General features: G+C 39.2%; 2 protein-coding genes across 5 annotated transcripts; one reads left to right on the top strand and one right to left on the bottom strand.

Moving 5' to 3' along the window:
- Positions 1–45,046: 45,046 nt before the first annotated feature.
- On the top strand, positions 45,047–52,080 carry rflna (refilin A). 2 transcript variants are annotated; one of them, XM_087795617.1, is made up of 4 exons: positions 45,058–45,161; positions 45,244–45,531; positions 49,880–49,986; positions 50,046–52,080. In XM_087795617.1, the coding sequence occupies exons 2-4, from the start codon at positions 45,313–45,315 to the stop codon at positions 50,377–50,379; spliced, it is 660 nt and encodes a 219-aa protein (XP_087651743.1). In that variant the 5' UTR covers positions 45,058–45,161; positions 45,244–45,312; the 3' UTR covers positions 50,380–52,080. The 2 variants fall into 2 exon arrangements, with proteins under 2 accessions (XP_087651734.1, XP_087651743.1); XM_087795608.1 differs by having other exon boundaries at positions 45,047–45,531.
- A 2,695-nt stretch (positions 52,081–54,775) lies between these two features.
- Positions 54,776–121,458, bottom strand: ncor2 (nuclear receptor corepressor 2). 3 transcript variants are annotated; one of them, XM_087795645.1, is made up of 46 exons: positions 121,242–121,458; positions 105,335–105,527; positions 104,010–104,125; positions 99,312–99,489; positions 95,927–96,109; positions 91,934–92,047; positions 88,253–88,309; positions 88,049–88,101; positions 86,383–86,449; positions 84,891–85,063; positions 84,689–84,782; positions 84,183–84,361; positions 83,762–83,816; positions 83,580–83,678; positions 82,095–82,237; positions 80,028–80,188; positions 79,136–79,198; positions 73,973–74,115; positions 73,697–73,835; positions 72,479–72,896; positions 70,992–71,112; positions 69,777–70,020; positions 69,150–69,308; positions 68,836–68,969; positions 68,656–68,755; positions 68,419–68,523; positions 68,078–68,181; positions 67,088–67,238; positions 66,390–66,533; positions 66,229–66,321; positions 65,039–65,241; positions 64,630–64,969; positions 63,719–63,916; positions 63,309–63,557; positions 63,044–63,196; positions 62,742–62,960; positions 62,478–62,661; positions 61,944–62,416; positions 59,587–59,717; positions 59,305–59,510; positions 59,088–59,222; positions 58,298–58,440; positions 58,169–58,222; positions 55,720–55,920; positions 55,486–55,656; positions 54,776–55,428 (listed from the first exon to the last, which is right to left on the bottom strand). In XM_087795645.1, the coding sequence occupies exons 2-46, from the start codon at positions 105,437–105,439 to the stop codon at positions 55,244–55,246; spliced, it is 7,140 nt and encodes a 2,379-aa protein (XP_087651771.1). In that variant the 5' UTR covers positions 105,440–105,527; positions 121,242–121,458; the 3' UTR covers positions 54,776–55,243. The 3 variants fall into 3 exon arrangements, with proteins under 3 accessions (XP_087651771.1, XP_087651763.1, XP_087651755.1); XM_087795637.1 differs by having other exon boundaries at positions 58,307–58,440; positions 69,759–70,020; XM_087795629.1 differs by having other exon boundaries at positions 69,759–70,020.
- Between the last annotated feature and the right edge of the window lie 3,751 nt (positions 121,459–125,209).

The following is a 125,209-nucleotide window of genomic DNA, read 5'->3' on the forward strand; positions in this document are numbered from 1 at the left end:
TTGAAATTGACTATTTAAATAAAATGCTGAAAGAGAAAAGGCACTTATTTTTTGAGACTGTTGAAGTTGGTTTGTTTTAAGGTGGTGTGGCATCCCATAATTATGATTTTATCCATGCATTTGTTCAAATGCTGCTTTGTGATATTACAAGGGACCACATTTGTGATGCAAAAAATCTATTGGATTATCAATAAATGTTGATTTTTGGTTGTGTTTTTATATGTTTGTTTGTCTGTTTCACTTAAACATTTCTGGTTTATGTCTGTCTTGTTGTTTCGATATGTTTGGATCGACTCCACATATACTTTATAAAACTAAAAATAAGCCAAGATTTCAATGTCAATTGCAATAAGCTTGACCGGACAGCAGGTGACAGTAGGTTAATCGGTGACCACACCAAGACTGATGTTCCCTTTAATGGACTTGTGGGTCCAGATGGTACTGTAGAACAACATCCTTAAATCCCGCGTCTCCTGTCACATTAGCAAAAATGTTATTAAATATTGTTTTATTTTAGTCATTTAACTCTCAGATGTACAGATAAACATCTACAAGAAATGAACCTCTTTGGTGGAGGAAACTGTTGGAAACAACTTGAGTATTAATATGAGTACAAGTTGGCAGTCATTTGATTTGTATCACCTTTAAAACAAATATCCAAATCTCCTGATCACATTTGGTTTAGCATGATTATTTTCGATCGCTAAATTCCCTCCCTTTATCTAGACTAAAAATTCCCTGCACTGCTGCATGTGACTCATACAACATAGGAGAATGTGAGCCATCAATGAAAAATGTAACTAAAAAATTCTAATAAAAGTTAAGATATGAAGTGAGCCTGAACTTTGTCTCACTTTACTCAAGATCCGAAACCTTTGAACATCAAATTCAACTTAACTGAATTTCAAATAGGTTAGATGATATTTTGTAGTTTAGGCTAAACACCCAGACTGTCCTATAACCTTCTTATCTGAGACTCACTTAATGGCTACCGCATGTACGACAGCCCGCCAGGAGCGGTTGGCATGTGTCCAAACTCAATCATCGACAGTTTCAATAAGAGAGAGGCATCAACTCGTCCATGCTTGTCAGGAGAATAACATTTCTATCTCAGAGAGTTATGCAACAAAACATTCGCCATTCCCTTAGGAAAAATTCTCCGGCCTGTTCAATCACAAACTGTTGGCATATAGAATGTTCCTGGCGGCAGTTTTCCATCCTTGTTTACATCCACTACCTTTTGGCGTTGACTCCAAGCAACATCCCAAATTGCTAACAGCGGGGTGACATTGGTGCTTCATCAGCTAAATAGAATCAAGGTTGGATAGAGGGAGGAGATGAGGGGAAAAAAAGGAGAACATACTGCTCTATAAGATGTTCTTCATTTGTATCATTCAAACCAGAAAATGCTTTCAGGCCAAAATTTCTTTTAAGGATTTCAATGGGAAACGAACGTTCCCGTCAACAGACATGACTCTTATAAAGATATGCTTGAAAAAGACGGAAGATTTCTACAATATAGAGATATGACGGAAGAATTATGAGGAAGTTAGTGAACTGTTTATGGAAAATCAAAGATGGTTAAAAACTATAGAGGAAGAAATTAATGGCTGGCGCTAGTGGTACCAAAGGTCTCATTTTAAAGAATTAAAAATTAAAGTATGGCTAAAAGGTAATGCCTAAACTTCAGGTAAGCTTGTGTACTTTTTTTATTGTGACTGATTTTATGAATCTCTATGATAAAACTGTCCGTGATGGCTTGTGAATCCACGTTTAAAGAACCTGTTGAAACACTTGAAGTCAAATTGAATTTATATATTTTAGAGCGCTTCGCCACGATTACAGGGGGCGCTCATGTAACCCTTGAGTATTGTTCATGGGGGTATTTTTCTTTGTAAACAAATAAAAAAAGTCTTTCTTCGGTGCATGTTATAAAGAAAAGGTGAGATCAATTTAAAGACTTTAAATACCATGTGTGTGTTTCTCTGTTTTATGTTTGTGTGGCTAGTTGTTAATTCCTAGGAGTCACAATAGGTCCCTCTGTGTCTGTTAGCTCGACTACATTTGTTTATCTCAGGCTTCTCTCATTTTCCCTTCCCTCCAAATATTTATGATGACCAGTGACCACTAACAAATGTTCCAGTGTTGTTCGAGTGGCAAAGAGAGTTTCTCATCAAACAACCATAACGAACAACCCCGAACGAACCCTTCTCCTCTTTCAAATACGAATAAGAAGATTACAAATGTAATTTGTTAAGTCTGTACCGAATTAGTGTCGTATTGTAGCTTGGAAGAGTCCTCGATAACAAACAAGCTAAAGTTGTAACCCCGTGTCTGCCTTCAATCTAAAATGGGGTTCAGATGGGTCCTTTCTATCACTTACCACGTCCACTTATATTCCAGCAATTTCCACACATAAATAAACACAGACCACAGAGTTTGGCAGCAGAGAGGTGACATGGATGTTGTAAACTCAGCCACCGCAAAGTCAAACCAAATGTCACCGAGTTCTGGTCAAGACTGATGGGCAGTCGACATAATAAGCTGGTGTTACTCTAATGATTTAGTGAAACGACTGGAATTAATTTCACAATGATTTATGGCTGTGCCGCTAAAACATTCGGAGTCGTGTGAGAAGATTACCCCAAAATAATTCACGGTTGATTCTCATTTCCATGGAACGCATTTGTCCAGCCAACCTGATTTAAATTTTAAAATTAGTCAAGTTACGCCATCATATTGCATTTCCTTAAATATGTAGCACGGTTCATCAGCCGGGAGCCACCCTTTTCTGATGTTTCGCTCCATTATTCCCGGAACATCTCAGGGTGGTGGAGCAGCAATAGGGTCTACCACTCCCCACAGCTGCCCCTAGGATCCTTGCTTCACCCACACTTTGTCTTTCCTCCTGGGCCAGAGCCAGAAACTCCCCTGCCCTGCTTCGAGAAGTCCCTGATGGCCCCCTTTAACTTTTCTTCTCTAATGACCAGAGTTTTAAGGAGAATTGGGCTGAAGCACCCACGAAGCCTCTCCCCCCGACCTCCACTGGGAAGGTAAAGGCCCTCCATCCAACTTGTGAACACTCAGTGTGGGCTCCCAGTCTCAAAAAGTGGATGCGTGTCTGTGATGGTACTGAGCTGGACCTGTTCACCTCAAGGCTTCGTGTTTCCAGGATACAGTATCTGAGCTCTTACGCAGGACCAAGTCAAGGCGCCACCTGTACCAGCCCTGCGACGACTTACAACAGGAAAGAATGTTCTGAAGACTTGGGTTCTGGGAGCCGCACAATTGACCACTTTCCTCTGTTCCATACCAGAGTTTGATGATTTGGGGGGTTAGGAGGGGATCGTATGTTGCTTGAATCATAACGCTGAGACTTGCTTGGGGTATTCTCCACATGTCCACCCAGGTGTTGGTTCTTGTTATTACCTCCTCCCACTTTGTCCACCTCCCTTTGCCAGCACTGCCCCACAGCTTTCCCCTTGTAGGCCTCTTCTTCCATCCTCACCACCTCGGAGATGACCAGGTTCTGTCTCTCCTTTGAACTGTCTTTGGACCACATCTTGGCCGTTGAACCAAAGCCAAGGCCAGGCCTTCCTGCCTGACTGCATCCTCCCATAACCTCCTGGTGCTTCAGCTGGCTGATGGCTCGATCCACCGTCTGGACTGCATCCCACACCGGTCCTGTTTGAACCTCAGCCCTGATGTTCCCAACGGTCTAGTCTGGTGAGTCTCTAAGGTGGAAGACGAGTCTCACCTTCTCCTGCTTGTAACCCAAGCTGATGGACACCAGGTGTAGTGCAAGTGTGTTCTTGTCAAAGAGCGCTACATTGGACTGGCACCGGGGGAGCCCCAGATATTTGTGGATGAAACTATTTGCTTTGGTATCCATTTACATCGCTGCTGATGCGGAGATTTCGCTCATCTTGTACCAGACTTTAAATTTTCCAGGGAGGTAGCTCTGGTCAATCTTTCTCAAGTCAAGTCTCTAAATAAAAGAAAAGTCAGCACACATCCACAGGAGTCGCCTGTAGTTTCTCATTGAAAGTATAATTCAAGGAAAAATGATGGAAAAACAAAAATCAAAATTTAAATATCCCACAAAAATTGCAAAGAAAAAAAATATATACAGTACATATATACTGTAGATACTTTAGTAAGAAAAAACAGCAACAGTCACCAGAAATAAAAAAAAAACGAAAAATGATCCATCTTATTCTTAAAGTGAATGCAAATGTTTCCATATAGGGTTTATGGTTATAAATCTGGCTATTTTCTTTTGAGAAAAGGCTCACTCCAAAGTACAAACTATATTATTGATCACAGAAAACATAACAGTAAAGACCAAAAGCCAAGATAGAGAGATGAAATACACAAAGCTGAGAGTTTCACATAACTTAATTATAATAAAAGTAAAACAGTCTGGGATGAGAGCCTAAAATGAGTCAAAAATCTTCAAATGTCCAAAGTCCAAAAACACAATGACTCAACCCTCTTGAAAATAAATACACTAAGATTGTGGTGGCCCAACAAGCAACAAAAAGTACACAAAGACAAGACTATAAAAGGACAAAACTCTTAATCTTCTCTTTTTTGCCTTCGAAAAACACACAATCTCCAATGATCCTACAGTAGACACATTTTTATCCTTCAGTAGCCAGAATTATTTATACAAGACCTAGGAACCGCACCAATACATCCATCAATCTATTCTGAACATAATGGGTTATATTTGCTGCAATGAGTGTCTTGTATCACACAAATATGATGTTTTTATGAGAGCTGAATGACCAGGTGTCCAAACATTCTTGCAGGTCTGGTACTGATGGTCTTCTTTCACCCAACTAAGCACATTTTTGTTTTCGTTCCCACGCTAGACCTATTTCTGAAGCAGGTGAGGTGGAAAGCAGACATCTGCAGACACCCAGCTGATCATTACTGCATCTCAGCTCGCTTATTATTGTCTGTACTGTAAATGAAGCACTACACACGTGTGGGACACCGCATTACGGTAAATGTTCAACAACAGACTCCTACCCGCTCCAGGAACCTCCTCTGAGAGACACCTGGGTCCTGGTTCTGTTGGACATCCTGACAAGCCGTTAGTCAAACTGTTTTCTTTCAAAGCAGAGCAGCTGTTCTACATTGAGCCTCTTATGGAAGACTGAGCTCCATTTGTAGCTCCTTTTTCAAACCCAAAACTGGTGCCTTAAATGGATAGCAGCAACATTGTTAATGTACTGGAAAGACTTGTGGCCCTCCATTTTTTTTATGACTGTAGACTGTGTAATATTCCATTTTTCTAGAATTTTAGATGGCAACACTGTGCCAAGGTTTTTCCATGAGTAAACATAGAGGGAGGAAACCAGAGTTCCAAGAGGAAACGTCATCTGAATTTTAATACCAACTTAAGATGGGTATGCCTTGTAGCTGGAGAACAAAAGATCAAATTAAATAAACAAAAAATATTAAATAAATGAAGAATCAAAATGGAATTATCTAAAAAAAAAAAAAAAGTTTAAAGCAGTGAGAAGTAATTTCTGCTGATGGTTAGTAAATTAAATTTTCCAATGTTAATATAATGTACCATTTTTGTAGAATGTTAGATGGTTAAGGAATAATGATCATCAAATCAAATCATTAATATAGTTTAATAATATGTATATATATAAATAAATGACTGATTTGGTGTGCAAAGACAATCCAGGAGCGCTACATAAATAATATAAGGTAGATTTGATATGAAACAAAAAGCAGAAACAAAATACACTTTTAGAATTCTTGCCAAAAAATATGAATGATCTTTTTCTTGGGTCACAAGATGGAGGAACAAGACTCGAGTAAAGATCCAGAGGATTCTGCTTTCCAGGGTTGTTCAGCTCTCATGTGGAATCGCTGCCACGTTCCCAAGAGAACAGAGATTTATGATTGAGTCGATCCAGATTATTGCCTGAAAACATATTTTGTGACTTTGAGCCAAAGCTGTGATCCCAATGGGAAGAGAAAGTGCTATTTATGTTTGTATTGCATCCAAAGTCTGCAGCTCTGGATTATTTCATCTGCTCCCTGCTGTCATTTATTTATACAACGTCCAGTGAAAACTGGCAGCAGAAATACATCGAACACCTGTTCATCCGTGTTAGTTCAGGTGAATTGACTCATGCTCGTGCAGCTTTTTATATATGTTTAAATAAAGAAGCATATAAAAACAGCGAGTGTAACTTAAGATAGAAGTCACGATACGGGAAGTGTTCAATTGAAGAGCTTTAAGTCTTCATTTGACCCCTAATGAAGTGTCAATGTGAATGGATGAAGTGGATTCCATCTGGATACACAACATTGTTGAGGTCTGCACGTTTTTAATTAAAAACCTTCCAACATTAACTCAGCAGTCATAAACTCCTCCTATAAACAGCTTTACAGCCCTTTCCTTTTCAAACTTCCCCTCGCCTTTGAGCAAGACTCACGCAGGAATCTGCTCTGTGAAGATTTAAGCATGTCTGGCAGGAAAGGGTTGATTCAGAAGTGACACAGAGGCTTCGACTGCAACAAATCTGCTATAAAAGCAGAGCTTTGAGGAGGCGTTTCTGCCAGAGTTCACGAGACTGAACAATCTTGAACAATCCCCGGCAGCAGATGTTTATATGAAGATGGTCAAAGACATGGAAACATAAGTTAAATATAAAAAATAATATTGTAAATTAAACCTCTGAAATGATAATTATTCTCATTCCAGTCTGCAAGAATGGAGGGAAATGTGTAACTGGGGTATGATGATGAGAGCTAGAAAATGCAATGATCAAAAGATGTGTAAATAAAATTAATATAATAATGTCCTACAGTGAGGTTTGAACATAATCGCTTATATGTCCGATTATGAAGATGGATTGGAATTTTACAATGACCTATGATCAGCTCAAACACAGGCCTTTTTCTTATCTTAATTTAGGGGTGTTTAGACAGTCATGAATCCTTACCCTCCACATAAATATCCACAAGAGAGTTAAAGGTCAACTCAAGTGAAAACCCAACTCTCCTGACTTACTTACTGCATTTTGTAGAGGAAGACTTCAACATGTGAAATTTGCAAGTCACTCAACATGATGATGTTATGAAGTTATTACTATATAAAATTCCACCCGTCTGAAATGTCGGCGAACAAGAAGTTACGAGAGCAAAGCCAGCTGTAATCACGCCTGCTTCATTTATACAACCCTCCTTGAAGGTGGAGACTTCCTGGATTGATGACGCTCGGTGACAACCCTTAATCCTTGACCAATCACAGCAGAGTGGTTGTGGTTATGGTAAACAAGATTTAATCTCCAGAATGACAAATTGTTTTCAGTGGCACATTTTCTTAAGTCAATATTTCAATGAAAAGAGAGTTTTGTACAAACAGACACATACTGATGAGTACGATAAAGGTCCAACATCTATCTAAGACACACTAAAATCAACCCATAAGTGGATCTTTAAATAGGCTTTTACTGGGTAAAAGCTTAACAGGACTCACAGAAATAAATATTCGTCATAATCAGTGTAACGATAAAGAATCACACAATGTCCCCTTAAAGTACTAAGGGGGTGAAAGTCAATAAATAAATAAAATATAAACAAAAAATAAAAAGATAACTAAGGATTTATTTATTGTAATCATGACATAATAAACTGTACATTTCTTCTTGCAATTGTAATGAAAAGGAGGAAACAAAAATGAAGTCTTAAATGAACTTTGTCAAATGTTTATAATAGTAAACAATATTAAATTCATGCACGATCCTTTCATCAACATAACTGACCTCACAGGGGCTGCATTAATACAGTCAAGCAGTAGCATATGGCCCCCTGGCCGCACTTTTCCCAGGTTTGCCGCAGAGTAAGCATCGAGGGAGTAAACCAGAGTCCCAAGAGGAAACATCATAGGACTCTCAACACCAAAAGAAGAACATTTACGGAGCTATGCTTTGTAACTTGAGTTAAAAACTAAAACGTTAAAAAAAATCTTGATTCAAATTCATCATCTGTTTTTCTGAAAAGCAGTACGGAGTGAATTTTCTGCTGACGGTTACTAAAACTAATTTTCCGATGTTAATATGAGGTACTTTTGTGGTCGGCTTTGCTGTAATCACCATGTTTAAGCGAGAGGTATAAACCCGACCACAAGCAGGTTATCTCGTATCGCGTGTTGTTAGAGAACCTCTAGCTACTTACTGGCTGTTATGGGAGCTCACTGCTGTGAGAAGTGTTTTGTGTCAGTGAGTGAAGAAACATTTGACATAAAATAACACCCTGTTCCATCCAGACGAGCCTAAACACTCACTCACCAAACCACACGCGCTCTCGGCTCGTCTGCACTCGCGGCTGCACAGCGTCGCTCTGCTGAGTCACACACCAAAAAACCTATGGACCCTGAACTATAAAGGGCTATAGATGGGAAAGTTAAATTGCTGGATGCAAATAAAACTATAAAATAAATTGCCCCTGTGGTTTTGGCGTCGACGCTGCCGGGAGTTCTTGTTCACCCACGTCTGCTCTGAGTCATGCAGACAGGAGAACAGCAGACCCTGAAAACATGTCTCATTACCCTTAATCCTGCCTTCCTTATTTGTCAATGAAGTTTAAATGTCTACTTTTACAGACTCGCAGTCCAAGACATCCAAACACAAGTACACAAGAAAAACACAATACAAGGTATTTTACTCGTCTAATTAAACTGTTAAAACTGACAAGTATATTTGTTGCAGACATTGTGCATTGCGTTTTATTTTCATTTTGCTCCAAGAGAAAAACAAAGGAAGTATTTTTTGCTTCAGAAAAAAAAAGTGGGGCACATTTCAGACGCCGATTGCCTCTGTGATCCCCCACATCTGTATGTTTGTTCAGGTGCTGGCATGATGTGTGTTACAGCCACCGTGTGACTGTGCGCTGAACCACTTCCATGGTTCTACATTCTGGTAGAAATGCCTCCACGTCGAGACCGCTCATTGCAAAACTTCTTCTTTGAAATGTTTCACTCGTTGCCGGCCATGAATACATTAACCGACCACAAAACCAGAACTTTTTTCACTCACTTGAATTCACGGAGGCACTCGTGGAGTACCAAAATGAAGAAAAACATCACAAAGAAGTACATTTATGGACAGAACAAAGTATCATCATGGTGAGAAAAGGAAAGGGAAAGTCTAAAAAACAGTTTAAAAACACATCAACAAGTAACGAGAGAGTAAGTAGGAGAGATTTGATGAAGTGAAAACAACATGTCAAGTTACATACCAAGAGATATCTCATTCAGAAGTTCTACATTTAAAACAAATAGGAATGTAATCTTTTCAAGAAAGGATCACTTAAAAGTGGAGTGTCAATGTCATTTTAAAAATCCAAAGGTTGTGTACTTTACATGATCTGGAGGAATAATACAGTTTATAGGGTATGTGTACAATCACAAAGGGCAGCAAATGTGACACTTTCAACACGCCTGCAATGAGGTATGTTTGCATCAAATAATATGTATGCTGAAAATGAAAATGTAAGTAAGTAAAAATCATGAAACAATATATGAAAGGAAGTAAACTTAGGAAATGAATCCAAGAAATCCCAAGAGTAAATGAAAAGAATCATACATAAAATAAGGAATATTTCTACTTTTAATTCTAATTTATGATCAAAATGTGCAACCAAAAGTTCCATAGAAGATAACTGTGTTACAAACAGACAAAAAATACAATTGTTCCTACATGCTTAGTCCTGCCTTGGATGAGTTTAATAATGTACAACTAAAGTTGTATATTATTGGAAAATTAGAACTAACATTGTAGCTACTACTCTGTGGTACAAGTTCCATAACAGATTTAATCAAAAAACATTTACAATCAAGAGGGCCAAATATGTTAACTTTAAGTGGCAGACCCTCCAACTCAATGACTCTTTAACTCCACATTTCTATTGTATTTAACACACAACCCTGTGAAGTATTTGCTGAAAGTATGCTTATGATATGATCATTACCATAACTGAACCACTAGGTGTCTCCTCTCACTGCTTCTGTCTCAAAGACCACAGCAAATGTTGAAGAATAGGAAATATTGTTGACACAAACACAAAACTAGTGTGATATACACGTCTTCATTCTTGGATATTAGCTTGTCATGGAGAAAAAAGCAATAGCTTTTCACCGCCAAGCAAGAGAAAGTTGTGAAATATGTGATTTAAGAGAGAAAAAAAGGACACTTCACCACATGGAAACTAGAAGACGAGGTGAAGACTGGAGACAGAGTAGCTCCTTTCAGTGAGTTGGCAGCATGTGTGAATTATTCTTCCTCGTGCTTCCTGCACAGCAGCTCTCGAACCTGCATCTTTATGGCCCAAATTACAGCCTTGAGTTTGACGGCGCCTTGGCGAACACATGTTCCCACACCTGACAGGTCACTGAGGCTGATTGCTGCTGGCAGAGGTCACGGCGCTGCTGCGAGACGTGGAAAAGAGGGTTTGGCTGAGCACAACGTTTGGGACGCTTCTTGTTTTCATGGCAATGAAAAATAATATTCTTTCAGCGTGACACGCCTCGCCAAAATACAAGTGACAGTTGAGGCGGGCTGGAAGTTTGACTTCTTTCTTCTTGAAGGAGGGGGAGGACCAGCTAGAAGTCAGACGTGGACGATTAAACAAGTGGCATTTGCTGGGATTGAAGCTGCATGACTTTCAAAAGTGGGATCCAAGAACTAGACAGGAAATACTCTCGGAGTTGCACATTTTAACATGATCATAGCGTATAAATATGTTAGCTTTTAAAATATTGACTTAATTTGAACAGCACCAGTACAGACTATACCTCTGCCAAGGAGCTTATTTCACATGACAAATTAATCTTTATTGATTTAAACGACTTCCATGAGGAATTAAACTAATTGAGCAGCAGCAGTGAGAAGCACACAAATGAATGAAGAAATATTGAAAGAAATGTCCTGGATCCAGTTGAAACTACAGAATACCACCAATATCTAATTGTGGGTCAGACCCCTTTTTTTTTAAAATCCATTCTCAACTTTTTTAGCAAGGTTGTTTACAAACAAACATATGAATAAACACAAAGACTTGAAACAGGAAAGTTGGGTTTTGCCTTTTAAAATATGTATTATTTGGCCTTCACTTTCTGTTAAAACTGTGATACATAGTTTTTATTTACAAAAACCAACCATTTAACAATAAGTAGTTTGCATGTCTATACATAATAGAGTGAGAGTAGTTTTTCAATAAAAGTTAATTTGATGTTAGTTGATGGCTGCTTATTTGACAATTGACGATCTCACAGGACCTCAATGTCAATGATCACAGCTGATTCTTTCACTTTTGATTTATGGTATATAGCATTAGCCCGATTCTTTTAGACGGTGTTGAAAATAAAGATAGAAAGACACAAAGTGGACTGATTGAAGACTGGCATGTGCAGGTATATATACCACATAAAGATAACTTTGTTGTGCTGCACCAAATAACCAGTATTTAGTGGGTCAGTCCAGTAATTTCGTGCAGTATAAATAGTTTGTCCCCCAATGGATTAGCTCACAACTTTGAGATACTAAAATGATCTTTAACACACACTGACAAGAACAGAAGGTCCACAAGAAGCTTGTCATCAAAGCAAAAAGAAGATACAGTATGTAGGATATGTGGGACTGCGTAAAACACATATATATATATTAAAACAATTCCAAAATGCTGGAGGTGGAGGATCAAATATATTATGATCCCTCTTGAGATAGAACCAGAAGCTTCACCAATTAGATCATCTGATGTAGTTTAAGGTAAGTGTAACATAGTAAACTCATTCTGTAAATCAAGTAGATGGTGGGGAGGGACAGAGGTCATTGTGATCTCTTCAAGGTACGGTCCAAAAGGTACACTTTGATTCTTGTAATAGGTAACTGTGTAGTTCAAAACCTTTTCTGAAGAGTAGAAATAGAGATAAACCTCGAATGCAGGGGTGTCAAAGTCCATCAAGCCGAGAGCAAAAATCACAAATACAAAGACAGGAGCTGAGAAGTTTGGACAAAATGCCCCATCAGTCTCTATTTTAACTATTAATTTGTGATATAAAAATACAGGTTCTCTGTCCAAATCTGAAAATCCTAGAGTTCTAGGATGGAAAAACTAGTAAATAAGTACCAAAAAATTAATAATCCACCACCGACTCAATCTGGGTCAATGGCATGGTAAGACGTACCCTGAAGTTAACTTGCATTGCAGGTGCTACTACTTTTTGGTTTAGCACAGACTTAAATCCAAAAGTTCTTGCAGTCCATGCAAAATGACCACACTTGGACCCCAAGTCTGATTTAGGTATTAAATTCAAGTGCATACCGTTTATCGTTGAAGCCTAATCCCCATTAAATCCCATTGCTTCTACAACTTTAACTTTTTTATCAATAATCATGTTTCCATGTTGCTTCCAGACCACTTTTCCCAGAGCCAAGAAAAAGTGTTGCTGTAGGCTGTCAGAGAAGTACGAGAGACTCCATCCTGTCTCTCTCAGGATGTGGGGTATCCTGTCTGGCAGCAGCGCAGAGGGCGCAGCACTTCAAAGCAGAAGGAAGTGGTCAAGGAATGGGGAGTGGTACCAGGACTGGAGGGGGAGGATCACCAAACTGGAGACCAACTGAGAACATTCAGTCACAGACTCAGCAGGTTTTTAGAAACTGCTTTTGATTTACGCGTTTGCACCACAGAAGCTTGTTAATCATCACAAACAGAGAAGACTCTCTTGTCTTGTTGTTGCTCCGGGGAAGAATCAAGAGGCGCTTGCAAATCCTGACTCCCCAAATATGTGCAGTTGGCAGTCGGAGACCCTCCCCTCTGTAGTGGCATCTGAGTCACACACATGAATGTGTCATGAGGCACATGACATGCAGCAAAAACAAAAACAGCCCAAACAAAGGCTTTTGGAGGCGATAGAGAGAGTGATTACATGAAATGTTTCGGCGATGAAAGTGTAATTACACATCTGTAAGAGTAACAGCGGAGCCTCTTAAAGTCATTACACATTACTGTAATTTCTCCCTTGACCGATCAAAGCGAGAATGAAATCAGGTAATTATCGCTTAAAAGATGAAACATTCTGGCTTTCCCGACGTAGCGTAGTCTTTTTTTTCCTCCCACATGTGTTTGACATTAGCCGTCCTGTACTGGTCCACACATCTGAGCGGAGCTGGAGGAGTCCCACTAAACGGGAGCCAGAGGCGCTCGCTATATATAGAGCTCTGGTGGCAACAACCCGATTGGTCAGTTTCATGACAGAGTTAAGAAAAACATAAAGAAAGACGACGATGGATTTCTTTGATAGTTGTTCCAGAGTTTTATGTCCAGTCGTTTCATTTTAAGGATTATGAATGTTATGGTTTGCGAAAATACAGTGTGTTTCTATATGATGATGTGCATGGTTTCTTAATCTCTTGCTTCTGAACATGCTTGGACCATTATAGTAGGTTATCGTTTGCATGATTTTTAATGTTTTTGATTGAATTGGTCAAAAGTTGTTAATAGCAAAGATGAATATAGGAATGAAAATCATTAGCAATGTACAGACATTAAACAGAAAAATTCTGTGTCCAAATAGTTTTTTTTAAAGGATTTATCTTTGTTGCGTCCAAAATTGTTTTTGGGTGGCTGAATTAATCCTTTTTTTTTTCAAAAATCCATGGGTAAACGATCAAAATGCAATCTACATACTTTATAATGTATCTATTAAGTTCCCAAATCAAACAAAACATTGAGAAAATGTACTTAAAAACTCACATTTTATTGATTACTGGATGACAATATTGAATAACTATCAAATATTGTGACAAATTAAGTGAATATCAGGGCAAAGAAAAAACATTTTCAGTTTCATATTGCATATTTTTCTTAACATCCAAACATTTATTTCAGTGTTGTATAATTGGAAAGATTATTAATTGCATTTCAAAATCGTTCCGAAAAAAAAGTGACGAGGGGTGAAGACAAATTATTGGTAAATACTAATGCCATCTACACATGTACAAGGCCATTCATTTCATAAGCTTTTCAACTGGGTTGTGTAAGGCATGTTTGGGTATTACATGCACGAGCACAAGCAGATATTCACGATGTGAAGTATACGCCATGTCCTGTCATGTTCACATACATTTCCATAATGCAAGGAAATAACTAACAATCACTGTATTGCATCATCTAAAGTAATACTCCATCATCCCTTAACAGTAATAACTGGAATGTTGTCAAGTCAAAAATATGTTTCAGAAAACATTTTTAACCCTAACTATATCAAGACACTAAAAATCAAGTATGAAATAGATCATTTATTGCATAGACTTTAATGGCAAGACCATCAGTTTTACATTTTGTTTTCGAATCCACCTGGATATAGTCGTGTTAAGATCCTTTAGAACAATATTGTGCAAAAAGAAAAGAATCAGGAAATCTTAATAGTATATTCATTAGTGCTCCTGTATCATATAAGATCAATCCTGACAAGTCTTATCTGAACAAAAGCAACAATCTGTATGTGCTCATTGGTCTTCAAATCAACAAGCTTGGCTGGAGGGAAATACTTGGATCGACTCGTATTCTGTGGTTCTGAGTTGGGGAAGTCAGTATTCACAGGAGCAGAAATGCTGGAATAACAAGATGCCCCTCCTGCCAGATCCTCCTCGTAGATCCTGCCAGGGTGTCAACATGTCCCGCAAGAATGTGCTGAGCTCCACTCTGAGCGAGGGTCAGCGCAGTGTGTGTGTTGTGGGACATGTTTCCCCTCAGTGTGCGTGGGTGAAGCGAGGAGTTGGGGATGAGTCAGTTGGACCAGCATGTGTACGAGAAGGAGACGTGAGAAGGAGATGTGGGGTCAGGTATGGCGATTCGAGGGTGACAGGCCAAGTAAGACTCAACAGTCACAGATTCGACACATCGCTATGTTACACTTTGGGTTCTGATATCATGACCTTGAAAGCTCTTTGAAATGGAACCCATAATGTTGAGTGTAACTGAGTTTTGTTGAGATAAGTTATCAAAATACAAAGTGGTATTAAATAGTATCATGGATCTTTGACTTGACAAGTCATCAATTTTTCATCTTTTCATATGACATTTTTGACATATGTGATCCTTTGTCTTGCACCTACTGCAATACATTATCTGAACCTGTTGGTCTAGAAATACAGTAAATCACGACTGTTTGAGGTGCTGCTGATATCTAGTTGGATCTGATTCCTGCCACGCCTCTAAAGTAATACATCGGACTCCTGCTGGCATTGGTTTGCCAGACTTGTGTTCTGTTTATGAGTTCCTGTTGCAGCAGTGTACGCCGCACATGTCCTCCACATGTAGCTTCACGACTCCCATATTCAAATTGAGTCTTGTTTATGTGCAGTAGGAGTGGAATGTTGAAGCGCCTTTTGTTTGGCAGCTGTTCTCCAGGGTTGCAGTTGACACAGCCCACACACTGTGGGCACGAGAAGTGTTGAAGGGATCTCAAGGTCCGATCCTCCGAAACCTTCTGCAACATGACGGACCGGAGCGCTGTTGTTGGGGCGCAAACAAGATTGTGCACCCAGTGTGCCCCTCATGCATAGAAGAGGATGCTGCTGCGCACAAAGACTGATTCACGAGAACATGTGTGCGCCACATGCTGAAGATCCAGTCGGAGCCGTGGCAGGACACGCCCACAGAGACACAAACAACCGCCACAGATTTCAGACCAGCACAGATGTAGACACACTTCTTGTACCCTCGTAATAGCAGCATCATTTACCATCTACGAGTGTTAGGACTCTGGTATGGTGAAGGTTCGATATCAGCAGCTGTAACTGTCTATCTGATATCAAAAGAACCCAATTTAGTACAAGATAGTACAATATCCACTTTGTCACAACCAGTCCAATCCAGCAGAGCTAATTTCAGGTTCAAAACAACAACATTTAAAGTTAAAGTTCATTCTAAATTTAAATTTCACTTTTCTACTCACCCTCATGTCCACTAAGGGCAGGGATTATAGATATGAGAAATTGGTCGAAAAAAACAAAACTAGTCTATACTTTATTCTTGTTTGAAGAAGACGCTAAAAGCCAACAGACAGGAATGTCAGTGTCGACAGTAGTCTTTTTGGACAAGGAGGACTAAGGAAAATGATCGCTGTTTGCGAAAAAAAACCCCAACCATTTTTAAAGTAACTTCAGTCTAATGCTAGCGTACACATCATATCATTTGGAGCAGACAAGCGCAAATTACTGCACTTTGACCTTATTTGTTAATGTCGGAGTGACACTATTGCAACAGTTTGTTTTCGTGTCTAAACAAGAAGGAGCTGTCTCGCCTGCAGATGATACAAAAGTCTGCAGCAAGATTTCTGACCCGCTCTAGTAGAAGAACTCACATTACCCCGATCCTTAAAACTCTTCACTGGCTGCCAGTTTCTTTCAGGATCAATTATAAAATTCTGGTTCTTACTTTCAGATCTATTCATGGTCAGGCTCCTCTTACATCACTGATCTGATCCAGCCTTACACCCCAGCTCGGGCTCTGAGGTCTGTGGATCAGAATCTACTGATGGTTCCTAAACACAGTTCAGGACCAGTGGAGAGAAATCCTTCCAGGCTGTTGCTCCTAAGCTTTGGAACGATCTTCCTCTCCCTCTGCGTTTGATGGATCTACTGACGAACATCTGAAGACACATTTATTTGTGCAGACTTTTCCCTGATTTTCTTAGACTCCTGTGTTTGTCTCTGTGTTGTCTTGGCCTTTTAAGCATTTCTTTTATTGGGTATTGTTTTGATTGCTGGTCTAGAAAAGCACTCTACAAATATTACTTACTTACTATAATACCGTAGAAACGTTAGCTAAAATGGGTTTTTTTTGTACTTCTTATATTACAGATTACTATTTTGACCCTAAATATAGTTTGTATTAATACATGTATAACTAATGTATGATGAGTATAAATAAAAACATTAAACATTAAAAACCTAAGCCTTATTTCCGCAGGTTTTCTAATTATATTCTTTTTACTATAACCCTTTTTACTTGTCATTGTTTGGCTCCTCACGCTTTTCTTGGCACATAACGTGGCCCCTTAGAATATTTTATTGAGCGACCCTAAAATGTACATAGATTAGTATATAATAAATAATAGATTTTTGCATATAATTCAATTATATGAATTCATTGAATAGCCATAAAAGACATGGAAAACATTATGTAGGTGGGATGATCACACTTTAGTGAAATCAAACCCCTGAATTACAATAGAACAACAGGAGTCAGTGAACAGACAGAACAGACTCAATGGCCAAAAGCAATAGAAATGTGTCTCTAGAACATTAGACACAGACTTGGCAGCCATGGCCAGAATTTCTTCATTTCAATTAAGTGGACACAAAATAATTTTATATTTATGATGAGTCCAATATTTTTTTTCTATTGTAAAATACATCTGAATGCTTGGATGCAAAAGACGGTCATGTTTGTTTATAGATAAATATTTGACATAAAGCCAAGAACCCAATCTCACTCCTCAAAAAAAAATCGTATTAAAGGTTTTTCTCCCCGTTGACACTTCTTCCTGTGGATCCTCTTTTTTGTAGCCCCACAGTCCTCCGCCTGTGCTGACAGGAAATGTGGCCCCCTGCAATGCTGGGGCCAATGGTGTGATGTTTATTGTCTTTGTTTCAGAGAATAAGCATCACTGAGACTGTGCATGATGTCAAGGTCGCACATGAGCTGTTGTGGACTGGTGAGAGAGTTAAGCAGGATCTTAAATAGTGTTTGTTTAGACCAAGGTTTGGGGAACCCACTGGAGTGAAAAGGAGTGGAGTATCCTTGGTAAACTAACAGAACCTCATTGACTGCTTACTTATCATAAATATAAACACCATAACCTTGATTTATACATAATTAATGGATGTTATTGTATGTAACTTATATTATATTATATATATATATATATATATATATATATATATATATATTTTTTCCTTTCCAAAAAAAATCGATTGCCTTATTTCATTCATTTTTAATTGTTTAGTTTGTTCTGCTTTTTAAGTTAGATTTTGATGTTTCCACTTGGGTGATGTCATTATTATCATTAGTAAGAACCTATAACGTAACAACAGAGTTGTTCAAGAATATAAGTTTGTATAGTGTGAAGAAACTTTTCTTGCTCCCCTCAGGTCACCTAGTGATTGGATCAGCTCATGGTATCAATAAAGTTGGTTTCAATTATAAATACTATGACTCAAAATGTATCTGAGTAAAATTTTTGTCAAACTTTGGTAAAACTAAACAATATTAATCTTTTATGGAGGAACACAATATGAAGTAATATTCCAAAGAAGACTCTAGAAGAACCATGAGGAGAGATGAAACCTTTTAATAATCCCCTCAAATGAGAAAGTCTTTTTTTTTTTTTAAATGCCACAACTAGGTTTGATACGAAAACAGCTTCCAACGGAAATACAAATGAGTCCATCTTGTGTGGTCCTGATACCAGCACACTGAAGAGGAGGCAGGATTATTAATATAACCCTATAATTAGTGTTAAATACTGTAAATTACCTCAATTATGAGCACACAGAGCTAAATTAAAAGAAGGTGATGATTAAGTGGAGAGGCACTAAATGCACAACACTCTGTAAACCGTAAAGCAAATGTCAATGGTTTAGGTAGTTAAAGTCAAACCTTATGGTCTGTGGTTTAGTGAAATGCCAAAGAAAACTCACTGGTGGCCAATTAAAAAAGCTCTTAGTCAGCAGGGGCCGACAAATGATCTTTCTCATTAGGAAGGAAAAGTTGCCGAAATAAAGGCAGACCCTCAGTCAGAACCAGCGTAATGTTAAGAACAGGAAGAAAGGTGGAATTTCAAGGTTAAGAAATTCAATGGGGTTTGAATTAAATAAATGGCCCAGAGATTTAGTGGTTGGAAGAATATATTTGCTACCAAGCTCAATAATGAGGTAGGAAATTAAGGTTTATGTGGTGAATACGTTTTCAATGGAAATCTTTGGTTTTCTGCCTGAAAATGTGGAATGACCTGGTCGCTCCCCTTATCCCAAATGAATCAAGACTCCTGTGTTATTATGGAAAGAGTCTTCAAAACACAAGTAAATGCTCCACAATCAACAAGGGTTTCTCTGACAATAATGACTACAATGTTGAGGAACCTATTGTGAATCAAAGAATATATTCACTCAGTCTTTAACAGATTTGTTCTGTATGTATGGACGAGAAGAAAACACAGCTTCTATCAAACCACTGTGTAATGGAAACTTTGTGCAGGACATTTGCTTAAGTTGAACTTAACTTAGATGCTTCCTTCCTTTCTGAGATCTGGGATTTTGCAAGTAATACTGACTCATCAGAGGTTGGGTTGTTGTAATTGGCCAAGACATCCCTCGATATCCCAATACCATCCTCTGTTCAGAACTCCTCCTCCTGAATATCTCAGCTTCTTCTCATTAATTCATGTCATCCTCCAGCTGTCCTGCGACTCCTAGACCTCCGCAAATCTTGGGCTGAACCGTTTATAGAATGCTTTGATGTTTCAACAGAGAAATGATAACAGAAGAATAAAGACCATTTCATAAACTAAGTCTTCAATTACCTTCAGGCCTGTGGTAATAAGGGGAGAGTGAAAGAAGGCAGGAGGTGTAAACCAATTACTATACAAATACTAGATTTAGTTATCGTCCTAAAAAATCAGTACAAACATCTTATTTAAACCGAAAATACCTGGTTCAGATGTTTGTTTTTTCTCCTATAATAATGGATTTTTGGATATAAATGTGTTTAAATGTACCATATTATGAATTAGTTTTTGTTTGGTTTGTTAGTTGGCGTTTTTGGAGATGGATATGCATTTATGAAAATTCCCTCTCTTGATACCAATAATACCCAATATTACATGAGAGCATCCATTAAGTAAAAATCTTTTTTGTTATTAAATACATTATTTAAATGTATTTTACGTTCTATCACTAGTGTCATGTGATAAGCAAATGCCAATGAACTTCATTTAAGATTTATGGGGCATTTTTTATATTAAAAACAACTTTCTATTTTGCAGAGATTCATTTCCATTTAAAAGCCCCATGAATTCAATGTGACCTTTAAGATAGTTGCAATAGATTTTTTAGTGTATTTTATAAATATTTTATTTCACAGGTTTCCCTAAAGGTAGATTCTGAAAGAAAGTTGATCTGTGCATCTTTGGTAGAATTCTACCTGTGTTACCTGGCTTACAGCCCAGCTGGAGTGAGACTGCTACAGTGGGGATACGTTCCTATAAACTACCACAAACGTGCAAGTAGAGTTGAAAAATCAACCAACCAAAAAGTACATATTTTTAAGCAACAAATGACTGCTGTATACATATTTGTTACAAAGTCGATTTTAGTAAAAAAAAACATAAGTTCGGCAAAATTTGCCTGAAGGAAAATATTCATTATGTTAAAAAATATAATATCTTATCCTTTCAAAATTGTGTTAATTCAGACAATAATTATTTGAAGTTAAAACTCTGGCCTGCGTTGCAGTGACATGGTGATCTATGACTTTGTTCCATCAATACTCCGTGGCTCAATGGAAAGCTCTCTTCCTGGTAGCTGTACTTCTAGGTAAAATAAAAACATAGCCTTCGAAAATCAACCCTCCCCTTCGTCAAGACCAATTCCCAATATTTGTCTGGTAACTGGAAAAGTAGGGTAAACAAGAGGGGGGTGGGTTTCCTCTTTGTTTACTTAAGCATGGTGGGGAAAGCATACATCTCTGTAGCACTTATGACAGCAATTTTCTCTCCATCCCCACAAGATGCATGGAAATGATTAAAGGAAGAATGTGCACTGTGGTGGTCGCAGCTAATCTGGCAATCAGCAAGGGGAAAAAGCGAAATAGAGAGCATTCCCTCTTTTTTTTCATCACTTTTATCCCTGCACCTGGACCCAGTTCCTGTTATAAAAGTATAGTCGAGGCATATCCAGAAATCTGAAGGAAATATCAAGATAATATAACATTTGAAAAAACACTTTCTACTCTTTATACCCAGGGCTCCATCTGAACCAGAAGAAGCATGTCCAGGGAAAGTGTTACTGACCGGCCTGTGTTGACACAGCTGCCTGCATTCTGCAACTATTCCCTGATTACAAACCATGTCTTATATTCTCACAACAGTAGAATGAAATTACAAAAATTCATTCACTATTGTTCCGAAACCCCCCCAAAATAAACCTACAAAAATGGCTATTTTCAAGTTGATATATATGTAAGAAACTTTTAATTTCACGAATATCACGACCTTGGATTTAAAGGTTGTTTTGGCCATCTTTGTGCTCTTTGTAAAGCCAGATGATGCTCTCGCCTAAAACAATTCTAGTTAATATGTCTATGAAGTTGAGAGTCATGTGAAAAAAGATGCATTACAGATTCTTCATTCAACAGGACATTTAATTTGAACAATTATTCATTTAATCTGGTAAAGTGTTTGTTAATGTATAACCTCCTCCACTACTGTAGGGGGAAACAGTGAGCTGGGCTTACAGATTAGGCAATTAGACAACAAAACAAAACAGCCGGCATTCAAACAATCCTCTTATTTAAAAAAAGAGACAGTGAATGAATCATAAAATAAGTAAAGGTATATGCTTTTTTTTTCTGAAGTGAATGTAAGTTTGAAGATCTATAAAAATATTTTAACTACTCCTTTGAAACAATAAAACTGTTTAAAAGTTCAATGATCTTGTACTGATGTATAAAGTTTTACCTTACCTTACCTTATTTCAATGAATCAAAGTGTGGCCAATCGTATCAAGTTAATAAGAGACAACACATGTCCAGCTTCTTTTAATAGGAATGTTTCCTTCATGAAATCGAGTATCCACAGTCGGAATAAAGAAAAAAACTGATGATAGAATGAGAGAATATACCACACTTAAAAGAGTTATTCAAAACAAATGTGAAGAAGAAAAATCTTCTTTTAATAGTGATTTAATGACGGCAAAAGTAGTTTATGTCTGTTTTGATGGGACTGGCCCACGCATGTTTAAGTTTCAGGTGAGATTAGGTTTCCCTGTGCGGACACACTTGATAAGAAGTCTGGGATATGTAAACACACTGACTCCCAGCTTCATCTTCAGGAATCCGTTTCATCACTCACGATGATATTAAACACTTTGTCATGTTTCAGCAAAAGCAGGACTGTAATGAATCCAGAACATCTGTCGGACGTCGATATTTTTCGAACACAAACACGAAGCCCTGCAGCGCCCTCACCTCACACAACAATACCGGGTATTTCTGGACGGTGCCACTGCTCCTATAGTTGGCACCGCTCCATCATATTTATAGACATGCTCCCTTTCAGTATTCTGTTTGTTATAAATTTGACGGCCAAGTTCCATCCTGCCTCTCCACCCTCGGTGTTTCTCAGCAGCAGATAGCAACAGTCTCTGTGGCAGCTGCCACTGTGCTTTGGCTACACAAGCGCATGTGTTTGACTAGTAGGCGGCTGCAGTGACAAGGGAGGGTGTGGCAATAAATGTCCACAATTTATTGCAGTCCATGAGTTATGTTTAGCCCACTTATGCCGGCAACCGCCGGGGAGAATAGGTCGAGCAAAAGCACGCAGAGGGGATGGAAGAGGGTGAAAAAAAAAAAAAAATCACTGTATCATGTCTCAGCTCCATTGCTGTTTATAAATGGCACCAATAATGCAGCGCTGCCGTCCGTCTAGACACATTAGAGTATCAGGCCTTTGTCTGCAAGTGACACCACCACTTACTCCTGCTCAAGTGGAAAGACAATACACGGCTCACGATTCCTAAATTAGGGAGTATAAAGTGCCCTAATGCAGTAGATGTTATAAGCCGCAATTAACAGACCATCAGGAAAATAGTTAGAGATTGAAGTGAAGCCAATACCAACTAAGCTTTCTCATCAAAACAGCAATTGTCTTTTAAGAAGAAAACTTAAATAAAAAGTACATCACATGACAAAAACAAGCAGGTGCTGTGAACCCAACACTGAGTCTTGATGTCTATGACCATCAACATATTTCCGTCACATTACCGTCAATACAAATGAGTCAGTTAAGAGAGTAGTCCAAAATGGGCATAATATAGTTCGTATATAGGGTGTACAACCACTGCAATATTTTTAACAATTTGTAAAAAATATAGATAAACATATTACCATCGTCTTTAGTGCAAACAGAGAACAGTGAGATAATTAGCTGTAATGTTGAATATATGTTTGTTACAATACTGTCAATAAAGGTTTCTGATTCTGAATGAGGCACTCAAAGAAACAAAACATAACGTTTCCACCTTGTTTTTAATGATAGTTTTAATTTGGAACACTCATGACACATGTAGTAGAAATGAGCTAAATGTTAACGTTGTTATTTACTATACAACTATTTGACTGATTCGAGTAGTCTGAGTGTCATCACCACCAAAACAGCAGTGGGTCAGAGATTATGTTTTCATATGAAGTACTAAGAGACGTTTTGAAGTTACCAGAACCATAATCTTTTTTTTGTAAAAAAATATTCATGCAGTAAAATGCCAACAAAGAATTTAAAACATTGCAGTTAAACAATTCCCACAGTAATGGGAAGATTAAACTTCATGTAGGGCCTTTATAATTGAACGCACCAAACTTTCTTCATCACAATCTGGTACTCTGCTGCAACGGCTATAAACCAAATGGTCACATTTTCCAGCCATCCATTTGGAACCAGCTCTTTACAAATATAGGACTTTGTGGGTTGAATCTAAATAATATTATGTAGAATATTATGAATGGATTTAGTTTGTGTATGGGCCACTGAGTGCAACAAATGTTTCTCAAAGGTAAACTGTTAATTCAAGTTTGAATTCAGAATGCCCTTTTCATTCTTAGTATAATTACGCCCCGGTAATAATATACTATACTATTCAAAAAAACAAACGAAACCTTGATGTATATAATTTTTTGTGAGTGTTCTAAAGCAGGCAGGTTGTCACACATAAAGATTTATTTGCTCAGTATGGCTGTAACACGGGCTTCTAAACTAAAGTGCAGAGATAGATTGTTGAAAATAGAAAATTCCTTAACCATGGAAAGAAAACTGCTGCAAAGACGCATGTCAACAATCCCATTAAGTGCAATATAATCTACATTGTTTTCGAATTTCCTGATAAGTCCACTAACATTTTCCAGTCAAGGACTTAAGTACGGAAAAGCCTCCGTGTCTCCAAATACATAAGTTTCCTTTTACTGATAAGATTTTTCCAGGGAAACAATAGAGAACATGGTCGGACATTCATTCCTATCATTCCAGCTCAAGGAGAGGGAGTGCACCTCAAATTTCTTTATCTTGTGATACAAGGCGCAGCAAAGCAAACAATAAAACTGCAACCACAGACAAGGGCAAGTTTACGGGCTGCAGTTTATCAGTTCCCTGGATAAAAGTGAAATAATTACACTTTATATGATTGGCACAGCAGAATGCTGGTAAATATGCACCCAGCTGCAAATCCTCAACTTGTTTTCCCTAAAACAGCCCAACCCTAGCCTGGTGCTGACGGCCAAAATTTAATGAGTTGAAATTGAAATAATGAAGTCTCACAATTTAGTGCCAGGAACAGCTTGAAACGCACAGTGATGCCAGTTTTTGTGGGCCGTCTGTAGTGGTGAGGACTTGAAATGAATTATTTCAGAGCGTGAGCGATGGGTGTGTTTATGAAGTTGCTCCTACGTCTTTCTGTGGGAGACGGTCTCTCGTTCCCACCTTTTTCTATCCCACTTCTCCACCGGTAGATTGTAGGGGGTGTTAGAAAATATTTATTCTCTGATGTATTGTGATAATTATTACCGCAATACTGTGTCAATATTCAAAAGCAGTGCACCACTTTATTTGGCCGTCAAATCATATTATATTTGTTAACAAATGTTTTTAATGGTTTCCAGTTCGGGGCTTAAAAATAAGTCGATTTAAAGGGGTTAGTTCACCCAAAATTCAAACTTCACTCATTTTCTACTCACCCTCATGTCTACTAATGGTTCGGATTCTATTCAGAGGAATCCTTTTAAGAATTATAGAGAAAAAAAAGTATGTATTTCAATGAAGCAACTTAGCACCCAAGGACAAACCTACTCCTAAAAATAAGCTTAAAAAACTTCCAAAATACTCGTTTATAACGTCCAGTTTACGTTTAGAGAACAATAGTGATATAAACAGGAAGTACTCCGGGTAATATCGCCAGCACTTCCAGTGTAGACAGTTGACTGTATTTGCTCTGCAATTACTTAGGATGAGAGGATACAGCAACTTTAAATGCTAATGATCGGATATATTTTTGTATCAAAATAAATTAAAGTAGTTGCTTTGGCATTATCTAATTAATTATCATATGGCTATGTTTGTCACCGTGTAGTTTTGGTCTTATAAAGTTTAATTTTTTAAACTGTGTTTTGTTCTGTTGTTTAAGAGCATTGTGACCATGGTCTGTGAAAGGCGATTTACAAAAAGTGTACTTACTTACTACAAATATACTGTATACAATACCATACAATACCATAACATATCGTATCATTGGCCCTGTGTGAGGAAAGTTATATCGCAAGATTCATGCCAATACACAGCCCTGCTAGGTCGTGTCTGAAACTCAACACTTGGTACCAAAGAGTCCCCTTCTCTGCGGGTTCAAATGACCACAGCCAAGTTATTGTCACAAGACAGAGTCGGGACAGAGGGTCAGAGGTGGAACGATGGTGCCGGACAGAACAAGCCACCTTGTCATTGTAATTGCATAATGTGCCAACATACCAGCTGAAGCGGTTGTCACCGAAACCCACACCATCCAGTCATCCTGTCTATTTGATCATATGAGAGAGTGAGATTCTTAAATGGCCTCGAGCCTGACCCCCCATAAAACCGGGGTTAACTCCTGTAAGACGTCCCCGTGCTCCCTCGGCCGGCCGCATATTTAGTTTCACTTAGCATGGCAGTAGATTCACCTCATCCACCCGGGCCACTTCACATATGCTGAGTGAAGGAGAGAAAAGAAAAGGCTTCGATAAATCTGGAAATTAAAGCGTGGCTAGATGTAAATAGGTAGATGAAGATGTACAAAAGACAACATTTGGCTTTCTGTTTTCGGTGGTCATTACAGAGTATAGTTAGACACGACCAGCCCCAGATACGGCCACCCACACTGCTTCTTCTCTGGACATTACAAGCTCGAAATTCAAACGGTATGAAATTACATACTGTGCTCGTTTTTTAGCACACGCTAAATATTAAATAGATAACACTCCCCTGGCTAAGGGTTATTAATAATTTAATACATTTCTTGGAGTGCAAAAAAGATACTTTGGAGCGGAGCCAGGAATCTGTCAGTGGTTGACATTGACCCCAATGAAATTTTTATTAAAAGTATGATGACATTAGGACAAAACCACACTTTTTGTGTGGCGATTTTTCAATAAACATATATTGTAATTTTTCATTTTCCACTTCATCTTGGCATTTCTTCTTCTTCTTCTGTTTATATAGTGTCGGGTCATGGTCAGTCAGTTCTCCCTGTTCCCAGAAGAGCCTTCTGGCTGTTTAGACTTCCAAGACTTTAGAATTGATTCTTCCTGGAAGGCTCTCTCTCCAAACTGACCAAGATCATGTCCTAAACCAAAACTAGGTGAAATCCATTAGAAGAACATTTTAAAAAGGGTTCCTATAAGGTAAATAATGGGAAAAAACTACTTTTAATACCATTTAAAATTAAATAAAGCTTGAAATCTATCAAAAACACAATATGAATTAAATAGGTTCATGGATCTTTTACCAATTACACAGATATTATATATATATTATATAAACATAAACATGTTGCCTGGAACCTCTTTCAACCATAATTAAAGTTTGCATTGAATGTACATTTCCCTATTTAAGCCCTAAGCAAATTTGTCTTTTCTACTTGAGCTACGTTGAAGGACGACATGTATTTGTATTACATCTTTACAGTTGTTTAGTTCCGCTCTTGTGATTACATATACATATATTATATACATCATACAGTCATATAATTTTCACCCATAATCAGACATTTAACCGTAATAAAAATAATGTTAATAAAAAATATCAGAAAAACTATTAGCTTTGGACTCTATCTACCGCTTGCTGATACTCTTACTTGAAGGACTCCTCCTACATCTGGCTACAGCATTCCTCCTTCACCCTGGAATACTACCAACAGTCCCTACAGCTGTTTGGTGTCACGATCTCCGTCTATATCTGACTTTAGCTAATGTCCAAAACAGCAGTTATGTGTTTCTATTATATATTTTTAAAGGCTGGAGTCCAACTCTATATCCTGACTGCTACTATTGAGTCTACGTTTTAAAATGTGAAATACTGCTTGAGAAGACATTAAGTGGCGTCAAGAAAGGATGACAGATAGAGAAGGATGAAGCTCTGTTCACTGTCTCTGGTGGCTCGAGTGCAGAGGTGTTGAAACGGTCCATTGAGCCAGAATGTCAGCAACACAGAACACATAGAAGAGAGCAGAGATCTGTCCACAGCTCACAGCCACTGAACCTCTACCCACCAACACGCAGGAAACTCCACACCGAAACATATAAAGAGCACATATACTTGTCAAAGAGTTTAAACCCCCCGGTCACCTTGCTTGTACCTCTCAATCAAAGAGTGTTTTTCTTCCACACAGCTTGAACTGGAGCACATTGTCAAACATTTTGACACACCAAACCCACTGCCATTGTTACGCACAAGAAAGAATCCGTTTCTCTCAAATGCCACGTCTTGGAAACGCATGGAAAGCTGCACAAGACCCACATTGTTTCTCTCTCGGGTCTTTTAAATTGCACATGGAAACTGAGGGAGCCCACTGGAGTAGAATAGCATTGGAACTTTAGAAATGGCCTCAACCGCTTTAAGCTTTTTTTTCACATGTTTTTTCCTTACTGTTTCGGTGGAATTTTGATCCTATCATCTTGAAAAAGACGAGTTAAAGTATCAACAGAGCTCATAGTCAGAAGAGAAAGGGACCCTATAATGATTTTTGTTGTATTATTTTCATTCTTCTATAATGTATTAATAGTAGTTTGTATTATATACGGTTTATCTACAGTATATTTTATGTATTATATTTTTATTACTTTGCCATTGCTACCATTTTTACTGTATGTCATAATGTGATGTGTATATGTATGTGCAATGCAAGTATATCTACATATATATACACACACACCTATATATATATATATATATATATATTGTATATAGTGTTTAGTGTCTCCTGTTAATACTCAAATATCCCCAATGTGGGAAGAATAAAGGTTCATCAATGTCACAGAATTAGTCATGACAAATATACAGAATCAGGGATTTGGGCGATAAGTATAATTTAAAAATAGAAATAAAGCTTAAGCATATACATGGTCATTCATCACTTCTAAAGTGTTCAATAAAACCAATCACACTGAGCTCCGTGTGCAGTTGGCTAAATAACCGAGATCTAAATAGTCTGTTTAGGATTAACCCCTCAAGAGTTTGTTAAACATTTCCCTTTTATGTATTTTTCTGCCGGGGTCTGGTTTCCTCTTGGAAAACTAATCTATGCACCGAGACAGGAAACGGCTCACTTCTCATGATCAAAACCGGATCTATTGGAAAACAAAACAGCCAATCACGTTCCTCGGCTGCACTGCATGTCTAATGAGCAGAGTTTCCTGAAGTGTTTCAAAGAGAAAAAACGTAGTCTGATAGACCAACACTGACTTGAAGTTGAAATTCAACCAAAGAAGCAGGGTTTGTGGTGAGAGATAACTTTGGGGCATTTTTTCTCACTGTGGTGAAAAATATAAGTGTAATGCCAGATTTATAATATTTAAAAAAAAATAATGTTAAAGTGCTTACTGGCATTTTACTACAACAACATGTTTATAACCCCTGCTGGTAGAAATGTTCCTATTACCCTTTAAATCTGGGAACATGACGTATGGCACAGTTTGAATTGAATTCAAAATTCACTCAACCCTGAAGCAACTGTTTCATCAGAGGGTTCCTTCGACACTGATTGCCATCGCTTGTTGGGTAACAAAACCTCTGATCATAACAAGTCAAGTTATATTTCACTATATTGAATGACAAGTTGTTATTTGGATATGTGTTCCAAGTAATCTCCTGTAAGAGGAACAGCTGCTTGATGTGACGAGTAGTAAGGGGAGGGGAGTCAAGTTTGATTGACAGTATATTTATCCAATTAATTTTAAACATGCAGCTTAATGGATTATCTTCTGTGGCTCGAGGCTCTAATGTTGATTAAGTCAAATTAATTGAATAATTATGGTAAATTATTGTAATTTATACTGTTTTATGTATTCAAAAAATATACACAAAAGTTGAGTTAAAGTCATCTTTTGCAGAACATTAAAAGGTCAAAACCAGTTTCATATAATTAAAAACCGTGCATGAACAAGAATGGTTGAGATACAATATGTTACACAACGCAAGGGGAACAATACACTATATTACGATATGTTGTGATACTGTAGGAACAACTATATTTGTAGTATTGTCCAAATACTTTACTCTGGCGTTGCAAATTTACAGACCGAAGTCGTAGCTGCTTTCATTTGTTTTTGAAACCAAAATATTTCACATCAGTTTTAAAAGCTGGTGGAGGCGACTGCATCCTCTCATCCTCAGTCAAACTTCATTGTTCCTTTAACTGCGGAGGACGTAATGACTACTGCCCTCTAGCAGACTGGATTATTATTGGAACACACAAAAATAATAAAACATGATTTTAAAAGCAAAAAAATTCAAATAAAAATAACAAAAAATGTGATACAGGGCTGTTGAATATTGATCATGGAAAAAAATATTGTGGCGAAGTTTAGGTTTTCAAAGCAAAGCATTTATTCCTTAGGTTCCAAGAAGAGCTGTTACTTGAACGATGGTTGTTCAATTAATACATTATTAAAAAAAGCAAACCAGAAACAACAAGTTTAGTCATGTATACGGTGCTCACTGGTTCAACGTAACATGGAACTGAAGTTTCTCTCTTTAAGTCCACGGCTCAAAGAGGCGATAACAGTTCTTCTAAGCTGCTGGTAGGATGGGTGGAGGCAGAACAGTCCTGGACATGTCAGCAGGTTCCACCTCCCGCTCGGTCCACGGTAGAGCAAACACAGGAACCACATCAAAGCCGTGGAGCGAGGCCACGCTGCCCCCGTGAAACGCTTGCTTATTCTCCTCCAAAGGTTAATTACAGTGGGGAGGGCGGAGAGGGAGTGAGGACGGGGGGGCTGCCTTGCAGAGGAATTTGAACTTCAGATTATTCTCAGGGCAAACCAAAAAATAAAAAGTCCAATCAATCCGTGGACATGAAAACCCCCCGCACCCTCGCTATTGTCACGAATAAATGCCTCGCTCTGAAACAAACGCCAGAGATTTTACACCTTCTTAATCCAATCTGCAGCACGCCTCACATGACGAGGTTACACCGGGTTACACCGGGCCACTGATGGGATAAACAAATGCTCTGCTGGAAAAAAAACAGTGAAAATATCTCCATTGTGAGTTTGCGGTTGTGGAGACGTGGACTTGTGTCAGGAAATTCTATCGTTTGGGGTGAAATAAGTCAGTGTTTAGGGAATGTATTGACAGAACATGGGGATGGAGGGGGGATGGCGGGGGGGAGGTTTAAGACCTCCAGACCGGAGCGGTGCCTTGAATCTGTGAGTGGCGACAGTGCGCTTCAAGGCCTGCCTCTGTCTCGGCCACGTCTCGTTAGTGCTATCAATAGCCGCGCTATTTGTGTTTGTCAACTGTACCCCGGTCTTTTTATGTCTGTTTACCGTGCAGGGAGTCTGGCTGTGATCCCTGTCAACTATTGAGGGCAGCCAATAAATATTAGCGACCACCAGCGTGTCGTCCAGCGCCACTTCAAGTCGGTGTTATAATCGAAAAAAAGACCAAGTCTATACATTAACGGGTTTAAACGCTCTCCCACCGATCACTGCTTTAAGCGGCTAACTTGTGTAAACTGACGCTCGGGCCGACCACAAGAAACACACACGAGCTGCCGAAACTCACGGAGCTGTTTGCCAGTCGTCAACTTTCCCAAACCACTCGTGTTTACTCTAATGAAGAACAGAAGGCTCTCAGAGAAGTGCACAGAGCTGCGGTGTCTCTTGCTCTATTTATTATTCCAGCAGCGAGACCCACGTGTCTAATTGCCGGAGAAGGTATGTAGGTGAGCGTCTTCGCCGCCGCTCACTCGTGAAGCCGTGCCGAGCTTTTTATGCTTTTTCAATACTTCCTGTGTCCATGTTTTTATGTGTCTGTAATACCGTCCGCCACATGTTATCAATATCCTTCTGCACATGCGGGAGGAAATGGCTGAGCTCTAAAATGCTGGACCAATTTAGTTAATCCAGACAAAAAGAAGAAGAATAAAAAAATCGATGAATAAGCAGAAATGAAAGCCGTCAATCACATAAATAACATCCCAGGGTCAAAAGTCCCGTCGAGAATGCACGTCATGAAAGTTGCTTTTTGAGTGACTCTGCAACATGTGACCGGGCAGGTGTCGCTGTGAGTCACAGTCTGCATCTTGATCTGTGGAGTCACCCGAAGTCAGCAGACCAGGGGTGTGTGTCACCGCAACCTGAAGCAGCACAACAGCCTCAGAGCGCACACACCCAGAGAGGCCAGTGCGGACATGTCTGAGGAACACTGTCACGTACACATAAACACACTCTGGGGGACGAGCAGTCAATATTTGTCTCGCGGGAAATGAGGTCAGAAACTGGATGGACGGATGGGAAAGAGACAAGTTAATTGTTTTTAATGATTTTTGATTATGTTTTATGACGTTTTGCAACAATGTGAAATGGTCAAATAAATCTGTTTTTCAAAATGTGTACCAGCTAGAGAGGTAAGGGCCCAGATGAGGAAAGTTATGTTAAAAAACAGAAAAAGGTTTAAAAGAACACACGATGATGAGAAGAAAATATCTTACAGGACAAAGGAATGACCAAAGGATTTAAAAATGGAAAATAATCAAATTATTGTCATTAGCTTAACACAATATACAACAACTTATTATTCTTATCAATCAGACCCATTTAAAGAGGGTCTTTTTGGCTGAATAAATATTACTTCCCTGCTATTTCAGACAATTTAAGCGCTTGTTGACCTTACCAAGAACGCCACTTGTAAAGCAATAGCATTCTACACAATATTAGCATAAATAAGTGGTTAAAACAAGTTAAACATATTCTTTTTGGGTTTGGTTAAATCAATCCTACTATATTTCCTTGTATATAGTAAAAGCTTCACATGTAAAATATGATAGTCCTGATAATGAAATATATCTTTATTTAATTTGTGCGTTAATTTTCTATACTTTAGTTCCAGTATTTAAATACATTGTTGGACCAACAAAACGTATCAAAAATGTATTGTTAATTGCATTCTTCATGATATAGGCAAAAATAAGTGGTTAAAATTTGAGAAATATACAGATTAATTGGATATTATTTGCATATACAGTTGTGTCAATGCACTTCATATCAATTGACACGGTGTCAGTTTGATCTGAATAAACGGGCGCCGCTAAAAAGTGATCCGTCTTGTCAACGGGAAGATTGATGACTTCAAATATGCGTCTTTCAACGGCGTCAGATCTTCGTCTTCATCACGTTGTATGGGAGGGTTTAAAATCCTCTGACTCATTCAGGAAAGCCTCCATTAACTCATAAATTGCTTAGTCAGGGCACGGAAGTATGAAGGTTGTTGGCTCTACCCACTACTTGAATTCTGGTAAGAGCAAGAAATTAAATGGATTAAAAAAATGTGTTTACAACATAACAATCTGCCAACAACATAAAATCATCATCAGTCCGTTAAAGAACGCCTTCAGGCATGTAATCATCTTATTTTCATCAAACTGAGTGAAGAGCCGCTCATACTCTTGCCCACTTCAACATGGCAGCAAAATGAATCTCTTGTTGTCCCAACATGTCAAAAATGAGAAATAGGAATCCAGTGTGCCAAAGTCTACACATTAAATTCATAAGGCGAGATCTTACAGTAGGGCAGCACACTGGGAACGCTGTTTAAAAAAGTCATTTCTAATTTTGCAGAACATAAAACCTGGGGTGGTGTTTGAACTCGGCCCGGCCCATTTTCTTTGCGGTATTCAGGCTTTGTGAGGGATAAAAGCGGTCTGTGAAAACGGATCGTGGGGAAATGGAGCAGTTGGCTTTCAATGCAGTGCAGCGAGCAGAAAACACATCATTCTAAATCTGACCTTTCCAACTGAAACAGGGGCCCCTGGTTTAATGTCAGAGCTGCACTTGCTGAAATATTTAGGGATCTTTATAGCTAACACATGCACAAATGATATCGTGACTTTCTTCTTTGGGGGCTGGTGGGCAAGGTCAACATGAAACTACGAAGACGGAGAAAGGAAATGACCCATCAACAGCCTCACGATCTGATCCCAGATCAGCACGCCCTGTGCTTGAGCAAACCGAGAGGCCGATGGAGGGAGCAGATGTCTTCTTTGCTGCTGCTGCTGACCACTCGGTCCAGCTGTCAGCGGGACAGTCAGGGTCGGTGTGGACTGGTGGGACTGTGGTTTGAATGAGACCTCAGTCCAGAACCACACAGCTGAACGAACACAGCTGCCAAAACCAGCTGAAAGGTCCAGCATGAAATTAAAAATGAGCCATGGAAGCGTCCAAGTCAAGTTCTTGGGAAGGTAAACAGATGTGGTTTGACACCAGATCAACACATTGCTCAAATGATGTTTTTGTTTCCAGGAGTTGGTGGCTATTAAGCAACAGGTGTAAGACGAGTTTTAAAAAAGGGGAGTTAAAGTATGTGATTCATTGTGATTAATCACATTTGAGCTTAAAGATAGATTGTTTAAAAATATTTATTACAGTTAAAAATGAATTAATCTCTCATTTTTAAAAAGGTATATGTGTGTATTCATCACTATTATTATTTTAACCACCTGTGGAAGCATTACGTTCGGAATTATCTTTTTGTTTTAGAGGACTTTAGTGTTCATGCTCACTGCAGATTCCGTGTTCTTCCCCAGTAAACGTGATGCTCATTATTTGCTAGACAAAGACAGTCTTCTGCCTCTGCTACATTAGAAATCCTGCCTTAGTAATTCTAACCATATGTCCAGCTCACATTCTTTTTTGGACTTCAATCTGTTGCCTGTCACCTCCAGCTGCGGATCTTCTTTGCCTTGTAATTTCGGCATCCAAAATGAAATGCATTGGGGTTTGTGGCTTCCTGAATTTTAATGATTATGAATAATATAAAGGCCAACACTGATCTGTTACACGAACAGTTTGGCGGTGGGGGACACCAGGCATTCACTGATTTATCTTGTAAACACACAAACAAATGCTATCTGCTGTGAGTCAGATGTTGTGCACGGACAGCTTTTTATCACACACACACAGACACACACACACACACAAACACACACACAGACTGACCTGCATTCAGGCAATAACAACCTGAAACCAGACAGCAGATGCCACATCTGCTACATGTGTTTCCAAATATAAAAACACCATTCAACCAAATCTGAAGAGCCTTTCAAGAAATGTTTCATTATCATTAATGTTATTTTTAATTATTTGCACTATTTGGATTGTTTCTATATCCAATATTGACACCAATATTATACTAAAACTTTTTAAGGATGATCGATTACACAGTTTCTCGAACAGGTTTACCATGTACCTCTATATAGCGTTTATCTCTTCAATAATATATTATCAAATCACATATAAATAAAGATTGTTGTTTTTTTATTCCTGAAATATTACTTAGACGCATTACACACTTTCTATAATTTGTAAGGTGTCACAGTAGGCCTATGTGTTACACTGGAAACCATGTTACAGTCAGTGGTGTCACACAACATGCAAGAAACCACAGAGAAGATCAGAATATGACTAATTACTATCATAATTCCTCTTAGGTTTGTGCGGGAAACGTTTGTGGAGAAACTTTCTCCAGTATGGCAGCAATAGCTCCGTAAATAATCACAAGGGAAATGTATCCTTGTGTGGCTAATATTTACACATTAATGAATCATGTCCTGCTGAAAAGGCTTTAAGTAAGGGTTTAGCCGTCTATGAGCTCGAGCAAACATTGAGTAGAGCTTCAAGTGACCTTTTAAATGGTTTCCAGGTAAGTGCGAGAAGCCACAACCTCTGCCACTTCATATACATATCTAGAAGCCAGGCTGGTTGTTAACCTTCAACCAGAGAAAACAGAGGGGTACCACATTTGTTTTCGGGCCACATTGACCCAGAGATAAGGGTTAAAATTTCCACCAAATCGAGGGAAATCTTGGAAAAAAGTATGTAAAAGGCAGTAAAACACATGTACAGGACTTGCTACAATACTGTTGGATACTTTCACTGACAAAAAGGAGGGGTAACAGGTTCATGCTCTCACGGAAACCATAAAAGGGAATTTTGAATGGAACATTATGTCAATATCAAATGCTTAAACCGGAATAGAAACATCAAGAACAACCTGAAGAGTGAGCGGTGGGTGAGAGATTTATTTTAAAGTAGATATACCTGACCTGAATCCCTCTTCACTCACTACATGTCCATTGTTGATCACTAACTGCAGAAGTAATATGATCTTCTATTGGCTTATCCTGTATATTTACGATTTGACGGTGAAATTTAAATCTTTAGAGCTTCTAGCTACTTTTAATGAACAGTTTGTAAGTACATTGTATTTACAAGTGGAACAGATATATTATATTGTCCATTTAGGAACCGTCATGAAAAGCTGACTCGACTCATAAAAACATGACCTTTATAAAAACGTTCTCTTTAAATGGTCAGAATTTATTTTGTTTCTTTTAATTATAGAGTTTGATTCCAAATATGCTGGTAAAAAGCTTTTAAGTCACGATTAAAAAAAACAAAACATGGGGAAATATTTGTAATCTTTTTTTCTGCCACTCAAGATTGCAATTTAAATTGGTTAAAACAAGTTGAGGCTGGTGTGTGGAGAGACACTTCATACACACCCTTTCCTTGTGTCCGGGTTTGTTATCTTCCCATGGTGCTCTAATATGTGTGTACATGTTGAGACTTGGGCATCTAAACAGCCTGTTTACACACAGCTGTGTTGCGCAACTTTTCGCATGAATAAGTGTGTTGGTGAGAAGCCTCGCTGGGAGGCCCCCGGGGGCCCGACATCAGCACGTGTCACTGAGGACAAGTGTTTCACAGATCAGCCACTGACATGGGCCGGAAGGCGGATTTTACCACTGAATAGGCTCTTGACACTCATCAAACTATAATGGAGACAATTTAGCTAAATTAATTCCGAAGTGCTGGTGAATGGTTTTCATAAAATTCCACCTTGTAGCAATCTCCAGGCTTCAAATTCCACAGCTCCCTGACAGGGATCACAATTTCCGGCTCACTGCCGATATTCAAACAAGAGCTGGCGAAGAAGACATCTGAAGCTTGACGTGTCCCACAGATGGACACCCTGGAAATGCTTTCTAATATGGCCACCTACTTGATGGCAGGAAGTCAAAAAGTGGAAAAATAAAGTGTCAGTCACTGGAAAAGAGGTCAGACTCAGAGAGGTCAAAGGTGGACACTTCACTGAAGAGGGACTGTCAGACAGTTGTGGGAAAATAGTGTGTGGGTGTTGAGACACTCTGCAGCCAAATAGGTGGAAGTGGAAATGAGAGAACGTGCTCCTCTGCTTCCATGGTAAAAATAAATATGGCAATATTCCCTTCAGTTGTTTACTTTTATGTGGCACACATATTTTGAACCGTCTCTGTAAAGCTCTGAAAGATCCGACTCGCAACCTGTATCGACTCTTGGAAAACTTTAAATAGTGACGATTCTTGGGAAGTTATTCATTTCCTGCAGTTTTGAGTTGTAACAGGGGGCTGAACCATGGATGGCAGATGATTTACCAATATTGAGTGTAGGATTGTAAACATTAAAATCAGAGATTGCATATTCATGTGGAGAAAATAATTAGAAGCAATGGAAGAAATCAGTAAAGGGATATTTCAACTAAATTGTTTAGGCATGCAACTGCATAATACAAATACAAAGTTATAAGGATATGACTTCTAAGCAAATTGTTACCCATGCACATAACCCCACAGGCACATACACATGCAAAGAAATAGACAGACGTTTTCACACAGAAAATGGGGGAATTCCTTCAATAACACTAAGACCCAAGCAGACATGGGTGGTCCACGCTTGTCATTTTAGACCCGCAGGCTGGAAGCAAACACAAAGCCCCATGGGAAACACAACCTTCCCTGATGGCAACAGGGGTATCAATCTGTCAGGAGACATTAACTCTCAATCGAGCATGTCAAAAGAAGACCTGGAGATTTAGCATATTTGCAAAGAAACAGAACGACATAGTTGTTCCCTTGACTGCAGCCATTAGTGTTCGCCGTTAACAGTGACTTTATATAAAGTGTTAAAGGCTGAATAACACACTATTACATGTGCAAGGAATTCCATTTATTTAGTTTATTTATTAATTGGGTCAAAGTGGAGCCTATCCTAGCAAGTTGAGGCAAGAGACACGGGTCACCCTAAACAGGGTGCAAGCCTATCACAGGGCACACATATAGAAGAGCTATGGACAATTAAGAGTTATCAATTCATCTCTGCTGTGTAAGGACAGTGGGAGGACCCGAGTACTCAAAGAAAACCGCTGGTATGCTTGCAAAAAAACACCAAACAGATCCTTGGTTCACGTCATAATGGAATTTAACCTACAATACCTTGCTTTGAGATGGCATCACTACACACTTGTGCGTTTGTATTATATTTGGTATTTATAAACATCATCGCTATCCAATTAGCACTGAGTAAGGATTGGGAAATCTCAATGATTATATGTACACTATGTTTATGTAAGAATACAAATCTAGACATGTGCACTTGAGTCATTAAAAAGTAATCCCTAATTTACAAACAAAACAAAGCAAAAGTTGATATATATCTTAACCAAAACCAGGAAACAACATAACAAACATAATTCACAAACATTACTTAAATAAGATATGTATTATTATAAAAATAAGAACTAAAATATAGATTGTTTACTGTTCAGTAGAAAAAATGTGGGCAGTAAAACACATGTTAAAAAAAAACCAACAATTACAGCACTTGCTAAAACTGTTGGGTACTTGGGTACACTAACTAAAAAGGAAAGGGTAACAGGTTCATGCTCACGGAAGCCATTAAAGGGAATTTTGGATGGAACATTATGTCAATATCAAATGCTTATACCGAAATAGAAATATCAAGAACAACAGGAGTGACCTCTGGGTTAGAGCTTTATTTTGAAAGGGGAGAATACCTGTCCTGAACCTCTCTTCACTCACTACATGTCCATTGTCGATCAGTAAACATGCATAAGTAATCCGATCTTGGGAAAAGTCCTTCTATTGGCTTTTCCTGCGTAATTACGATGTTTCGGTGACTTATAAATCTTGAGCGCTGGAGACTGCTAGCACTTTAGCACCAAGGGTTCGAGCAAACATACTGAGCAAACAAGGCAGGGTGGTTGTCAGGACCACACAACCAAGGCTGTTTATGCCAAAAAACGCAGAGTGCAGGTCAAAGGGCAGCACTTTTTCTCTGTGTGTCTGAGAGTAAATGGAGATGAATGGGCAGGAAACATAAAACAGGTTTATCTTTCAGTCTTTTGCCCAAGCTGTGACCTTCTCCTGTCTTTACCTTCTTGAACTGGTTCACATGGATGTTTGCTCCCCTGCGGAGCCCAGCTCTCCCTATGGTCATGGTACACCTTGTTCGGTCAATAAATCAACAACTGAAACAAAGGTCTCACTTGTTCTTCACACATCGGACACTATTGACGTCTAAAAAAAAAGTCGATAACTTTGTCGCTTCATTACTAAAAATAGGCGCCGCATATCTGTCGGACATGTGCAAACAGTTAGGACGGGATCTAAGCGAACACAGATATGTCACTGTTACACATTAAACAACACCCTTTAGTGTTTACTCGTGGACAAGGCACAGGAAGTGGAAATGTCGGAGGAAGTGGCGGCGCAGGTGAATCAGTGATTACAGCTGTGAGCCGCTATCATGCAAAGCCAACAGCTGCGGGGCCGCGCCGGAAATCTCAGGTCACCGAGTATGAAGACATGTCAGCGGCAGAGCAGCCGAATAACACCAGTGTGATTTAACACTGTTCAGATTAAAGGCAGCATATTTTACAAGTATCAGATGACAGTGTCCTCCGCTCTCTGCCGTTAGTCAGCGCTTTGTTTTCGACACGTATCTGCAGGCTGCTAATGACAGAGCAGATTTAAAAGATTGTTTAGTGTCACACTACAAAAGCACTTGGCAACCTCTGCCAAGAAACTGATTTCCCAAGAATCGTTATTTATTTTTACCAGATTATGAGGAACATTTTGTTCTACTGCATGATTTAGAGCCTCGAGTTTAGAATCCACTTTGTAAGGATGTCTCTTAACAGGTGCCAGTTTTGGGTCCTTATAACAACACCATAATAAACACAGTACCTATAATGTATTACTCTGTATTATTCCAGAAGGCTCTGTAGTCAAAAGCCAAATACCACAGAGCTTCGTTGAGTAATGCTATGGAGCCTCAGGATGCAGCTTTGTAACCATTTTGACAGATTTGTTTGTGCCATGTACCACATAAAATAATTTCCAGTTCAGTTACTATAACCAACATTAACACATAAAGTGCACTGAATAATAAGTCAATTTTTGAGAACATTTAAGAATTTTAAGTGCAACCTATAGTCTGAAAAATATACTATTGCACATAGATTAAAATAAATTTGTTAACTAAGAGACAAACATCAAAACTTATATATAAATATACACATTTTCAGCAAGTGTGCAGTTTTTTTTAAAATTAGATAACATTAACTAATAACCATCCCTTAACCGAAAAAGTGACGACAGACATCAGCTAGAAATGTTCTCACAAACTCGGTGATTAAAACATATTGAGAAGTTAATAAACTCAACAGGGTCCTTCCACACAGGAAGCCATAAGTGAATAATTTAATGATCTTAAAATTACATCTAATTTCTCTCATTTGTTGGTGCCAGACGCCGTCGACACAGACACTCACCAGAAACTCAAGAGAATTGTGTAAGTAGACTCTAAATCGCAGCATTTTAAAAATAGCCTAATGTTATGAGCCGGTAAAATTTCCGTCACCACTCCAAGACATTTGACCCAAATCTTTATCTCCAGCACAGCTGCCAGGCCCAGACCGTCCTCCGCACATTGAAACCAGATGTAGTTGGGCTGTGTAAAAGTGAGGTGCATTATAGGTTTAACTTTGAGGTTGGCTGGCTTATTTTAGAGCTGCCAGGCTCATCCATCATCCAGTCAAAGCATGTTCATCACCGCTTTTCAAACAATGGCAAGAGCCGGAGCAGAGGTGTGTGGTCACGTGAACGCCTCCAACAAGAGCCCAGTGTTTGTGTATACTTGGTGCTGGAGCTAACCGGAGAATGGACACCGATCTGTGAAGTGGAGTCTGAAGAAGAGCGTTTTGTGTGTGTGTGAACCACAGTGACGTCCCTGCCGGGCTGAAAACAGCCTCCCTGCCAGGGAAGGCCTCTCCGGGGCTTGTTTACACTGAGAGTTATTCCAGACACTTACTAACATGAGCAGCTCACTGCTGAATGTATCTGAAACTAAAACATCAACATGGAGAAATAAGTGTGCTTCTGTCGGTTTAATTGCTCTGCTTATTTGTTACTTTACTAATATACACGGTAGGAAACTAGAATTTCTATTTCTCTATGCTAAAGTATGACAACAACAACATACTAGAAACATGAAGTAACCATATTTCATATGCCTCTACTTTTCCAAACGTATGATCTTCAAACCATCTCGTGCGACTGATGCACCATGAAAGCGAAGGATGACGGAGCACAAACACGTAAATGTTCAGACAGCTGTCCCACTCCCTCAGTTTGAGATTGAAAGCCTCCTGGGATCTCTGAGAGCTCTGGAACTAAATCCTGATTGCAGACCTTCTCAATCAACTCCCACATAATGGAGGCCGCCCTTTGAGTCTGCTCGATAGTGTCCATAATGGAAAAAGACAAAGGTTAAACGCGGTGTCAAAATAACATTATCCAGAGGGATACAAAGGGTATGCAGTGATGAATGTAAAAGATAGTTTAGCTTTATTATTTTTGTTTAGTTGAGATGAATATGGATCAGGTTGATCCACTTTAAATTTAATCTATGATTATGTCATCGCCTGGTTTAAGAATATTTATTAAAGTTAACAATTATCATGTCAGACTATTATTAAGAGTGTCATAATTTCAAGAAAATTCTCATAATCATGAACTTCTCTTGGAATTTCCCAGAATAGGTGAAGTGTAGATTCTAGTAAAGAATCCTAGCACTCCTGTGCTGAGAGCTGTTTAGAACATGAAAGAAGACATTTAAGTGGCTCAGGAGTTCCCCAAGCAGAAGACAAAATTGACTAATTGGTTCAGAAGCAAACATTGTTTCTCTGTTCCTTGTTCTTTTCTTCTTCATTACCGTTTACTGGTTTGTGGTAGATTTAAAGGCCAACCAACACTGCTTCCTATGGGCCGGTCAACAATCACAAACATTCTTGACAACAAAAGAATTTAACCCTCGTTAATACACAATTGTGTTGAAATGTTAAATGTTGAAAGTGAAAAAATGACCAGCATGGCGATTAAAATCAGTAAATAAATATAACTAGTACCATGTAAATACTGTGGGCCCAAGTTTGAAACATTTAACAGGTGTTTTTAATGTAAATGTTATTGACAACTACAAAGTCTTCATAAGATTTAATTCTATGGTCAGGTTTTTTGCAAACCTTTTGCCTATAATAACCAAATGCATATATGTATTTTGCCTTTAAGCAATCACAGCTTGTGAATCTATGACTAATACCTAGAAACACGGGGCAACTTCACCTCCTCACTTGAATAGGAGTTTCTGTCCATTTCTTGCCTAGAATGTTCTGTGAGGATGTTTTGGAATCATTCTCAAGCCAAGAATTCTTGCTAGGATTTTTTAAGGTTAAAATTGGCTTTCTGAGATATAAATACTGCCCCTGATGTTTTATTTTTATCTTATAATGATTTATAACAAGGTGTCAAACTCAATTACACAACACATATTTTAGCAAACTTGGTTGCTGGCTGAACAAAATGTACAAAAGTATAATCTTGATATTCCTTGTCTTCAACATCAGTTTTACTTGCATTGGAAGTAACTGGATAATTGCTGACATTGTTCCTTATCTTATCTTACCACTGACATCTTTATAGGTCAACCACATAAACATTAATCTACTTTGATTTTGAGTAAACCATCAAATGGGCCACATAAAATGACTTTGCAGGCCAGATTCGGCCCCCAGACCCTGAGAAACAGAAATATTCAGCACAGCTGATGGAAACTAAACTGAATCATGATTAATTTATCTTTCAATGTTTCTTCATCATAAATACCATTATGTTAGGAAGTTAATTCAACCACATCCCTCAAGGGATCATCCAATTATTCTTCTCATGCTGACCTTCACAACTTTGTTTTCAAGCAACAAAATCACATCCCCCACAAACATGCATGTTGTCCTGCTGCTAATCTGAACCAGATCTGCGTCAGAACCCTCTACATGCCTGAGGATCAACATGATGGGCTCTTTTAAGATGGACATGATAGCACCAAAACACACCTGATGTGAGGAACGCTAGTTAAACTTCCCAGAGCCGTTCAAGCACTTCCTGCTCCAGCAATAACACGGAGAAAGAAAAACAATCCTCGGCAAACAAGCTTACAGCTGCATCAGCTTAACAAGCATTTGTCAGAACCTCTCAGACAATGGGTCTAAAACATAGTTGTTGAGCAGCTTTAAGAAATAAAGATACAATATAGAAAGAATCATGTGGAAGGTTTTTTTTGGCATCTGCTGTTATATAAAGTGCTGGTGGACCATCACAGATAATATCCAAGCGTTGGTTCTCAGATTGCACTTTTGGCAAATATGCTGTCTTCAATATAACACAAGAATGTAATTAAAACGGACACGTATGTCGAGGAAAACTTGGCTTCTCCTTCATGTGATCATTTATGAGCAGGGAAGCAGCACAATCCAGATACATACCAGTCATGGTGCATGTGCATTTAGAAAAACAACTGTACTAATCCTCCCAAAATCCTCGAAACTAAACACCTTCAAATAAAGTCTGCCGGCTCTCTTGTGCTCAAAGATGGGAAACTAAATAATGGTCGACATCAGGGTGTGTTTTTACTCGCAGAGCTGGATTACCTTTAAGTCGCTTGACAAAATTATCTGATTTACTTGGAACTGTCCACAATTTAGGTTTTGTACGCGCCTCTGATTCAATTACAGTCACCTATGTTGCAGAATAAAATGAGATGACAAGTGCAATTTAGTTTAACATTTATGTGGACTCACTTTATATCTATGTAGCTTAAATGATTTGTTTTTTTTCACTGCCTTTTTCCTTAAGATTCTTGTTTTTATCTAGTTCAACATTGATTATTGTTCAGGGATGCAGTAGAAAGCAATAAGGTACTTCTAAGACATTCATGTCGAACTTAAATCTGTTCATGAGGACGTTGATAGCCTTTGAGTAGATTAAATGCAGCCACAGTTTCCATTATATTGTAGAGAATAGAAATATATGCAACATTCTTAAAGTTGAATAATGAAAAAGAAAAACAATAATTTCATTAAAGCACAGAGACTGTGTATGCCTACCTCAAAGAGCTCCACTGATGTTTATTTTTGAGACAGAATACAATCAAATAAATAAAATAACTTCCAAGAATTGTCACAGCAAAAAGATTGAACCAGGCACCACACGGATGAAGCATTAGTGATTTCCAAAGTATTGCAAGTAACCAATAAAAACATACTTTTCTACCACAATTTACATGATCTCGCTCGATCCTGTCATACGCTGTTTTGATGAAGTTTTCACTAGTTCTAAACAGAACAGAGCATGAATCAGCAGCAAGAAGCCATACAAGTGTAAACCATTAGCCCAGAAACCTTTAAACCATCCCTTATTTGTCGAATTTTGCACATTTCAAAAACAGGTGACATTTGTTCAGAAGTTGTTACTTTGGTAACAAACAGAAAGATGAACAGAGACACAAACACTCCAATAATTGGTAGGTGTAAAATAATAATGAAAAAAAAAAAAAAGACTACTAGCAATCCTTATAAATACAATGACGACTCAATGGATACATTAAAAAATATCTATGAACTACAATATGTTAAGGTAGAAAACGGTGGATTTAATAGGCTCTTAAGGTAAAAAAAAAAAACTTTATTGATCTTTATTGAATTGTTTTTTTTTTCCAATAGCCAATACACTATATAAATAAATATTACTTACTTACTTACTTACATACAGCAATTTTTTTTTTATAAAAAATAAATCAATATAAAATAAGAACAAGAACATAAAGAGAAAGAACAAGATGACACAATCTAAGTCTAAAGATAAAGAACCTAGATCAAAGAAAAACAAGAAAGCCAAAGGATACAAAGACTAACATAGAACAGAACATCCAGATACGTTCAACTTATATTGAAACTTTGAGCAGTTTGTCAGTCTCAGCGCACACTACAATACTTATTGATCATCTGGTCTAATTCATATATACTTGCAGTTGTATAGTTAACAAACTAATGTGTCTTATTATAGTTCTAAAACGTGTGTTTGTGAATTTGTAATAACTGGCCTCACTGCCTCACTGAATAATCGCGCCCCCCAGCGGCGGGTGCAGGAGCAGCAGTCAAAACTCACCAACTAATGTGGACCCAGGTACGACTCTCTCTCTCTCCCTCCCTCCCCCCCAGCGTCCCCCTCCTTCTCAGTCCTCCCCTCACTCTCTCCTCCCTCAGTCAGTGTCTGGTCTGTCACAGACGCGCGTCCACCGACTGTAGTGCGGCTCCTGACGCCTCTTCTTCTTCAAGAGTCTGCTCTGGAATATCGATCAGTTTCGAGGGAGGACAGGTACTGAAGACACCGAACCCTCCGTGATTATTCCTCCAGAATCCACCGGATAAAGTCACTCAAGTTGACTCCTTTTTTTTAGTAGTGATCGCTTTTTTCTCCAACTGAGGATTCTCTGGTGCGCCTTCTGGAGATCCTGGACGTCCCAGAAATGGTGGGCCATCTACATCTGCAGGCGATGGATGAAAGTTTGAAAGGAAAGAACCGAGAGGGGCTGCTCGACAGTCCGGACTCAGGTCTACCCCCGAGTCCGAGTCCGCCCTTCTGCTCCCTGTCTCCGGGGCTGATCGAGTCGCGCTCCGGCAGCTGCACGACGCCCGTGGAGAGCCACCATGGAGCGGACCCGGAGAAGACCAGGGACGGGAAGCTGGTGAGATACACGCTGAAGATGCTGCAGAACTTTATTCATGTGTCCAGAAGCGCGCGTTCCGATCCACATTCGGTAACTTTCTCCAAAAAACAGTTGGTGCACGAGAGGGTTTTCTAAACGGGGTTCTGAGGGTCAATGAGCTGAGGGGCCTCAGGGGACCCCCAGAGGTATCAGCTCGGGGCCAAGGTATGCGAAGAGCCAACTATATTTTGACCACCACATGATTTTGGGGGTCACCGGAAATAGTTTAAATGCAGGTTAAGTTGGAAAAGATTTGAAAAATAGTATAAAATAGTAATAATTACAGAAAATAAAGGTGTTGTTTAGTTCAAACTTAAAATCTGTACATACTAAAAAATATAGAAAAATAATTTTATTATTTATTTTACAGAAGAAATAACTTCTATTTTCCTTCACAGTTAATTGGGGCCTGATGGGGCCCTTCAAAGGGCTCGCATGTATGCCATTGTTCATTGCCAAGAGTTAAAAATTGAGTTTTACATGTGCTTCGTGTTATTTTAAAGTTGACTTTAAACATATACACAAACTCCGTTCAAACATTTCACTTTTCTTTCACGTTCATGCTCGTCCAAACTTACTTTGGTCTGCCATTGGCTCCGGTCTTGAGTTGCTGGTTCAATTCTGACAGATCCACATTCACATGAAAACTATTATGTTATTAGAAACCATCACTTCCTGGTCCTAATCCAACTTGTTTCTGCTGCTACCGACTGTGCAATAATCAAGTGATTCAACTTGACAACCAAGTACTGCAGAAGTTGCCAGATCTATGTGTCAGTGCTGATCCCTTCTTAGGCAACACAACGTTTTTGTTTTTCAAAAAAGTTTTAACTCTTTTCAATGAGCTTTATTCTGTGAATTTCGCGCACAGATACTATCCAACCTACTGTCCTTGTCGACTTCCACACGGCTTAATCTCATAATTGAAGCAAAATAAATGCATCTACTGTATGTACTGTAAACAATGTCTGGTGAAAACAAATGTATTATTATTTGTTCAACATGTTATACACACATACTGTGTGTGTACAGAACAGATAAAGCATCACTGAGCCTAAAAACAAACTTTGAAATCCACCAAAAAACATCTGTTTTACGTCAAGTAAAACTTTGGAACTAGAGACACATTTTGTCCTTGAAAGTCAGGTAGAAGATACATTTGGAAATGTATTTCTTTTCTCAACTGGAATATTTAGATAGTTTGAAAATGTAGAATATTCTAACCAGTGAAACAAAATGCAAACAATACTTTTAGAATTTTAACTACTTTTGTACCATCATAGGAAGAAAAAAGGCAGAAGTGCTTGAGGTTTAAACAAAAGTAAAAAACAAAGTTAGTGCGAACCTGTCAAGAAAAATCCAGATAAACTGATGTTTTTTTTAGTAAATACAACAAGAAAATATATTTTAAAAACCCCTAAAAGTAATGTCCACATTGCAATTATTAAGAATTATACAACCATGAGCGACGGTAGGTTTATGATCATGCTTTATATCACAAAGTGTTGGTTTAAACAGTTTAAACTCCATTTATTGAAGCTTTTACTTGACAGGAATAAAACGTTCTCTACATTTACAACCATGCTCTAGATAACCCTAGTTCTATAAACATGTCCAGCTCCCAACTCGACAGTCTGCAGGATCGTTTTGTGAATTATGTGGAGTGATTGACCTCAATAATTAACATATATATAGAATTTAATGTAAAATCCTCATCATTCCCAACTACCAAAGTATTTAATTTTGAACTAAAAGACATCTTTTCACCACCACATGTCAAGTATGGCGGTGATGGTTCAATAACAGGCGTATAAAGATGAAATAGTTGGATTCACAGCCACTAAACGGCCTTTAACTTTCCACAGATACCCTTTAATGAGACGTCCTGTGATTTGTGTGACACGCACGTCAAGACGGACCTGTTAAGAGAACTCTTCCCGGGTCACTCCCAGTTTCACAAAGACTTGCGAACGTGTCTGCGCAGGTCGAGGTGGCTTTTAAAGTGTCTGCAGGAGAACTCGTAAACGCAGAGGTGCATCCTGGGAGTTGCGTGACACATATTTTTGCTGAAACAGGAAAAAGTAGTTAATGACTGCTGAGGTTCACATCAGCAGGAAGTCTAGCCCCCCCACCAGCAGAGATCAGGGTCCCTGACTCGTCTTGTGAGTGGCTGCATGGAAAGAATCATTTCCATCAGGAGGTTTTTTAACAGTTTCCTGCGCCGACCGTCTGCTCGCAGACTTACGTGTCCTTTTCCTCTCAGATCTATTTTGAGTGTTGTTTTTGAACGCCACCTAAGAACAATCCTCACACTCTATTTCGGGGTTGAGGGCGGCGGGCGGTTACATAAGTCTTTGATGACAGAATCCATCTAATAAAGTAGAACATGAAGAGGTGAGATCAGTGGATGAGGATCAACTGAAGACTTTTCTAATCTTCTGATCAGTTCATTATGAAGCAGGTTGAAGGTCTACAGCTGCTGGTGAAGTCGACTCACTAGCCAGATGTTTCAGTCTCTTCTTGTTGTTCTCTTTGGAGACCAGTGATGGTCTTGGTGAGTAAAAGAGTAGATCGGAGCTCCGATGTGTCCTTGGCCCTGTTGCCGCCCCCCCACCGGGGTGGCATGCACGCCGGGCTGCAGCGCCGGCATGTGACCGCCTCGCTGTAACGTGAGAGCGAGCAGAGTTGCAGCTGAGGTGCCATTTGATTCCGAGCGGTCAACCGAGCTTCATGCGGAGTCACGATGTTGCATCTCGAGACAGGAGATGATCGATGGGTTTTTACACGGAGAGCTAGAGGAGAAGAAGGCTGGCTACAGTTGCAGCATTCTAAGCTGCCCATGTGAATATAGTCAGCTACGATGAACGCATGACTCAGTGTTTGGTACCAGTTCGAAGAGTTCTGTTGGTACTTCATTTAATCTTAGGTGGTGATGTGGTAGCTAACCATTTTAAGTTGTTCGAAAGGCGAGTAACGATTTGACAAAGTTAGAAACTAAAGTATTTACTATGCAAGTACCGTAACATCCAAGACGATCTGCCAGGAATAATCTGACAGAAGCGAAAAAAAAACGTATTATAAATTAAAGAGTTTATAATTTTTCTCCAGCACTTAGCATTCCAGTCAGTTCCACTGGCTTAAATAAAAAGATCATAGAAAGATTTTAGGTCATCGTGGACAGAAAAGGAAAAAAATCGACCTGCTCTTTTCTTCTAACCAAAGACTGGAAGAGTGAACTAGCTTGAGAGATGACAACTGCATAGATTACCAAGCGTTCCCTCAGATAGATAACAAGACACGAAGAAACTTCTACAAGATGCTCGATAAAAGCCGCATCTCTTAACTACTGTAGGGTTTTAAACTGAATCAGACAAGTGGCCAAAATCCTTGGAAAATCGTCAAAGCATCATGTTTGTCCTACTTTCCCAAACAATTTTCCTTCATTCGATATCAGTGTTATGTGGCTCCTCTGTAATATTGTAGACATTAATAATCTCTTTCCGATTATCTTGAACCTATTTATAAGGAGTAAAATGATCATTGATATACTTCGAGCGCACGATCTGGAAGGCAACACAAAATGACTAGGCTTTGACAAAGGAAGTACTCTTGGAAGTTCAATGAGGTTACTTGACAATTCAAGACCAATTAAACAACCATAACAAAAATAAAGTATGCGTCTAAAGGTTCCAAAACGATTTTCACGAAATATAGACTTTTCTCAGTCAGTGAAGCGTGCACATTAATTGCTTATAAATAAAGTACAATGAATTTTGAAAACCTGTTCTCAAAGTCAGACAGTGAAAACTTCATGAATCCAATCAAATTACTGGTTTAAACACAAGCAGCAGATGCTTCAGGGATAATCCTGCTTCAGTCTTTGACTCTTCAGCGGCCCTGCTGACCAGCTGCTGCACAACACTCGCCATATCTCCTACTACGTTAGGCCAACATCTGCCGGTCCACACACACACACACACACACACACACACACACACACAGGCCATGTCTGGGTCACAGTGTTCGCCCGTCTGAAGTACAGCGAGACCTTCTGTGTAGCAGATTTACCAGCAACACTTCATCGTCACGCCGTCATTACGTGAATTAAAACAGAGGTGTTGCCGCGGCGGGTGTGTTTCCAGTCTGATTGCAGCAGAAGTCGACCAAATTGTACGGATTAAAAAAGGGTGTTTTCCTGAAGAGGGTGGGAACCGCAGCGGTTTCAGTTTGGCTTCTGGTTCTGTTCAAACTTCTGTATTTATTGCATTTTTTTTGACTGAAATTCTTGGCTACTAGTGTGTGATCGTTATTGTTCCCTTTTTTACAGTTGCCCTACTTGATGCTGAACACCACAGGAGACACAAGGTCTCGCATGTACCCCGTGTTTTTTGGGGAAAGCATTGAGGTGAACCCAAAACCAGAGCAAGAAATCAAGTAAGCTACTTCGCTAATACTCGGCCTGTGGACACTTTCTTACACATCCTCTCTTTCAGGTGCAACTCACAGGTCAAGTACGACTCGGACCGACACTACCAGGACAGGGTGTGGTGCGCCCCCGTTCCCACGCCGACCTCCTACAGCGAGTCGGTAGTGGCGGTGCAGAACTGCACCTGGAGGAGCTACAAGTCTCAGGTCTACCTGGAGCCGCGGCAGAAGCCCGTCAGCTACCGGAGCACGACCATCATCTATCCCAAACATGCCAAAAACACTTACCGCACCACGCTCACCTACAACGCCACGGGATCCCGCCGCTGGTTCGTCTCCACGGTCCAGCTGGAGTCCAGTGAGGACACGAGTCCCTGCATCATCTACACAGAGGACCTGTAGGCAACTCCTGCCCACACTTGGAGAGACTTGGGACAACCCTGAATGAAAAATGGGAAACACAATTATATAATGAAGGGAGCCCCCCCCCAAAAAAACTTTCCCAAGATTTGAGGAATTTTTCTTTTCAGTGCATCATGGGAAACATGAAAGACAGACAAGTGGATCTCCTGGGTTGGATTATAACCTCAGTGACCCACAACTGAGTTTGTGTGCGAGAGAAGAATCTCACACTCTATGTCAAACCTTTAGATTTTTCTTTATTGTTTGAGATATTGGACCAAATTGTTAAAGTTTCTAATCAATTTGTCATATTTATTTACAGAACAATCTAATCAAAGACGATCAAGAGCGCAGTGACGAGACGGACGAGCGATAATCATATAGTATCTGCAGAAAATTAACTGGAAGAATAAATGTTATTTATTTAGGATGCGTCTCTCGGGATCTGCTTCACCACATTTATCTGTAATTGCTTTCCTGGTGAGCGTCTTCTACATGTGAGGTTTTCTTGAAACTTATTTTTATTTAATCCACTAACGTAGTGCAGCAGAGTCAGAGCTGAGTATGGGTAGATGTTCACCTACATCCAGATCCTTCATGAGTACAACTTGAATGTTGTCTTTGTGTTTTTATTCAATTACTCTGGTTTTCTTTCCATTTTTTAAAAGAAAGGCAGAAAAGAAAACACTAGTCTTCTAGCAAACAACCAAGCACTAAATTATTTAACATATACTAGACTAATGAAGCATTTTCGCATCATGAATCACAATTTAAAACCCTTGTGTTATCTCAGGGTCAAGGTGACCCGAAGGAGAAAACAAATGTGTTTGAGGTATAGCTTGTGTTCCCTCTGTGTCAAGGTGAACAACTTTGGTCTCCGGGTCATGTTGACCCTGAGATAACACCTTTAACACATCCAAGTGTTGAGCTGAGGCCTGTCTTTGATTGGAACGCACACTTTTAGATTCGCTTCAGCTCTTTCTGTTCAAGAAGCGAGTTAATGTTGCTAGTAAATATTAAGGTCACTTGACGTGAAGGATGACATGACGACTCACTATTTCTATTTTTTTTTTTAATCAGACGCTATAAATATTTTGTATGTTAGGAGAAAACTATGTGACGTCTGCCAGCCTCCTTTAAGACTTGCTCGCCAAATATTTTGCTATTAATAGTTAAAAAAGGTTGTTTTAGTTGTCGTATAGTTCGATTTGTGCACCAAATTACAATTTGAATTAAATCTAAAGATGTAAAAGCGTTTGTTCTTTATGTTGTACCTTAAATTTGTTGAGATTTTAAATGTGTACCCCCTGATATTCAGCTGAGGTCCTGTCAGGTGGTGCGTCGGTGCTGTTGAGGGGACAGAGAATTGTGTTGTGAGAAAAAAATACAGATAAGATCGTAATCGTTCTGGGAAGTTGCTGGGTAACTAGAGAGGACGTTGGCAAGAGAAAGAATGACGTGAGGAAGCGATGAGAAAGTTGTTGCAGGTGAAATATGATAAAACATTTTTTTGGTGTGTGATTCCTAACACTTGATTTTGATACTGTAAAAAATATTCTCCTGTTGTATATGTGGCATCAAGGCACTTCATAATTGTCTTTATATTTTTGTACGTCAACCATTGTTCCTGAAAGAAGATTATTTAAAAAAAAAGATGTATATTCTAATTGAATAAAACATTGATCTCAAACCCAAAGAAAATGTGATTCTGGTTGTTTTTCTTCTGGATTGTCAGACATAAAAGATTAATTATTGTTGATTATTTTTTTTAGCTGGGATGCTGCTAAAGATAGCTAACTTAGCATGATGCTATATTACAATCAAGCTAACCGACAATTTTCTAACTATCAAAACTACCATTCCCCAAACAAACACGTCAACAGTATTATGGAAACATTTTAATAAAAATGTTATTATTATTATTTAGTATTAGCCATTAAATATGTGTCCGCTTTAAAGTTGTTTTTACGTCGTTTATCTACTTGGAGTAAGAAATGAAAGTCACCTGCTTGAGTTTGTCTCCCCACAGCTGCTGCTGCTGCTGTCAGTCACGGAACTAGCTACTATCAAACTGTGTCATGGCGCCCCCTGGTGGCATAAAGGAAGTTTGCCATCTGTGAGCCTGAGAAAAACTTTATTTTAATACATTTTATTTTAAGGTAGAACACTCTTCGATTTTACTCTAAAACGCGGCACGTTTAACGTTCTTTTATATCTGGAAAGTGTTGCGATCTTACACTGTGACGTCACTCTGCAACAGAATGTCAAGGATCCGCCTGATTAGAAATACAACGTGGCGTGTGTGAGAAAATCATTCGCTTATTTATTATTTCACATATTTTAAATCGTCAACTATACTGATGAGATGAGTTTTAAACAGCCATCGTAGTTTTTATTATGTAGTTAGTTTTAAGCGTATCTTAGGCATATTTCAAACTTGTTTTTTATAAGTTGAATAATTATTAGTGTTTGGTGTTAATATCCTTTCCGTACATTTATTACAATAAAAAGAAAACATAAGTTGGAGGATGTTTAATAAGTGTTTATAAAAGTAAGACTTAACACAGTAAACACACATTTTTGAACCCATTCTAAAAGGATTCTGTTTTGATCAACCATGTAAAAATGAAAATGTCAAATTTGAAATGACAAATCGTTTGAAACTTCTTTTCTTAATGTGATTTTAAAAATATTAAAGGTCTCTACTTTAAAAATAGCCTCAAGAATTATTCTTCTTCTGCACTTTTAAAATTGTCTCTGAAAAAGAAGCAAGTTAGTAATGTTTCTTAACAGCAAATACATTTGTACACGTTTGTTTTACTCCCGGATGAGTTTCGTGAGAATAGCTGCTTCAATAAAGAGACTCCGACACCATCAATGGCAATAAGCTTTTATTTAAACATTAAGGCAGTGTCTTTTTTGTTTTTGTTTTTGTCATTTTTACACTGCTATCCACAAAGCTTGCTGGTGGGCATGTAGAATTTTACTGTGTGAATATTTTTTAATACCGACCTTGAAGCAAGCCACATAAATATTTACATCTCTTCAGTTTTATATACAATCCTTGCTATTATACAGGGTTATAGTAATAAAAAAAAATGAACAAAATGGCTGAACAATGTTTTGATTTCATCACCCTCCCCTCCCCCCGCACTCAACACTTTTAAACACAACCGCAATCAACCAGTTAATGTTTCATGATGAAATGACCGTGGAAACTTAAAAACACAATGTTTAAAATCATCTCAGTACACTTTAAAAACATGGAGTTAGTTTGTCAATCTTTGAAGGAACAGCTGGATATGGCTTAGTCTGATTATGGACACATTCGTTAAACTTTTCCAGTGGATAAATGATAAAGTAGATTTACAATCCCTGGGTTTTTATCTCTTTTGTTTCAGCTTATGTGATGAGCGACGAGAGCAAAAAAAAAAAAAAATTGCAATCTTGTTTGAGAAGTGCGTACCTGCCACGTGTTCCAATCCAGAGGTTTACAGTCCGTTAACAGTCATTTACATGTAATGATGTCATGGCTGACGATGAGCAAACAGTGATGGAGCAGAAACTTTAACTTTGATGTCGCCAGACGGCAACTCTTTTCCTCTGTGGACTCCACATGTTCATCAGTGTTAGGGAGAGACGACTGCTTATAGAGCTAAAACTAAGGCTAGGATTGATTGGATAAAAAGTCCATACCGTCTACTGTACTGGACGTTTAATTGTATTTGTTTGCTCTATTTATTAACCTGCATGAAAAGAGGGGTGGGGGGAGCAAAATGATTAAAAAAAAGAAAATAGTTGTGCGTCACATGGTACTGTTTGTAAAATAAATGGCACTTAACACTAAGAATATCTCATAACTGTACAAAAACAACCAGGAGAAGGAGCGCACTCCTTTACTAGGCAGCAGGAGGTTAAAGGTCAGACTGTCACAACAGCTCGTAGGTGGGGGGTCATGTCGCTTTTTCAGACGGATGGCTTGTGTTTCACCTCTTGAAGTCGACGAGATGATTAGACCTTTAAAGCGGTTGCAGATTTGGGTCGGCACCGGCTCAAAGCTAGTGATTGTCACTTTGAGGGTGGAAGCCTTGAGTGAAAGAGGAGGGTCCCTCCACGGCGGCGACTTCAAATGCCATTGTGACCAGACTGACGACTAAGTGCTCGAATATCCAAAAAACACAGACATGGTCAATATAAAAACCGTGAGAAAGTGTCACTCGTCTCGGCGCCATCGTCTGAGGCAGAAACGCCCGACGTCGACGGGCCTTTTGCTGCAACTCAGGACAGTAATAAATGATGACATCAGCAATCAACAGCATTGTTTACCCTGTAAACCAATATACCCTCCCCACCCCCCCATAAAACATTCTCTTCCCTCCCCGTCCCCCCCCAAAAGAAATACATCAACAACAAACATTACCATCAAAGTTTACCACCGAAATATACTAAAAGTCTCCGCTCACCCTCCAACCACGGGACTGGACTGAATGGTGGAAAAAGAAAAGAAAGATTCTCCTCCGAGTGTTCATGTAGTGGTAGCAGAGACAGACCCTCGAGTCTCAGGAGCAGCCGTCACAGGAGTGAGCAGAGAGCTGTGTCCGTACTGATAAGGCCAGTGAGAGAAAAGGTATGAAAGTAAAAAAAAAAAAAAAAAAAGAAGTGATCTGTCCAGTAGTCCTGGAGTGAAACATGTAGACACACAGAGCAGCGAAATGTTCCGGCCTGTTGGCGCTCCGGTGCCGAGAATGGAATGTGGTCATGGTGTTGCCTCTGCAAGGGAGGACAGAGCGGTGGACGACGACTTTGGACTTTCAATGGCTCCTGTTACGATGGTGCTGTCGGAAACCCCCCCAGCCCCCTGGGGTCACTCGCTGTCGGACAGAGTCTCGTACTGAGACATGAGCAGAGGTTTGGGCTCCTCCTCCCAGGGCCGGCCCTGCCCGGGTCCCTGACTCTGACCGGTGGGTGGACCGGGAGAGGGCGCCGACACGGTCCCGCTGGGGAAGCGCATCATGAGGGGGTTGCACGGGAAGGGAGTGGGAGTTGAACCTGGAACAGTAAAGAGAGTTAGAGAAGAGGATTAAAAAATCAGGGGGGAGTCCTCACCTGTGGATGAGGGTCGTTCCTCCCACCGGTTGGTGAGAGGAGTTCTTCTGTTGCAGTCTCCTTCCGAGTGGACCGACGACACGGAGGACGGCCTCTCCCCCCCTGACAGACCTGGCCCTGGAGACTTGGCTTTGCGTCCGTTGCTGCGCCCGTTACCCTTGGAGGATTTACCTGCGAGCACAGACCCACGTTAAAGTAAAGTCAAAGAATCTCGACAAACGTTTAGAGTCGCACCTTGAGAGAAGCCGTCGTCCACGCGTCCGTCGGCGGCCCCCATGCCAGCAGGCATGCTCGAGGGAACGGCGGCGTTGGACGGCGGACGTTCCTCGGACTGGTCGTCGTATTTGCCCATCAAGGCCTTTCTTATGATGGCCTCCAGGCCGATGGAGTTACCCGGCGCCTCTGGAGGGGGGTGGGTGCGGACGCTGACAGGTCCTGACAGAAGAAGAGAATCAAATATGATCAGAAATCTTCAGCGAAAACCTAGAACCATCACTCTCTTCATGTATCAATGACTTTTCTCCCATTCTCACTTTCAGATTCTGATCTAAAAAGATTATATCCCTGAAGATTTCTGGAAAAAGTGAAGCTCCATTGATGGAGAACAAAAGTTTGATTAAAGAAAAAGTGTATTAGATTAAACAAAGTAACAAATTCATGTCGTGCACGTGCACATGACTTTCACCAGAGGAGGGAACAAAGATACCACTCAGGGATTTTAAAACGGCTGTGGCTTTTGTAAGAAAATGTAATTATCAAAAAAAACACTGGCAAATAAATCCCTGCAACTATAAATGACTTGTGTTTGAGAGACAGTCATATCGTCAGTTATATGACTTAGGCCAGTCTGTCAAACTGAGCCTGAGAAACCTGGGTGTTGTATTTGACAAAGACATCTCTCTAGTTCAACACTGCAGGAAACTGACCAGAAACTGTTTCCTGCAGATAACTACAGCTGAGGTGGGAGAGTCTGTCCATAGGACAACAATCAGTCGTGCACTGCACAAATCTGGCCTTTATGGAAGAGTGGCAAGAAGAAAGCCATTTCTCAAAGATATCCATAAAAAGTCTTGTTTAAAGTTTGCCACAAGCCACCTGGGAGACACACCAAACATGTGGAAGAAGGTGCTCTGGTCAGATGAAACCAAAATCGAACTTTTTGGCCACAATGCAAAACGATATGTTTGGCGTAAAAGCAACACAGCTCATCACCCTGAACACACCATCCCCACTGTCAAACATGGTGGTGGCAGCATCATGGTTTGGGCCTGCTTTTCTTCAGCAGGGACAGGGAAGATGGCTAAAATTGATGGGAAGATGGATGGAGCCAAATACAGGACCATTCTGGAAGAAAACCTGTTGGAGTCTGCAAAAGACCTGAGACTGGGACGGAGATTTATCTTCCAACAGGACAATGATCCAAAACATAAAGCCAAATCTACAATGGAATGGTTCACAAATAGACGTATCCAGGTGTTAGAATGGCCAAGTCAAAGTCCAGACCTGAATCCAATCGAGAATCTGTGGAAAGAGCTGAAGACTGCTGTTCACAAACGCTCTCCATCCAACCTCACTGAGCTCGAGCTGTGTGCAAAACTGATAGAGACATACCCCAAGCGACTTGCAGCTGTAATTGCAGCAAAAGGTGGCGCTACAAAGTATTAGCGCAAGGGGGCCGAATAATATTGCACGCCCCACTTTTCAGTTTTTTATTTGTTAAAAAAGTTTAAATTATCCAATAAATTTCGTTCCACTTCACGATTGTGTCCCACTTGTTGTTGATTCTTGACAAAAAATTAAAATTGTATATCTTTATGTTTGAAGCCTGAAATGTGGCGAAATGTTGAAAGGTTCAAGGGGGCCGAATACTTTCGCAAGGCACTGTATGTGTCTTCTCGATTAGACTATTGCAACAGTTTATTTTTGTGTCTAAACAAGAAGGAGCTTTCTCGCCTGCAGTTAATACAAAACTCTGCAGCGAGAGTTCTGACCTGCTCTAGTAGAAGAACTCACATTTCTCCGATCCTTAAAACTCTTCACTGACCAGTTTCTTTCAGGATCAATTTTAAAATTCTGGTTCTTACTTTCAGATCTATTCATGGTCAGACTCCTCCTTACATCAGTGATCTGATCCAGCCTTACACCCCAGCTCGGGCTCTGAGGTCTGTGGATCAGAATCTAATGATGGTTCCTGAACACGGTTCAGGACCAGAGGAGAGAAATCCTTCCAGGCTGTTGCTCTTAAGCTTTGGAACGATCTTCCTCTCCTTCTGTGTTTGATGATCTACTGACTCCTTCAAGAAATATCTTGAGACCTTTTTAATTTTGCAGGCTTTTCCATGATTTTCTGGGACTCCTGTGTTTGTCTTCTGTGTCTTGGCCTTTTAGAGTTTTTAAATTTGTAGGTATTTGTAACTGTGTATTGTTTTTAGATTGTTAAAGCGCTTTGTGGCCCTGTTCTAGAAAGGCGCTTTACAAATAACTATTACTTACTTACAAATATAGTGTTACTTAAACTGTTAAGGGTCTTGAGATGATTTGGCACTTTTCAATAACTAAATCAAATCAATTGAAATTCAAATTGAATTTATCTTGGTCTGATAATATCTTAACAAAGAGGCTCCTTTAACTGAACTGCATTGAATGATGAATGATGAACGTAAACTCCAGAAAGTAAACTGACCTGAGGTTGTCGACGCTGGCATGTTGAAGATCTCTGTTCCCGGCTGGCCGGCATCTGAAAGGCATTTTCAGGAAACATGTTGAGACACTGGAAATGGTGTTTGTTAAAACACTCTTAAACACAACTTACTGAAATCACCTTCATTTCCCACCACCGTCATTTTCCTGATCATCTCCTGCTTCTGGTCCCTCACGATGGCCGACGTGGTCTCGGTCAGTTTGCTGAAGAACGCTGGAGGCTGCGAGGCGTTGGGAGGAGAGCGAGAGCCCGTCCTGTGACCAGAGGGAAAAGTCAATAAACAAACTAATGGTCCAACGACATATTCACATTATGCTGTCTCCAAGTCTCGCAGATTTATTTTTTCGCATTACTGGTACTGCGTGTTGAAATATATTCTAGCAAGATAGTCAGGAACGGCAACTTCACACCTCACATCGTTAGAAACGGGTGATTTATTTGAACGACAGATCATCTTTTACACGAATATGCAGGACGCACCCACCTTACTTATGGTGCCAAATGAACAGTGAACTCATATCTACACACTGCTGTATTTATTGACTGCTGATTATCTGGCCATGTTTCCATGTCAAAAGTTTAGGACAGTTGTGATTCGTTGGCTGGGCGGCAAAGCATAACCAGAGCTGTTCAGGTCAGCGTTACCCAGTGCCGTCTAAAGGGATCACACCTTATTTGCAAAGTTGTGTTTGCAAGATTAAATAGATTTTTGTTTATTAACAAGTGAAAAATTAAACAGTCACTACTTTTGATTAATGCAGGGATTTTCAGAACATAACCACTGCATTTAACATAGGGAACAAGGCGGTTTTTGAAGCGTTTCATGATTCAAATAACTTTGATCGTTGATTTAAAAAGCAGGTCATGTGTGTATGGTATCATCCTGAGAGTGACGTCTCACCCCTGCTCTCCCAGCTCTGGTGGGTACGAGGCTGATCCCTGGATGTCGGGCTCAGAGTTGGCTGCAGCAGGAGACACCGGCTCGATGCCGTCGTTCGATGCGCTCGAAGGTGAAGTCTTGGACTGTGGAGGGGACCTGGAAGCAGGTACAAAAAAAAAAGGGTTCAGCATCTAGTCCTCCTCACTTGTGGGTCCACAGTGTGGTTATCAACTCTAACCTGTCTCGGTTACGTTCACCACCAAGGCCATCTTGGTAGCGGGACGCTTGGACAGAATCCTGCAGGTTGGGCGGAGGCTGGGAGGCACTAGGTGGACGGGTCAAGTCCAGGACGGGAGAACCATGATAGCCTTGCTGCTGCTGATGTTGTTGCTGCTGCTGCTGCTGCTGCTGACTCTGCCGTGTGTAATCTTTAGTGATCACCTCCTGTGAACAGAGACAAGCATCGTCCACCTCCGTCCTGCATCTACTGAATCAAAATAACTCTTAAATCTGAACGTACACTGATGTGCTGAGCCAGAGTGACCACCCGCTGACTGCCTTTGACACACGGAGAAGGCGGCTGTTGACCGGGAGACAGCCGGTCGTCGGGTGGCGGGCCGTACAGACCGTGTGGCTCCGCTTTCTGTTGAGCTGAAAGTCAAAGCCCAAACCAAACACCAGGCACGCACACACACGCAAACAAAGACGGGTCAAAGTTAGTCTCGCACGTGCAGGAACTGGAAGAAATATTGCAGAAAGATCAGAACACGAACACGACTTACAGAGGAATTATAAAAGGAATAATTATATTGAAGAGTAGAAGCCATGCTGTCACCACAATTAAATAAATAAGAACAAGTCTAGATGAACCAGAACCAAGATCTTTACATACATATTTAGCTGTACTTCATTCTTGGTTCGTATCGTCTATATAGACACAATTTATATCAATAAATGTGATAAAGATAGCTTATAAGATGAATGAATAAATCTATTTTTAACATTAGATATTTGTTCGTTTTGTCAACTCTTCATCCTTGGCAGATCTCAGAGGGTATAGTTCTCCAGGAAATGACAAACTTTGTATCAAATATATGTACGGAATGCATCTGAATTTCAGAGCTCATCTGGGAACGTAACTATAAAGCTGTCAATCCGAGCAACAGGGCACAATCACTGACATTTTAACAGTCTTCAGTCGTAGAGAATTCATGGTAATCAGAGATGAACTGATCATGCCAAGGATGAATGTAAGACAGGAATGAGCCTGATAAAACCTGGTATTAACAATTGAATTTGAATAAAAACGTAAAAAAAATATATAATTAAGTGAGCTATAAATAAAACGGGTATGGTAAACCTACATCATTTTTTTTTTTTTTAATCACCATTTTTAACCAGGGGCCTTAAACTTAAAAGGGCCACCAGAGATAAATGCTTGTTTATACTGGGAGGTCAAGCTTTTTTCTCTGTGCATCTTTGATAACAATTTGATTCATATGTTGTTGTTTGATTGAGGGTTTGCTTTGGTTACAGTCTGAGAAAAACTATCCTCAAACAAAGACCGGGATAATGAGTTATCAAGACGCTTGCTTTTATCTGGTTTAGGGTGCTGCAGTGCATCTACTACAAAGTTAAAAATATCATAATAAGAAAGCCATACGCTCAACTTTAATGAACACTTCAAGATACCCTCATGGGAAAATGAATAACTATTGTTTGAAAACAGTATGTGTTAAAGATTATATTTGCATCCTTTAACCCTCATCTGATTATTTAAGAAATGTTCTCTATCATTAACGTGGGTTCTAAAGGGTTAATATAACCAATTATGAAAGAGATAGAGGTTATTAAGACCTCTTTAACCTGAGAATCATGTACAGTCGTGCAGGAGGAGCAAGAATCCCCTGCATACGCTGCTAGAGAGACAAATTAAAGTGACTTAGTCATTTACAACTAATGACAGCAGAGACTCTGGGTTAAGCTTTTTATAGCCTGCTCTGTTCTCTGTGGTCCACTTTACAAGTTCGGGACTCTTACAAGGTGCAGCTGGGACATCCATTCTTTCTCTCGGTTTTGAGACGATGTTTCATTGAAACTAACTGTCCTCAGAGCTAAAGTCAATATCACAATCAAATCTTAAATGAAGCTTTAGATACGTGTTGAACAAAATGAACAAATGATCAGTAAAGATAAACGGGAGCATGCTGAGATATTCACGTCTGGAGCCTGTAGTACACCCCCCTCTCCCTTGATGGCTGAACCAGTAACTCCATCAACCTTTCCCTTGTAGACACACCAGTGCTCTGTGGGATCCCAGGGAGGGAGTTTGGTGGTTGCTATCGTTCAGACAGGTGGACGTTTGGAGACGTAGGAGTACAAACTGTGAGCAGTATGATCTATGCTGCGGCTTGTGTTTCAGACAGTAGGTAAACGGTGTGTAATTTCTAGAGTGAGTAGATTTGGATCTAGTGATGAACTTTGACAGCCGAATAAGGAGAGGAGGGGTGCCACAAGAAATCTATGAACAAAATAAATAAATAAGCAGCCACATTTAATTTTCTACTTAAAGGACACCGGGGATGTTTCTCTCCTCCAGAATCAAATTTCAAAATAACCTTTTAATCAAAGTTTCCTTCTTGTTCATAAATTTGGAGGGGCGGAAATTAAAAAAGTATATTCATAGAGGGCACCCAGGGTGGACTTTAAGTTAGTAAAACTTTGAGGAAAAAAAGGTTAAAAAAATTACTGCAAAAAAAAAAAGTAAATGAATTGAGCTGATTTGATAATGCCAACCACCACAGCGTGCAATAGGCAACAGGTGACAGGGGGAGGGTCTGGGTGATGAGGGGGACCCTGGGATCCAGAGCATCTTACCATCAGTGGCGCCACTGGGAACAAGCGAGCCCGTCTCTGCCATCCCCGTTTCACAAGAAATTTGACGCATAATAATTGCGTTTATGAAGTTGGCCGCAGTCATGGTTGTCTTACCGAGTGCTCGGAGCTCTTGTTCCTGAATGGACATCGGTTTGTTTTGAGTCTTTTCCCTACTTGGTGTACCAACTTCTCCGCGACCGGGAGGGTTATCCGACTGTGGGGGGAGCAGGTGTGGCCGGACTGCAGAGGAAGGGTAGGAACCCGGGTACATTCCAACGGGGCTTGGGCTGGAAAGCTTGGGGTCGGGTTTGTGCAGGTCCTGCGCGTGCTTGTGCTGACTCCCCCTGCTCTTGCCTCCGTCACGAAGCTGCTCTTTGGAGTCCATGACGGCTTGATAGGCCTCGGGGGGCACACCAGTCCTCTGAAATTGTCCCGGGTAGTTTGGGTAGCGCGATGACCCAGAAGGCGTGGATCTGTACAGGATGAATAAAAATGAGCAATTACTCAAAACATGAATGTTTTTCTTTGACTGACCGTAAGACTGAGGAGTGGTCGACGGGGAGACTCTTGCTGCTGGTGTTGTGCAGGACACTCGGCCTCTGCTGCACGTTCTCCTGGTTGCGGGGGGACACTGGGGAATGCTGATGGCTGTACGTTTGAGATGAAGGTCGCACGATGCTGCCGCCACTACTGCTGCTGGCCAAGCTGTGCTCGGTACCTGAAGGATCAGGACAAACAGAACTTAAATAAAAAGCGCTTCATTTTATTTAGCTATAAGTTGATGCAACAATGACGCACCTGGTCGCCAGATCGGGGCGTGCTCCACATTTCCCATAGACCCCTTTTCTCTGTCCCGGTCTCGGTCCCTCTCGCGCTCTCGATCGCGCTCCCTCTCGCGGTCACGCTCGCGTTCTCTTTCTCGTTCTCGATCCCTCTCGCGGTCTCGCTCTCTGTCACGATCTCTCTCGCGCTCGCGCTCTGAAGACGCTTGCATTTTGTTCATGTGTGAGGACCCAACTATAAGAAAACAAAGTGGGACAATCAAAGTGAAACGGATGTTTAAAGACAATTCAGCCCTAATTCTGTTTGATGTCTTGTACCGGGGGAGATGGGGGAGGCAGGATATGGTCTGCCTGGGAAGGCGGCATTTCCCCCTGGGATGTAGGGGATGCGGTCCATGGGGGAGCCTGCTGCCCCTGCAGAGGGAGGTACCAGGACAGGTAAGTGGGGCACCTGAGAAAGATCGATGATGCCTAGAGAGGACGAAAAAGCAAATTTTGGGGGTGAACTGTTATATATAACCAACACTAAACTCACACTAAAAAACAACATAATGAACATTGGCGCGGTGGCGTGCTAGCTTACCACGTGGAGCCGCAGAGTAGGGCATCTGAAGGGGCTGGTCTCGGGGCGAGAGACCCCTCAGCATGTCAGTGCGCTGCGCAGCCATCGCAGCTGGTGCAGGCCACTGATGCATCTGCTGAGAGGTGATGTAGTCATTGAGAATCGTCTGGCGGTTTTCCAGAGCTGCCGTGTCGGGAAAGCCACGGATGAGGTAGGGATAGGGGTGAGGGTACGCTGCGTTAGAGGCTAGATGGCGCTGAAGATAGTAGGCTAGTTGGAGAAAGAGAGAAAGAAAAACATTAAAATATTGAAAATATTACACAAAAAAAGATCAAAATTGAAATGTATGTTCCTTTATCCAGATGTAGTTGAATTATAAACTAATAATGAAGACTCTCAGTTTGTGCATCAACGTTGATGTAAAAAGGTACCTGGATCTATGGGGATTCCCCGGGGCAGAGCGGCAGGATCGAACGGGAGAGGAATTTGACGATACACATCTGCAGCTCCGAGCAGCAGACGCTCGTACGTCTGTTGATCTGTGACCACAGGGAGTGGAGACTTGGTCGCTCTCATGTCTCTGGGAGTCGGTGTGCCTTTTCGCTCCTGGGAATCCTTTTTACCAGAACCTAAAAATTTGACAAATGATTTAGTGATATGAATGTAGAATAGAATAGAAATGAATATACGTTGCAAAAACTTTTAAGCCAATCATTCTCACTGAAATCCTTGTTATATAAATCTGTAAACACAAATATATAATGTAGCATTTAAGACAAACTATTGATTTGTAAAGTATGGAAATAAATTATTTTACTATAGTAAGAAGTTACATTTAAGTTTAATACAATTAAAATGTAATATATATGAAATGTATTCATAAAAATAATATTAGAAAAATTAAAGATGAAGAGGTTATATTCTATGACATATAATAGAAATAAGATATGAAATAGCTCCAACATACAGTGTATGAAAAATATTACCATTGATATTGACAAGTGTGTCTATTTTTTAAAGAAAAAAAAAAAGACAACAGCAACATACTGAACTATCCATGAAGGAAAAACATTTGGTAATTTGGTAGCATTTACAATAATCTTGTTACATCCTGTTGTAAGTGTCTGTGTGGGTAGTTTAACAAAAACATCTCTGAACATATGGTTAGAAAGTGATACTTTCAATGCTAATCATTTTTATTAACATGTGTTTATTTCTTAGTATAGCAGCTGTTCAGAACTAACGAATCCTTTTGGAATTCATGTGAAATGTTATCAGGATCCAAGCAGACCTCTTGCCTTTTAGTGAATTCACTGCATGCAGTGATTTGTAAAACTCTCACCTTCATGCTGCCTCTGGCCTGAATCTCTAGATAAAGGCGAGCCACGGTGTGATGGTCCAGGGTAAGATGCTCTGAGGTTGCCCTTCTCATCATAACCCACAGGACTGTGGTGCTTCCCTCCCTGGTCTGATCCCAGAGTCAGAGGAGAAGAGCGAGGTATGGGACTGGCCGTGCTGACCACTGCGCTTGGACGCCCTTTGGGGGCCTCTTCGTAGCGACCCCTCTCACCTCGCATGTCCATGTGAGAAGGTGGGTTGTGATATGACCGTGGAGAGCTGGCGATGATGGAGCGGACGTCATGACGTTTTCCAGGCCCAGCTTCCTGTTTCATGGACGTGCCCTGAAGCACATCAACCGTTAACTTATTGTATCATAGTCATGGGAAGGTAACGACATCCTGACCAATCACCTCCTTAGACGGCATCCTGAGCTCATCTGGGGGAATGATATGTATGGAGCGCCCGCCTTCCTTCACCGTCGGCACCATGGCCTCTCTGCTCTTCATAGGGTCTGAAAGTGAGCCTGTGCCACGAGTTGGAGAACATTCTCTCTTCATCTGCTTGGCCTCCCTCCTCAGGTAGCCGTCCTGAAGGTCCAGATGTCGAGGAATACCTGAAATCAGAATGAGTGTTACTTCATGAATGCAGCACAAAAAGTGGATTAACATCAGGGTGAAACAAGTGATTCTGAACCATCAGCTTGAACTCTATCCAGCCAGAGCTGCTGACAATAAAACTATTTCTCACGTCAAAGCTGTTGCATTTGATGAAATAAATAAAAATCCCATCCATACATGACCCACTTTAGCATTAAGACAATGATTGTCTCTCCGGAATCCACAAGACTATGTAATATGGTACCAAACTCTGATTTCAGAGCTAAAGATCTATCATCGTCCGTTTTCACTACCTTTGATTATACATTTATATCTTCTCAACCTTGCTTTGTTTGGTATGGATGATGTTATACATATTTTATTTGTTTTATTTTGAAACACTATATCACAATTTAATCAAAATTAGAAAAAGTATTGAACTATTTCAGAGCAAAAATTGGACAATTTATTTGATATACAATAAAAATGTCATGTGAAAATATGTAGTGGGTTGATTTAATAATAACGGAGCCAAATATTCTCCATTTTGAAGAACAATGATTCGATTTTAACGATTAAAAGGCTATGATTAAACGCCAAAATGTTTTACGCTCTTCATGCTTTTATGCTAATAATGCAAAGCAAAATTAGTTTATGTCAGGGTTGTCAATAAAAAAATTGGTGAATGTGACCAAGTTAAAGAGAAAATGTGTATTTACTAAACAGTAAAGTATTAATCTGAACATGGTATTGTTGTGTTTGCATTTTAGAGGCCAAGCCTATTTGAATGATCTCTGTGTTTGTTCTTCTTTACCAGACGTTCCCATCAAATCAAATCCCATCATCATTGTTGACATTAGTTAGCTTATCTTATCTTAAACACTGATATCTTTATAGGTCAACATATCAACATGGACATTCATCTACTTTGATTTTGAATCAACCATCGACCGGGCCACAATGATATCTTGTCATAACTCAGCCAGATTTGACTTTGAGCCCACCTTGTGAGATGGAACCACGGATGTGGTGAGCATCTTTGTAGGACGTGTGACGAGGACTGTCCCTGTCATGAGGCATGGCTCGTCCAATCAGACCTGAGGTAGAAGGAAGTATATTTTGATTATATAAAGTCATTTCAAAAAAAGCTTCAGAATGTTTGTACCTTCACAATTGGCAGCAGACAGCGAGTCCCTCATGGGCAGTCCTCTGGAGATCCCACCTTCCATCACATCATAAGGACGTTTAAGACCAAGAATTTCACCCGATTGTCCACGGTCCTCATCTTTAGGAGTCTGAGAAGGAGGGCCTAGGAGGCACAGGCAGTGTGAAGTTTGGGATATTACTCAACAAACGTCTGATTTGCAAGAAGGAATTTTAATCTACAAGGACGGTGCTCAGGGATTACTGGGTGGAAAGGCAAGATTTAATGCATCGGAGTTCAACAGTGAAAATAACCGCCTACAACTTCTGCAGAAAACTGAATTATAAATGAAGAGGGCTGGACGACTGAACCAGGGAAAACAAATCCAAATTTCCAGAAAAAGGTTTGGATCAAATCATCATATTGTTTTACGTTTAAATAACTAACTACAGACATTAGCCGATTTCTTGCAGTTCATTTGAAGCTTCATAACATAAATAAGGTATTAAAACGATTTAAATAATTCCCTTTATTTAGCTTGGAACTTTTGTTACAACTTTCATGGACTGTGTTCTATTTCAATCACTAGATCAAACAGCTCTGGCTTCATAATACTTTTAAATTGATTTTTTATTAAATGTAACCGCAGACACTAACAAGCTGCATTGAAATAATCACCGGACATGAGAAAGTGCCCGAGGCCTATTTGAAGTACTCACGGTCGTATGTGAGAATGTGTCCACTTAGTCCCTCGTAGACCACATGACCTTTGGAAAGAGCTTCTTCTCGCTCCCTCTCGGCTCGGTTCGCACTGTCCTCCGTGATCAGCCGGGTGATTGTTCCCTTGTACAGCACGTCAGCAGGTGTCCCCTGTTGTGATGAGAAATGTAGATTCACAAAAAAACTACAGCGGGCAGACTTTTGAAGAGCATCGCACAATGACACATGGATTCGACAACAAGAGTACACTACGTAGAAATGCGCGGTTTGAAACGCTGGAGGGCTCTCAGGGGAAGCACTGGTGAACTTGCGTAGCAACAGTCATGAGACAACAAGCACTTTTGTTCTGCGCTGCATCACATCACTCCAGCTCGGAACATGACTCACTTGTTGATAGCTCAGTGAAGTGTGCAGCAGGTGGGCAGTTAAGAGAGTCTCGTAGTAGCATCGAGAGATCTCAATGCATCTTAAATCTGTGTTGCCAGGTAGAAATAAATCACCTCCATTTTCACACCAAAATAAGCTAATTAGCTTCTGTTGTTTGTGGGTTTCAGGCAACATTAGCGTCATCGCAGATAGATTATAAATAGAGGAGGGAACAGGTAAAGTACACTTTGTACCAGTTGCTAAGGTGATGTGGGCCACTCAGAGCTGCAGTTATGTCACTGCGGCAGGACAACCAGTCTGGAGACCCAAAAAACAGATCTGATGTTTTCTCTTTTATATGACACAGATAAGAACGTAGCACTTCATCTTTACTTTATATGGCTGTAAATGAAACAATGACAAACTCTCAGGGAACTTCCTCATTCTAAAATATACATATATTATATTTAACTCATTTCATTGACATTTTCCTTTGATTTTAATGATTGAATAAACGTTTTAAATTATGTTTTAAGGACCAACAGGCGCCAATAAAAGTGAAGAAAAGCATTTGTTTCATCTAGTTTACAGCAGGGTCTGGAGGAACATGGCCTAGGACTCACCTGAGTTATAGAGCCCCCTCGATATGAGATTGAGGAGTCTGGATGCATTCTGGTCCCTGGTATGCCTTTAGTGATACTGCCTCCCTGAACAGCGGGAATGGAAACTGCAAAAAGCAAAGGCAGCATGAGAGAACAGTGTGAGGTAGAGACATACAGCGTTGTGTATTAAAAAAAACACAGCAAAGACAACACTGATACCATTGTAAGCATTTCAAGGAACTGGGATAGACCAGGCAGCGTGACACATTCCTGGACCGGGGATTTTACCTTTGATCACAACACTAATGACTGTCTGTGCTAAACTAAACAGTTTTTTGTTGCATCACGATGAGACAACTCACCTCTTCCAGCATCATGAGGATGCCCCTGTGTCGACAGGTTGTCGGCTTGAGAGGACAAACTGCGGGGAGAGAGCTGCTCCTGCTTTATCACAGGGAACGGACCACCTGTGAGCAGCAAGAGAATATAAATCAATTCCGCTCAAAAGATTTCATGTAGACTCTTGTAAAAGATTTTGTAAAACGGTCATAGAAATAAGGCGGAGAGTTGCTGTTTTGCATTAAAAAAAAAGTACTTGCCAAGTTTTCTCTGATCCATCCAAGGCAGTCCCATCTGTGCAGGAGGCATCTTGCCATGGTCTAAACCATGAGCAGGGCTGTGCAACTGCACCGGGGTTCCCTGAGCAGACATGACCATAAGATTTCTGAGACTTAATGACTGAAATCAAAAAAAGATTTTGACCTGGTGTGCTGCGTTACCTGTGTGATGGAGCCCCCTGGCTTGCTGGAGGAAATAAGAGGTGGAGGCTCTGGCATCATGAGAGGTCTCACTGCTGCCTGTCGACCGTCTTGTGGGTGACCAGAAAGTGCAGATTGGGCAGAATGTTGGAACGCTAAAAAGAAGATTAAAAACATTTCATCAGGTGTTCCTTAAAATGGTTCTCTAACAAATCTTGTAAAATAACAAAATAAGTCAGAATTAGGTTGACATTATGAAGTCAACAATATAAAAAGAAATCGATTTAACTGTATCAAAATGACCTAGTAAAACATGAGTATGTACGTTGACTTACAGTTGAAGTGGAGCAAATGCTGGTCATGATTGATTTTGGCCATGTCCCTGGGAGACATGGGATATGGAGAAAGAACTGATCGAGCCATGCTTGAGGACCTCAGGTCCTCTGCAACCTGTTTCTTGACTTCACCGTGTGGAGAGAATGAATGGGGCTTATCTGCAAACATCAACAGAAACAGTTAAAAAACAAAAAAAATCAAGTGTAAAATGGAAAGGTTGATATCAAGGTGCTTTACAATGTCACTACTGAGCTGCAGGGTGACTTATTGTGCCAAAAGATTTGACGGCCAAATTTCGTATCATCATATTTAAAAGGGAAGGAGGAAGTCCTCTGAAGTAAAGTGAATTCTCTTCTGGGTCAAAAGTGATAGCTGACCATTTATCAGTTCTCCACTCTGTCCCAGAAACACAGGGCGACATGGATGCAGACCTCCAGAGGAGAACTAGTTCACCTGCTGCTAAAACATCTTAATATAGAACACGTCCAAGCTCAATAACAATATACTATTTGGATTACTTTTAGACACAATTTCCAGCTAAGTATGTAGCCATCCATTTGCCATGTATAATTAACCAACTTCATATTATAATGTGTATGGTCACTTGCCGTAGAATGACAGCGTACCATCTTTGTCGGTGCCGGGCGGACTACGTGGGCGGACTCGAGGGCTGCTACTATTAAGAGCCTCTCTGTCTCTTTCTGACTGCTGTTTTGATGCCGATCCTGGCTGCTGTTGTTGCTTGACCTCCTGGGATGACTCGCCGTGTGCCATCGTGATCTGTTGCTGATACAGGGCCAGAGCATGGGGGGGCAACACTGCCCTCCCACCACCCCCTCGCTGACCACCTTGCATTGATGGGTCCATCACCTAAACACAGGAAATGATATAAATTATTCCCTATACAAAGAGCAAACACCCACACTCGTTTGTGAGACGTGAGCATATGGTTAGTCTAAAATCCTCCTTTGACGACAGAACAATTCTCGTTAAGGTTTGGTTTCCCTCATGGATCCTTCTTATTGGTTTTCCACAAAGCAATCAATCCATTTCTGTTCTCTTGGCCACCTTATCTTGTTCAAATATGATATTGCAGTTTCACCTGCTGCACATGTATTCAAGCAGATATCCTGTGTCCTGCCTAGCAGCTATAAAGATCATTTAGAATGTTCGCAATATGTTATATATACACAGACCGTAACACGGACCAGTTCAAAGAAAGGCCAGGGGTCCACAAGCAGACCTCATTCATCATTCATTATTAGTTGAATATTCAATTTTACTTATTTTCATTATTGCCCTTTTTGGTATTTTTGTACTTACAGTACTTACAAAATAAAGTTCAGTCATAAAAAAAAAAGCTTTTTTAAGATAAGATAATAAATACTTCCTTTATTAGAGCCAGAGGTTTTGAAAAAAAAAACACAATACAAAATAAATACAATACATTTTAAGAATTTTATTTTTGTATTAAATAATATTTGTACCAATTTATTTTTTGTCTACATCTATATATTTAGAGCAATTTCTATTGTGGAATCTGACACCAGCAGCAGGAACATCTCCTTCACACACTATAATGTCACTAATGGAGCTCCTTAGTATTAGTATTTTGCAAACATCAGAGCATCACTTGAAATATTTTTCTGGTTAATTTTATTTATATATTTATTTGTTATATAAGGACCCTTTTTCTCATATTTTGGATTATCATCTATAGAGAACAATATAATTCCAGTTTACCAGATAAGGCTTCAAATACATTAACATCATGCATCAATGTTTATTGTTTTATATTGATATACTTGTGAGCAGCAAATCAAACTCAAAGACAAACTCACTATAGGTGGTATAGCAGCTGCCCTCTGTTTAAGCTGCTTGAGGTCCAAAGGCTTCTGCAGTGGGGAGGATGTGACCCCATCGTGGGTGTAGTTGAGTAAACTCGGCCGTGGAGAAGTAATTCTGAAAGGAGGCAAAAGTGTCATCAGCAACTTTAAGATAAGTGCTTTCCCTTGCTCGGGTCAAAATACAGGTCGGTGCTAAAAATAAAACTCGGTGATGCAGGTTCTCACATTGTGCGCAACCTCCTTTGAAGCCATCATGAAAACAAATCATGAATCACCAACATATTTCTAATGCTTACATTAGCGTGCTTGAATAGTCTGTGGAAAAATAAAATGATTATAAAGAGCTGTGTGACGAACATTTGTCGAGGAAAAACAAGAACTGCCCTGCAACAAACTCTACACAATTTAAGATAAGTGAAGAAACATTTGCGCATACATGAACAATCGCAAGCACACACACTCTTTGTTTGCTTTGGCAGAGAGGGCAGCATTTTCCTCGACTCTGCCAGTACATGCAATCGGCTGTCATGGAAAAGAAAAAATTGAACAAATAACGAGCAAACAAGACTAATCACTCCACCCACGCACTTTGACACCCATTTCGTCACGCCTCATTCGCTCTCACACACACACAAACTTGTGCAACTGCGCGCACACAAACACAAACGTGGCTCAAAAAGTGACACCCGCGAGTTCCTCGAAGGAGTTATCCAATTCTAGCTTCTTTTCAACCCGTCAATAAAACCTAAAAACCTATGACCTGACGTAACATGAAGTTTATCTTTGACACCTCAGCTCTGGATTTGTATATTGAGTCAACATTAACACGAATAGAATAATTCACGCTAAAAAGGTTTCATGGCAGGAAGTGGGTCAAAGTTGGCTGTGTGTGAAACTGAAGGCTGAGACGGTTTTTGCTGCATAAATACTCTCAGAGGGAATCAGAGCTTATGAGAGGTCAGCTGACCGACCAGCTGACTGGGTGGCTTATAACTTGTCTGATTGAACTGAATGAGTAGAGCGTGACATCACACGCCACAATTTTATTAATACTTTTAATTCCCTGTTATTAAATACCACAAACTAGGATTTTTAGACAAAGACAACAATGTTTCCGATCGTAGCGTGAAAACAGTGATGGGTGAATGACACTGAAGTGAGCCTTTACCAATGGCTGTTCCAATTGGCACAAAAGCATTCTTATCTGCAGTTTATCTGTGACAGTGGAACAAATCCATGGAATCCCAGGAATTGATGATAACTATTTGGGTGAAAATTCATTCAAGATCGTGTCGCACTTAACCAAGTTAATGTTATGTTTTGTAACTTGTTTAATTTGCAGTTATGTGCATAAAATCAAATGGAAATTTACAAATAATTCTAGATCATATTAAATATCTAGAATTCTATATTTTGAGACCGACTTCTCATGAACCTGACGCAGTGAATAAAAGCACTTGAACATGACAAATGTGTCTCACCTGTTTTTCTCTGGAGCTTCTGTCTCCTCCACTTCATCCGCACTGCAAGTTGCACTGGAATCACTGTCCCCGTGGGATCCAGTTTTAGCCCCGTGCTCCTTTTTAGAGCTCTTAGAACTCTTAACTTCCTCGATGTCCGCTGTCGGAGGTTTTTTGTCCGTAGAATCACTCGTCGGTGGCAGCTGGATCTGCTCCTTATTAGAATCCCCAGTTTCAGTTTTTATTTCCTCCTTCACCAACATCTCCCCATCCTCCTTCACAGGTGGCTTCTCGTCTCCTGCCTGGCCTGCGTTGGAGCCAGCGACCTCCTTGTCGCCGCTGCCTTTGGACCTGGCGGAACCTTCTTCCTTAGCCTTGCTGTCCTCCGATGAATGCGGCGAGGGCAGGCTCTCTGTGTCGGAGCTGTTGTTGGCGCCACCTGGCAGAGCAGCGCGAGACACAGTTCAGTCAGTTGTTGTTTCTCTTCGTCCTCGCTCTATAGTTTCACAATTTGAGTGGTAAGCCAGACTCTTCACACCGCCACAGCTCTGCCTAATCAAGCTCCAATGTGGAGAGCACAGGCGCAGCACAGAAAAAACAATTTGGACGACACACAGAATCATGCACAGCTTTGCTGATCCAGGGTGACAAACAACTATCAGCAGAATCCATCACCATTTTGGGAAGCCATTATGGCTCGAGTAGTCATACTGAAATAAAAACTACATATTTTCTACCAAAAAACTTTAAATCAAAAGAATAATTAAAACCCGTGTTGTGGACTTTAAACTTGACTTGATGACTTATTTTATTCTGAAAATATCGACACTATTCAAAGTGAAGGTTTTGTTTCATCATCAACAATTTGAGGAATTACTTGAACTATCTACAAATACACTTTTTAGCATTTAAAGCAGAGGTTTGAAAAGGCTTTTTGCAGACCATGAGATGATATTCTGCAGCTCTTAATTTGTTGTCCTTGTATAGTATGTGTAGACTAAGCAAGGGATACCTGATCAATCAATATTGAGACGACTGATTTCAAGACATTCTTCTCAAGATAAAGCCTTTGTACCAACAACATCAGGGTAAGTATTTGATTATCTTATCCAGAAAGTTTAAACAATTGTTATCAATAGTATTCATCATTACCTTTTGTTTCATTATCATGACAAGTTAAACATCTCCATGAGAATCATCTCGATCTGCGAATCAATCAACTCAAATCCTTGTCTTTACCTTCTCCATCTTCTTGGGCTTCTTCTTCATTGCCACTCGCCCCTGAGCCCTCCATCTCCTCCTCCTCTGCTGGGTAGGTGGCGCTGGTCTCTTCATTCTGGAGGGCTTTACCCCTTCGCCGGGCCTTGCGCTCCTTCTCCTGTGTGAACATCAACACGAACCAATGAAAACCACAATCAAACATGACTGCAAACACTCATTTATTTATTTATAATGTTGGGAACTATGTAAAGTGAGTGAATGTGTGTTTATTTAAGGAATATTTCCCCTGCTTACCGATTTCATTTTATGCTGCTGCAGGATCTCATCCAGTTTTTGCCTCTTTTTGTAGTTGAAGTAGAAGTTCTTACACTGTGACACAGATTTCGATCCCACCATCTTGGCAATAGCGGACCAATTCCTCCCATACTGGAGAAGACCTGGAGTATAGAAAAGAAAACGTTAACTTGAGAAGCCAAGTTTCGTCTTACACCAAATGTTTCTCCGTATCCAAGCTCTTTAAGCAGTACACTCATTTTCTGTGAATTAATGCGACAAGAGTTCTCCACTTGCTCGTGAAGCAGTGGCATAGCAACAAAGCTGCCCACCGCACCAGTAATACGTCTGACTCCCACAAGGTTAATTTGTGTCAAACTTTGGCCGTCTTTGATGTGACCCAGTACCAGGAAACCCCGGTCCTTTACTCAGTGAACCACATGATCGTGCCTTACACAAGAGTCTGCCGACACCTGCTGGGCCCGAGCTGTGATAGATCAACCTGTCATGAGACGTGCACTCGCACATGCACGGAGATGTAGAGCACGGTCAGTGTCTGAGAGCAAGTGCGCTCCAGAGACACCTAGGATTTCGCTCTGGCCATTTCCTCTCCCAGGTCGACTGTTAGCCAATGGCAACTCATTAACGGTGTAAACTACACCACCCACCCGCTTCCTGTGCCAGACTGACGGGCCCTGGCAGCCGGACAGTCTCAAATGGTTGGTGGTGTTATTATAAGGCAGAAAGCCAACACCTTTTGGGATAATCATGGACAAGAGTTCAGGGGTGTCATCTCATCACTTAATGGAGACAGTAGGACAACAACAACAACTGAGCATAGAGCCAAATTAGATAAATGGACACCGGTTTCCTACCTTTCCTTTAACCACAAGTAACCCAACAGGACTCCCAGTAGTCACATAAGCCAGACTGCAATTTACCCACTCTTCATTTACCAAGTCACAAGTTAACACCTCATGAATGACTTCCTTACTCCCTATTCCCCCACTGACATTCACTTCACAAACCGGTGGACCCAAAACCACCTGATGCAGAAATTTTTATTTGTATATCGTTTTCCAGACCAGGGTCACAAAGCGCTTAAACAATCAAAACAATATTCAATAAAGTATATACTTTAAAGGGCAAGAGTACTGTTGGAATCCCTACATCTGTTTCTCCAGCACAGTAGGTTAACCTCTAAAATGAGTAAGTAAGTAAGTAAGTAAGTAAGTAATATTTATTTATATAGCGCTTTTCCAGACCAGGGTCACAAATGAGGTCACCATATATTCAAATGAGACAACCAGAAAATATGAAACAGCAATTATTTTCTCGTTATTATATATATTATAATTATAGTCAGCACAGCTAAATCATCCACACCATGTTAAACCATCTTTATGTCACTGAACAATGTGCAGCTTTGCTATCTGAGCTACCGTAAAAAAAATTGCATACAATTAACAAACACAAGTCTGATCAAAAAGCAAGGTAAAAGTAACAACAGCAAGTTAAAGTTACATCCAAGTCCAAGTGTCTAAAAGCCCGTTCACATATTTACCGAACAAAGTAGATGATTCATTAAAAGAAACACAACATCACTTAAAGCATGACTGGAAATGGTTCCCAGAACCAAACTTTTAAATATATATTTTTAGTTTTTTTTAACCTTTACACAAAGTTGTTTAAACAATATAACCTGATAATTAAATAAGTTTTAAATCCAACATTTAACATCAACAAATGAAGCAAATATGCATCATCATACTTTTCCACGTTCAAATGGAACCTTCAACAGGCTTGAGAAGTTTTTCCTTCAAGCAGATCGCAGCAGCAACATGCAAGGAGCAGACGACCAATCAGACGCAGCATTACTGAAGCAGGTGGAAGCTACACAACCACTGAAAAGCCTATATCGCTGCAAGCTCCTCCCACAGAAAGTCCAACCAGCACCTGGTGGACTCGGAAATAAGTTTTTACTAGCTGTCACATGCCTATCACTCCGGCCGCCGTCTCGTGGTGCCGCTCTGAGGAACGCTATCAGACGATCTGATCTCTGGAGGGCCGGGAAGCTCTTCGGGGATGGGCCTTTCCGATCCGGAGCCGAGATGAAAACAACTCCGTCTCTGCGCTCGTCCTGCCAGCTGGCCTGATACTTGAGCCCGTGTCAAGTTGACATGCCTGAAAACAGCACATGCTCCTGGCTTCTCCTCGTCGCTGCTCGCCCCCCCCACGCTCCAGTAAGTCCTCGGTCTGCTCGTCTCTGCCGTGTCTCTCCCCAATGGCGGTCGTCTGGGAAGACTTCCACATGAAAGTGGGACTGTGGGGCGGTGCTCTTCCTCTCACTCTACCCTCATCTGATCTCTCCTCTATCTCTCTTTTCTCCCCTCCCTCCTTTGCTCCCTCCCTCCTTCCTCCCACCCTCTCTCTCTCTCTCTCTCTCTCTCTCTCCGTCCCTCCCCCTCCTTCACTCTGCCAGCAGGCACCACGGTCCACACGCACACATAGCAACCGCTTGCACACACAAACGCATGAGTGAGCGCACACTCACTTCAACTTGCTCTTTCAGTCTCTCTTGTTAATACACAGACACAACCGCACACTCGGCCAGTCCGAGTGTAAACACAGAACAGGGAGAGGGGGGGTGATAAAGAGAGGGAGACGGGGAGGAGGGATGGGGGGGAGAAAGCCAAAGAAACAATGGAGAAAAAGGGGGAAAGATTCAGAAGTGGAGAGTTAGCGAAGGGGAGGAAAGGAGGGAGACACCGGGGGAGTGAGTGAGTTGATGTTGATACCATGAGAAAGCATAAAGGCTTTCACATTTTTCCTGACTGACCTGCTTTTCATCTTGAATGTGACCTCTCTCTAGTGTATAACAACACGGAGTGTGAGAGAGAGAGAAAGTGACTGAGGGAAACTTTCGCTTGCCAATTCTTCCACAGCTCCTGCCAACCTGGACCGCTGCCATTTCCCAAAAACCGGGAGAGATGGACAGAACAAGAAGCAGAAGATAGAGCAACAGTGGAAGTGAAAAGAGAGTCGTCGTTCTTCTACCTGTTTGGTCAGACCTGTTCTTCCCACTTGCAGAGCGGCGGCCATTATCCAGCTGCCCGTGTGCACCCAGGCAAAGCCTGCCAGATTAGTGCACTTACATAAAGGGTCTACATGTGAAGCACACGTACGGATAAAACCTAGTGTCCACAGACTCGACCTGACACACCAAGTGTGCGTATATAGAACGTGTGGAAGCCGTTGAACCAGAATTAACAAGCGGTGAAGCGACACATGTTGTAAATGTCACAGACTATAAATGGTCGTTCTGTGCTTTGCTTACCTCTCGGATCAAATCTATTACATCTGCGCGATCTTTAAATAACGGCAAAGGTTATCTGGCTACAGATGTTTTTTTTTGACTGGGGCCTTATCAGGGACTCACGAGAACTGATCAATTTCCTAATCTAGACCTGGTGCCATCACTGGTGCTCTGTGGTTGCAGTTACATAAGCACTTCGTAGAACCTCTCCTCCCACTGAGCTGCCTGGCTAATCCTCTGGGATGGAGCGTCCCACTAATCCCGCTGCAGGAGAATGGAACTGAAGATATTAACCAGGATTACTACACAGGGCTGTTTTTAGTTATGGCAAAATAACCCCTTAACACAGAGACCCACACAGGCGGAGTGTGAAAACTCCTACACATGCCTCTCGTCCAAAATTGAAATTTAAAACCATCCAGTTTCAAACATGATGCAGACAAACTGAAAATTATGCAGTATTTATGTTAATTACACACTAACGTGGGGCCAGGTCGATTCATCGACATTCAATTTCATTTTTACACCACCATTATGAGAAAAGGATTATTTTTGTGAGGGGAAAGTTGAAAGAGTACAGAGCAGCAACTTAAACAAGACTGTGTCGTAGTATAAATAAAAAACAAAAACTATATCCTCTTTGATGTTGTCTACCAAAAAAAACACATTAATGCCTTCAATGTGTCACATTGAAAAAAAAGTGAGTATGGTGCGTTAAAAAACAAAAGGAATTAAATATATATATCCAACTCAAATAAACAATTCAATAAGTCTAAATACCTCAAAGGGAAACTAAATAACTCATATTTTAAATGTTGAAGTCTTCCTGTGCAAGATTCAGTAAGTCCCTCATCATGATCATGTTTTGAACCTATTGCTTTATAAAGTTCTCCCCCGTCTGGAATCACGGCGAACAAGGGGTTACGAGAGAGGAATCCATTGACGTAATATGGTTTTAGCTCCTCCTCCAGCCAACTGTTATCATGCCCCCCTTTCTTTATACAACAAGTCCATTGGAGGTGGAGACTTCCGGGATCTATGACGTTGGGTGACAAACCTGGATGCTGGACCAATCACAGCAGAGTGGGTGTGGTAACGGCTAACAAGACTTCACATCTGTTTTTAGTGGGCGGAGCTTAAGCAAAAGTTCTAATGTAAATATTTGAATGTTTGTACAAACAAACATACTTATGAGTACAATGGAGGTCAAATATCCATTTAAGAGACACTTAAATTGATGTATTAACACCTTAAAAAAAAGAAAAATGGCAATCATGAATTGTGCTATTGTTACACAGCTTCCCCCAACATGCTTATATCATGGTGAAAGATTTCAAGATAAAGCGTAAAATGTAAACCGTCAGTAAAAGCATAGATAATCAAACATAAGGGAATCCCATCAAGGTTTCGCACACAACACAATTCTGCAACACAATCAGCAACTGACGGACACGCTTGCTCAACAGCACGGTCTCCCAGTGTCGATATGAGGAAATGTGACATCTGTGAATCGGTCATTGGCCGAGTTATAATCTTTAGTCAGAGACAATAAACAGGCGAGTTAATGACTGCCTCTCTGCAGAGGCCAGCTGATAAGAGACAGACTTTTACAGCCAGACTGATAAAAGACAAGTTGCCTTGACCCAGAGAGGGTGGACACAGATCCAAAGAGCAACACAGCCGGTCCAGACTTACAGCAGTAGTAGCAGCACGTGGCAACTGCTGCTTCCCTGACAGGAAGTTGCGAGCTCAGAGTTCATCAGATCTAAATGAATTCTGCTCAGATTAAGGCTAGGCTAAAAGTCACGCTGTAGCTGCAGCGTAGCTCTCAGACACATCACTGGTTTTGATCTGCAATCAGACATTACCTTTTTTGGCAGTTTCCATTTCTTCCTCAGTCCAACGAGAGCTCTCATTCATCTCCAGATTGGCTGTTTAAAAAGGAGGGAGAAAAAAACACGAAGTTAGAAAAGAGAGGGGGGGGGGGGCAGCGGGGGAGTGTGGACATTTTTTGCAAAGTCAGTTAGGGAGTGACAAAAAGGAAAGAAGTATTAGAGACAAAATAAAGTGGGGGGAAGGGGAGACTATCCTGCTAGCTGGCGAGGGACCGTAGGTCTCGAGGGACAATTCATTTTAGCCAGAGGAAGCAGGAAATCCAAGGAGAAAAGCCAGTTAATGATTACAGACATAACAATCGGCCATTTCTCCATAAAGGCTCTCAGCCGGGGTGACCCTGATCATCCCTGCTCACATGTAGCTTCACTCATTTATGCGTCTCTTCGTGTACAGTAGGTCAGATAGCAGTGATCCGAGTAGAACAACGGAATGAAATGTGAAAGGAAGAAGGGAGGGGGGGGGATCACTTCACAGCCTCAGGTCACATGGGGTTTCCCAGGTTGAGGCAAGGCTACAGAACTGATCATTAAAACATTGAAATTACTTTTTTTATTCAATATAGAAATAGTCCAAATAAGACAGCAAGACATAATACCCAGTTGATTTAATTATTCATAAAAGAGTCTAGAGAAGTTGTGACGCACACTGCAGTATAAGACACACACACACACACTAAAGTGTCGGACAACAGAAGCATGTGTTTTAGAGGAAATTTAGTTTAAGCTTATGGATCTTACGGAAAATAATGTGCAGGAAATCCATCCGCACATAGCGCTAACCCCAATTAGTGTCTAAAAATTGCTCTGATGGTAAATAACGTTGCAAAAAGGAGCTAATAGGCTCTGATTTGCTGCCAAGACTGACCGAGCTCATTGTTGAGGGGTGGTGTGGTCGTCTCCTCCACTTCACTGGTCATAGAGCGGGTGATGCGGCCCTTGCGGAGCCCCTGGCTGTTTGCTGTGCGACGACCCTTGATCGCGACTGTAGGTTCTTTGTCCTCTGCATCTTCTCCTGATGTGTCATCCCTGTTGAGACACGATCATCAATATAGATGGAATATTAGTCATACTTCTAATTGTTTTTTCTTACAGCATTTTCTCAAACGTTTTATAAGACTATAAGAAAGAAAAAACATGAATGATTCGATGATGAATGTCTTTACAAATAAAACATAATAACTTAAATCCATAAGGGCCATTATCAGGAAAGTGGTTGGAAAAAAAAAGAAAATGAGATAAAAGCACATTTATATTTATAGGTTATTTATAGAATTAAAGAAAAAAAATCTAACTCGAAGGGACATTCTACTCACAATGAGCACTCATCACTTGGGACCTTTGACCTAATAAAGAAATAAATTTTAATCAAGATAATCCTGGTAAGATTTTTGAAAATGTGTCTGGAAGTGTCGAGGAAAGGATTTTAATCCAGATCCCCGTGTTGCTGTTGAGGCAAATATAGAAATACAGCAGCGGGTAACAATTTGATGCCGGGAGACAGTCGCAGATTGAACTCTGTGCTTCTTCATTCATCTTCCCTGAGCTCCATTAATCTTGCTGAGAAGAGCTGGTGGCGCTCTAAATATAGACGAGCCAGCTGGGCCAGGGGTGACAGGAGAGCCTGCAGAGCTTGCACCAAGAGTCCCCTGGTCTCCACTTTCACAACAGACACACTTCATATGTATCTTTTATCACGAGAGCGACTGAACTAAATATCAACCGCCTCAGTCACATTTCCTCCACATGTTGAGTTTTGATAATAAATATTTCAGTTAGTAAATGACTTTTGTATCCCAGGTTTGTCATGCAAACCACAAGGGATGCATTGTTCTTTTAAAGAATACAACTTTCATCGCTGTAATAAGCAACAGAACCTCTAACTATTTGCAAACTTGTTTCCTTTAATTCTTCTTAATTCTTTCTATAAATAATTTGGGCCTGCAGATCTGAATCCTGACTTCATTTTTTGTGTATTCACAAGAAACGTGCCATATGATTAATATTATAGGTGCTTTACAAATATAAATTACTTACTTACTATTAAGATATAGAAGCAATGACACAATATATTGCAAAACTTAAGGACCAACATATAATGGATTTCTTTGTAGAATTTAATTGCAGGAAAGCTGTAATATGTAACCATCATCTTACTAAAATCAAACAGAGGGAGGTTTTTTGTATATAACAAGAAAGGAAATTCAAGGGAAATTCAGTGAATATTTGTGAATTGTTTTAAAAATCCATGATTTAATATCGATACCGCATTGTGCAAAATAATATTGCTAAATTGAAATGTATTGATAATTTCATACGCCGCTTTTGTCAGTTACAGTAAGTAGAAAACATGCATAACATAACAAAACGCAGACTATAATGCTGTATGTGATCAGTCAAATATGATCTCATACATTGGATGAAAATATCCCAATATGAGCAAACAACAAGAAAAAAATGGACTTCCAACACAAACAATAACTTGTCCATTCATTAAAAGCAGAAGACAGAGGTATAACTGCCTCTTTTGTGCTGAATATTTTCTTGCAAATGTTCCTATAAACTCCCACATCACTCACCCACACCTACCTCACCAGTACCTTCATCTTACTGTTTATTTACTCCCACTACAGTATCTGATCATGGGAAAATAATACAGTCCGCCTGTCATCGTACTGGTATAAGGGTGAGTTACACAAAAGTCCTTTCTTTGTTAACAACTAATGATCAGTAGGAGGAAAATCTACCAAAGGTGAGTCACGCTTTTTTGAAGTCAATTGGTTCAACCCATTAATCCCATTTGCTTGAACATGACTTGGAAACCTCGGAAGCAGTAGAATCAATGGAGGGAGTAATAAAAGACTACAAAATAAATATTTCCACAGTTTCACCACTTAAATGAATGCTCTTTTTGATCTTTTAAATGTTCACTCACTTCATTCCATCTTCTTTATCTTCAGTTTCATTCTTATCTTCATCACGCTCTCCCTCTTTCTCCTTCTCCTCTTTTTCCTTCTCCTTCTCTTCCTGGCTATTTCGGTTGACTTGTTGTTGCTGCTGTTGCTGCTGCTGGCCGTGCTGCAGAGACAAAAGAAATGTCAAAAAGAGTCACAAGGATGAGAAAGAAAAATAACATCTGACCAGGTTATACTTTTTTTCAAAGTAGCAACACTATCTTAGATGTTTTGGTGTTCTGCCTCCAATAAAAAGTACATTGATAACGTATATTTTTTAGGTCACCAATCCTATTGATGCTTATATATTACGAGGTGCACTTCCTTATAAAGCACAGTGTGGTGGAGACTTCCACATAGATACCTACATTTGGAAGGTTTCCAGGGAAGCCAGGGAAATGTAAGCGGAAATAGAATTTGTAATATCCCTTTTCCTTGTGTTATCCGGGGACACAGAGGCTTTCCAATATCATATATTTGTGTAAAATAAAGAGTATCACCGATTAAGCAAAATAACCCTTTTATACAAGTAAAGCCATTGTTTTACATTAAATCTTTTGGGTGATAAAAAGATAAGAAGCCAATTTCCATCTCATTTGCAGGGATTAGGTGAGGGGGATTGTTTTCTCTTGCAGCCTCAGGATCAATAACAATTGTTTTGTCCTTATAAAGCTGACGGTAGGTCTTTGTCATCCATAATTGAACAAAAACTGTAAAGTGCTGCCGCTTATTTTTTTATTTTACCACTTAGTCGGTAGACTCTACATCCACAGGATCCACAGGATGTAGAGTTGTTTACTTTACAATAGGGTTCACAATTTGTTTGGATTTAATTAATCTCTAATCAGCTTAAAATAAATAAACTTACATTATATTATATATTATAAGTTTCATTAGTAAAATCCCTTGCATGCAAGTGATTCTAATGTAGTTTCACATAGACTTAAATTCATGTTCAATTGCAAACATACACAAATAAAGCGTTAAAAATCACAATGCATTTTTGAGGGCTATACATCTTTGTAAAGCACCACTTCCCTTACAGTTTCCTGTCTGTCTGGGCTACTGGGGTGAGAGTTGAAATGAATGCGAACAGACAGTCTGAGCACGCTTGCAATAATAAATAATAATCTAGACTGGTACAATAACAACAAAACTAATAATAACACATGAATCAATGCATCTGCTAAATCCTGTTAAGATTCCGACATAGAAAATTATAAGCACAAAAATAAATAATGTATAATCATGTTGAATGTGGATAAATGTCTATTCCAGAAGCTTTTGTATAAAGGTTTTGTATCGAGTGGATATTTTATCTTAAAATAGTTTAACTAGAACAAGTCCAATTGTTATACAGTGGAACATTTAAATGTAAAGAAACACAACAGAACAAATACAATCTCAGCTAAAACATTTGAATGCATATTAAGGGTTACTTCACTAGGAATCTTTAAACATTTTACCTGGCTTCTTCCTCTGCGCCTGTAACTCCTTCGCACTATGTTCTTGTAATTCTCATTCTTTTTTGTCAGGTAGTAAAAAAGCACGCACTCGGCTACAGTCTGGAAGAAGAACACACATGTATTAAGATCTTTAACACGACCTGATAACGAAAGAAGATACGACAAAATAAATGAGTCTCTACCTTTCTCTCAAGGAAAGATGCGATCAGACCAAAGTTTTTGGGATGCTGGATGAACCTGTGGAAGCAGAAGACTTGATCAGGCGACAAAAAAATGACATATTTAGGTCCATGTCAGGTTAGATATGATGAGTAACATAGGAAACTCAAAGCAGCACAGTCACGCCACAGTTGGACTGTGTGAACACTACAAAGTAACAGGTTGTACTGTGTAGGAGATATTCCATCTTGCAGCGTGAAACGCCTCCACTCACTCCTGTGAAAGTGGAAAGATTCTCTTTCTCGCCTATATCACTCTGACCTCGAAACAGCCACTATCATTAAAAAAAAGTAAACTTTCCCCCACCTATAACAACCTTTAAGCATCGAGAGCGAACTGTAATTAAGAGAGAAGGGGTTGATAAGGTGCAAAACTGAGACTCACTTCTCTCTGAACGTGTCTTTCTCTTGCTCGCTCCACATGTTCATGACCTGCCGATCCTTGTACACCTTCATTGGGTCGTCCATCAGTCCGTTCATGTTGATGAACTTGATTCGTTGTTGCTCAGCATCAAACAGCATGGGGGGAATGACCGCCAGCTGACGCATTTGCTTCTCTGTGTTCTGATTTAAAACAATCAAGGAGGAAAGTGGAAAAAAACATGAAGCGTTTATGATTGTCGAGATAAAAAAATAAATATGAAAAAGGTGCAAAATAAAGGCATTAAAATATAAAATACATGTTCACTTTTTTCACATTGCTGTCATTATATATTGGCTCCCCTAATTGATATTTCTATCATTTTTGTAGATTGAAATATGATAAAATGATGGATAAAACTAGGTGGAAAATCCAAAAGTACGAACAAGAATTGCAACAACAATTCAATATTTGAAAAGCATTTATAATAGAAATACTTGGACAGCATTTTACATTTATTGAGGTCTCACCTCGTGCTCAGATAGTCCGTCAATGATTTCAGAGACCTCATGCTCACTCCGAGCTGCAGATGAGGCCAAACCACCCCCTCTTTGCCCAACACGGCTGTAAAAAAAAGAAAGAAATAGTTCATTATTTTTATATTTGTCAACAAATAAAGCTAAAAAGTCAGGGTTTTAAGGAGAGCTCTGATTTTGTAAAGATATATCTCACCTCTGCATCCGCTCCTGCATCTCTCTTTGCTTGCGGATCTCGGGAAACTGTTTCTCGTAGTACTCCCGAACCTTGCTCTCCTTGGCTCGACGCCGTGGGTTGTTTTCGATGCGCTCCACCTTCTTCTCCCAGGCTTCCATCATCTGGTCATAGCGCTGGCAGAATTTCTGTTCCTACGACGGCAGAGAAAAACAGCAGCTCTAAATTCCCCGCACTCCAAATTTTAAATTAATTTCTCAAAACTAACAGATGGTTTTAAATTGATTGTGATAGCATCTGGTTGACAGACAGCAGAGAATAACTAAGATTCGGCCGATCTGTACTTGCTTAAGCTATCGAATTAACTTTCATTTGGTAGACAACGTTAAAAGTTAGCGAATTTCGTAGTTAGTTTTTTTAATGAAGAATTAAAATTATTTTTGAAGAATTTATCAAAATATACACAACTCAGTGGAAAACAGACTTAAGTATGAAAGGCTATACACAGACAGGATCACATCTACCAAGTGCTATGGGAGCTTCTCAATATTGTAACCGTGAACATAAAACACTTGACAATTGAATGATAAAGCCGTTTGCTAACAAAAAATACCATAGAGGTCATTCTTAACAATCAAGATGTCAGTGTCAATCAATGTCTGAACCACTTGCTCAATTTTCCAATGTTAAAAATATGTTAATATGTTGAAAAATGTTAAAAAACATTCAACCTCATCACATGCATCGGAAATATTCCTTGCATCAAACCTTTAATAAATCACTTTTAAACCAATTATTCGACAGGAAGAATATCATTAACATGTATTATTTTTTTATGGAGTCTGGGATTGAGCAATAACTTAAGCAGACGACAGCCCACAGGCTTCCTTTCGGACTCTCGGCTTCACAGGCTGGCAGTAAACCAGACCATTAACCTTAGTTGAGACACAGCCCCCAGTGGGCTCATAAAGCAGAGGGTGATGTCGTGCCACACTTTACCCACAAGACTCCACCTTCCCCACTTGAGAGACCAGACAATGGACCACGACAAAACGGCCCTGGCAGAAAATTATTTGATATAACTGAGACACTCACTGTCCAAGGCTTTTAAAAGGAGAAAAGGCAGATTTGTCTGAATATTTTTTTCATTTTAAAAAATCAATATGTTATTAGATAAAAATGTATTCTTGGAATTTTGGGGGGGATTTTAATGAAAGCTTAAAAAAAATCAATTTGCCACAAGAAAATACATTCTTTTTCTTTCATTTGTCTTCTTGTTCCCTTCAGAGAACGGTTTATAATTCGCTTTAAAAAAGGTTTTGAACCTCTCTGTTGAGATGATCAATTTTTTTCTAATTGAAGTTGGATGACTCACCAAAAGTATTCAAACAATAACGACTAGACCTCCATTCTGCTCTCCTTAAATTGTCCAATTCAAAAAGAAGTTGACCCACTTTCTCACAAGTCATCAATCAGACCCAAAAGAATCAGAAACGTTGAGTCATCTACTTACCCACTGCTTACGAGCATGATTTCGCCGTTTGAAATACAAGATGAGTTTCTTCCTCATCGCCTGGTTTCTGGAAGACAAAACGTGGAGGCTAAGAAAACTGTGACGTGACCATGGACAATATAACAATGATGGCTTCTCTGTGTTTGTTCAATAAATACTACTTTGTTCTTGCTCTGGGTTAAACTCACAAGAGTCTAAAAAATAATATGCCAGTGAGTAAATATTTGTTTCTATACTGTTTATGTAGGGAAACATAAGCAGGCTACTTGTCAGGCTACTAAAACTAAATGTCAGGCTGATAATCTCCCTGGGCGGCCTCCCAGTCCCTTTCTCTGCTACAAAACGGTTTTATTCTTAACACTTAATCTGTCAATTGTAAGGTCACATTCCCAGATTAATGTAATCTCGTTCAACATTAGTCACCCCAGATACACCGCTGGGTCTATAAGGTCATCAGCGAGGACATTAGATTGTACAATTAGCTACCAGACAAGATGTGAATAACAATTATACAATATATATCTTGTTTATTATCTCTTTTGTTTGACTTGCTGTGAATGTTCTAACGCCACACTCAAACCCCGTTGAATTTAAATACAGTTGACCTCGAACCTGCATAAACAAAGCCATGCACTCCCACACAGACACACAAGACACCACCAAGACCAGCTAGATATGTGTGCACACAGAGCAAACACACACACACACACACACACACACACACACACACACACACACACACACACACACACACACACACACACACACACACACACACACACACACACACACACACACACACACACACACACACACACACACACACACACACACACACACACACACACACACACACACACACAGTGCATACACACATACAGTGGGTTTGCTTGATGATAAACTGAAACAGTTAAGCTCAGTGGGAGCACCATCCTCTAAGATATAACCAGTTTTTCATGTGTTTCACACTCCCTTATTTCACTCAAGTTTAGTGCTCAAGGGTATTTGATGATTTTGAACAAACCTCAAGTGTCTATACATGCAAGTGTGTGTCAAGAAAACGAACAGTGATTCAAGCTTCTCTGATATCTGCAGGGATCTACTTTGAAGGGAGTGAAAGCAAAACAATGAATGACACTGTGCTGGTTTTGGAGCAGTCGTGACATTAATAAGAGAAACACAGGGTGAAAGTATTGGATAAATGGCCTTTACACTTGCAGATGGATCAAATGATGCAGTGATCAAAAGAAAGCAAGGACAGAAGTCTGTCTTGAAGATGTTATAACTTGGGTGTTGGGGGTGAAAAGCTCTTGTGTTTTTTTGTTTTGATAAATGAGGCAGTTAGTGAACTAATCTGTTCAGATCTGTTCTTAATGTTCTAAGAGTTAATAGACGAATTCTTCCAGGTTTCATTTTGGAAAATCATCATCTCTAGATCACAATCTGAAGCAGTCAGAAGGTCTTACCTGATTAAGGCATGCCACAAAAGTATACGAGAATTATATTTTTACCAAGTTATGTGTGTTTCAACTCTTGATTTCTTTGCAATTCTGTTACATTATCACCATCCAATAACTTATTATTATACAAATAATTATTAATACATAGACAACAGGCTTATATTAGGTTTGGTCACAGAGACATTTTTTTTTTTTTAAAGACTTACATTTTGATGTTCTCATGATACTGCTTAGTGTCAGAAGGTTGATTGTAGAGCGGCTGTAAAGAGACAGGTACAAAAAAAAGAGTTGAAATAATCAGCCACCTTTTGTTTTTCCAATACTGCACAAAACATATCTTAGAACATTAAAAATAAAACATACTATTTTCCAACTGAAGGTATGACATGCAGACATTTAAGCGCACTCACCAGTTCAACCCTGGGTCCCAGTCCCTCCAGTATTCTGTGAGCTTCTTCGGCTTTTTTCTGGTCAAAAGAACATAAACACAAGTAGTAAATTAGCCGGCTGCCTGCACCTCTGTCATCTCCGGCAACTCGGTGAGCATGCTCACTTGATCGTTAAAAGGATGGATGAAGGCTGGAGAGATGGATTCGCTGACTATTATTAGAGCTTTTAACTCGGGCTGGGCCACAGCCCCTCTCCTTGCTGAGAAAAAAAAAAAGACTACACACATCCCCTGAGAAGAGAGGAGAGCAGGAGGGAGGGAAGGAGGAGTGGAAAAGAAAGTAAGTGGGAGAGGTTGGGAAACTTAAATGTGAGGCGGTGGACGAGGAAGAAAATAAAAAGGAAGATCTCAGTGACGTAAGTGACTTGTCTCATCAAAGTGAAAAAAAAAAAATGTAGTTAGATGAGAAGTTTATCCAGCTTATCTTCGTGACCTTGCGCTTGTCGGTGTCCCTGAATGACTCAAATGACTCTCGGTTATTTTTAGTTCAATCTACTTATAAAATAACCGACGATTTCTACATCACATGTTGTCTCAGCGCATCCAGAACACGCCTGTTATTGATCAAAAGACCCTCCAGTGCCAACCACCACACGCTCGGCTGACTTCCGTCACAATTGATTTCCATCAGAGACCATGTCGTGAGCCACGTGGAATAGATAGCATCACAGACAAGAGTGAGGTACAGGGGAGGAGGCGACAGCAAGAGACTGGCGGTCCGAAACAGTGAGACTGCAGTGTTTGCACGAGTCAACCTTTACAGTTCACCTCCTGCGAGGCTGCGCTCCATCCTTGTCTCTTTCAGTCCATCACTGTGAAGCAACACAGGAGGCGTTTGGGAATTATCATTCGAGTCTCACGCTACAACTTCCACTCACGCACTGGTTATCTGACTCTCTGTACGAGGTATAACTTTGTCACGGTTTCATGAAAAACATGGATAAAACTGATTTGTGACTCATTAATACGGTTACTGTCAATGGAGTTAAATTTGATTTTATGTCTGGAGAGCAACTCAAAATGAGGTCATCGAAAACAAATAACTAAAATTATTAAACTAAACATTTCATCCCATTCATTCAATTTAAAGAAATATAATTGTAAAATAGGCCAAATTTCATGTATACATCAGCAGATATTTTCCATAGAATGCATGTAAAAGATGGAGTAATTATAAAATGTTTAAAGGTGTGTGTATATATATATGTACACACACAATCTGACGCAGGTTTGACAGATAAAGTGTGAAGAATGAAAGACAGATTTAAATCCTGATGTAGACAATATCTACACCCACCACCTTCAACTCAATAACAACACAATAAATTCACCTGTACACAGTTACAAATAAAGAGATCCATCAAATGCACCTGTACACAGTTAAAAACAAAGAGATCCATCATGTCGGCCATAGAAATTAATTAAAGATGTAACAATAAAACCAATATTATTGGGACATATTAGGTCATAGGTTGAATGTTTATGGGCTTATTTGTTGTTGACACAGGGAAAGACACATGTGTTAATAAATCGGAGGAGGATCCGAACATGAAAGACTGATTGATCGGGGCCTAAGACGCCTCTCCTGTGACCACAGGGACATTTGATCACAATGTGGTCACAAGTCTTCCCTGCACCACAACACAACCTCCTCTTAGCCAGGGGTTTTGGAGAGGAGGAAAAAAAAGATGCCATTTAATGTGATGACATGTTACATCCATGTCTTTCTTTTTTCATTCACGTCACGTTTTCTTTCAGAGCGGACTTAAGAGAGTCTGCATCGCAGACGAAGGTCTGACCCTGAGGTGAGAGGAACAAGGATGTAGATCAGAACAGATTAAGGTGTGAAATCAATCCAACGGGTGAAACGCTCCAGATTAGACACTTCATCTCTCATGAACCCAAAGAGTCTTCATTTCATTTGTACAGGTTGTAAGGCAGGTGTGATGAGGTTGGAAATACTAGATATATTCATTCATTTTAGAATGATATAATGCATTATCTTGTTTAACAAGGTCAAGTGCATGTATAATTAAAATCAATAATAATTAATAATTAAAAATTAAATACCTCACCATTAATGGCTTGCATAACTCAAACTTGAATAATAAGCAGGCTGTACACAGTACTCATATTTATTAGTGATATTATAGTTAAATATGCATGTAATCCACGTAAAGATGTTGCTAGTATATTTTAAATAATGCATTCCAACCTTCAGGTAAACTTTACCATCCTAGTCAACCTATAAATATGGACTCATTTTAAAATCACCATTGCAAAAACGGTTATTTTTGACTAACAATATAATCAATATCACTATAAAACACCATAATCATCCGACCCTCACCAAGTTGTCATTGACGCAATGAGAAAAATTGTGAGTTAATGTGAAAGTTAGACACGAATAGGGCAATAGGATAAAAAGAAACACTAAGACGGTCAGCGGGCAGTGGGCCAGGGTACATCCTGCTGGCTGCAGGGAAGTGGAAAGTGTTACAGAGGTCACACTTCATTGTGGAGTAAACCATGAGTCATTCTTAAACTTCCAGCCATTCACATTAGTCTTGTGCAACTTAATGACAGTCACGCTCTTGGGTGCTGGGACTGATGACAGGAATCACAAACAGCAGTAAAAGGTACCGTCTTATCTTCCGAGTGTTTATCTGAGTCGAGTGTGTGGCTGTTCAGTCGCTATCTGTGTGAGTTCCAAAGAAATACCAGAACAAAAGTCCACAGAAAAAAGAGGATAATGTTTTCTTACTGTGCAGACTGATCCATTCTCCCATAAACTTTCTTACCCAGTTCTATATATGAGACAGAATAGAAGTTTCTTCCTAATGAAGCCGAAAACGTGTCAAAAACAAATCTCTGCTCTCATGCAATAAATCAACTTTCACCACTAGGTGGTCTGAGAGAATAGAAAAACACAACATGGTCACCCTGCTCTTGACAACAGTTGCTTTCATGCTTTCTACTTACACATCATGCTCTGAATAAGCATTTAAGATCAGGTAATAAGATATATATGAAAAAAAGGCCTTACAGAGCAAGAATATTAATAAATAAATATTATCAACTTAAAAATATGATTATTATTGAATGTCTGTATCCTTCATTTATGTCATCATTGGCGACTAAAATGTCACTTTAACGCTATACAATAAAATATACATGTGAAAAAATGTATTTAAAAAATATATCAAATTCCCATTTTAATGTTTTAAGATCATATTTCTCCATTACATCTTTACATTTAGTTAATACTTCCTTCTTATTTAAGTGAACGTAGATTAGGGAATAAGAAACAACGATATTGCACATAATATGGATTTTACAATATTCTAAGAACTCTAATTATTGACTCCCTGACAAATGTTTGGAAAAACATCTTTAAACAGGGTGTCGTTTTTCTTTTCTTGAAATTATAATTGAAGACAAATACTTTTATACAAGAAACAAATGTACTTTTTCTGATTTTCTAATTTCCTGGTTTATCATTAAATTGAAATGTTAAACTAAAATATTGTCATTTTCCCAACCTTTTTTTAAGAACAATTTCCATCGTAAAATTTCATACGAAACGTAATTTGTCCTTGTCACAAGAACTGCTCCCACGTGTTTGCATTTGTCCTTCACTGACCCTGTTCTCGTCGTAGATGATCTGCACCAAACTGCGATGCTTGGCCTCACTGGGCGGTGGTGAAATGGGCCGCTCCGGCTCGTGTGGCTTCGCCGCTTCCTCCTCCAGTTGATGCTGCGACACGCAAGAACAAGGACGACAGTCAACATTTAAGTATTCTAATGAACTTCCAAAAATAATATCTGACCCAACAGTTCATGTAATGTTGATATAAAGTAAGCAGAGACAAGACTATTAAGAGCTGTAATAGCCATTTACTCCCCGAGGCTCACATAATTGGCCTGTTCCCACAACAGCCTATAAACAAAGAGTCTGCAGGTGGCCTCATCATACAGTGACAGAGAAATGTGTAAATGTTAAGATATTAGGAAAGGGAGAGAGAAAATATGGCTACCTTCAAATACGGCAATGTTTTTTTGGTCACAATACCATCAATATTCAACAGCATTATCGTTTTTGGTTGTTGTTTTTTTTTGGCTTTAAAATCACATTTTAATTTAATTATATCCATTTTTGGTTTATATTTTAATAAAACATGTGTAAAATAAAATGATTTGGTTTTTTGTTTTATTTAAAATTGACATGGTGTTTGTTCATTTTTGTGTTATAATTGTTCAACTTCCAGCCGCTAGATGGCAGCAGTCATTAGCTTCTCTTCAGCCAAATGAACAAAGAAATATGTTAGATCTAATTACCAATTATGAGATACGATACAGCAACTTGTAAAGCTGATATTTAGACAAACGTTGTTGTCAAAACCAATGAAAGCCGTTGGGTTTTGGTCAAGAGTCATGAGGTCTGCCCATGTTTAAACACCAGTCTCAAGTACTAGGGCAATATTACATATATTCTTGTTCCTACAGTATCGCAATATATCACAACGTTATCCCTGTATTGTGACATGTATTATATGAACAAATTATTGCCAATACACATACCCTAGAGTCAGCCACTTGATATTATGAAAGTATTGTAAGGCGCACTGTTAGGTTACAACTCAGCACACTGTTTAAGCTTGTGGTTAAGCTTAAATACATTTATTAAAAAATTACTTTATCTATTTTGAAAGAAAACACAAACATGATTCAAGAGTAATTGATATGATTTAAGAATGTATTTCATTATAGTCTGAGTATAAACTATAAACTAAAAGAGGAGAAGAAAAAAGGAAAAAAGAAGCAGACTGATGATGAATACCAGGTATTAATGCACCATTCAACATCATTAATCCTCCCACACTCAATGTGAATTGCAGCATGTGGAGGAAAAAAAAAGTAATTCTCCCTCTATCCATAATAAGCTCGATGGAATATGACAGGATGAGAACGCTTGGCTTATTTATAGACTAAATTAGAGTTGTTTTACCAGTTGAGTGCCTTAATGCTGTTTCAGAAATCATAGAGGACTATTTAGAGATCATAGAATTATGGTTTTTAATTTGGCAGGAAAAGTAATCAAGGCATTCCATCAAAAAGAGATTTGGCATACTTAGATGTAGGACAGGGAAGTACACAGAGAAATGTTTTCTTTGCCTTCATAAATAACTTGAAAGCCTTGTAGTTTTAAATGAAACAATCAGATATTAATAAAACAAATGTGACCTGAATAAAGTCAGTTCTAACAGGGTTTTACATATTATCTAATCTCAACAGGGATTTACATAGTATCATTATAGGCCAAACATGTCCAATGAAATAAATAAAATGCATTTTAAAATGTGTTGGATACGCTATTTAATTAACAGCAAATAGTACAGAACATAATACTCTTCAAATATAAATTATTATACATTTGAATAAATACAAAATCAATTGAGTATTGTAAAGTTTAAATCAAAGAAAGATACAAGTCGTTAAGTAATATGGTTTCAGGGGGATCTGCCCTCCAACCACGACCCATAACTCCACCCCCACCATTGTCTTATCAGTGGAAACCCCCTCAACGAGGTTCACATGCCAGTGCAGGAAAAAGGATCATCATTTAACTGCTACACAAACATCTGGTGAAAGGTGAGATAAACAGTCTTTCCCTTAAAAGAGCACAGAACTTAGCTGACAAAAACATTTCAGCATCATTTGCAGTGTCGCCCTGCTAAATAAATGTCAATATCATTTTGGAGAAAAGGAGTGTAGTTGTCATCCGAACTAAGCTGTGAAACTCTAATCGATCCAACTAGGGGAGGACAAGCAAATGATGATGCGTACTTAAGCACATCTTTCCATTTGGAAAATTAATCGCTGCAAGCCAGGCTTTTGGCAGAGTCATTTTGAATAGGAAAAAAAATCCAATCTAATCAAAAACATTGTTAAAAACACATAACTGTTCACAAAACAGCAACCTCCAATCATAATGCAGCGGACTAGATAAATACCAAAAAAATAATTTATTAATGGAGGTTTCGTGGGATATGATAAAAAAGACAACAAGATCTGTGTCCTACACACACTGTAGAGGTTATGTGGGGGTACGGTGCTTAGAATAGGTGAAAAGCACCGTGCCTGCGTATGTTTGACGCCAAAAGTCCAGCACGATTGATTAGAGCGTGTCCTGTTTAAGCACAGTACACTTCCTGAGCTCAGTACCAGCAAAGAGGGGGTCACTTGTGCACTGAACCAGTTGGTACGGCGCCAAATCCAAGAGACAACTAATCGTCTATGGAGACTTGGCTGCATGTCCACCTGTATACTGTCTATCAGGCCAGAGGGGTAACCTCAAGCAACCCTGGTGAAGAAAGGGTTCAGACGAGGTCCCGCACGCCAGGACAGGATTATTGTTACGTGCTAATTAAAGATGCCAATTAAAGTGACGACAGCCTGGGATCCCTGGTCCAGGTGTGAGCTCTTCCTAGGACATGTTTATTCAACGATGACATAATCAGCCTTGAATTTAGAGAAGTGTAAAAAAAAAACTTCCTTCTTTATTGCAACTGACATGATGGAACATGCTTATACATCAAGTATTCAGGTCTCTATCGGTCGTAGGGTTCAATAATTGTACACTAGTTATATAGTAGACTATTTGTCAAACCTTTATGTGGTTCATTAAATAATGCATCACTTTCTTTGTTATTGGAATGTAATCCATCATTAAATATTAACGACTTCTCGTTTTTAAATGGCAGTCAAAATTTCATTTTTTAATTAAATAAGTAAGATATTAAGAGTGCAATTTTATCCTTAACCTTTTCCAGTTATACATGAATGTAACATTGTTTGTGTCCATTAATAGATATGACGTTCAAAGCCTGGGATTCACATCAATAAAGTAGCAGTCGTCACAATACTGTCTACTTAAATACCAGTATACCTTTGAGGATTATGTTAAAATTGGGGATACAATAAAATGTGAAGAATAAACAGGAGTCATTTCTAGAAAACATGGCAGGCAGCCAAAGGGAGAGAGTGGCAGTGATGCGAGTGCTTTAGCAGTCACAAAACCTCCAACATAATCCTACTCCTCCCGAGGGAAACTTATTTATAGCTGCACATATTTTTAACCTACTTTCCTCCTAAATAATAAGCCAAAGTGAGGAGTGAAGAATGCGGCTGCCTGGAGCAGTTTTGGGGAAAGAATCATGGCGGCCTGAGCAAGACCCAACTATGCAGCACAAATGTGGTGATTACAACACAAAAGTGTGTGTTTTTTCTGTGCTTGGTGGTAACAATCACATTGTAAGCTACAAAGTGATTATGCTAAAAACCTTTATGAATGCTTTTAGATCCAAAAGTGATTCTTAATGAAAGAGAAACCTATTCCATTATACAGCTTCTTTAACACATATTCAAAAGTCTCCACCGAACTTGTGACTGCACTGCATCATTTTCCCTGTAGGCAACACTGTCTGGAGTTAATGGCCATTTATTGCAACCGTTTTACAGAAGTTAATATATTCCAATAGAAAGATACATTTTATCCATTTATCTCAATAGGGAAAATTGCAAAGTAGAAGCGGTTTACAGCATAAAGACAAAGCAATGCAGAAAAAAGACAAACCTGTTTCTTGCGAAGCTTGCAGATCTGCTGTTCCACCATGGTAATCTCCCGGTCTACACGGTCCATGTTCTGGATCAGCTCCTCTTTAGAAAAGCGAGCTGGGACCAGGTTCAGGTCAGCATCGATGTGAACTGGGCTGACCGGAGAGATTGGCTCTAGTTTTCCCATGCCACCTCCACGATCCTACAAGTGGTTAAACATAAAGAGATGTGGATTAATAAGCAAGTCTTAATAATAATGTTTTGATAATGTACATCTGGTTAAAATGATTAGCAACACACAGTACGCGTTTTGTTGTGCGACAAAAAGTTGGCAGTTCAAATCGTTTTGCAGCTTCATGGCCTTGTTATGTTGGCTGTGCCCGTGCCAGCGGATGCTGTGGCACCGTTGTCAACAAAGACTGCCGAGTTGCCAAAGGCAGTTAGTTCACCAGGCGAAAAACTGAATAAGCAAAAAATCCTTCAGGGGAATGTTATCCAAAAACTACCATTATAGTTTTGTTTTTCGTTGATCCTAATAACAGGAAAAGAGAAACTTAAAATGAGTTTCTTTTGTTTAAGTCTGAACAATGTATAGAATAAATGGAAACATATGGCTCTACCTAAAGGGGAAGCTTCTATATTTCACCCTAAGTGGACTTTATCTTCACAAAACAGCTTTCCCACTGAGCCGACAACACTTGCCTGGTTACTGTTAAAGTAGCTAGGATGCCACTTCAGCTCAATGACAAAACTGAAACTCAAAACTTTATGTTAGGGATGGCAGGATAATCAATTGCATTACTTGATATATAACATAATACTCTTCCTGAGGTAACTAAGTGGGTTAATTATACATACTACACACAATATCACCACGTTTGGGAATTCCGTTTTTATTAATACATAACCGGCAATTTTAAATAGGCCAAACTCTCCTAACCGTTTTCTCTGCAGTTAAAAGTAGACTGTTTTTTTATGATTTCCTTAGTAGTCAACCTTTTTATAGTGTTTGAGCAATGTAAGCTATCACTGAAACCCTGCTGGCATATTGCTTCACACATCTAGAGAAACAGATTACTCATCAAAAAGGTCAGTCCATGAGTACAATAAAGTTGCTTAGTAGGTATAATAATTAATGCTATAATGAGCAATGACAATGTCGGATACACGGAATAGACTCGTCCTAGACCTAAAAATTTAACTAATGATGCATTATATTATTATAAGTCTGTCTAAGCAGAAAACAAATATGGGATAAAGGGGAATTTGATAGCATGACAAAATGATGGTGGTGAAAGTTTCCCTGCAGTTGTGTGCCCTTTGCTCTGTTCTGTTGTTGTAAACAGTGCAGAAGCACATCCACAGCTACGACACCTGTGACAAAGTACATGAAAAGGTCACAGGCTGATGGCCAAGCCCATGGCCCAGTCAGGCTTACAGCTAGCTTGCCCCCCGATGACCCAAGTAGCCATTCGGGACATTCCAAAACATGATTTTTTTTTCTCAATACTCTGCAACACATTCATGTGGTTGTGTTCAGTCTGCAAGAACAAGCTTGATTCTTTCACAGTCTTCCTTTAACAAACAAGGGTTTGTCATTTTTCTTTACCTCAATAAGGTTGTCTTGTGTCTGAGGTTGCATCAGAACAAACTATTCTTCCATCATTAGCAAGGCTTGTCGTGTCAGCTCAAGTCATGGGATTGTGTAACTGGGATGTTCATGTGTTGCATTTTTTCCCTACGTCCTGAACTAAAGACAATTGTTTATTTTAGCACTTAAAACATGTGGTTTCGATAATCTATAATAACCTTACTTAATTCCCATCAGTGAGATTTGTAAGTTCCCCTTTTGACGTGACCTTTGTCACGTATCTTTTGTCGCAATGGTGTCACGCATGATTACATATGACAAGACTTACATAATGTGTTTACAACCCTCAAGAACTGCTGGTATTCTTCACATTCCACCACAGGCACCCGAGATTCAATATTTTACTTCTGTCCCCTCTTGTTACTCGCAGATCAATTCCTGCTCTCTCTGCCGTCTTCCCAGTCTAGCAGTTTGCGACGCTCTGGTGTCGGGAACACTTCCCCATCAGAAGCTCTATGCTGCGAGCGACTCGTTTTGATCTGAGGTTCACACAGTTTCATCCTCAGTCTTTTTGAAATCTAGGTCAGATCTATTATTTATTAATTGCAGTTTCACAACTCCATGTCCTCCCACTGCAGCTCAAGCTTGGCAGACAGGCAAAAGCTTTCACTATCATTTCTGGAAAGGTCTGTCTCATAATGCTACTAGTACTTCTGAGGAATAATTTGACAAAATAATGTATATAACATAAGTGCCCTCATCATCAAAGAGGAACTGCCATCAAAGCATGTTTGTGTTAAGTCGCAAACTTAAACAGTTTCCCCTTTTTGAGTATATGGAGTTAACATATATTATTTATTGATGTATATTTAAAGAAGGAGTTTTTTTTTTACCAGTCAGCTTATGAAACTGGCTGGGGCCGTATCTGGCAAATTATTTAGTAATAAGTATTCTACAAAAGAAATTGGGATTCAAATAAAACACACCACTTGGTTAAAATACACAAATGAAAACGGGAGATTTGACTTTGAATGGATTACCAATTGGTTTCCTTTCACAAAGAAACAATCTTATTTTAAAGAGTAAACATGACGGTGAAAACATTACAGCCAACTTCAATATGTATTTTTGTTGGATGATCCAAATACCTTACAGTAAGAATGTAAAAATTACAGTAAGAAGTGTTCCAGGAAAAAAATAAATATTTGTTCAGGCTTTTCCTTGATTTTCTGGAACTCCTGTTGTGTTATCAGTTTTATCTTGCCCTTTAAAGTATATACTTTATTGAATATTGTTTAAGCGCTTTGTGACCCTGGTCTGGAAAAGCGCTATACAAATAAGAATTACTTACTTACTTACTATGGTAATATAATTTTAATAAACCAGCCGCAAATTCAACAGTATTCAATAATAGAAAACTACTTTGTAGTTAAAAGCCGTGGGGGCAAAATGTTATTATTCAAAATCAAACTAACAATTACTCAAGGCAGAAAAATATTGTTAAAAAAATAAGTATGTAAACAAGTATTTTTTTAAACACCTCTGGTGTTTATCTACTTATCCTATTTGTGTGTGGCAAATACTCTGAAGGGGAATGTTATGTGCGTGACATGTACTTCAAACAAAATCTATGATGAAATTTACATTGGTGTTTAATCTTGTTCTGACGTGAAAAACAACCCGTGTATGCATTTTTTTTACATCAACTGTATTTAAACATCATAAACTGCTTTGGATCATATTGCTAGCTGGATGACTTGTAGCATGAAAAGATTTAAATCATAAGCCATGAGCCTTATATTGACAAACTAACCTTATTCAAGTCCTCAGCTGCACCCAGAGGAAGATGCTGACGGTGGGTCGAGGCTCTCAGAAGGGACTCTGATCCAATATCCAGCCGTGGCCTTTTGATCTCGGCATAATCCACTTCTGATTGGCTGTTGGGCTCCGACAGATAGATGTGCTCGTAGCGTATATGCTGCTCCTGTCCCCTGTAGAGCCAACAATCACAATTCAATTAGAACATGAGGAAAATAATGTAACTCTACGTTATGTATATAAGATCAATGTCATGTAAATAAAAAGCTATGCTGACATGAAACAAATGCTACATAATTGATAATGAAAAACCTTTTTTTTTTTAAGAAAATGGTACCTATGGACTTGGAAAACAAGCCGGCATCACACATGACTATTCTAGGTACTGAGTGAGACATCATGTTATTTCAAGACATTTTTATGTCCCACAAAAGCGATTAGGGATATAAAACATACTACTTGATTTACTACTAAATAAGTATTTGTATTAGCACTGCACTTTATTTCATTCCTGCACCGACTGAAGAAACGTCACAATGCTGTCATGCAACCCTGGACCGCTGAATAAGTGCAGTTCTTGTACAATTTGTTTGTACCACTCCAGCCTATAATGGCCCAGAGGTAGCCGGCCAGGAGCTGAAGAACATACAAAGCAGATTCTTGGTGTGCAGTCGCAGCTCATGATGTTAACTGCTTTTAGATCTGGGGAAGTTTTACGACCCCTCTGCTAAATGGCTCTCTGTTCTCACCGAGGAAATGCTTTTCTGGAGCCTGCCCTGGAGGCAGATGCCAGAATGTCAGTAAATTCTCTGCCCGTGTCAAAATGGAAGTGGCTCATGACAAGACGACAGAAAACACAACCGTAATTGCTGGTGCGGGCCCACAATGGCTTAGTGAGTGGTTTCTTTGTGGAGCAAAGAACACGGAACCCCAAATGTGTTACAGTTTCGGCAGAGCGGTGAAATTGGTACCATATTTATCACAGTAATTGCATAACAAGCACATAGAAATCCAGTACAGTGGAATTTGCATGACCTACTTTGACACAGTAAAAAAAAATACAACAAAAGTTTTGAAGAATCATGATTCATATACATCATGACTAGACACTTGGGAAAAAAATGTAATCGGTTTTGGGAATCATCCACCATTAGCGTTTTCATGAATAACGTTCCAGATGGTTCTGTGTAACATTCCATCTGGGCTTCAGGTTACTGCGCCTATTCCTTCAAAACACTTTCCATCCCACACTTCCTCATCTACATAGATGACTGCTGCTTACATAATCCTAACATCAAACTATACTCTCGACGCCCAAGACCTCTCTCCTCTTCCTCAGTCACTCCTCTTTTCCCTCTCTTCCTCCTGTGAACATGCAGTATAATCTGATCCCTCGGGAGGATTTGTCTGGCGGGTTAGAGAAAGGGATGAAAGGAGGTGTGATGCAGAAGATTGCAGAAGAAAGAGGCAACGCAACATAAACGACCTGCAACAGCTCCCCTGGATTCTCTCAGATTATACTCAGTCAAGAGATTTTTTGGTTTAGACAGCAGCGTTATTGCAACATTTACATGTGAAGTAGGGCGTATGATGGGAAAGACCAAAAGAGGATTATTCTACATATATTAAAGAAAGAAAATATATCCTGGTCAATAGAGGAAACCTTAAGATAGTTTAAATTAAGTCAACTGCCACGATCTTCTTCAAGTGTGAATGATGAAGCACTTACATCAAGATAAAAAGCCCTATAATATTTTCATTTACACACATCAACACAAATATTTTAAGCATTCTTAATCGTGTAGTTCAGGGTTATTCAACTTAAAACCTGCTGGCCAGAATTGGGGAACAGGCACCAGGAAGTATAACGTGAGGAGACATTTGGCTGTTGCTATTTCAATACATAAGTGCTAAACTGTTAATAACATTTTGTTTATTTTTGTTCCGTTTGCCTAACATTTAACAGGAAATAGTGGTAAAGTGGTTAAACAGCCCAAATTCTTGACATCATAATTTAGTATAGAATAGTCCTGGTCAGGTTTATGATTAACAATGTATGCATATTGATTCGAAATGAACATTTTTGAAACGATGGTAGGCAATACTAATTTAGCTATATTTAAAAATAATTGTAATCAATCAAGTTAAATACTGTTCAAAATCCACTTGCATTTAGAAGAATGAGATAACCTCCTATATGTGTTGCATATATATTTTTATATACATAATACATAATAATATACATAATATAGTATACTTGTAAACTTCATGAATTAAAAAAAAAAAAATCATGAATGTAGATGACTTGGAGCCAAAAAATAATAATTGCTGCACTTGTTCTAACAGGATAAATGTACCCGTGCCATTAAGCCTTCTAGCATGTTTTGATATCTTTCCTTGCAAAAATAAACAATCCCAAACATTATTAGGATATTTGTTGAAATACATAATAACCGTAATGACTGAGTTAGGAGTCAAAATTACTCTTCTGGTGAAAAATTGTCCATTAGTTAATTATTTTAATATATCAATAATATTTCTTCAATTGACTGTTCATCTGAAGTCTATCCATTCAGACTTGAACTGCAAGACACCAAAGTAAAATAAAGATCTCTGAAGTGCCAAACAAAAGTGTATTTTCCATTTAATATGCAACGCTTTGAAGTGTTTCAAAGGGAAAAGCAAATGACGTGGTACCAAAATAACAACAAGATATCTAAGCTGATTGTCTCCAGTAAGAATGATGTTATTCACAAGAACGAGGCATCAGATGCCAAATACTACTTGGAGAAATATTAGATATACACAAGCGGACTCACAAGGCCAATATTGTGCCTGGCGGCCTTCCAAAAAGACATGCTACTAATAGTTTATAGATTGCCTCAGACGTCTCTTGTCGACAATGAGATTTCCTTTTTTTTCCCTTTTTTATTGTGTGCCTCTTAAGTGCTGGAGTAACCTGGCTGATTTCAGACTGGAAGGAAGAGGCGGATAGCAGTCGCCAAGAGTTTGAAGTAAATTGCACAACGGAGTAATGATTATACTGTCCCAAACCTGTGATTTAAAGCATTTAAAGCAAGAGCTCAATTACATCATTTCTCCTCACTATTGTTGACACGGCAAATGATTCAAAGCTTAATTAGAGATAAGTAAATGTTAAATGAGAACGCACACAAGGATAGCTGTATAGTTAAGAGAAGCAAGCTCGTGGAGAATTTTCAGGACATGCATAGACGGTCACGTTAGAGAGAGAAGAGAATGGAGGCCTGCCAAGGCCAGTGTGAGCTATTCAGAGTCGGAGTGAGAGCTGGAAATAGGGACTTCAAACGCACCTCTAAAGAGAGACTGAAGGCTTGACATACTCGGCTGAAAGCTTCTCAACTTCAAGACAACTGCCAGCAAGTTCAGCACTTTACGTAACACTCCACAAGGAAAGAGACTTCACTTCTACTCTTTTGAATAGTTATCATTATTGTAACTCCCTCCACTCACCCTTTCTCCCCCATAATCTCACAGTCTTAAAGTCAGTGAATCTTTCCTGCCCGCAGATTCACCTGCTCTTGTCCAACAGCCACTTGTTGATTTTATTTCTCACTACTCCCATCAAAAGTGCTACATATTTGTATGCCAAACTTGAATTATCTTTACGACCTTATTACCAGATTCAGGACATTTTCATCCACTTATGTTGAAAAAAAGGAAAGGGAATACAATATATGCATTTAGTAAGCCTGTTTTTGCTTTAGACAACAGTGACAACATTTGTTTTCATCTGTCCAGTTCTTTGAAGTGAAGGGGACTGTAGGAAAATAAACTACTGACAAAATAAAATATATTCCCAATTTAGAGGAAACTGTTTGTCTTTCTCCTTGTGAAGACAATACCTCTTTCTGAAGGTTAAAATAATATTCCTTCCCCATTCAAGATGGCTAAAAATACACATTTGAAAATAAACTCCCGTCAAAGCTAATCTTAATCAGCAGAAGGGTCGTTTTTTTTTTGCCACGTATCCTTTGTGAATCATGCATTATTCATTGGCTGCACATAAATGATTCAATGCTCATCAGGACTCATCCTCAAAAAGGCATCCGTATATAAATAATAAAACAACGCAAGTATGTACAAAACCGGCCCCTCCAAAGACAAGGTGTGAGGAAGAGTATTTGTTGGTCGATTGCGTGGAAACCTATTCAGCAGCAGAAAAAAGCATTTTGAAGCAAATTACACAATTACTGAACACTTGGAAAGGGTTAACTGATGGAGCTTTGGTAAATGTTTTATAATCATATCGAGTCCATACTCAGAGGAAAGGTAAAATTAAATTAAAATATTGCTATTCTTTAAAAAGGGGTGGCTGTTGGGAAAAGAAAGAAGCAACGTTTTATTTACGTTCAACCGGTAAGCAAGGTTAAAAACAGGCTGTAGATTAAAGTTTAAACAAACATAAACACATGGTTAAGCAAATGCTTAAATCCATCAATCCACAGCGTATAATTGAAGACAAAAGCAGGATTTCACAAGCAGCACTTCACAAATGAATGTATTACATTAATAATTATTGGTCAGTGTAACATTACATTCGAGTTTAATCTTGTTCTCAAAATTTACATTGCAAACTTACTTTTCATGTGTCACCTTGTATGATTAAGTCAAAGTGGTTAGAAATGTATAAAGAAAAAAAAACACCATATACCTCTCATTCCCAGGCTGGAACTCCAGGAGTAAGGAGGGTCGGCGGCGATGTGGCTGTGCGAGATGAGAGCTGTAGTCCCTGGCATGAGGAGAGTGGTAGTCAACCAGCCCCACTTCCTGGAGAAGAGGAGATGAGGAAAGAAAAGGTTTAGGTTCAAGAAATCCCTCCAGGCGGACACTTTATTTACTTGTCGAAAGGGAAAACCACACAAAACAACTAACTCCCTCTGAGCCCCAGCGTTGTTTAATCACGTAAATCCAATCTATTTCTCTCCGTGGCATCAACACTCCTGCGGCTTCTAAGCCGCCCTCTCGCAGCAGTGGTGCAACACCTGAACTTTTGCAAACCTGTATCTTTTCAAAACAGGATTTCTGCCAGTCAAGCCTAATCTGCTCATGAATGTGATGACAAGGGGGAGTGGTGGGATAAGCCACAGGTGCAGCTGTGGGGAACAAAGATGGGGGGGGGGGACAAGGGGTGGGAAACCTGACTAGAAAGTGAGTAAGGGAACCCCTTCTTCATCGAGAGGCACTTTTGTAAAGACAGACACTTTCCTCTTGGAGGATAATCATGATAATTAGGTGTTAGTGGTAACGGAGGCCGTAATGTGCCTCCTTAAGGACAAGACGGACATCAAACTTAAACATCTAATGAGGAAAACCGTGGGCTGACGGCGCTAGTGAGGAATGTGTATGTTGAGAAAACACCAAGGAAAGCCCAGGGTCAGGCCCTCTCAAGAATCACCACCTTGGTCCTAGTGTCAATCTTATTTTTCCATTAAAATTGAGTAGTATTATTTTTGCTATGGTTTTTTTTACAGTTCAATTATTATGGTATCTTTAAAAAAGTGATGTTGGAAAAAAGGATATATATATATATATATATATATATATATATATATATAATACATCTAAACAGCACCTTTCATTTAAGATATAATATAAATGCATATATAAATGTATAAATAAACATATATACAGTACATGTGAAAGCGGACATGAAAGTGGAAGACGCTGCAAGTAAAATTGCAAGAAATGGTCACATAAATTAATGTCTTCAAGGCTCATATGATAAGGAAGTACCTTTTTGATTTGAGAACAATGTTTTTTTTCATTCTTTCATTATTTTTAGGAAAAAAATGGCTGTGTATACATTTTTATTTGGGGTTTGTTGTGATTAAATATCCAACATTTACAAATAACTACAGGAAGAAAAAAAAAGCATCACATTTTGTTTTCCGTCTCAAAGCTGCAGGCTATAGACCGAGAGGCCAAAAGACTACAGTGCTGTAAAAAGCTGGTGCAGATCAGCGCTAGGTTCCTCACCGTGTGTGCCCTTTGTAGCTGCAGTGGGAGCGAGGCGGGGTTTGGCAGGTGCCTGGTGTCCACTGTCCTGCGGGCAGGCGGCACGGACTGGGGATGGGAGGACATGCTGACACAGCCTCTTCCTTTAGGAGCAGGAAGTTGGCAAGTTTGGAGAACAGGTGCCGCACATTATCGGCGCTTTATTTCAGCCAACCTGTGAGAAAACAAGAGGAAAGAATGTCAACTTTTACCCTTTATGATGAGACATAACAGGAAGTACTAAATATATGCTTGAACAGCTGTAAAATTGACTCATCTATTCAGTTGGAAATAGAAATTTCAAAACGGTATCTACTTCTACAAGGCCACCAAATAAATAACCATCTCCTGCAGCTGCTTCTCTGAATCCTTCCTTTATTAATAGATAAGTAAGTAAGTAAGTAATATTTATTTATATAGCGCTTTTCGTACGACTGTCTTCATCGACAAAGAGCCGCCACATTAGGAGCGCTGCGACTGAACTAACACTAATAAAAGTGTGAAATTTAAAAACAACAAATGGAATAATTACACCACAACAAGATAAGTCACTGTTCAAAGTCTCAATCAAAGCTTCTTTGGTAATCCATAAAATAATGTTGAAATACTTATTATTATAATTAACTCTATTTTTTTTTCTAAATGTTCCGCCCAGCCCATTTAGTGATAAAATGTGCCTAAACCGGTACCATTGTCACTTAACGCAGATTGATTTCATTGTGCAAATATTTTTATATAATGCATTTCATTAGTAATGTAGTATTTCATCTATATTCTCCGTAAATGGCAGGTATTGTCAGCCGCAGGCCATAATCACATGTGGTAAGGGAATGATTGGAGTCATTGGAGACGTTGTGTGCAGCCAAGAGTACCAGTCTCTATTGTCATTGTGTTTTTTTTATGCTACACAATGAGACACTATCCTCGCAGACACAAATGTCCCTTTAATTCAGTTGCTAAATAACGCACACTACGAATGACATGTGTCAGTAGTTTTGCTCTGTCAATAAAAAGAAGACACTTGTTTGAAAAAACTTCAGTAAAGTGTTACTTACTAAGTCATATTTGTAGAGCTCTTTTCTAGACCAGGATCACAAAGCGCTTAAACAATCAAAACAATACCCAATAAAATATAGTCTTAAAGTGTCAAGACACCACCAAGACAAACACAGGAGTCTCAGAGAATCAAGAATAAAGCCTGTTGATTATTGTTATCAGAGAAAACTGGTAATAAATTATACGGGCCAACAAAAGGCGGTAAAAGAGACTCATCTTTGATAAACGCCCAGCTTCTGGGAAGAAGCACACAAGTCTAAAGGCGGTGACAAGATCGTCTGCAGACCAAAAAAAAAAGTGAATCAAGATGTGAGGGCCAACACAATACTAGAGCATTGACATAAACTCTGGAGCAGAAGGGGCCTTCCAGACTAGAGGCTAAACACATGCACTGGCACTGATACAAACGCCCACAGGCAGGTTGCTGGATTGTTGCCAAGTCCTACAATGAACTCGGTCACCTCGTGCTCTCACTCCAGCGTTCCTTTCCTCCTCTTTTTTAACTTCACTCTTCGCTGCAGAGTACAGTGGGCCTCTGCCTTCGACTGTGTGAGCCAATAACTCATTCCACTACACCCCTGAATTCTCATTCCATTTTAGGAACAGCAGTGGAAATACAAGCACCGGACCAGACAGGCAGGCAGAGCAGGAGGTGGATAAAGGGTGATAAAACTACAGGACCGCAGACTGGCTATTGCCATCATTGTTTACTACTATTGGAGCATTTGCAGGGAACGACGCAAGAGAAAGTGCTGAATTATTTAGACCACAGACCAAACAACATAAAATGACTTGTATCGGGGGCACTAATCACAAACCCGTAGATCGCATTACACCAACTTTGCACCGGCGATATGTCTTATATGACAACAACAATGCATAGAGGATCAAACTTCAATAGCTGCTGACCTTGATCTAGTGTTACGAGACATTATTTAATAACCTTGTGTCATCGAAAAAAAACTACAAGATAAAAAGTTTCTCTTGCAGCATACTTCAAGCCTCCAAAAAATAGGGGATGATAAACGCAACAATAATGCATTCGTGAGTGAAAAAAGGGTTGTCAGGTGTTGGCATCAGGTCAGAGTCTTTTTCAAGCTTTTTCGTGTGATCTTTCAAAGTCTGTCCAGTTGGCCGGAGCAACAAAGAGAGTCGATAATCAAAGTTCACTTTGCTCAGCTATGACGAGTTTACTGCTGAAGCCAGAGTTTGATTAGATAGTACTAAGTAAGTAAGTAAGTAAGTAAGTAATGGTTATTTGTAAAGCGCCTTTCTAGACCAGGGTCACAAAGCGCTTGAACAATCAACAACAATACACAGTTAAAACTATATACTATAAAAGGCAAAGACACACAAGACAAACACAGGAGTTCCAGAAAATCAGGGAAAAGCCTGAACAAATAAGAATGTCTTAAGATGTTTCTTCTTTTTTTTTAGAATCCCTTATTAGTCCCGCAAGGGGAAATTCGGTAGTGCTTTTTACAGCCATTCACACATACTGATGTGAGTAGGCTGCACATTTGCGCCAAGTCTACCATCAGGAGCTATCAGGGTAAAGTGTCTTGCTCAGGGACACAACGACACAAGCTTGTCTGGAGCTGGGATTGAACCTGTAACCTTTTGGACTGCAGGCAACCACTCTACCATCTGAGCTATGTCGCTCCTTCTTGAAGGAGTCAGTAGATCCAACAAATACAGAGGGAGAGGAAGATCGTTCCAAACTTACAGTTACCATTAACGCAGCAATATTGTTCACTAAAAAGATAATATAGGATCATTATACAAGTTTCTGATGTCAGCAGATCCACACCATGTCTAATGATGCAGATCTTATATGGCCCAGCCCATATGGAGACATTAGGCGGATCTGTACAAATTCCTTTGGATCCACAAGAATCCAGCATTGTCTGCTGCTGGAACCACATGTTTTTAAAACCAGAGTAGATACATTTGAAATGCCTGCTTCATTTCCATGGCTGTACGCCTGAGCGATTTGGAAATGATGATGTGATACCGCCGTATTCTCTCATCATCTTTTTCATCAGTCAATGAATAAAAATAAGAGCAGAACAGAGGAGTCTGATTCTGCAGCAGCGTTTGAATTATGGAGATATAAATACAAAAGCGTTGGCGATTCTTTTAATTAAAATGCAAGCAATTGTGAACACAGACCGCAGTGCAGCAGTTAACAGTTGATTTGTGATAAAGGTTTTTAATATTCTGCTCAGCACGTTGAAAAAGGTGAAAAATATTATTTCAATGAATTGGAAAGTCGTGCTAGAAACTGCAATGGCAACACTTTCAGAAAGTCATTGGTTAAACGCATCTAAATAAGAAAAACCATTTGAATTAGCCTGAGAAAAACATCAGAAGTTTATAAAGCAAAGGCAGAGAGAGCCGAGCTCAGAATGGGGGGCTGCCAGGACTCCGAGTCTAGGAATGTGGCACCCTGTCATGTCTTATAAGGATTTATCTCCCGGGAGCCTCATTACCAAAGGGCCTCGTACAAGGAGGCTCATGATCGCCTAACCATTCACTCACTCACAACAGTGAGTTCCTCACCAAGACTATACACCCATGCAAACACCAAGCTCATGGGTGGCCGAATTCATGTGAGAACAGTATCATTGTGTATATGCTGCTGACTTCTAGACATATTTGCAGTTTTGTCAAACATCAATATGAGTCAACTTCCATTGTCTGGCTAGAACATACGGCCATTCTCCTGTACACGTATGTTATGTCGGGTTCAGGCTAGAGGCTCTTGTTGTATGTCATATTATCACGGACAGGTGAGTATACTTGCTTACAAGTTTATATTGAAAAATATCATATTTCACCATTTGTCTGGAACAAAGGGAATAAAAGTAAATGTTAATCTCTCCTATTTTTTTAATGAGGAGATGTGTGAGTGGTGCATGCATGGAGGTTTAAGGTGATTCAAGGGTGTGTGAATGTAAATTTTAAAAATAATAATCAGCTGGAATCATTTCAAAGGTTAAAAAAATATTTTTGAGTAAGCACTTGTAGTTGGTTAGTATTTATTTGGAGTAAAATGATCAAAAACATGTTTCTTTCCATCCTAGATTTTCTTTTACACTATTCCTCTAATGGGCTAGGGTCGGGTAATCATGACAAAATTAAAAGGATTCTTAAATTTGCTCGTAAAGCTTTTTTTTTGCTCTAAAATGCTTAGATTTCTAAAATGTAAACGCCAAAAATGCAAGATTATTGACCATTCTTAGAAGCACCGTCTCCTTTTTTCAGAAGCCAACAAAAAGAAGTGATGATTCATTTAGTCATTTAATGGCACAGTTCTAGCCAACCAACTGTATAAAATATTATATTCTGAAATGTCAAAGGGAAAATCAATAGGAAATTCACTCGCTGCTATTAGGGGACTCGGCTGAACTCTAACCACTAACCAAAAAGGAATGTTTGTGAATGAATTACTAAGAGGGAAGAAACAGGTGACATAATTATTGCCTCGTGACAGCTTCATGGATGGTGCGACCTCTGGCACGCACAAGTCTTGCACAATTACACACAGCTATTAACCTAAAACGGTAAAAAGAACTCCCGAGTACCTCGAGTCGATCATGCATCATCCCACTTTACACTTTCAGACAGGAAGTCTGCGATCACAAGACTGCAGTGTGAAGAGCGTGAACACCGGCAGTTAACTTAGCCTTGATTGCAGCGTTTACCAAAGAAACGGCAACAATCCTCAAACACCCTTTACATACATTCTACAGTGTCTCTAAATGACAGACCCATTATTCATAACAACTGGAGTAGAGCTCAAGGAAGAAAACATCACTTAAAGCAGCAAAGGGTTTGGACTGAGCATGTCGACAGAAATGTAATTACTAACTTTCAATTATTACTATGGGAAATACGTATTGTTTTATCCAAGTATAATGGCGTTTTTTCTAAAACGCAATGACCAGGACCTCCGCTCATAATCCAAATAAATATTCCAGACTTTGGAGAGACATTTTTAAAACTCAACATCTTAACTCGACGTTTTATGACTAGATAAAACATCCATGTTTTGTATAATAATATGATATTATAATTATAATAAAACATATTATATAAAAATGAAAAATCCCTCCAGTAATATCATTTTCTTTGCTATCAGCAGTTTGTTTTATAAAAACTTAGCTTACACGGTTGTGTGCCTTGGAGAATACTTAATAAATTAGAAAGTTATAAAAAATGTTATACTTTCGAAGGTCTTCAAAGGAGTGTTTCATAATTTAAAACTTGCATGCCTTCCAGATTGTGCAGTTAGGTGTATAACCTTGGCTTTTCTTTAGTTATTTAAATGCAAAACATCAGCAAAAAGAGGTTAAATTCTATGAGCGCAAAGGGAATATTGTTCTACTCTACAACCTTGAATCCAAATACTAATGTGGGAGCAGCCAACTGGCTTTCTGCAACGTCAGGAAATTCTTGTCGGAAAAGAGATTGGACATACAACAAATAAAGAAGGGCTGACGGTCACAGCTTTGTCATTAAATCCATCACATTTCATTCATTTTATTCCAGGTCAACATGACTTTTGTTGAGAGCGCACTCCACTGACATGGAACATAGAAGGTTACTAGAGCAGGGTGGTTATTTACAAATAAGTACGGCATGTAAATACCTCACCGGGAAAAGAGTGAGATAAAAAGACCGATGCATGCTTGGCCAGATGCGCCTCTCTGATTGCATCCACGCGAGCCAGCAGAGCAGCTATTGGATTTCCTGGATGTTACCTAAGGCTGTCGCTCACAGCAACACTGATGTTATGCAAGCCGCCCCGTCCCCCTGCTGAGTGGTGGTTGAAGAATGGGTTTCTTACCAACGATGAGAATCTGTCACGGTTGCACATGAGCCAAAACACATACGTCAGTCAACGAATGAGGGGAAAAGTCTGTTGATAAAGATGTGAATGATGATAAAAGTTAAATAGTACAACCCATGAGAAAAACTAAAAGTAATTTTAACTAAGGATATGGAACATTTGGCTAATTCCTCAAAAGACGACCGTTATATGTGCATGAGTGGCTTTATTTATGGATTCACAAGAAGGTATTTTGTAATTATAAGCATTCTGAAATCTACCATCTAAATCGTTGAGCTTGACCGCCCAGAGGGGGATTAGTCAAGCTCCGGGTAGTACAAAAGCCTGTTGGATCAACAGGACAGCACACTTTATTAAACAGTTTTGGATGCCATTTTGGTTTACTGCTTCAGTGACATTGAACAGTGGATAGCAGCAGTTATCATAGCTGTCCATGTGAAACAATGTCCTGCACATTCATTCTCATAATCACCGTCATTACTTAGCGGGAGAATGTTGTTTATACTTTCAACTCTGTAAGATAGATAATGATTAGACGGTCTATTGAGGTGCTATTGGGCTATGCCAAGAATGATTTTGTCCGAGAGATAATATATCACGAGATCGCTTTCAAGTGGCAGTAAACATCATCACAGAGGGTTCTCAGATGATTTGCAATGGCTGTTCAAAATGAAAAAAATATATAAAAGAACTACGCTCATTATATCGTAAAAGAAATACAGCTACACAAGAGATTAAATGGTTCATTGGACAATAATGTCAACATTATTGATAATCATTAAAAATGTGATTTTATTATTTCACTTATTCAAGTAGATAAAAACTTGGGATTCTGTGCTGCATTTTGATTAGACAGCTTTCCATTAACACAATCAGCCAAGATTGATTCCTATTAAAATTTCTAATTAAAACCTATTTTCTCTGATGTGATCCATCATAACATTGTTTGCGGATAAAGCGAGAGCCTGTTGCTAGAGCCAGCTGTTGACAAAAACCAGTTTGTTTCAGAGATTGTGGGATTTAAAGTCCAGAATTGTTCCACATGTTGTATTAGAACCTGAATTTTGATAGAACATCGGATCTAATGAAATGACCATTACTTAACTTATTGATAAACAAAATGGAAATGTATGTAAATAACAAGCATCAGATTAAAACATCATCAAGATGGTGGCAGAAAAAGGGGCTCAGTTAAACAAACATGTTTTTATTGTCATTATATTTATTATAATACTGTAGAGTGACAGAAAGATTGAATACACTCTTTCCAGGTTGCACCTCAAGGTGTATTAAGTACAGGAAAGACTAAAGAATGTTTCTCACAGCAAACAAGTGTTTTTTTCCACCCTGAAGCATAAGAAGTTTAACGTGAAAAGTAAACATGATGTATGAGAACATCTGATCCTAATAAATATTCATAAGCAATGCATTGATAGCATCTATATTTTTTTTATAACACAAATGCTGGGTGACAGACTCGTCTTCTGGCTGACCTACTTTGAGCGTTTAATTATTTAGGAGCGATGAAATGTTCTTCTATATGGCACTGAGCAACTCCAGAGCCCCTGTAATAGTTGCATAATGTTGCCCAAGAGGTTTCAGGTGTGTGTGCATGTGATCGTGTTTTGTAGTGTAAACAAATGAACCGTTTTCATAGCCATTGTAGAGAAAACTGAAGAGTGATCAAATCCTAATTGAAGAGCCTTGTGGTATGAATAACCAGGAAAAAAACGAGTGCACCAAAACACTTTCCAAGTAGCAAAGGCTGGCTAATCAAATGTGATGAACATAATGCTGCCCACAGCTAAAGCCTACACACAAATAAGAGCAATGACCTACAACATGCTGTCATCTATGTTGCGTAACTGAGTCAAGTGAATCACTTGCCACAGAGCCATCTCTAATCTCTGATAATCCGCTGTCTGCCTCTCTTTTAGAACGTTTAAATATGGGTGACTGGTTTTAACGGCAATTCCACTTCCCAGCCAAGAAACATTATGATGTTACGGAAAATTGACTGGACGTTACTACGACACTTCAGTATTGGATCATGATACTGATACTTTAGCAATAATATGGCATAAATAATAGAGCAGAGAGAAGAGCGAGGTCCCTGGAAAGATTCATAACAAAACCACTTGGATCTAAATATATTATATATATATATATATATATATATATATATATATATGCGCATACGCAAATAAGAACTAAATACAAATTTAATTTCATAGTCAAGAAGAGCCACATGCATGTTTAAGTATAAACCAACCACAATGATATAGTTGAGATTTAATTAAAAGTTAAATTAAACTGCTAAAAATGCCTGTAAAAAAATATAATATTAGAACGTTAATGATAAATTAAATGGGGAAAAAATGATGACAATAGAACCCTTAATCTAAATTAAACTAAAATATGAACGTTACTGGCAATCGAGTCTCCAATACCTTGAAAAGATTGGGGATTATTTTAGGTTGCAGTAATATTACTGCAAACAAGTGAAAGTGCCGAATTTAAAGCGGTGACATTTTATCTCTAATGTTGCTCGTCTTACATTGAACCTCATATTGTTTTTAAGGATGTACATGATCCAAAAAAACATAAATCAAGACATTTACAAACAGAAGGACAACTTGTAGTTGAAGACACAATTTTAAAAACATCATAATTCTTTCATAGGAAAGGGGAATTAGAACATTCTGTGGCTAGCATGAGGTCATTGGGAGACGTCTAGCACGTAAAGATGGATATTTATGTGGTCAAAGCAGCTGGGGAAGTCTGGTACACTGCTGGATACTGGAAGTGGAACTGCAACTGCCAAATTCTGGGAGAAAGAGGAAGTTTAAGGATGGTGTTTTGGTTAGGAAGGCCATGAAGTGGTCGGGTTTAAAGAGGAAGATAATAAGCTAGGTCTAATGTAGCGACGAGCAGATAGAACTACAAAGAATGAGACCAAAAACATAAGAATCGAGCTAAGAGAAATAATAAAGTGGTAAGTCATCAGAGAAGTCCATGTCATTAATTAAACTGGCAGATGTTAACATTTAATTGATGTGTAGTTGTTTAACATTGTGCGCTTTTCACAGCCAACTTACAGAGCAACAGACCTTACGACAAGTCATACCATTTACTCACTCACTAGCTGAAATTACCAAGAAATGATGTTAAACGAAAATTGTTCATCCTTAAAGACTCCAATTGGCAAAATAAAGTTTTAGTTGGCAACCTTGTTTGTTAAAAGGATTGGGAAATTAAATGTGATGAAATTACTGCAAGCTTGTGCCAAAGAGAAAGGATAGTTTTCCACTTTGTGTATTCTGGTTAATGTCAGGGCATTCAAACACGTACTTTTCACATATTTCTTTAAAGGGAAAAACATGAATCCCGTATTTGTAACAAGTGTGCATTCATGTTTAGTCTGAGTACATAAGATTGTAAAAAGGTAAGCGTGACAGGACATGGACTTAATTCTCTTTCAAACATTCCAGAATATATAGAAAATCAATTAACATTTGAATAAACCTGTTTTAATTAAACTCATTCATTCGTGACATGAGCTCCACTGACTATATACCAAACTTATAATTATCTGTCAGACACCTGGTAGAACATCTAGTTTGAGGTTAATCTAACTTGGCCTGCGTGAGCTGCTTTATCAAAAAACAAATTAATCACGGGTGTTGTACAACATGGTATACACAATCTGCTGGGCGTTCTTGAAATAATTGGGGAACTAGGAAATAATTAAATGCCAACTTTTCCACTTTGCTCGGTGCCCTTCAGTGAAAGTGAAAACTAAATAGAGTCACAGCAGTGGGGATGGAAAGCACACTTTAACAAAAATGGTGATTCGATTTGTTTCCAAAAAAAGATATAGGACTTGTTGTGTCGGTTTCTGGTTTCATCTTCCTGGTAACTTCAAAAATTCTCTCAGTACTTCATATAAAAAACATCATCTCTGACCCACTGCCAATCATTACAGAAACTATAGCTTATAATAATAATGTGTACAATGTTTCATAGTGTTGCTTTAAAGCGTAGAAACTATTTGAAAACTGTCAAATTGAATATGTGGTGCATAGATGACTAACTGGGCTGTACTAAGCAGAGACTTCCACACACAAAAATCCAACAGCCGTCATCATCAAGTGAACCAAGCAAGAAATGAATGCTGGGCAGCTGCTGTTACTCATTCAGTGAGAGGGAGGTGGAGGGAGAGGCACGAGAATGCGTGAAAGGAACTCTCGTTCCTGCACATATTCGCTTTCTGCTCTCTGAATAGTAACAGAGTACTCCACAACAAAGTTGGTCTACTTCCCGGTAATCCCTTTAACATGTGCTTCAATTACTGCAAACATGAACACAAGTCCAACGAGTCCACGGAGAAAAATGATGATGTGCTTTTTCTTTTTTTTTTACTTTGCCCACAGCAGATGATGGGTCTCCGTAACAAAGACTGCTATTGAATAAAACACTTAAGGTGATTAGAGGTTTACCTTTGGGCTTTTGAACGTGGAAATTGTGGTGAGGGAAGAAGATTAAATGGTTATAGCATTAAACATCATCGGGTTTACCTCAGGTTAAACACCACTAATGTTACATCATCTGTTTGTAGGAGACCAACAGAAAACCGTTTCTATGGTAAGGCAAATACGGATTTGCTCAATGAGGGGTTTTTCTAGAACTGCAAACAGCTGCACAAGCAACAAAATGTATTTGCCAACGAAGCGCAGAATATACCAACGCTCACAACGAAAAGTAGGCGAGCTTCCTCTCTCGAAGGTATAGCCTTAAGGTACCATCACGAGCGCGGCAGCAGCGTTCTATTAAAAGACGACAATGAAATATCAGAATCAGGATGAGTAGAGACAAGTCTCAGTGGGAGAACCGAGATACAACCAGCTTCTAATGAAAAGAATAGAAAGTGCTTAATCATCAACCACCTCTGCAAACAAGCTGTACAACCATGGTCAGCACAGCGACCTTCCAAGCTTCAGCTAAAACGTTTACGACCCCTCATTTGAAAAAACAGCCAATAACCATTTATCCAGACAGATGGAAAATGACCTCATTTAATTACATCCGATTGTGAATCTGTATAATAAAAACTAAATAACTTTAGAAGAAAGAGAAGCTTGCATAAGTGTATTTATCGTGCAATAACTTTGTCGATTACTGATCTGTTCCAACTTTCTCTACAAATTGGAATATATCTCTTCCACAAGTCATAATAACTGGGAGTGCAGAGATCATTCACAAGCTATTAAGAGTCTTTATTGAGATATAGTAAAGGCCACCTTCCTATTTTCCCCGTCTGTTCGCAGCAGATGTGTTACTTCCTGCGAAGATGATTTTGACAAGCAAGTTTCCACTTACACTATAAATCATGCAACTTCAAAGCCCTTCAGAACACCTTGGTGTGTCCTTAATTTAATAAAGCCTTGATATTACTATGTTAATGGTGTTTGGATCAGACAGCAGCTCCTCAGATGAAGTACTCAACCCTCTCCAAAGGGACAGCAGAAGTGATAAGACTAGTAGCTGACTGAAATGTTTGAAGTGGTTTGCCAAGACAGCCTTCGAGGGCTTCACAAATGCTTAGCCCTTGAGCTGCCTTGGAGAGAACATTTTAAATAAAAGACACACTGTGATAACGAGTTTACCATTTACAATTTTGAGTAAGCAAATATGAGCATTTTACGTGCGCTCTCCTTCACATTGTAAGATATTCAAGTCACTTCTGACTAAAAAACATCTGATCCATTTAATTTAAGTCATTATTTATTTTATATATTAAGTTTGATTGAGTTCGACATTTCAATGCTATTGTTCCAATGAAGCGCCATCGATTGTGACTGAAGATTCAAAACTGTGCCAATACAAATTTCCCGTTTATATTTGTTATTTACTTCTCTTTTAATATTAAGGACACACAGAAGACCAACAATATATCTTCATCTCATCCCTTAATTAAAGTCTAAAATACACATCTTTAACATTACGTCACTTCTGTCGTAAGAACTCTGCAAGTTGAGAGTTGAACTCAAGAGACCTCAGCATCAGCGACAGCCTAGTTGTATCTTACATAGCGTGACCAAGCAAGATGACATCTTTCAGAAACATCTGATAAGGAGCTTTGCGTGAAGAGTAAAGGGTTACGTTCCATTATTGCACATTATATTTCTTAGCCACAAGAAATGTGTACATCGGTGTTCAGTGTATTTTTTTTTTTGCTTTAAGATACACTCTTAATGCCATAGACAATTCAGATTTAGTGATTAACCTTCTGTATGTTCAGGATTGGCTTAAACCCACGCACCAGTACCAAAGAATACATATAGAATACACAAGTGGGCTGCTTTTGATTTTAAAAAAATCGAATTATGGTGAAACAAATATTCTGCTACAGACAGCGTAACATGTCTCAGTGAAAGACAAATGTGACACAGGTCACATTTAGTGTACACCCTACCGTTTACGATCAAGTTTTAACAATCTAGATTACGTTAACTGGGTTTATTAAACCTAAATGTGAAGCCCTGTTTATACAAGGAAAAATGGCTCAGATTACTTTCTATAATCAAATGATATTTCTATAGACAGAAATACATTTTTATTCTACCTATTCTTGCGAAAACAAAGCATGTCACTTTGCAGCCGGTAAGTAAACCGGCTAGTAACAAAAGTAATAGTCATTTTGAAAAAAAGCAAATACTACCGGTAAATGATGCGTAATTTCACAACTGTGGTTTTTGTTATCTCTTTCATAATGGCAGTTGTGCGTGTTTAGCAGGCCCTTATTACTGCTCCCTGAATCATCAAGTCTTAAAAACAACTACAATCTCCATCTGAAGATCAATTAGAGAAAAAATTATCAACATTTGAATCCAAGTATCAGAATATATTTTTCTGACAATGAAATATTTTTCAGATCCGAGTCCAACATGATTGGACACAATTGGCTAAAACTGTAACAATTCAACTATTATAATAATTTATTTAACAGCCCATCCAAGAGAAAAAATGAATATACATGAAACAACCAGCTTGTTTGAACAAAGAGGAGTGATAAACATGCATTTATTATATACACACACACTCCAAAATCAGTTTGTTCAGCTTCATGTAAAAAAGAAAATTCAATAATCCAGATCACAGTTTGATTTGTAGACCAAGTAGCAGAGGTACATGATTTACAGAGTAAGTTGTATATTATCCATCCATCTATGAGTACGAAAAAGATAACGTTGATAGCATTGTTTATTTGACAGGCGTTTTCTCCCATCTCCCGCACAATGAACATAAAGCCTAGAAAATCATGTCACTTGTTATACAGTAGTATCTCTAAGACTGCAAGCACTAGTCATTTAAACTTTCACCATCGCACTGAGAACAAGTTTGAAGGAATGTGCAGCTGAAGATGAATCATTATATGTTGAGTTGCGTGACTGTCTTCAGTCTTCTAAAATGTTATTCATCAGCAATGAATCACTGCCAATAAAAGGTAGTAGGCTATAATGTTTCTAACCCAAAGGGAAATGTAACTTAAATTACATAAAAACATAATCTCACAAAAGTGAAGCTCTGACTTCTCATTATCACAAATTAAAAAGATAAATCTACCTACAAGGTCACAGTATTTTCACAATAGAAAAGTCTCTCAAAATTCAATACTTTCGGAGACACAGAAAGAAAATATTTCATGTAGCAACAGTTTCTCTTTCACTGAAACATATCTGAGGCTTTATCTCTCATAGACAACAAATGAGGTAAAAGATCTCTTCTTCCCCCCTTCTGAGCAATGTTGTGTTTCATAATACGGGAAGAAACCGAACTAGCTGTGAAAGAGTCTCCCTGAGGCACCTCACTAAGAACAGGATTACGTTTGTCCACATAACCCTTTTGGATAAGAGGGAGCCTTTCACTCAATCTTATTTAACCCTATTTCACCCAAATCATTCACTGTACCCTTTAATAAACAATAAAAAACAATATAATTTGTATGAAAACTAGAATAACTAGTTCTAGATGCATTCGCTTTTTACAGATAAACCGATTTATGAGCAAAAATGCTTCAAGGTTAAAAGTTTGGTTAAGTGAATGGATGTTGACTGCACAAAAAAAGCCGGCACATAAAACGTAATCATACTTCCCTAGAAGATTTTGGCATCACAGCAGTGCAGATGAAACTGTTGCTAAAATTAGAACAACAAACTAAATGTAGTAGGATTATGTAAATAAGCAACAGTTTATCAGTAACCATCATAATGAGATACAAACTAAAAGAGTAACTGATTGAATTCTGAATTTTAATGACACTGTTATGACTACATTAAAAACACTTGGAAAATGTCCCACATACACAAAGATACTAAGTATCTATTTTTGTAAACGTGTGATTCAACTCAACAGAACACATTTAAAATCCAGCAGCAAAGCCTTTAATCTCAGAAAAACAACTAGAATCTAAATAAGGTTTGATCGGGAGATAAAGTGTACAGGTTTTCATTGTCTGTAATCACCATTGTCAGTCGATTATGAATCGTAAACAAGCCGTTACATAAATCATTGGTAATGATGTAATGATGATGTTAACCATGGGTAACATAATAATGAGATCCTTTCATTCGGGACTTTAATTTCAAATATTATGGCTCAATAATCCTTCTGCCCCGGGGAAGAATGTCCTTTATAATAATAAAATGATTAATCCATTGGAATTTTTTGAAGTGACTATCATGGGTACCACAATCACATCAACATTAGCAAAGGCAGAAACTGCAAAACATGTAACCTAACGCATCTGGTATTTAAAGACTCTTGAAATAAACTTGAAATCCAGCCAAAATAACAGATTTATTCATCCCTGATCTCAAACTCCCGGCAGTGATTGAATAACCCGATTCATTTTTTGCTGGAGCAACCTTTTACCATCTTTGATTATTAAAATGTGACTTTTCATGCGTCTTGTTATTTGTTTTTTATTATTATTGTTGTTGTCTTTCTTTCCCCTTGCGACCTTTTATAAATGGCACGAGATGAGATTTCGATTTTACAGACTGAAACCTCTACCCACTCGTTTTCTCCTTGAAAGAACGATGTGAACGATTATTTATTCATTGACCGCAATGGGAACTGCTAGATCTAGGTGACACAATACAAGAACGTCTTTTACCAATATTATTAACAAAAACAACATAATAACATAGACGTTATCCATCGATTTAAGTCCTTTTGATAAAGAAAGGTTGACGACATTATGAGTAACACCTCAGCATCCGAAAACAAAGTTGTCAATCAAAACGGACGCAGTATCAGTTATAGTTGTATTTAACATCAATAGTATTTTGGCAGAGTATTTGTAAACAAAGCAATGACGCACTTTTGTTTCCGTGGATTAGTTATTGACGACCAGCTGTGTTTTCTTTTTACTAATGTTTACAAATCCGAACCAGTCGCTTGTTGTTGTATAGCTGTTAGCCATTTAGCAACAAAAAAAACAGAAACAATATGAAACCAAGCAGGTTGACATGACCGGCTTATGGTTAATATCGTCGGTTGTGTGTGTCCGTCTGAACGTTTTAGACAAACATACGTCAAAAGAAAAGAGTGAGGGGAAAATAAGGCGTTATCTCCTCCGCTGTGGTGACAGCTAGCTTGGTCAGTTAGCACGGCTAGCCGTGAGTTAGCTTAGCATAGCGATGTAGCACGTGTTCCTGATTTAATAAAATAACCAAATACATTTGGAGAGCCAGAGCAACACTAGCACACAGCTAAAGCTAACGGCTACTTCGCTACACCGTTGTCTCCGACCACTGAAGCCGACACTCGGGGCGAGCGTAAATGATGGCGAAAAAAAAAAGGTGAGTTGAGGATCTTTTCTCCCTCAAAAGAAATGGCTACAACCTCTCGCCCAACAAACAGGAGCGGACTTTCCAAACCCAAGCCGACATCCAGCTACAGAGGCTAACTAACCTTAGCAGGAGGTTGAGGAACACCATCCAGCAGTGTAGAGGGTTTTTTTTTTTCCCCTCAAAAAAAAAAGAAAGGGAGTCGATCAGCCGATCCTTCGCCAGTCGATCAAACAGTGTCTCTCATTTGAATGTCCCAGAAAATAATCCACACACAAAGTATTTGTTTTCATTTGTCCGCCTGACGCATCAGCCGTGTCTCCACTACACACTAACTACACACTGGTGCTGCCACTACTGTCTGTGCTGCTGCTGCCGCTGAGACCATAGCAGGACTGAACCGCCTCCCTCTGTCTATAGGTCCCTGTGTCTCCTCGCTCCTCCTCTCTGCTGGAGGACGCACACATGGTACGTCCTCGTACCTGTATGCGGCTGTTTGGAATATACTTTCAGAAAAATGATTTGTGTACCTTGTGTCTTTGAAGTAGTACAAGTCCTGATTCAACACACAAGTGCCAGCATGAGGGATGATAAATATGTATATTCATCATTTCTGTGGAACACATTTCATCAATACCTAGTCAATAAAAAAAATAATTCCCAGTTATTTAACTCTCCCCCACTAAAGTTTCCTTTTATTTTGTATTTCCATGTAAGAATATATTTTTTATAAATAATGTAAATAATAATTTGGGTTCAAGTTTGGACAATAACAAGTAAGTAAGTAAGAAAGTAATATTTATATAGCGCTTTTCCAGACCAGGGTCACAAAGCGCTTAAACAATCAAAACAATATTCAATAAAGTATATAATTTAAAGATCAAGATGAAACTGATAACACAACAGGCGTTCCAGAAAATGAAGGAAAAGCCTGAACAAATAAAAACGTCTTAAGATGTTTCATGAAGGAGTCAGTAGATCCATCAAACACAGAGGGAGGGGAAGATCATTCCAAAGCTTAGGAGCAACAGCCTGGAAGGATTTCTCTCCTCTGGTCCTGAACCATGTGCGAGGAACCATCAGTAGATTCTGATCCACAGACCTCAGAGCCCGAGCTGGGGTGTAAGGCTGGATCAGATCACTGATGTAAGGAGGAGCCTGACCATGAATAGATCTGACAAGTGAAGATCTTTGTCTGGAAAGTTGGTAGCTGTATGAAGGATGACACGTGACATGATTATAAGAAACTGAATGATTAAACACATAAATGTGTGAATAAATACTTTTATGTCTAAATGAATAAATGACTGTGTCTTGATCTTTTAAGCATATGTTTTATCGGGTATTGTTTTGATTGTTTAAGCGCTTTGAGACCCTGGTCTAGAAAAGCGCTATACAAATATTATTTTTTTACATCCTATTAAAGAGCAACTCATGTATTGGTTTTAGTGTCTCTGAAATAGATCTTCAACCTCTATTGTACACATATCAGTATGTGTCTGTTTGTTTTTCTGGAGATAAAATCTTCCTTACCCAAACCACATCGACTCACAGCTGGTTCGTCACCATGTGTCATCAATCCCAATAGTTGCAGCTGGCTGGAGGAGTGAAGACCATTATCACCGTTATTATTGCATCTTCATAATGGCTATCAGACAGGGGGGAAACTTTGAAAATTGATGACTTCAAAACATCATCACGATGAGGGACTTATGCCTCTTGTAAAGGAAGACTACAATATTTAAAACATGTTATTAGCATCTATTTATACATTTTGAAATTATTTATGTATTTTTTAAATTTCAATATGAATCTATTTATTAATATAATATAATATAATGATGTAATTTTACGTCAAAACTGGGAAGGATGAGTTTTCACCAATTATAAGGTTGTCGGACCAAAAAATGTGTAATATAATGTTATTGTTAAAAGAAAAGTTTATGGGTTTTTTTTAAGTTAAATTTATGTGTATTGACGCTCCTCGAGCCTCTTAGGATCTCCCTTTCTATCGCCGAGCACATGTACAAAGACCCTGGCTTCATCTCAGATGGGGACAATGGTGGCTACAAAGGGTTGAAGAGAAACTCGTGGACAGAACCCATCAGAACAGCCTCCACATAAATGCTATAATACACCGAGGCGGATAGTGAACTCCTGAAAGTCGAATCACAACCATCCAGGACTTGTTAACATTCGGGCTACTGGGATTAACATTGCAGAGTCTAGGGGGCACTTCTTATTACCTTTTTATTACTCTGTGCAGAATCATCTTTGTGGTGGTCTGCAGGAGCAGCAGCACCACAATTGCGGACAGGAATGAACCCAACAGACTGAACAGAAAGGTAAGTACTGTCCTGGGTGTTTGCTAGACCCAATAGAAGTGGGTAAGAAAGGGGAACTTAAGCAAAACATGAGACATAATAACCACTGAACAGGTTACTAAGGTGACAGATTTCTTCCACAGAGGTCTACAGAAACATTCTACCGGCCTTTTCTTGCTGCAGCTGTGAGACTAAAATCAGTGTTTTTCTCTGTCACAACAGGAATCTGCTCTACACGTTTATTAAGAGCAGCTGGGTTTTTTTTTACATTGTAAAAGGCTCATTGAAGGTTTTTGCAGTTTTCTGGTCCGCCTGACCTTCGTCTCTTAAAGTAATGATGGTCACTGGTTTCTTATAATTTAGCTGATCGGTTCTTGTCATAATATGAATTCTAACAGTGGTCCAATGAGGAAGTAGGATGTGTTTCAACCTGAATACTGCACAACACAACTGATTGCCCCGGGAATAAAAAGTAAAAAAAATATCACAAAGTGACCCAGAAAAAGACACATCTGTGAAGTGAAAACCATGACATATTGAATTCATCAAGAAAAAGCTTAAAGTCTCCAAAGCAGTTATTAGAAAAAAAGGTCGACTACTTTGAAGAAACTACACTATCAGACATTTCAGTTATTTCAAATTTGTTTGTTGAGTACATAATTCCACATGTATTACTGAAACACTGTCAACAGTGATAATCTATAGTCTAAATAGTCATGACAATAAGGAAAACATAAGGAATAAGGCGTCCAAACATTTGGCCTGTACTGTATGTGGCGATAGCAAAATACATATTTTTAACACGAGGGAACACTGAAATCTATGGATTTCATTTTGATCCAATCATAGAAATGTTTTGTTCACGTCACTGCCTCTGCCAAAGTGGTTTTGTGTTATTAACGTTCGCATGTCTGTCTGTTAGCGAAGTACCTTGAAAAGGTCTGAACAGAAAAATATAATGTAATGATGGTGGTCTTTTATGCCTCCATTTAGAACGGGAAACATTTAAACATTGTATTTGGGTTTCCAGAAAAGGTTTCTAGAGTTTTTAACAAAATTGAAAATACAGACATCACTTCACTAGTTTAGTGGTCAGAATTAACATTTTGTTATATCCCTGCTGAGTAATTATCTGGACGAATATAATCCTTTTTCATTTCCCTTAAAAGCATATTTATTCCAAATAACATTCTATTTCCTTTTCCAAAAATTCCCACGGCTGAACTGAGCCTTTGCTTTCACTCTCCTGATAACGTGGACACATATGGCTTTATCATCAACAACTCAAATTCCCTTCCATACTGAAGTCATGAAGGCCTGTTACCCCCACCTCCACTGTTGGTGTGGACGCTGAACTTTGAGGCGCTGACACTGCAGGAAGCGTACATCTGTGCTGCTTGATGCCCACCGAGAAGTACAAGCTGTGAATACAGTGACTTAACATTGAAGGATAGTATTTGAGAGATCACAACAACCCATGCTGGGCTCGTAGTTGATGACTCGGCTGGCCTCCAAATGATCCAAAACCTTTTGGTCCTCTTGAGCTGAATATAATGCCGATCATGACCACCCACGCTGCGAAAGAAAAACATTGAAAATCAACCTGTTTAAAGTAGTTTTTGCTATTTCTGTAATTTGTTGTTGTAACCAGTATGTATGACTCACTTCAGTCAGGTCATATCTTGACTTGCAGCTTTCCTTATGATGTCAGATTCTTTTTCTTTTTCTACTTGGTAGTTGAGGACACCCCCTCCTTCTTCTGATCATC

Source organism: Callionymus lyra, chromosome 1 (assembly GCF_982586985.1).
Source record: "Callionymus lyra chromosome 1, fCalLyr1.hap1.1, whole genome shotgun sequence".
NCBI lineage: Eukaryota > Metazoa > Chordata > Actinopteri > Syngnathiformes > Callionymidae > Callionymus > Callionymus lyra.

What these genes read in the sequence shown, in the direction of transcription:
- rflna (XM_087795608.1), top strand. Translation starts at nt 45,313, where the DNA reads ATGGTGGGCCATCTACATCTGCAGGCGATGGATGAAAGTTTGAAAGGA. An exon ending in AGACCAGGGACGGGAAGCTG is followed by an intron (nt 45,532 to 49,879) that starts GTGAGATACACG and finishes CCTTTTTTACAG; the next exon opens with TTGCCCTACTTGATGCTGAA. An exon ending in AAACCAGAGCAAGAAATCAA is followed by an intron (nt 49,987 to 50,045) that starts GTAAGCTACTTC and finishes CCTCTCTTTCAG; the next exon opens with GTGCAACTCACAGGTCAAGT.
- ncor2 (XM_087795629.1), bottom strand. Translation starts at nt 105,439, where the DNA reads ATGTCCTCCCATCCCCAGTCCGTGCCGCCTGCCCGCAGGACAGTGGAC. An exon ending in TATCATGAGAACATCAAAAT is followed by an intron (nt 86,450 to 88,048) that starts GTAAGTCTTTAA and finishes TTTGTCTTCCAG; the next exon opens with AAACCAGGCGATGAGGAAGA. An exon ending in GACCACTCCTCAGTCTTACG is followed by an intron (nt 62,417 to 62,477) that starts GTCAGTCAAAGA and finishes CATCCTGTACAG; the next exon opens with ATCCACGCCTTCTGGGTCAT.